The 143,491-nt window shown below is 47.0% G+C and overlaps 2 protein-coding genes across 6 annotated transcripts; both read left to right on the top strand.

The window, feature by feature from the left end:
* Positions 1 to 33,802: 33,802 nt before the first annotated feature.
* Mrps6 (mitochondrial ribosomal protein S6) lies at positions 33,803 to 104,475 on the top strand. The gene is made up of 5 exons (XM_028877050.2): positions 33,803 to 33,874; positions 35,254 to 35,316; positions 40,399 to 40,875; positions 88,009 to 88,148; positions 103,968 to 104,475. The coding sequence occupies exons 1-5, from the start codon at positions 33,803 to 33,805 to the stop codon at positions 104,158 to 104,160; spliced, it is 945 nt and encodes a 314-aa protein (XP_028732883.1). The 3' UTR covers positions 104,161 to 104,475.
* Positions 40,788 to 69,474, top strand: Slc5a3 (solute carrier family 5 member 3). Of its 5 annotated transcripts, none has more exons than XR_003735345.2 (3): positions 40,788 to 40,875; positions 58,806 to 66,580; positions 66,665 to 69,474. XR_003735345.2 is itself a non-coding variant. In XM_037209639.1 (3 exons), exon 3 carries the CDS (start codon positions 59,131 to 59,133, stop codon positions 61,285 to 61,287), a length of 2,157 nt encoding a protein of 718 aa, XP_037065534.1. In that variant the 5' UTR covers positions 44,979 to 48,337; positions 58,486 to 58,583; positions 58,806 to 59,130; the 3' UTR covers positions 61,288 to 69,474. The 5 variants fall into 5 exon arrangements, 3 of the variants coding, with proteins under 3 accessions (XP_028732909.1, XP_037065534.1, XP_028732913.1); XR_005092503.1 differs by having other exon boundaries at positions 58,806 to 67,933; positions 67,972 to 69,474; XM_037209639.1 differs by lacking the exon at positions 40,788 to 40,875 and adding exons at positions 44,979 to 48,337; positions 58,486 to 58,583 and having other exon boundaries at positions 58,806 to 69,474.
* Positions 104,476 to 143,491: the final 39,016 nt, after the last annotated feature.

Raw genomic sequence — 143,491 nt, 5'->3', positions numbered from 1 at the left:
GAGGCAGAGCCAGGTGGATCTCTGTGAATTCGAGGCCAGCCTGGGCTACCAAGTGAGTTCCAGGAGAGGCACAAAGCTACACAGAGAAACCCTGTCTTGAAAAACCAAAAAAAAAAAAACAAAACAAAAAAAAAAAAAGTTCAGTATATGTTTATCAAACAAATCTGTGTGATGGTTGGTTGTGACCTTCAGGTTCATAGGTTTTAGAATCAGCAAGGAGACCTACCCCTGCTGTGTCTGTGACATATTTCCAAAGATGATTAGCCTCAGGAGAAGAATCCACCTCAGAATGGGCAGAGCTTTCTAATGTCTGGCCCGACACAAAAAGTCCCAAGGAAAAAGCAGTCTGCTCCACCTGCCTTGACTTCCAAGCGAATCTGCGGCCACCACCACCCTCTACCACCGTCAGTCCTCAGCGTTATCAGCCTTCCAACATGAATTCAATGCCAGGGACTTTCCAAGGAGGTCCAGACCCTTCAGTGCCAAACTGGGACTGCTGAAGCTTCCAGCCTTGTGCACTAAGCAAGGGGTGTCTCAGACTCTTCAGCACGCCGATGGCCGTTGTTGAACTACCTAACTGCTATCATTTAAGGCTATCTAATTTACTTTTATTGCAAACACACACAGAGAGAGATAGATAGATGAATGGATGAATGGACAGACAGACAGTTCTGTTTCTCCGGAAAATCCTGCCTAGTACGTCAAGAACCAGCAAAGTAAAGCCCACGGACCAAATCTGGCCCCCTGCCTGTATTGTAAATAAAGCTTTATTAGAACACAACTGTTTTGACTAGTTCATGTACTGTCTAAGGCTGACTTTACAACAGAGATTGTATAAATCGCAGAGCTCAGTGTAGCTCCTATGTGGCCTTCTACAGGAAAGGTTGGCAAACGCCTGATTAAAAAAGTCTCTTTGCTTTCTAATCTGTGCTGCATCTATAAAACTCTCTCTGGCCCCAGGTGAGCAAGTCAGTTTCTAGCACCTTCTCTTGAGCCTGAGAACTGCTCCATGTGACCTGACCCCATGAGAGTCGATGTTGTGACTATTTGGTTTTGAGTCTGCAGTGAGCATGCATCCCTGCTGGAAGGTCTCGAGGGAAACACTGTGTTGTGCACCCGTCAACCACTTTCCTGGATGTTCTGTGTGGTCATGGTGTGGTCACGTTTCAACCTGGCTGAAAAGGGGGCTCCACTAAGCGTTTTACTCACTCTTCACCCTCTTCATAACTTTGTGATGAAGTACTATTGTAATTGTTTTAGTATCTTCTGGGGTTGGGTTTCAGCAGCCCAACTTCCCCACAGAACAGATACCGAAGTCTAAGAATGTGTAAGTCCTTCCTACAAAATGAAGTTGTATGTGCATGTAACCTGACACCCCCTCACCATGTATCGTAAATGATCTTTACCTGACTTTTAATACCTAAAACTATGTAAATGCTGTGTGGGTGGTCATCATACCATATTGTCTGAAGAAGAAGAACAATTTGTACATGTTCAATACAAATACAGTTTTTGGAGTGTGCACACAAGCTGGGTCTGTGTGTATGAATGGGGGTGTGCACATGTCACAACACCCGTGGGGAGAGCAGAGGACAACGTGGGTGGTGGTCCTTGACTTCTACTTTGTTTGAGCCATGGTCAGTCCCTGTTCAGGGCTACATGAACCAGGCTAGTTCTCCTGTCTCCACCTCCCATTCCTCACCCCCATGAGTGCAGTGATTACAGATGTGTGTCCTACTGCATCTGGCCTTCCTGGGGTCCTGGGGACTTGAAATCAGGTTTAAGCTCTTCAGCCAATGAGCCGTCTTCTCCACCTCATGCTGAGTTTTAAAGATTCATTCTAGTGTGTGTGTGTGTGTGTGTGTGTGTTTGTGTGCGCGCACATGTGCAGGTGCCAGAAGAGGGTGTCATATCCCTTGGAGCTGGAGTGAGATGAAGTCATGAATCACCTGACATGGGTGCTAGGAAAGGAACTCTGGTATTCTGCAAGAGCATTACTTGCTTTTACCGACTGAGCCATCCTCCAGCCCCATCACAATGCTACCCTAAAACAAAAACAAAAGCAAAACCAAAATCTTTCAAGTCATGGTTGATTGGATCCCGTGAATATGAGACTGGCTACAGTCTCATTTTATAGATGAAGAAACATCACAGGGCATTAGGAAAGGATCCTGTTCCTATGTGAGCCAAGTACTACCTCCAAGGCTTCTGTGACCACACCCCCTACTCCTGACTGGAGAGGCAAGGCACAGTCCTCTGCTCTTGGGTCCATAATCACCAGGAAGAAGGCTCAGCACAGCCCTCTGGGTTAGCCTCCAGGAAGCAAGTTAGTTCCTGGAATTCTTGCCTTTACTAGCCTTTGTTTTATTAAAATGATTTGTGTGTGTGTGTGTGTGTGTGTGTGTGTGTGTGTGTGTGTGTGTGACAACTGAGGCCAAGGGAAGGGATACCTTTCTGGGAAAAGCATGCATAACCTAAACTATTTTGCTTTTATTTGATGCTGAGGTGGTTCACGCCTTTAATCCCAGCACTTGGGAGGCAGAGGTAGGCTGATCTCTGTGAGTCTGAGACCAGGTTGGTCTACAGAGAGTTCCAGGGCAGCCGGGCTATGTAGAGAGACCCTGTCTCAATATCCCGCCATGAGACATTTCTAAAAAGGAGCAGTAGTGATTGCCACAGAGGCACCACCCCTGTCCCCACCTCGTAGTTTGTTTTCAAGGGTGTCTTGCTGTCTCTCATCTTGGTTGAGTGTATCTTAAGAAAATTGCATAGCTTTTATTTCTAAGTGAAATATTTCCACATTTCTCAGAAACGGAAAGGAACAATTGTCGCAAGTAATTGTACTGGTTAAAGGCCCCGCCCTTCAAAGGTGCCCAACCATTAGAATCCTTTGAATTGGAAGAATGGAGAGAAATGGAAGCTTCCAGAGAGAGGCCCTGTAAGATGGGAGTAGAATTCAGGCTGCACTTAGGAGCGGTACAGAGATGCAGGAGTCCCTATCTCCCCGAGAAAGCATCCCTCCCACCCCGCCCCCAAGAAAGATAAGCATGTTTATCCTTGCACGATGCAACGCCTCCTTGGGAAGCGCCCAGACTGACCTTTGCTAAACCGCTCTTCATCCAAATAGTTAACTCTGCCCTGCTCCCCGCGCCCCTCCCCTGAGAACCCCGGGGTCGGAAGGAAGCCGTCCACACAAAAGTCGTTGAGCAGCAGTTTGCCTTGTTCGGAGGTGCTTATGGAGAAAGAAACTCGAGAAAACAAAGGGGCCGAGTATGTGACCTTGTAACCCTCCTCCCATGCCATTTGGCCGGTGGGTGGCATGAGCAAGCGTTTAGTCCCCTGCAGTGGGTGTTTTTATGGAGTCCAGTGACAAAGAGCCAAAGAGGGTAAGAACCCGTGAGCCCCAAGTGGAAAAGTACCAAGTTCTGGCCGGATAGTCCTGCTGCTAGCAGGAGCCACTTCACTGAGAGAGCACAGCTGGGCTCAAGTCTCCACAGCCTGCAGCAGCAGGGCCACCCTGGTGGGGTCCTCGGCACACCCTCCACCCTGGTGGGGGCCGCGGGCAGCCTGGGTTCCCACACCGCTCCTGGGTTTCTTTTGTTCCAATGGACTGACAGGTTGTCGGGCAGGCCGTGGACAGAGATTTTAACTATGGCTAACTAGTTCCTGACTGCAGCGTTTATGAACCCCACTTCACAAAATTAACACGTTGAAGAAGCAGCATCAGCTCAGAGTGCCAGAGAAGAAAGTAATTCGATTGATCTCTGCTCTGTGGTTGTCTGAGTGGATCCGCTAAGTGTGCGCTCGGAGGAGGGCTTAAGTGTTCTGAAAAACAGCGTCAAAAGGTGGGCAAGCTGTGCCCTGGCTGTACCAACGTTCTAGAAGGTCTCACCTTTGGGTTTTTGAGTTAGCTTTAACAACTGGTAAAAGCTTTCTGGGGTGATGAATCCACAAGACCCAGAGCAGAGCAGTGAAAACTGAATTCATGTCAGCCGAGGATGGTGGTGGCTTAGGTTTCATAAACGTTGGTGAAGGAAGGCAGTAGAGTTTTCTGGAACGTTTGCTGCATGTGGAGATGTGAGAACAGTGACAAACCCGCTGGAGGGCTGTGGGGAGGGGGCATCAGTGACACTTGCCTTTCTCAAAGAAGACAGTGGGGGAGAATGTATCTCACGAAACACATTTCTGTAGGTACCATACGATTTTATACGACAGATGACTGAAGTTGCCAATTCGTGTGTTTGTTCAACAAAAGGCCTCTAAGGAGCAGGTCACATTTAATAACAGACCAAGTCCCCCTCCTCCCAAGCTTAGAGTTTATGTTGACAAACAGAGTTTACTCCGTTGTATGCTAACTGCTAGTAGGAGCAGATGGAGCCTCCATGAAAGCTCATGGAGAATGCGCTGACCCTGGGCTTGGGAAAGTCCCAGGGCGTCTATGGGGGGTGGGGTTAATGTTCCAGCCATGTCTTCTCAGTGAGGTCTCTCCGGCCCACCTTACAGGCATAGCTCCGCTTTCCTCTGCCCTTCTGATTTAGAGTACTATAGTGTACGTTCTCTTCCTTCCCTGCAGCCCACCTTCCCTTATAATTTAGTTCACTCTATAGTATGCACCTCTACATATCGGCTTGTGTCGCGGAATATTTCTTTACACCGTGTGAAGATGTGTCACAGTGATTGGTTTAATAAAGAGCTAGGCAGGAAGAGGTTAGGCGGGACTTCTGGACAGAGAGGAAGGAAGCTAGGTGCTGGAAAGATGCCAGGAGACACGGAAGAAGCAGGATGCGCCGTATGTGACAGGATGAAGATGAATAGAAATGGGTTAATTTAAGTTATAAGAACTAGTTAGGAACAAGCCTAAGCTGAGGCTGAGCTTTCATAATTAATAAGTCTCCATGTCATTATTTGGGAGCTGGCTGGCGGAAACAGACTTGTTATAGGCTTGTTTGTATAGTGTATTTATCTCCTCCAACCAAAATATTAGCATAGAAGGTTAGATGATGTCTTTCTGTTTTGTTTCCTTTCGTGTTTTCAGTGGCTGCAATATTTCCTGGCACAGAGTAGTAGGCATTCAGCATATCTGTTGAGTGAATGGATATAAAATGCAAGTTTGGTCCATAGACAGGAGCGCAGGAAAGAGGGTTCTAAAAGAAGAGGATCATAAACAAAGACTCGGAGTCAAAATGGAAGTGGGTAGCTTTGACTAGCGTGTTAATGTGTGTGGGTGGGATATGGAGAGATACAGGTAGGTAGGGCTGCATCATGAAGGGACATAAAGGCTACGTTGGTGAATTTGCCTTTTATCTCGAGAGTCATCAGAACATCCAAAGAACTCAGTGTGAAAGGGACGGTGAGACCTGGTTTCTGCACAAGCGGGGACATTCTGGTAATGGTCTGGGAGAATGGACAGCCCTTGATGGTGATTAGCAGTGAAGGGCAAAGAAGAGACAAGGTTGTGAGAAGTAGGGGCAGACCCAAGGAGCATCTGGGTGATGGTGCCGTTCATGGAGGTCATTCAGGAAGAGGCAGGTCTGGGATAAAAATGTTGAGTGTTTAGGTGGACCATTAATCCTGTAGTAATTACTGTCTTCATTCCTGTAACAAATCCCAGAGCAAAACAAGTGGAGGAAGGAAGGATGGCTTCAGCTCATAGCTGGAGGGAGGTCCATCATGGCGAGGAGGTCACAGCAGCAGGTGTGAGGCTACTCGTCAGATCTCATCCACAGTCAGAAGACCAAGTGATGAGTGCTTCTGCATGGTTCAAGCAAGGGCCCCAGTCCACTGAACAGTGCCGTCCTAATTAAGGTAGATCTTCCCACCTCCATTAATCTAGTCCAGATAATCTCTCACAGATGTGCCCAGAGGTTTGTCTCTACAGTGATTAAATCCCATCAACTTGACAATCAAGCCATCATATAACTAAATATTTGGTGAGCAATTATACTGTACAGATGGGTCCGTCTATACAAGGAAATCAGAGCCACAGAGGCATGTGGCTTTCCAGAAAACTCTACTGCCTTCCTGCACCTACATTTTGTATTCCTACAACAAAACACCAGAGGCGGCTGTCTCTATGAAGAGAGGAGGTTTGTTTAGCTCCCATTCCTGGTGGTTCGAAGGCATGGTGCCTGTGTGGGCTCAGTTCTGGTGAGGACTTCATGGCACAGCGCAGCTGGTGTAGCCTCAGCAGAGCTAGATCACAGAGGGCACCCAGGAAGTGGAGTGAGCCAGATGAGGCGGGCCTCACTTCTTTTAAACAACCTTCCTGCCGAATGTAAGGAGTCACAAGATAATTTCCTTTTGAGAGTACCCCACAATAACCCCAGGGTAGGCCACCAGCTCCTTCCCCATCCTAAAATGTCTACTACCTCTCACTAGGGAGCTTCCTATCGCTGTGGACTCTTGGGAGATACCCTAACCACAATAGAGTGGTTTGGAATTTTTCAGATCATTGAGAAGAGGGCATGCCTAGGGGAAGCCCCTAAGAAACTTATGGCAGAAGGATAGGCGAAGTGGGAGGAATCCAAGGAGGAAATGGGCAAGTTTAGAGCTACTGACGGAGACCAGGGTAGCTCAACCAGAAAGGGGCTGGCCAGGTCAAGTTCAATGTGAATGACCACGGGTTCAAGTTGTCTCTCTCCCCAAAGGGTGGTTCTAGGTCCTGGCCCTGGTTATGTGAGTGTGGCCTTAACTGGAAAAGGGTCATTATAATATATATAATATACTATATATCCATTATATCACAAGATATAATGGAGTGAACACGAAGCCATGATGAGTCCCATCTAATGACCCATGTTCTTATAGGAAGTTGGACACAGGTTCACACACAGGGGCTGGGAATGTGCCTCGGTTGGGAAGGTGGTTGCCCGACAGGCATGAAGGCCTGGCTTTAGTCCATGGCACTGCGAGAACCAGCTTTGGTGGCTCATGCCTATAATCCCCGCACTTAGGAGGTGGAGACCTGACAGGGTCACAAATTCAAAGTCATCCTCAGTTGCAGGGGAATTTGAGGCCAGCTTGGTATGCATGAGGTCCTGCTCATATTTTATATATGATATATATATATATTAAAGAAGATATTAAAAATCAGTAGAAGACCATGTGAAGAGAGGCAGAGATGGGAATTCTAACTATAAGCCAAGGAGTACCAAGGGGGTTGACAACAACCAGGAGAAAGAAGGTCCTGGTCTAGAACCATGGAGGGAGCTGCATTCTTCAGACCTGTGCATCCCCCAAACTATGCAAGAATAAATTTTGACTGTTTTCAGCCACCTACTTTGGGCTATTTTTTCTAATAGCCCCAGGAAACTAATCCAGGAAGAGAAAGCATCCCCAGACTTTGCAACAAGGAGGTCACAAGAGATCGTGTTGAAAAGAGCTCCAGTTTGACAGCGAGGGAGCCCAGGCAGGAGGGGGCAGCAAGGCTAAGGACAGCATCGGAGATAGAGTTCAGACAGCTCTCTCAAGCAAGAGAAGACTCAGAGCTGTGCCAAGTAGGTGAGATTTATTTTAAAAAGCTAATTAACACGTTCATCACCTCCCGTGGTTATGTTTTTTTGTGTGTGTGGCTGGTGAGAATGCCGAGATCAACTCTTTTAGCAAATTTCGAGCTCACGATACAGTTTCATTAGCCGGCCACCACGCTGCGAGTGCTTCCGAACCCGTTCATGGTGCATAACGGAGATGTTGTGCCTACTGACCACTGTTTTCCCATGACCATCCTCCCCTGCCCTGGATTCCAGGAACTGCTGTTCCACGTTCTGCTTCTGTGAGTTTAGCCAGACCACACACCTAAGTGAGATCAGTCATTTGCTTTTACGTGCTAGCTTATTTCACTCAGCATGAGTGAACCTCCAGGTTCATCCACGTTGTTTGAAATGTCAAGGTTCCTTCTTTTCAAAAACCGAATGATGTTCTGTAGACACGCATACCCTTATACACATGCCCACATACACATGTATATGATGATGTCTGTTCATTCATCTGTCGGGAGATATTATATTAGTTTCTCTCCCACCTCTTGTTGTGATAAAATACTCTGGCGAAAGAGGCTTAAGGAAGAGAAGATTTGTTTTTCTCATGGCTGAGGCTACAGGTCGTCATGCCAGGGAAGTCATGGGCGCAGGGGTGGGGGCAGCCGGGCACACTGCATGGGCAGTCAGGAAGCAGAGGGTAACAGATGCTCTGCTAGCTCACCTTCTCCTTTTTGGTTTGTTCCTGACCCCAGCCCAGGTAATGGTGCTGCCCACATTTAAGGTGTGGCTGGTTAACCTTCTTCCCACCTGGTTAACCTCATCTACGTAAACCCTTCCAGACAGATCCAGGCTTGTCTCCCAGGTGGGTCTCGAGCCTGTCAAGTTGATGACCACAGACACTCGGGTTGGTTCCACAGCTAGTGCAGACAATGTCACCAGGAACAAACAGGGGCACAGACAGCCTTTGCACAGTGATTTCATTTCTCCTGAATACATGCCCAGGAATATGGGATTTCTGGATCACACAGTAGTTCCATTTTTGATGTTTGGATGACTCCCCGCTCATTCAGAAATCACAAGTTTAACATATTCTTTCAACAACTCACTTCCCTTAGACTCTTATTTTAGGTGGGAAGATAGGAAAATATCTAGTCTCTTGCCGGAGTTTCAGAAAATTCGCCTTGTTTGACCCATTTTTATCCTGGGGAATTGTGACTGTGCTGGGTAGTTTTCACTATCAACTTGACACAACTAGAGTAAGCCTGGGAGAGTCTTGACGAGGAGTTATCTAGATGGAGTTGGCCGTGGGCGTCTTGACGGTTAATTGACGTAGGGAGACGAGTCCCACCCTCTGTGGGCAGCACCATTCCCTAAACAGGGTTCCTGAGCAGTGCAAGGGAGGAGGAAGCTTGACTGTGGAGTGACATGACACACTGCTTGCTTGAGCCCCAGACTCAATTTCCCTGAAATAATAGAATAGAATTTGGAATTAGGCCCAAAATATCCTGTCCTCACTTATATTTTTGTTTGTTTGTTTTGTTTTGTTTTGTTTCTCCTTCATGTTCTTTGACACAGCAGCAGAAATGAAGCCAGGACAGGAATCAAGATACATTTGTCCCAGAGTTACGGACATTTGCATGAAATTTACCTTCTGTGAGTAACAGTTCAGAGTACTGCTGTGCCAACTGACACACCAAACCGTGTGCCATGACTGACCACAGTCCTAACCGGCTTAACAACGCAGCTCTCATGACGCGTTTTTATCTTCACATTGGTCAGTACTTAGGCAAAGCCTGCTTTTCAGCCTTCACCCACAAGCTTGTGGCCTCCATGGCAGCTGTTATATCCTACTGAGGAGCGATGAGAGATGGTTGTCTTATTCGTCTTTATCCTCATATTATCTACCAAACCGGATTTGATCTGCAGATGGGACATCAATGAATGCCTTCCCAGCACTGGGAAGGTAAAAGCAAGAGTTCAACGCTGTCCTTGACAACACAGCAAATTTTGAGGTGGCCCTGGGCTACGCAAGACCTTGTTTTAAAACAAAACAAAAATAAAAACAACAACAAACAATAACAAAACCCTTAAACAAACAGTTGGTTCGTGTCCTGCCTATATGGGTGCATGGTAAGTTGTGGGACTCCTGTCCCCTTCCCTGCTACGTGTACGGTCTAGACCAAGCCACACCCTGTGCTCCGTTGATGAAATTAAATTAAATTCAAATACTCAAGTCTTTCAGTAAACGCACTTAGGAAGGGGATTCCACTGCCAGGAGACTGGGTAATGCACCCTGCAAACTCTTTTTGGATCAGTCTGTTTCACATGGTGTGTGAGAGGGACCCCTGCAGTTTGTGTGGACAGATCAGAGCCAACACTTTCTCATCTTAACTCCTGTATGCTTGACGCCCACAGACCCACAGATGCAGAGAAAGGAATGCTCCTCCACATTGCAGATGAAGGCATTCTCTGCCCAGCTATGCTGGAGGGTACTTGGCATGTAACCTTATGCTAACTCACCAGTCTGGTCAGGACCAACTGTTCTTTCTGGTCTGGGTTACCTCTCCTACAGTTAACCTGGGAGACCCAGTGTCCCGCCAAGGTGACCCAAGACAGGACAGATGTGTACATGTGCAAACAGGGCTTGGCTTGGGTGGTGCCCCTTCTTTTGGACCTAAGGACTGTTGTTCTCAGGGAAAGTCCTGAGTCTGACTCTTGGGCTTGGGACTTGATGCCACTTCAAACATGCCCTGACCTCAGGTTCCTCTTTTGTACAAATAGGGCTGCAGACCAGAAGGTCCTGAGGATGTCTCTAGCTCTGAATTCTATGCTTTGGAGTTTCTGGTGATTTCTTATTGCAATATCCCCTCCCCGCTTTGGTTTTTTTCACATCAGGGTTTCTCTGTGTAGCCCTGGCTGTCCTGGAACTTGCTCTGTGGACCAGGCTGGCCTCTGCCTCCTGAGTGCTGGGATTAAAGGTGTGTGCTCTACCACTGCCTGGCTGCAATAATCACTTCTTAAATCACTCAAGAAAGAGCAAAGGCGTGTGAAGATGGTTAGTACTCCACTAGTTTTCCATGGTGTCCTAGCTAGTTGACATAGACCAGAGCCATCTTAGAAGGGAGTCTCGATTAGAGAATGCCCAGATCAGGATGGCATGTGGGCATGTCTGTGTGGGGGAGGGAGGGGGAACGGGTTGTCTTGATGTTAATTATAGGAGGCCCAGCCCACTGTGGGTGGCACTATTCCCTCCTAGGCAGGTGGTCCTGGGCATAAGAAAGCTAGGTAAACATGAGCCTGGGAGAGAGCCAGCTAGCTAGCAAGCCTGCTCCCAAGTTCCTCTTTGAGTTTCTGCCCAACTTCCCCCTCAATGATGACTGTGATCTGAAAGTGCAAGTCAAATAAATCCTTTCTTTCCCAAGTTGCTTTTGGTCAGAATGTTTTATCAAAGCACAGCAACAGAACTCAAATTAAAAGTCATGGTGAGGTATATCGAGGGCAAAAACAGACTAAATGTCCAAAGAGAAGGAGGAGGCTAAGTAATTATGGTCAATCAGTCATCTCAGCAAAATATTACTCAACAATCAAGAGGGATGTTTACGAATGGAAACTGTTTTCTAAATGAAAAAGGCAGAAGATAAAGGATCTTTTTACTATGATCATATCTACCCAGAAAATATACAGGGACATGTAAAAATTTAGAAGGGATGGCTACAGGTGGTTGATCTAAAAACACACGGATATTTTCTTACTTCCGGAGACAAGCATTCAGTAGACTCTGGGTTTCTCATTGGGTGCTTCATCTTGTAAAGTGTCTAAGGTAGGCTAATGGCTTTGGGGGCTGTGAATGCTGGGAAAGAGTAGGGGAGAGTTGTCTCTGCTCTGTTTACACTCCATCCTTCCACGGACAGGGAGGGAAATGACCACAGTGGCTTCGTACCTTGCCCACCTCCCCTCGCTCCTCCTCTTTGTCTTTCTCTGCCTCCTCTCTCCCTCTTTCCTTCCTTTCTCTTGTCTCTCTCTTTCTCTTCCTTGGTCTGCATTGTTTGCATTGGCCTCAATTCACTGGCAGTGGGATGCACAGCTGAAATATTTACTTCCTAATTACGTCAAATGTGTGTAGTACTGTAATCAATCCTCTGAGCAAGGTAATCAAGACAGAATATTTCTATAACTCCGGAGAATTCTTCTTGTCTCTTTCTGACCAATCACCTGGTCCTAGGCAACACCTACTGGGAATTCTACCAACATAGATTCGTCTTACCTATTCTAGATCTTCATATAAATGGCACCATACAGAGAGGCACTGGGTTTTTCTGTCTGTTTTGTTTTTAAAACAGGATCTACCAATTTAGCCTAGGTTTGTCTCAAACTTTTGATCTTCTTGCCTCTGACTGGAGTGGAGGGATTACAGGCATGTGACCCCATATCTGACTTCAGAGATGTGTGAGTGTATGAGTGTATTTTAGGTAGGCTTCTTTAGCTCAACATAATGTTTTGGGGTCACCTGTGTTGTAGGGTATCAGTAGCTTAATGCTTTTTATCCCTAGGTTGCATACTCCTGAGGTCACCTGGTGACTCCAAAGATGTCCATGTTTTAACCCCAGGAACCTGCAAATGTTCCTCTTGCAGACATGGCTACATTAAGGGACTTGGGAGGGGAAGGTCGGCTCAGATTATTCACGGGGATCTTAAACACCATCCCAGGTGAGAGGGGCAGAGGAAGAATAGTAGGCAGGTGGGAGGGACTGGCTTCAGGAGGCCATGAGTAACTGGGGAGCCAAGGGAAGGGCTTCCCTTTCAGACCCTTCAGAGGACTCAGCCTTGCTGACACCTTGGCTGTGGCCTACTGACATTTGATGCAGACTTCTGACCCCCAGACCCCCAAGAGAATACATGTATGCTGTTTGAAGCCGTAAGCCGTCCGTGGCGATGGATTCCAGTGACAGCATGAGGTGATTTCATTGTGTGGACATGCCGCAGGTTGTCCTGCTGGTCATTTCTTGGTGAATTTGGATGGTGTTTGGGAATATTGCGGATAAAGTGGATGGGGGACTCTTGGTTCATTTGTTTGTTTGGCTTTTAACTCTCTGTATAGTTGAGGGTGACCTTGAACTTCTGATCCTCCTGCCTCCATCACGGTAATGCTTGACTTACGGGTGTGCACCATTGTGCCTAGTTTATGTGATGCTGGGATGGAACCCAGGGTTTCGTGCATGCTAGGTAATCACTTTAACCAGCTGAGTCCCAACCCCAGTCCTGCTGGGGAGACTTAATGTAAGTCCTTCTGTGGAGATGTTTTCATTTCTCTTTGGTGAACGCACCTAGGAACGGAACTGTCTAGTTTCATACCCAGAATGAGACCTGACCCTCTTTAGAAAAATTAAGAGAGGGGCTGGGGTCATGCACCCCAAACAGGAAGGATTGTGGAAATTGATTCCTAACCTCTTCTACCGGAGGCTGAATGAACTTTCAGAGTCCTCAGCATGAACTCCAGTACATTTTCATGCTTGGATGCATTTCTCTTTTTCTTGAAAAAAGCTCCCTCACCCCATGCTTTCTCTTCTTTCTGGTCCTGTGCTATCTACTAGTACATGCTGTGCTCTGTGGGTGGGTGCCACAGCCTCGGTGACCCGGACAACCCAGGAGTCAGGAGACAGGGAGTCTAGACCTCAGGGTCCTAACAGGGACATGGGGGAACAAGAACGCCACATGCTGAGTGACTTTCCCTGGGGGGCCGTCAACCGTGTTATTCTTCAGTCAATGGAATTTTCTTGTCCCTCTAAGTAGAATAGCACCTGTAGCTCAGATGCCTCCCACCACAGTAGTGGATAAAACACTCAGAGGGAAGGAAGTGGGAGAGGAGGGGGTCCCACGGGTCTGGGTTTCTTGGGGGGGGGCAGGGAGCGATTTTGTTACTCTTGCTTGTGTGTGCACACTCACATTTGGAGGTCAACCCCAGGTACCTCCTCCAGTGTTCTTCCCCTTATTTTTTGAGACAGTGTCTCTTTCTGGACCTGGAAGTTGCTGATTCAGCTAGACGGGCTGACCAGAACACCCCAGGGGTCCCTACTGTCCCTGCCTCTCAAAGACTGAAACTACAGGCGTGTGTTCACGTAGCTTGGCATTAGACACTTCTATTATTTTATGGGTGTGCTTGAGTGTATGCATGTACACCGTAAGTGTGCAGGAGCCAGCGAGAGTCAGAAGAGGGCATCAGAACCCCCAACACTGGAGTTACAGGCAGTTGTGAGCCATCATGTGGTGCTAAGACCCAACCCTGGGTCCTCTGTAAGATTAGCGAGTGCTCTTACCCACAGAATCATCACCCCGGCTCCAAGAATGGCATGAAAAATGAGTTCCCGGGAGCAGCAAACTCTCTACAAACCAAGCCATCTCCCTGTCCCAATCTGGCTTTTGTTTTTGGACCTAAAGAAAATTGGCCGCTTCCAATTCCCATCCTAAAATTCCGGAGCTTTTCAGGGTTAAGCTGAAGAACAGAGAGGTGGTTGTTTTCTAGATACAATCTCCAGGTGACAAGTTTTGACTCCTGAAATAGGATTTGGTGCTGTGGGATGTTCGGTATGGCAAATGTGTTGCTCTGATTGGTCAATAAATAAAACACTGATTGGCCAGTAGTCAGGCAGGAGGAAATTATAGGCAGGACAAGGAGGAGAAGAATTCTGGGAAGTGGAAGGCTGAGTCAGAGACACTGCCAGCCGCCACCATGACAAGCCGCATGTGAAGATGCCGGTAAGCCACGAGCCACGTGGCAAGGTATAGATTTATGGAAATGGATTAATTTAAGCTATAAGAACAGTTAGCAAGAAGCCTGCCATGGCCATACAGTTTGTAAGCAATATAAGTCTCTGTGTTTACTTGGTTGGGTCTGAGCGGCTGTGGGACTGGCGGGTGACAAAGATTTGTCCTGACTGTGGACCAGGCAGGAAAACTCTAGCTACAATTTGGGATTTGAGAATCAGGTGATTCATCCATGAATCTTGGATTTATTCAGGTCATGGATAATGTGGAATGGGATGCCCTTTTCTGGCTTCCATGGACACCAGGCATGCATGTGGTACACAGACACATGTGCAGACAAAACACCATACACATGAGATTAAGGCAATGTCTCCTGCCTCTTACCACTCACGGAACCCACATAGAATAACTTGCACAGCAAATAAGCTCCCATGTGGACCCCCTGGCATAGAGGCTGCCGTAGTCTGGCCCCCTATGTGGGATGCTCGTGTGGCCTGTTGGACATGCTTAGAACAGTGAGGATGGAAGACCCCAGCTGTCACTTGAGAGCCCTAGAGTCAAGGAGAGCTGTCCTTTAGCATGCCAGCGGGGTTGTACCCATCCCTTTGCTGAGTCCTAGCTTGGCGTCAGCCATGGTGGCCGTGATCACACTGGCTTTCCTGGTGGCCTGTGTGGATGTTGCTCTGAAAGCCCTCGGCATGCAACGCTGCATGTCCTTCTGCTTGCCCTGCACTCAATTCCAGATTGTTCTGGCTCACTTATGGATGGTACATGCTGGTACTCCGAATGCTCAGGACAAGCTCTCCAATCTGTGAGGTCCTCATGGGAGGGCCAGTGCATTGCCAGGCAAAGGAAGTAACTTGAACAAGTCCCCAGCTTATTGCCAAGAGAGAAATGGAAAGTGTGTGGGGACTTGGCATGAACGTGCCACCCCAGGGTACAGATGATCCTTTTCTCTTTGCGTATTCTTCTGTGTTGGACTCAGACCAGCACCAGCCATTTGTGGTGCCAAGCACGGTGGCACAGGCTTGTCTTCATCGTGCCTTTGTCTTCTCGTGATACCTGGAAGGGGAGGAGGGGAAAGAGTGGGGACAGCTTCCTCCAGGTGCCACATTTGACCTTCTTTTTCCAAGCTGGGCACTGGAATGTGAATGCAATGTGGGGTATGGGCGTGCAATGTGGGGTATGGGCATGCAATGTGGGGTATGGGCATGCAATGTGGGGTATGGGCATGCTCTTTGGCTGAGTCAGTTAGCAGAGAAGTCAACAAATACCCTGTGGAAGCCAAGGTGTGCCAGAGCATTGTGAAAAGGAGGAAGAGGAGGAGGAGGAGGAGGAGGTACTTGGAAGGGAGATGAGGGAAAAATGGAGCATCTTCCCTTGTGGAAATCTGTCTCTGTCACCTGGAAGGTGGAAGGTGCTTCTGGCTGCTTTCCATGGCCCTGATGAACGTCAAAGGGAACGTGGTAGAGGAGGTCTCTTGTTCTCTGCCAAGGACTCTTTAAGTACAGGTGATTGACAGAAAATGGCACCCAGTGGGGACATGAGCAGCTTGGGAGGCGGAGCTCCCCGGGGAGAGGTGCACAGTGGGGAAGATGCATTTACTGAAGAGGTGGGAGGTTCTACCTGGTGGGCAAGTTGTACCTGGTGGGAAGTTCCCTCCTAGTTGGCTTTCTCTTGCTCTGATCAGCATCCAGGACCAAAAGCAGCTTGGGGAGGAGAGAGTTCATCTGCTTTACATCGCCTCATCACAGTCCACCACTGAGGGAAGTCTGGGCAGGGACTCCAGCCGAGTAGAGGGAGGTACCATGGACGGGTGCTGCCTACTGGCTTGTGCTCCATGGCTTGTTTTCTTACACAACCCAGGACCACCTGCCCAAAGGTGGCACTACCCACACTGGGCTGTGTCTTCCCATATCAGCCATTAGTCAAGAACATGCTCCACAGACTTGCCATAGGCCAGTTGGTTGGAGGCATTTTCTCAATGGAGGTTCCCTCTTCCCAGATGATTCTGGCTTATGTGTCAGGCTGACAAAAATCTAACCTGCTCATACTCAGTTGGGGAAACTACCCAGTAGAAGGGTGTACTTAGCCAGAAAGTTATGCCCAGGGAAATATTAGTACCCTGGAAAAAGATGGTACCCATTAAGGGGAGACTGATACACAGGGAAAGAGATGGTACCCACGGGGGAGTTAGTACCCATGGAAAAGGTGGTACCCAGTGGGCATATGGGCCTTGGAGAGGCTCACACCTGACTTGGGCTGTGAAGGGCTGACGGCAGAAGTCAACCCAGAAATGAAGGGACACATTGCACAGTCCTTCACATTTAAATAAAAAAACAGCAGGGTGCCCCGAGTCTTCCGCCCCCTGCCCACAGTTAGGAGTCTCAGAGCATTGTTTGTCCACATGGGCTTTCGATTTCTGCCAAGGAACACTGGTTAAAATTCAAGACAACATTGCTGGATCAAACTGTTCTCCTATTTCTCCGTTGGAAATACCTACAATTCCTGAAGACAATGTTTCAGTTTACCACATGTCCAGTCACATGCTGGAGTGTAATAAAAGCCCTACCATCCTCTTCCTGCCTCCCACACCCAGTGTTTTGAAGATTGCAGGACACACATGGAGTTTCAATCAAGGAAGATAGGCCTGCCTCTGTTTCCTGCACCTCCATGTGTACTAGAGTCAGCGGTTCTGGTCAGCCACAGGTACTAACTAGCTACTTTCACGAGAAAGTAGTGGACAAGTTACAGTAGAAGAGGTGGTATGCTTTCTTCCTCAGCTGATGTGTCCACGGTTTGTCCGCTGGCCCGGGAGCCAGTTTGGATCTGGAGCTGCTCATTCTCCCCTTGACCTTCCCTGACCCATCCCTGACCTGCTGTGTGCTCACATTTGTGACTGTGGTCCGGGCCACTCTTTGGAAGGTACATTTCAACCTGTTAAAATACCACACTACGATCACATGGCTGCCGAACAGCCATTCTACGGACACTTCTCGGTCTCCTCGAGGGCCTGTGTCCAATCTGATCGGTCAGCAGCTATTATCACATTCACCGTTAAAGAGTTGGAATTTCAGTTTGTGGAATAATATACCCCTCTTGCCACACACACATGGTGGTGGATGCCGCGCCTTCCTCTGTCTGGAAATGCCACTCCCCATCCCCCTGGGTTCTTTCAGGATGAAGGCATCCTTTATCTACTATGTTGGAGTGACAAAGAAAACCAGGTTTAGAGAAGAATCTATTGGAATGACACCAAGATCTGAGTAATATTTGCAGTCTTCTTGGTCCGAAGAACAATTCAACCTAATAAAATCAACAGATATATGGCTTTTAAAAAAAGGAAGCTGTAGGGTAAGACAGTGGTCATCTGGACCTGCAGCACTTCAGCAAGGTTGGCTTCCTTCTCTCTGATGTTAGAAATGCCTGGGCTTGTTGTCTGCGTGTAGAGAAGAAGGACACAGTGGAGGCCAAATGGAGGGAAGTTGTTTGTTTTCTTTGCTATAACAACAACACCCGAGGCTGGGCTATACACAAGAAAAGAGGTCTCTTTGGCTCAGAGTTTTGGAGGCTGAAAATCCAAAATTGGGTGTCTGTGGGAGAACAGTTTAGTGGGTGAGCCTTTGGCAGCAAAATGGGGTGTCTCTATGTGTTCAGCCTTCCGTGGGGGCTCTTGACAGACAGCATCATGGTAAGTGTGTGAGAGACATCACATAGCAAGACAGGGCATGGGGTGGGCAGAGATTAGCACAGACCTTAGATTTAACGCACACTGGCTTCGGTTAGCTCTGTTCAGTGTTAGTTCCTTTCTATTTTATTTTATTTTATTATTTTATTTTATTATTTTATTTTTTATTTTATTTTTCAGTGCGGTGGGTGGGGAATCACTGGAGCTCTCTGGATAGGCAGTCTGACCTACTTGGTGAGCTTCCTACTAGAGAGACCTGTCTCAAAGGAGGTGGATGATGTTCCTGGAGGTGACACTTGAGGTTGTATTCCAACTTCTCAATGCACAGGTGTTTATGTGCACAGTCCATACACATGCACACACATAAACATGCATTAAAAATAAACTTTAAAAGTAAACCATGGCTAAAAAATAAAGGGGGAAAAGAAATCTTGGATGTAGAAATTTCTCAGGCATCCGCAAAAAAAATATAGAAGATGCATACATAAAAACCAGTTGCTTTCTACATGCTGGTGATGAACAATACCAACAAGACATCAAGAAAAACAATTACATTATCAATGGTTTCCCACACCACCTGAGGGATGAATTCAACAAAAGAAGTGAAAGGCTCTCATGCTGAGAACAATCCAGAATCAGAGGGGTCTGACCCAAACCAACACCAAACAAACACTCAAACAAAACCCAGAGAGACAGTGGTGTCTGTGGCCTGGAAGATGACAATACTACTCTAGCCGATGTTCAGGCCCAACAAAGTCCAGTGCAAGTTCCAGGTGCCAGTTTGGGTTTTACAGAAACTGACTAGGAGATCAGTCTTACAGCTCCCATAGAAGCACACGGGACCCACACTAGCTAAAATAATCCAACAAAAGAAGAAAGAACTTAGAGAGCTCACATGGAGTCACAGACAGTCGGGAGACACCTGATGTGGGTGCTGGGGGCTGAGCTCGGGTCCCCTGGGAGAGTGGCAATTCCTCTCCACTGCTGAGCCATCTCTCCAGCCCCTCAATTTTAGTTTTTAAAATTAGCTTACAGGCTGAGTTTTTTCCACACATAGTTCATTGCGGTTGGTTCTCCCTGCTTCCCCTGCGTCTCCCTGTCTCACTTCTACTGTTCCCTTTGGCTCCCAGCATTCCCTGCTTCTACGTCATCCTGTTGTGGTCCCCACCCTCCTCAGCTTCTTCGTCTGCAGAATGGAGCCGATGGTATCTAAGCATGGTGGTGTCAGAACGTTTAAATACGGTACATTGTGTCGTTTGAACTATTGTGTGTATCAGTCAGCCCTCAGTACATGTTGGCCATTATTATTACTGCTATGTAGACTTTCGATGTTTTCATTCTGATTCTGTGTTTCCCTTGGTTAGAGTATATCCTTGGGTGATATTCTCAGAAAGGGTAGAGAATGACTCATTCTTCTTTCCAGCACCCCTCTTTTTTCCTTTCATAACCACGTTTGATCCCTAGTGAACATTCAGTACATGTTAATTATTGTATTTAGTACATGCAAAAATTTCCCTTTCTTGTTATTTAATGTAGGCTCATTTTCATGGGATTACTCTTGAAATAACTTCTTTGGAAAGACTGTAGGATGTATGTAATCTGACTCTTTGCCCAAACAAACTTGTTTCTCTTTTCTGACCACACCCAACTCACAGTTTGGCTAGGAACAGAGTTCTAAGACCTTTCAGAACAATGCTTCACTCTTACAGTTTGATGAGTATTTTTACATCTGTCCTCAACTCAGTCTTTATTCTGATCTGCAAGTGGGAAAAATTCTCCTCAGCCTTAGGGTCAGCAGCTTGGCATGTTCTAGAGGCCATCTCTGGAGCTGCTGCCTCCTCTTGGGTGGGTACTTTGATGCTAATATTTCAAGTGTTTCTTTGGTGAGAGAAATTTTTATTTATTGGAATATACCTTTCCCTCAGTAGATTATGGTCTATTGCAGTGGTTCTCAACCTGTGGGTTGAGATCCTTTGGGGGGAGGGCTGTCACATATCAGATATCCTGCATCAGATATTTACATTATGATTCGTAACAGTAGCAAAGTTACAATTATGAAGTAGCAATGAAATAATTTTGTGGTTGGAGGTCACCACAGAGTGAGGAACTGTGTTAAAGGGTCGCAGCATCAGGAAGGTTGAGAACTGCTAGTCTATTATAACTTGACTATAGTCAAGTGGCCAACTCATGGGTCTCTCCTCATGTCTCATATTTTAGTTTTGAGATGTCCATTTCTTTGATTTTCAATTTTAGAGATTTTGGCTCTTTTAGTTACTTGTATACTGAGTTTCCAAGTTACTCATTTGGTTTTTCAGGGCTCCTGTTGAGAAGTTATTTTGAAATACCTAAAAAAATGTAAGATATTGTCTTCATGTTCATAGCTTGTTTTTGAGCGTAAAATCTTCCCCTAGATTGAGGAGGATGAAAACTAGAATATTTGAAAGTTCTTGCACGGTTTTAGCAGTTTTCTTGAAGTCGTTGCATGTTAACCCCCCCCCCCGACTCTCCTCATGGGTTAACCTGCCCAGTCACACTAGCGTGAACTGTGGAATAGATGGGACTCTCAGGGTTGATTTTTAACTTACTCCACACTGTGTTGTGTCTGGACAGGATTTATCATTTGTGATAAAACCCTGTAAGCCTTCATAGTCCCAGTGAGAAGCGATCTTCATGCATATTTTCATTTCATTGTGCTTATTTTTAGTGGATTATGACCTCACAGTTTCACTTTTACCGTATAAACATGGTAAATCCACACCTTCAGTTTTACAACCGGAGCGATCGTGGTGGGGCTGGCTGAGGTGAACGGTAGTGCCCTCCTTAGGCAGGGTTTCACACATGAGCAATTTCAGGTGAGCTCTTAATCTGCTCTCAGCATGCCCTTTCATTATTTGATTGAAAAGCCTTTTTCATGTCAACTGGGGCTGTCGTTGTCCAGGTCTTGTTTAGGCAGCCATATTGTTGAGATTTTACGGATGTTTCTTCCCTGTCACATCTAGAAGACACACTGTCACAGGAGGCTTCCTGGCCTCTGGGTTTTAAGTCTTTCTGCTCTCTCTCTCATGACACTCTCTGAGCCTGAGGTGTAGGGTTATGCCGTGGGTGTGTCAGTTGGAGCTGGGCACTCTATGGTTGATGTGGGTGTGTCAGTTGGAGCTGGGCACTCTATGGTTGACACTCTCTAGCCTGAGGTGTAGGGCTATGCTGTGGTGTATCAGATGGGGCTGAGCATTCTATGGTCCATTGTTTTCTGCATTTTGACCAGTTGTGGCTTTCTATAATGCTCTTTTTCTGTGGCAATAAGAAACTTCTTTGGTAAGGAGGAGTTCATACCAATGTAGACGGGGGAATCTCACAGGACCCCACTTCTGGGTGAATGACAGACAGTTAACTAGCCCCTTAACTGGTTATTCACCAGTGGTCAGCACTAAAAACATAGACATATACATACAAACCACACTAAATGGACATAGCTGGCTGTATTGGGGCATTTATTCACACACACACACACATACACACACATACACTCACGCATACACACACACACACACACACAGCAAACACACACACATACACACACATGCACAACACACACACATACACACACATGCACAACACACACACATACACACACACTACACACACACAGACACACCACACACACACATACGTACACACACACACTCACACATACACACACACATACACAAACATACACACACACACTACACACACATACACACACACTACACACACACTACACACATACACACACACACTTAAAGAAAAAGAGGTCAGGAACTTCAAAGGAAGGGCTGGATGGAGCAGAGGGAAGGAAAATTTAATATAAAAATGTAATTATATTTTAATTAAAAATAAAATAAATTAATAAAAAAGTCTTTTCTTACATTCTCATTTATGACATTTCAGTAACATTGAGTTTACACCTACTACAGCATTAATCAACGTTCGAGTCCTGAATTTTTTTACTTGAGTATTTATATATAGTTATCTCCACCCAAGCACAATGGCAGATTTAAAAATGTCTATTTTGTCTTTAATCCTAGAGGACACATAGTTTGGGAGGGAGCAACAAAACCAGGACAAAAAGTGGACCTGAGGAAAAAAGATTGCTTGGAAACTGGTAGAGAATGCAGACATATTATTTAAAATTTCCTTTTCAAGAAAACTATACCCCTAAAGTCTCAGCAGAGCACTTTTTGGGAGTATTTATAGGAGTGTTGATAGAAGATATGACACTCTAACACAAACCGACAGAGAAGAGTCTTCCAAAGGCTTTCCTGTAAAGCATGGGAGGTAGGGGGTCCGGAAGGGGACGCAGCAAGGAATGTCACCACACCGTGCAGTCAATACAATCCCGGAAGTAAGCACAGGTGCCTGTGCCACAGAGGAAGAGTGGGGGGGACTCAAAGGGGCTGAAGGAGGGCGTTAGGAGTTGGTGACGGTGCAGGGGGGCCTGGGAAGAACAAACAGCACCCCCAGAGAGAGCACAGAGGGATGCACAAGGTGGAGGAAGCAAGTGGCCAAAGGCAATGAAGCGCGGCACGTGAGTGTGAGCGGGCGGACTACGGGAGAGGCTGAGTGGGCAGCCGTGAAGAGTCCTCCTTCCTGTGCGAGCTCGAGTGCCATTGGGCAGTTCCCCACATCTGCTCTGCCCCCACTGTAAACACTGGCTGGTGAGGGGAAGCCTGTGAGTGATGCACCACCCGTGCAGAGCAGGCCTAGAGAAAGTTAGGATGCCGAGGCCCGGAAAGCAAGGACCCTAACTTTCTCAGTATCAAGAACACAGCGATAAAATTTCTATGGTGCTAGGCAAAAGATCAAAAGATACAGGAAGAGGAAACAGAGAGGGCTGGAAATGCCCGCATTGCGTGGGGCCCTGGTGCCGAGAGGGGGCTGCTGAGGGGCCCCACAGACTGGAAGATAGTCATTAACTGCAAAAGGGGGAAGAGAAAAGGTGTGACCTTAAATATCTCAGGTTAAGGGAAAAATTAAGAAGTGGTTTTTTTCCACAGTGGTTAAAAAATGGCTGGGGAGGTTAATTAAGAACATAAACATTGGGGCTGGAGAGCATGTTTAGAAGGTAAGGGTACTGGTTACTCTTCCAGATGGTTGCAGGTCAGTTCCCAGCACCCACGTAGGGCAGCTTGCAACCACCGCAATTCTGGCCTCCGAGGGTACCCATATGTCTTACACACACACACACACACACACACACACACGAGCATGAACCAAATAAAAATAAATCTTTAAACAGAAAAAAACATAGACATCCTTGTAATTAGCTAACAAAGGAAAGCATGGAATTAGAAAAAAATATGTGCAGTGTGATTATGATGATACAAATAAATGTATCCACAGTTAAGTCTTGAAGAAAGGTCTAGAATACTGGTTATGCTCAGATCATGGCATATTTTATTTTTTCATTTTGTTAACTTTCTGTAATGTGGCTATGAATCTTACAACAGAAGAATGTATATAATAAAACAATAATTCTTTAAAATGTCAAAACCTAGTTCGACTGGCCGGGTCTTTTCTGAGACTTCCAAACTCAGGGTTGGCCCTGGCCTGCCCTCGGCCCTTGCAGTCTCTTTCATTCCTGGGGCCTATCAGCCTAGGGGAGACATGGGCGGGGGCCACTCCAGGAACCAGGCCCCCTCCCTGGGGTAGGGCAGGTAGGTCCCAGCTTGGGATGTTGGCTCTTAAAATCCAAGGAAACAATTAAATCAAGACGTTATAGCTTTTTACTCAGTGAAGGGACAGGGAAACTCCCAGAAAGCGCTGGAGGCCTGTTTCCCACAATGTGCTGAGGAGGGTTCAGAAAGCTCTAGGATAGGGCTTTCGAGGGTGTGGTCCCTCTGGGACCTGCAGGCCACAAGGAAGTAATGCCCAGGTAAGTTAGAGTCAGATAGGCCAGATGATCAAATTTAGAAGATTAAATAAAATAAAGAAACAGATGGTTTTGAGAACAGCTTCCTACAGCTTGTTCTATTTTCTTGTCTGCAGTTAGAATACAGGGCCTCTCACAGGCACGACCTCCACCCCTCTCCTTGCACAAAGGCAGGTGGACAGTTTTACTGTTTCTGGAATGATCCTTTGCATGCATGGGTGGAGAAATACCCTTGCCTCAGGAACAATGTAGGAGCGATCTTCAGGGTCTTGGAACCGTGGAGTCAGACACGTGGGTGTGACGTTTCCTCCATTTCTGGCCAGCTGGGTGGTTTGAGAACAAAACACTGAAATAGTTCCAAAGCCCAGCTCTCATCTTTCTCCCCTCCCCCCATGAGAAAAATAAGGACCGTCACCTAGCCCTTCCCAGAGGATGGGAGAAGACAGCAACGGAAGTTCCTGACTGTACCTGGGCACAGGTTCTTAGAGGGCCTGTCAGAAGTTGTTTATCAGAGGCCTCTCGTAAGGGCAAGCCCTGGTCAGCCAATGGATAACTGGACACTCAGACTGAGCTGCCCAAACGGAGCCCTTCAATCTCGTCTGCCTGCTTCGTCCCTGTCCTGATCCCCGGAGTGCCGCTGAGACGCTGGAGAAGAGCCTGTTTTCTCTAGCTGTGGAAAGAGGCCACAGGACTCAGTCAGACAGGTGAGGCTGGAGAGAGCTCAGTCAGCGACGTACTTACTTGTCTTGGGAGCACAAGGACGGGAGTCCCCAGGACCTGTGTAAAAATTGCTGGGCGTGACGGCACACACTTGTAATCCCCGCACTGGGGGAACTGGAGACAGGCAGATCTTTAGACTTGTTGGACAGCCAGCCTGTTCACCAACCACAGGCCAGCCAGAGACCCTGTCAAAAGCAAGTGGACGGAGCCAGAGGGATGGCACCCAAAGTGGTCCCATGGCTTCCACAGGCACAAATCCACGCATACAGGTGCGTCAGCACACACGCTTCGACCCAGGCACCCCACCCTCCACCCCTCCACACACATGCATCAAACAAGGAGTGATGATCTGAACTGCTTTTTTTTTAAACACTGACCTCCACAGGCTCCCTGTGTGACACTAATACTGTGAGTATCACTAAATGCACGTAACAGGCAGGATTCCTTATGTTTTCCTTACACGATGCATGGGATTTGTTCCAAGCTCATGCCCTGAGTGTGTTACACATGAAGACACACAGAAGGACAAGGAGTTCAGTTACTCGGTCACCATCACAGAATCATCGGATCCCGCTTGCGTGGCTCTCCATCTCCAAGCTCGACTGCTTTTGGTGAGACGTGCCCAAGGCTCCTCGGGGAGGGTCTTTCTGAGGAACCAGACACTTACACTTCACCTCTATAGTCCTCCTCTTGTGTGCTCATATGGACCCAAAGAGACAGCTGAGAAACTCTTCCACCAGCTCAGAGATATTAGTGTCCGTGACCCAGCATGCTCATCTCAAAGCCACTGGGGCTACGGGCTAGTCGTAATTTAGTGTGGACATAGGATGTGGGAAATGTGTCACCAGAGAGATGAGATGGAGTAGGAGAGTGGGGTAGAGGTCGACACTTCAGGTGCGGTATAGAGATAGGATGCGTGTTGGAAACTAAGAATGTCGTATTTGTTCTTCAGGGGTCCCTGATGTATATTCTGCTTCAAGATTCTAGTATCTATTATTCTCAAGCCTTATGGAAAGTCTCTGGTTTTGTGTTTTCAGTGTAATTGTTGCAGAATGATGGGCAATAAGATAGGCAAGTCTGACTTGGTACCATGGGCTTGTAATCTGGAAGCTGAAGCAACAAGACCATACGTTTGTGACCTGTCTGAGCTACACAGTGAGTTCAGAGCCAGCTTGTGGCCATGTAGTGAGACTTTGTCTCTAAATGGAAACAAAACACCAAAAAGGGCTGAGGACGTAGCTCAGTGGTATTGAATTCACCTGGTCTGGTTCAGTTTCCAGTACCACAAGTGAACATGCGAGACACAAAGAAGTGTGTTACAGCTAGCAGCACTCAGCTGACCTCAATCTTTCAACAACGAGACCAGCTTTGGGCTGGTGTGTGTACATATGAGTTACAGCATGCACGGATGTGTAGTGTCTTTTGGCTCAAACCTGTGGATTAAAAATGCTCACAGAGGCTTCACTTTAAACTGACAAAAGATGAAATTTAAAAGCTAGCCAGAAAACACCTTATGAAAGTCTATCCCAAATGCAAAGTGGGAATCCTGTTTTAACACTGTAGACACATGCCAAGGCAACTTTTCCAATTCACAGCTGCTCAAGGAAAATCATTCTGGAAGCATCCAATACTCACATCCTGGTCTAGACTTCACTTCTCTTCCAGGAACTTGAAACTATTACTGCATCAATGTCTAGAATCTTCCATGTATAGACTAAGCCGATCTCCTCCTCTTGGTTGGGTGAAAGGCTAAAATCATGGGGAAATGTTGAGATCAGTGTAGAATTAGTGATGCCCTCAATCCAGAGAAGAGCCTGTCTGTAGTTTATATCCCAAGGGCTGGGCTGCATTGGAACCTCTTAAGACACCAGAACACAGCCGGGCGATGGTGGCGCACGCCTTTAATCCCAGCACTCGGGAGGCAGAGCCAGGTGGATCTCTGTGAGTTCGAGGCCAGCCTGGACTACCAAGTGAGTCCCAGGAAAGGCGCAAAGCTACACAGAGAAACCCTGTCTCGAAAAACCAAAAAAAAAAAAAAGACACCAGAACACATTTTCTATCGATGGCCATCAACAATGGTAATGGCAGCGTTTCCCCTGCCTTAGAGATATTAAAGCAACGTTGCAGATCACATCTTAGCATCAGCGACACACAGTGCTCTGCCTTAGTTTGAAGGTGCTCTCAAGAGTATGTGCCAAAATTGAATCTTCAGTGCCACAGCGTTGGGAAAGGGGACTGTGGTTAGGACAGGAGAGAGAGCTCCACCCCTGCAAAGGTTTATTGCTATCAGTGAAGGTGTGGAATTTATAAAAGAGAATAAGTTTAAGTTGTAGCATGGTCCTCGACTTGTAGGCTTGTTCATTTTTGTCAACTTGACATAAACCTGGGAAGAAGGACACTCAGTTGGTTGGCACTCCATCAGATTGTCCTGTGAGCATGTCTATGGCGGCATTTTCTTGATTAATGGTTGATGTGGAAGGGTCCAGCCCACTGTGGGCTAGGCTACCCCTGGGCAGATGGTACTGGGTTGTATAAGAAAAGGCTGAGCAAGCCAGGGGAAGTAAGCTAGCAAGTAGCATCTCTCCATGGCCTCTGCTTCAGCTCCGGCCTCCAGAGTCCTGCTCTGACTTTGTAATGGACCAAAAGGCTATGAAATAAAATAAACCCCATCTCTCCAAGCTGTTTTTGGTCATGGTGTTTGTCACAGCAACAGAAAGCAAACTCAGGCACTCTGCTAGTGTGAGGCCCTGAACTCAATCTCCAGAACCAACACACACACACACACACACACACACACACACACACACACACACACACAGAGCATCCCGCACACAAGTCCAGCCCTCTCTTATGAGCTTGCACTTTCCCCAGACCTGAATCCTCTACTCTCACCCTTCTGCCATTAGATGACACAGCAAGTCATCCTGATCTTTGAGTCTCAGCATCCAGAACTATGAGAAACAGATTTGTGTTTAGAATCTCCCCAATCTGTCATATTCCATAGCACAAAACAGACTGGGATGTCTCTGGTGTGAGGTGAAGAGTACGTCACGGTCATGACGAAGAGCCTGAGAAACTACTGATGATCTAATATAGTAAAGAAATTGGCATATTAGTTTTACAATTTTAATTTGAAACTTTTTATGGTACAGAGAATTGAAATTTTGAACCATTTAAGAGACTATAATTAACTAAGTTTATATGTAGACTTTGAAGGGTGTATTACTGTACTACAGCCTAACCTATTGGTCAATGTAGATAGATATTTATTTCTCTCTTATTTTGGTAAGTCAGACAGAAAGTGGTCCACTGTGCTGCCTATCATATTTGCTCATTTCTCATTGGTCTACTATGCTGCCTATCATATTTGCTCACTTCTCATTGGCTCACACTCAGTCACATCATTACAGGTAGCTGCAAGGGAGTCTGTAAAATGCAATTTGTGCTTGGGGGTTAAAAGTTGAATCAAAACTTAGCAATTTTATGGAAAAGTAAGAAGGGTGAGAATTCACAGTAGGAAGTAGCTACTCACCACGGATCTTATGAGAATGTCTTTCACTAGATTTCTTAGTTCTAGTAATTTCAGGAGTACAGGTTTGTCCTGTAATTTTTTGAAGATCAGCTCTAGTGTACCCAAAATGTTTTAGGAAATTTTTTTATAAAATTTTTTTTATAAATCACTTTATAAAATTAGATAATTAGGAGCACTTACTATGTCAAACTTTAGTCATTTCAATATTAAAAAGAAAATGAAACTGATTAATCTTATTTTTATGCAGAAATCGCTAGATAGGAATAAGATGTAGCTGTGTGGGGGCATGCCTGTCATTCTGTCACTTAGGAAGCTGAAGCAGAAGGACTATTGGATTGGGCCAGCCTGGGGAACAGCAAATTTAAATTAACCTTGACTACATTTAAAAAATAAAATAAAAGGTATGAGTTAAATATAAAGGCTTAGGAGAACTTAGGTTTCAAACATTTTGACTTCAACGATTTGAATATTTATCAAAACAAGTAAATGTAAGAGGTTGTCTGCATCAACAAAGCCTTCTTTAGGTATTACAGTCCCAAGTGACAGTGTTGGGGCCTGTGTTAGCTTGCTGGGTACTGCTGTAACAGGCCACCTGAGGCTGAGTAGCTCATAAAAAACAGTAATTTTTTTTGTCACTATTTTGGAGATTTGGAAGTCCATAGTAAAGAAGCCAGCAAGGCTGGTTGTCCGGGAGGGGATGGTCTCTGTTTCTAAGAAAGTTTCTTGAAAACTGAATCCTTGGGAGGGGAAGATGTGCTGTCTTTACAGGCTGAAAGGCAAAAGGGTCTAGCAAACATACTACCAATATGAAGCTACTCTAAGAGTGACTGGGGGTGTAGCTCAGCTGGTTGAGTGCTTGCCTAGCATGCAGGAGGTCCTGAGTTCAAGTCCAGCACTGTCTAAACCTGGTGCTGTAACTTTAGTCCTTGAGAGGATGTTGTTTATTTTTGATTCAAGGCAAGATCCTGTCTCAAAAAATAAAACAAAACACCCCAAAACCAAAAATAACAATAACAAAACAAACAAAAACAAAAATCCCCCACTCAAACAGAAGAAAATAAAACCATCTAGCCCTATATGGAGCCCTTATAACTTAATTACATCTTCAAAACTCTATCTAAATTTTGTAGGGGACACATTCAGACCACAGCAGAGCTTATGGTTTGGTTTCTGTTATGACCAGAGAAGCCTAGTCAATAGTTCACAAGCAGCCTTATTCTTCTTTTCTTTGTTTTGAGACAAGGTCTGGTACGACCCAGGGCAGATTTAAATTTATTATGCCACTGAAGGTGGCCTTGATCTGTTCATTCCCTTCCCCCAACTCTCTGGTGCTGGGATTTCAGAGACAATTTGTCCTTACACCTACTCCATAGACCAGGTTGTTCTCAGAGTCATGATCCTCCTGCCGCAACCTCCTGAATTCTGGAATAGGTGTCAACACACTCAGCTCTGCCTCGTATTTTTGTCTCGGCGCCACAGGTTTTGTACGCACATTTGTAAAATTAACATGCTTTCCCCGTACAGAATAACGGGTTTCATCTCTCCGGTGCCATAAGGTGCTTCTCTGAACTGCAACTTCCACATGAACTGTCTTAGAGGTAGCTCTTGGCAGCCATGGTAACTGATTTGTCCAGTGGAGGGTCCCTGGCCCAAGCTAGGCTAACCAACCAGTCAACAAGGTGAAGAGTGCCCCAGACTCTGTCTAGGCAGTTAAGGGAATTAGACAGAGCGTAGACCAAGGATCTGAGAATGACTTTCTTGCATTGGGCTGACTAGAAGGCACAGAAAATGGTTTCTTAATTAGGCTGATGGGGGAGAGAAACAAAGAGAAAACAGAGAACATATCTTTCTGGTCGGCTCCAAAGACTGGGTCAGCTGCACATTGGCTTGAGTCTTGAGAGAAATCTGTCGAGAAATCCGTCACAGTTATAATTCATCCTTCCCTTTATAAACAAGCTACAACCAGTTCCTATTGATTGTAGCCTAAATAAATCTATCTAACACACATGAAAATACATTAAACTCATTCTTTGAAGTGAACTTATGTGTTATGTTTTCAATAAGTAGAAAATCCCAGTGTAGAATTGATCTCTGAGTTATGGGCCCTGATAAGTCTGTAAAATCAAATTTAACCAAAGCCTAACTCTTTTGGTAATTTTACTCTGATAATCCCTTATAGATGCCTCAGACTGACTGTGTAGCATCTCATTACGATGGGGTAACTTGTAGGAAGCCATCTAAGGCCCCACCACGTGGTCTCCAGCAGAGACTGTTAGCTCCCCATCCTTTTCCAACTGAAGTTATGTTTTCCATTTCCTCTTGAAGTCATGGAACCACAGAGACAGTAGTAAGCAATGTGTTGGGTTCCCTGGAGCTGGAGTTACAGACACTTGTGAACCACCCAACATGGGTGCTGGGAACTGAACTTGGGTCCTCTGGAAGAGCAGCAAGTGCTCCTTAACTGCTGAGACATCTTACCAGCTCACCGCTTTGGATTTTTTTGTCCCTACCTTTCATAGGCAATCAAATGTTCTTTGCTCCCTTTTATGTTTTGTGTTTCTTTAGAACTGGTACTTAAATCTTGTGAAACCATTTAACTTAAGACATATTGATGTTCTCTCTTGTTAGATTATAACTTCTTGAGGACATGGCTGCTCATTGCATATCTTTGCTTTGTCTATAGAGATTAATAAAATTCATCCAATATTTACTATTAATTTTGGCTTAATTAATTTGAATTCCAGAAGTGGGTGTGACCTTTGCCCCTTTCCAAGAAATTGGAAAAGGGGAAACAGGGGACCGTGCAGATAGACTCATCAAACCATAACCTAAAATGACGTTCACTCCTTAGGGAATACTAATGCTATGAATGTTTTTACAGATTTTGAGGTATAATTGACTTCTAATAATCAGTACATAATTACCCAGGCATGTTGGTACATGCCTGTAATCTTACCTATTTAGAAGACTGAGGCAGGAGGATTGCAAGTTTGAGGTTTATCTGAGCTAAACAGAGAATTCAAGACTATGCTAGACAACTTAACACGACCCTGTTTCAAAAATAAACATAGTAAAGGGATGGGAATGAAGCCCAAAGGTAGAGCACTTGCCCAGCATGTACAAGGCTGTGGGTTCCATCTCAGTACTGCAAAAACAAACTAATCAGCAAGTAAGACATTTGATAATATTTGATATTAAATATTTGATAGTATGTGATTTAGTACACACCACTAAACCACTGCTTTAATCAAGATAAAAAAATCTAACCACAAGGCCCCCAAAATTTCCTTGCATACCTTGTAATTTCTGCCTTACTCCTACTCAAAGCAACCATTGGTGTTTTATGCCACTGCCATTTTTCATTTTTTTTTTTAAATTTTATACTAATGGACACATTCAATATGTACTTTTTATTTTTTATTTTATTTTATTTTTGGTTTTTCGAGACAGTGTTTCTCTGTGTAGCTTTGTGCCTTTCCTGGGACTCACTTGGTAGCCCAGGCTGGCCTCGAACTCACAGAGATCCGCCTGGCTCTGCCTCCCGAATGCTGGGATTAAAGGCGTGCGCCACCACTGCCCGGCTCAATATGTACTTTTTAAAGTCTACTTTTTTCCAAATTAGCTTCATCGAGAGGCGTCCGTGTTACTAACGATGCCAATAACTCATTCTTTTATACTGCCAAGCAGTATTTCATCCTGTGGCTGTGCAACAACTTGCTCAGCCACTGTATTAGTGCCTTTTTGGTTGCTGTGATAAACACTGTGACCAAAAGCCACTTATGGAAGAAATAATTCTTTTTTGGTAGGGGAGGGAGGCATGACTGACAGCTGGTTGCCAGAACAGGAGCTGAGAGATCGTAGCCTCAATTATAAACAAGAAGAAGAAGGAGGAGGAGGAGGAGAAGGAGGAGGAGGAGAAGGAGGAGGAGGAGGAGGAGGAGGAGAAGGAGAAGAAGAAGAAGAAGGAGGAGGAGGAGGAGGAGGAGGAGGAGGAGGAGGAGGAGGAAGAGGAGGAGGAGGAGGAGGAGGAGGAGGAAGAGAGAGAACCGGAAGTGGTGCGAGGATATAAACCCTCAAAACCCACCCCCAGTGACGTACTCCTTCAGCAAGGCTCTACATCCTAAAGGCTTCATAACCTTCCCCAACAGCACAGCTCCACCAACGGGGACCAAGTGTTTACATACCAGAGCCTACGGGACACAGTTCTTGTTCAACACCACAATCACTGACGGGGAGTAGAAGCCTGAGGAATGTATAGTTTTAGCCTAACTGGGCAGTGGCCTGGAGGAACAGAAACTGGGGACCTAGCCAGCATTTTTCCACATCCATCATGGATAATCAGGTATGCTAGTGTGGCGGCGGAGGAAGGACAGGCAACGATAGAATGCGGAGAAGGGGTACCTAACTGTCTTAGTGAGGCTTACTACTGCTGGGATGACACTCCGCAGCCTAGAGCAAGTCGGGGAGGAGAGGGTTTATTTCACTCATAGTTCCAAGTGCAGTTCTTCCTCGAAAGCAGTGAGGGCAGAAACTCACACAGGGCAGGAACCTGGAGGCAGGAGCTGATGTCGAGGCCATGGACGGGTGCTGCTTCCTGGCTTGCTCCCCATGGCTAGCTCAGCCTGCTTTCTTATAGCACCCAGCACCCAGGGATGGCACCACCCACCATGGGCTGGGCCCTTCCCCATCAATCACTAAGAAAATGTTCTATAGGCTTGCCTACAACCCAATCTGATGGAGGCATTTTCTTAAAGTTCCCTCCTCTCAGACGACTTTATCTTGTGTCAAGTTGACATAAAACTAGCCAGCACGCTGGCCCAGTCTCTGAGAATTTGAGTGGGCTTTCTTAGGGGGCAGGGGTCAAAATGCAGAACGGGAGTTATCAAAAATCATACACACTGTGGAGGAAACTGCTGATTAGTGCCCGCTGCTGCGGAAAACCTTTTGCAATTAGCTGGACAAGCTGAAGTTTTGCATACCGTGAAGGTACATTCCATTCCTAGGGCCAGGTCTCAGCAAACACCCACATATGTACATCTAAATATGAGTCCACAAGTGTAAGAATGTTCCCACCAGGACTGTTGGTGATAACTGTCCACCCGATAACCAGCCCATCCTCATCGATGGTAGAATGCAACCATGTCGGTTTGGTTGGACAATGCTGTATGCGCAGAGAAAATGAGCTGGGTTCAATGACTGGATAGATCTCATCAATCTAGTGTTGGGGAGGAGAACAAGACACACAACATTCAAAACAAGCAGGAACACGCTGTTGCTTAGCAACATGTACACAAAAGATAAAGACTATGAAGAAAAGCAAGGAAAGGGTCAGGGGATCGGCGGTGTTTCTACAGAGGTGTGGAAAGGGTTGTTAGCTGACGCCCCTTTAGATTACATGTGCTTTGTGCAATGTCTGCATATAAGATATAGTTCATAATAAAAGAGGGAGGGAAACAGGAATAGACCAGATGAAGGGAAAGATGTGCACTCCAGGCAGAAGGCAGAAGTCCAAAGGGAATAGGCATACGGAGCTATAGGCGTGCTAACGGGATGGAATGATTGATGGTGAAATGGTGTGGCCAGGGGTGGCCAAAGGAATGGAAGCAGGCAGGGACCCCACAGAAAGAAGGGTTATGTAAGTCCCGCGGAGGAATCTGGACTTCATCCTTGGGGGCAGTGGGGAGCCACTGCCATATATAGGCTGAGGAGAGATGGAATCAGACCTGCGTTCAGAAGAAGCCTTTGACCACCACGTCTTGGAGGATGTGCCTCATGGTACCCAGGTGAGTGGTAGTGAGGTGGGGGGTCGAGGGTTTGAGTCTGAAGGGTGTTGCTACTGCAGGTGGCATTACCCCGAGCTCTGCCTGCATCCAAGAGGCTGTGAGCACCCAGCTTGAGTCCAGTTCAGTAGCACTGCTCTCGGAGCCCCGAGATGACCAGTGGCCCTCCTCAGCTGCTGCTGATGCAGTGGCGCTTGTCACTTCTTAATCAGAGTCATCGAGGGCCGGGGCAGGTTCTCCTCTCCTGTTGCTCCAGGCTAACATTTGATTGAAGAGGAAGTGTCATCCCTGAGCCTAGACACCATCTCATTTAGATTTTGGGTATTTTAGAGCAAAGAAGAAAAAAGAATAAAGGATCGGAGGGTCTGAAAACAGTTAATGACTGCTGAAAGTTAACCATGTGTAGGCACCATCTGATAACCTAATAATCTAGTAATACCGCTTAATAGTAATAATTTAGCATACCGCTAAAATGACTTTGTTCCGTCTGCAATAATAATAGAGCATCTGGTCAGTGCAAAGTTTTCTCAGCATGGAGGGGCTCCTGTGTTCAAGTTGGGAACTAAAGTCCCTAGATAGATCCTACATACACTCTTAGGTTCTCAGTTCAAGATGAATTACACAGAAAAGTACCACCTGAAATCTGATTATCTTGTAATTTTCATTGTACATGAGGGATTTCTACCCCCTACCCCCATAGCATAGATAGCCACTGATATTGTTGCCACTAGATTTATTTTTTAAAATAAAAACAATCTAAACACACACATATATTATATAGTGAAATGGTATAGATCAACTTAATACACTCTAAACTCAAAAACAAGAAAATTTCCCTCATATCTGCTTTTGAGGAGTTTTAGCTTGCTATGAGATGTCTTTTCCACTGCAAAAGATTATTTATTTATGTCTCATGTTCTATGTTGGAATTCCTTTTGCCTCCTGCATACATTAAAAACAAGATTTATTTGTATTATTTTGAAGTGTGTGTGTGTGTGTGTGTGTGTGTGTGTGTGTGTACATGCATATGAGTGCATGTCCCTGCAGAGGCCAAGAGAGGGCATCAGGTCCCCTAGAGCTGGAGTTACAGGGGGTGGGAGCTTCCCCATGTGAGTGCTGGGAAGTGAACTCAGATCCCTTGGAAGAGCAGGAAGTGTTATCAACCACTGGGCTATCTTTCCAATCCCCATTTATTTCTTTTTCTTTTCAATGAATCTGTTGTCTTGTCCCATACTAAAAAGGAAGCCCAAAACAGTTCAGATCCAGGCCAGAACTATTTATTCAGACAATCTTTACCATGAACCAACGTGTGCTGAATAACTGTTGAGCATAATTTGGTGCCTGCAACGCTGATTCCTGTGACTAATCTCTGTTCAATCCAGTCTGAACACAATGTTCCCCTGTTCACACGAGAGCCACCTCCAGACCACACCCGCAAGCAGAGGGTGGGATGGTCTTCACAGACAGGCGATTCTTGAACATTGACCTGACCAGGAAGTGTTGGCTGGTGGTCATGACACCGTCTGTCAACATTCTAAAGGGGGCAGGGTCATTTGGAAGCCAGACTCAGGGTGGCCTGCTGTGGGACTGTCCTCCTTGACTGTTTAGACCAGAGTAATAAAAGATGTCACTGTAGCACATCGGAAAGTCGTATGTCATGAGGGAGAACAAATGAATTAAATTGTGAAATGAGCCTTAGGAATTAAGAGCTGAGGACATCCCCAAGACACGTGGGCCAAACAAAACTGGCTCAGGATGAGTGGAGCCTCAAACATCCAGTCCTGAGGGCTACAGATTGGGTGTCCCAACATGTCTTCCTCAACGTCAATGGCCGAGGGGCACCCCCTTTGCCTGCTACAATAGCTGTAGCACGTCTCTCTGCGTTCTGCGCACACTCGGCCCCTTCCAGTCCTTTCCTGCTCCATCTTCTCTCTTCCCACCTGTGATTTTAGAGCTCCTTGTGGAGAGCAGGCCTGGCCCAGGTGCACCATTGCGCTCCCCGGCCTCGCTTGGAGGAATGCTCTTCAGAGCTTCATCCAGTGCTTGAGGCAGGAAGTCCTATCTCCTGGAACCCCTGGGCAGGTGGTGTTGGTCTCCTCTCAGTCTTCCCCCTTTTGCTAACTCTGAACAATGCTTCCAGAGCGTTCTTACGGCTTTGCTGCGGTGGAGGGAAAAGCTGCTTTGTCCTCCCAACGTTATTGACATTGAACATCAAGGACCCTTGTGGGCCTGTGACAAGCTGTTGGGGGACACTCTACAACACTGTTAGCAAAGGAAAACTAATGTGGCAAGTGGGGACAGCGGAAGTATTTATGCCTTTTTAAAATCATAGTTTAAAAAATGTATTAAGTATCTCTTTACTAGAAAATGTGGTGAGGACATCTCCCAAAAGACATTCCATAGCTTTTCTAAGGAAAATTTATTTTTATCAGTTTTAATGGTATGTGTTTTACACACACACACACACATACACACACACACACACACACACACACACACACAGTCACTCACAAAGGCTAGAGGTGTTGGGTTCCTCTGGGGTGAGCCACATACCTGACACACATACATGCTAGGAGCCTAACTTGTATCCTCCGCAAGAGCAGCGTGCACTCTTAACTGCTGAGCTGTCTCTCCAGCACCAACTTCTCTCTTTTCAACAGGAGAGGGTGAGGTAAGGGAAATAGCCATGAAGATGTTAGCTTTTTTTTTTCCTTTCACGATAGCACATGATCTAGACAGCAAGGATTAGTCCACACTTACTGAGAAGAAAGAGAATCCGAGGTAGGTGGGTATGACCAAAAGATAGGCAAGGGTCCATGAAGGCTGCATGTAAACGTTTAGGAAAGACGGGGATGGGGTGGGGTTGGGGGCTGTCACAGGTAAAATAGTTAAAAACAAAGTAAGTTTGAAATGCTGTGACCTAAATCAGTCCACTGACTGACAAACACTAATGCACACTAAGCCACCCAGCAGGCACACCGGGCAGGCACACCGGGCAGGCACACCTGGCAGGCACACCGGGCAGGCACACCGGGCAGGCATGCCAGGCCTCACGGGTGTAGGTCATGGGAGTAGAGGGCTGTGGAGCAATCCCAGTTCCAACTGAGGTGAGATTCAAGAAATACATACAGTGTGCCTTTAAGGGAATCTCCTTTTCATGAGGGAGAAGATGACAGGTGGATGAAGAGCCGTGGCTAACAGATTAGAACACGGTTTAATGCTACACATGATCATTCATCCATTAACTGAAGACTTATATACTCCACTTTCTATTTTTAATTATGTGTATCCCCCCCCCGTGTGTGTGTGTGTGTGTGTGTGTGTGTGTGTGTGTGTGTGTGTGTGCAGGTGCTCTCAGAGCCCAGAAGAGGGCACCAGATCCCCTAAAATTGAAGTTACTGGTAGTTGTGATGTGGGTGCTGGGAATCAAATTTGGGTCTTGTGGAAGAGCAGCAAACATTCTTAACTGATCAGCCATTTCCCCAAGCCACATTCCTTCACTTTCTGGAGGATGTATTCAGGCACAGCAGGGTTCACAAGCACAGTGATTTGTATATGGGTCGCCTCTCCCCAGGAACAGTCAGAACTCATCGTTTAGATGCAGGAGGGTCCTGCACTCTTTAGATTAATCCACGGACAACAGCAAAACCCAAGGCTGGAGCCCACAGATGGCAAGAACAGGCCGGTAAGCAAAACTGTCTTTTTGTTTTCCTTTGAGCTGCGCCAGCCCAGGGCTGTGTGACTTGGGATAAATAATTTACCTTGTTTCCTTATCAGATTCCTTATCTACAGACAGGGAACTCACTGGATTTTATACACTTTCCACTGCCCACCTGCCCTGCCACGGGAGACCGGGATCCTGGCAGGGCAGATCAACTCAAATTTCCCCCCAGCCAAATTCCAATGCACTTGGGTTATGGCTCCCCCCGTGCCTTTGATCCTAGCTACCGGGATGCTGCCTCTGTTGGAGAACAGCCACACTCATGTCCCGGGAGGATAAAAGGACTCTGAAGAGATGATCAAGATGGCAGCCAGGATCCTGACAGAGATGCCTGGGAAACAGCTCCTGGAAAGGAGATGAGGAGACCCCCTAGTGATAGCCAGCTCACACAGGACCTAGGAAGTCTGGAAAGGGGCAGGGTAGGTTTGGATACCGTTGAGAAATATGGTTGAAATGAAAGACAAGCTGAGAGAGCAACAGGCTTAAGAAAAGTGAAAACAGACACACAGTGGTTTGAGGGGAGAAGGAAGCAGCCTTCAGGGAGGGTTTAGTGTCGGTGCTGGAGGGGAGCCGGCGGAGAAGTTGGTCAGCTAGTAGCTGCTACATTGGCTAGTGGGCCCGGAGAGGCGGTGCAGCGCCTGGGGTTAAGTGTGCAAGTCCAGAGTTCTGGCTGATTTGGGGCAAGTGATGGAAGATCTACTAAGCCTCACTTGCTTCCTGTGTGAACGGCAGGAGTGATAATTCCCATCTTTATGGTCAGAATATTAATACATGCAAAGCACTTACAATGCTTCCTGGCTCACAGCGAATGCTCAAAATGTTAGGTCTGACAATAACCATAAAACGTCTCAGCCATCTTTGAGTATTGTGATGGAAAGCTCAAGGTCAAGTCTCCCATACAGTAATAGAAAACAAGAAGGCGGAGTTGTTTAAACTGACCCAGGGAATATTTGATTTTAACTTCTGTTTTTATTCTCTTTTCCTCAGAAGAATTTACTCGAAAATTAACCAAAATTTTTGGTTAGTAAAATCTTACACATCTACCACATTAGATATTTTTCAAACCCTAAAAGGTATTTTCTAGATCAATACTCTAAATACTGTGGAAAAAGCTTATATGTCTACGTTTGCTATGTATAGTATATATACAATTTAAAATCATTTTGATGGATTTCAATTTGCAGTTTTAGTTGGAAGATGCTAAATTTGCATCATCATCTCTCATGATTTTAGGAGAAAAATGAATGAAGCCGCAACCACTTATTTTAAAAAATTGAAGTGGGAGGGGGAATTAGGATAGCTAATTTCTTTTTCCATTTAAGAAATGGGATGAGTCTGGGGTTGGCTAACGACTTGGGAGGGTTATGGGGCGCGCCTGCCCTGAGGCATTGTGCGATCAGGCTGATTTCCTCACTCCACTTGTCAAGGTAGAGAACCAGGATTTCAAACCTCCCTGGGCTTCAGGCAGGGCCTGTGGTGCCTCCAGGAGGAGACGCTCCAGGTTGGTTAGCTCAGTGTCATTTAGTGTTTTGCTTGGTTTGGGAATGTGGGACTCCTTCCTATCTTCTCATTCCTAAACTGGACCGTGGAATTGGTAACAGGAAGCACAGTTGAAGTGGGATGCTAGACAGATCTGGAATTCACTTCTGAAAAGTCCAGAAATTCTTTCTTCCTTCTGTTCTTTGTTTATAGCATGCTGTCTTAAAAAACAAAACAAACAAAACAAAATAAAACAAACCAACAGGAGTGTGGTAGCTGCTAGGTAGGTGATTTGGATTGTGTAGTTTCTGTCTATAAGGGTGCGGGTTATGGGCAAACCTGAGGAATGAAAATGTTGAAAACCCAGGCATCACAGGTTGTATTCAAAACCTTCATCTCTGGTGGCAGGGAACTCTAAATGGCTTGTGGAGGAGGTGACGAAGATAGTCTCCATTTGTGCTTTACAAAGATGTCCAATGCCACTGAACATGACTAACATCTTGGCTTGTGAGGTGGGGGGCGGGGGTGCGGTCCAGAAGTGTAGGCAATGAACCTGCTTTTCAGACAGTTGGGCCCCAAATTGTGTTTCTACATGCCTACGACCTTGGACTAATTAAATTATCCTTGCATGTTTATATTTGCTAATACCTAAAATAGGGCGAATACGCTTTGCTTTGCAGAGCTGGTGTGAGAACACTTGCAACCGCCGTCTTAGTGTTGTGCCAGATACAGATAGTGAGCGCTCAATAAATTACTCCCAGTCATTAGAGCCCTGTAAAGTTACAAGAACATTTCAGCTAGAGAGCCTTTTGGCGGGGTAGGCTGGGAGCAGGGGACAGCAGCAGCGGATCAGTGCCTTAGGAGCAGAGCTAAGAAAACAGCACCCAACTCTAGTTGGGAAGGAAGTCCTGGCTTTCTGTCTCTGTGTCAGTGTGTGCTGGGGGAGTGTTGGACCTGGAACCATCTGCGACGCCCCTCGTCGCTCCTGTACTCCATCGGGAACTCTCAGGATCCTCTACCTGAAAGCAGGGGTAACCTCTAAAGAATGATTGCCTAGAGTCGCATCCTTAGCCTGCTTTTGGGTCAGGCCAAGGCGCACACAACAAAACGCCCATATTAGTCCTTCGGTTCCAGGCTTGTTTCTTTGCGGCTTGGTGCACCAGCCTCTCCTGAGCACCCCGCCTTCCTTCCCTGGAGACGCGGGGCGAGGGGCGCACACCAGCCAGACCGCAGCGCACCGCACCGCGGCGCACGCGCACACGCTCGCCCCTAGCGCCCCGGGGAGGAAGGCAGGCAGGCAGGCCTGGAAAGTTCCACCGGGTTCCAGAGACCAAGGTTTGGTAGGCGCGGAGGCGGCGGGGAACGGGTGCGTGTCGAGAGAGGATGCGGCCTCCCACGGGATGCTTCAGACCGTGTCCGCGTGCCCCGGGTTCGGGGCGGGGAGGGGGGAACGGGCAGAGAGCCGCGTCCGGGAGGGCGGGCTGGCACCCGCGGAAGCGCAGGCGCGGGCGCGCTCCGGGCCAGGGGCGGGGCGGGGCCCGGTGGGCGGGACCGGCCCGGGTGGGCGGGGCGACCCTTCTGCGCAGCTGCCAGAGCCTTTAAACCCCCGCTCGCACGGTCGCAGCGTGCTGTCGCCGCCCGGGAGCTGACCGGCCCTCTGCTTCTCGATTTCCCCCCCACTTTCTGCTCCCCGCGTCCCCGCCCTCGGCGCCTCGCGACCCCGGCTCGCCTCCTCCACTCGGCGCCGCGATCCCGGGCCATGCCCCGCTACGAGTTGGCTTTGATTTTGAAAGCCATGCGGCGGGTAAGTGACCTTCCCTCGGACCGTGTTCCCGCGCGGGCCCGCCCCGCCGCCTCCAGGCCTCCCGAGCCCCGCCAGCCAGCCCCGCGTCCCCGGGCCAGCTCGACACCGGACCCCCTCGCGCGGCCCACGGCAGGCCGGGTGCGCGCCGGGGTCGGGCGCTCGGCGCGGCCGCGTGCGCGCGGGAGGCCGGTGGGGGTGTGTGTGTGTGTGTGCGCCCGCGCGCGTGTGCGCGGTCGCGGGAGCGGGAGGGGTGTGTGTGTGTGTGTGTGTGTGTGTGTGCCAAGCACGCAGGGGGCGAGGCGGGCCTCGGACCCCGGCCCTCTGGAGTCTGGTGGAAGGACCCGCGGGAGGACACACGCCAGAGCCCAGGCCAGCCCCGCAATGCTCGCACGCGTCGAGAAGCTGCTCATGGTCCCCGCCGGCCGCTCGCCCCGATCGCCTGTCCTCAGCGTCTGTGATCAATACAACCTTCCTCCAAAGCCTGTCGGTGCCGGCTGTGTACCCCACACGCTTGTCCCCGCTGTCACACTGGAAAAAAAAAAATCTTTTGACCTCTCTTTTTCTGACTTCAGCGAAAATTCTGCTCCTGGTACCCTTAACCCAGTTTCATTCATTCAAGTTGTGGCCTTGCTTGCGCCTTCCGAAGACATGTCTCCCCCCAGCTTTTGCTTGATCTTGAGGTAGGGACTTTCAGGTTTGGAGGGATGATAAGCCACCAGCAGCCGGGTCACGGACTGGGGTCGGCGGCGGAGGCAGCTCTCTTCGTCCTCTGGTCCTCTGTTGTGAGTCAGGCATCGTCGCTGAAATCCCCATTCTTCTGAGAGAATTCGGTAACGTAGTGTGCTTTAATGCTCTCTCCTTCCCCAGCAGGTATAATTTAAAACAAAACAAAAACATCGTTGCACCTTGCCTGAGCTTTGGAAGCAGCAGCCTCCTTCAGCACCGGGCATGATGTGGGTGGGCTCTGGGTCAGTTTCAAGTAGTAACTTCAGTTTGAACCAACGTAAGCTCGGGATCATGGGCTAACAGTCACATAGCGTGAAGAGATGTTAGGTATGCCTTATACAAGGTTGGCTGGGAAGGGACTAGAGAGCCACCTGATGGTCCGGAGGGCTGGCCAGCATGCCATTGTGTCCCCAAGCTTTCTTGTTCCCCATCTCCGGGAGAATTTTGTATTGTTTCACCTCTTGGTGTAACACACTTCCTCTACCCTCCTTCCCCTTTCGATTATACGGCGTTAAAAGGATGGGAATAACGGGGGTGGGTGGGGGTGGGTGCAGAGTGTTAAAAGGGACCATTCTGATTAAGTAGAAATAGTTTGAGCCCCCCTTTATACTTGTTAGGTGATATTAGAGACTGAAAAATGTGACCACTAAAATCCCTTTTCATCTCGTCTTAGGCAAGTGTAAGGTAGCAGGTGATCTCTAAGGCGGTAGTGTGGAGACATAATTTTCTAATCCTTTGAATGAAAGAGTACAGTCTTGCTTAGCATGGTTGCCAGTGTATTAGCTAAATGTATTTTACTGTGTAGATGTGTATTTTTTTTCACTCTAATTCAGAAGTTGAGTGTAGTTTGATTAAAATACCCTGCTCAACAATCTTTGCTTAGAGAGTTCAAACACCCTAGGTAAGAGGGACAGTGGGGTGGAAAGGCACCAGCCAGCGGCAGGACTTAAACTCAACAGTGTGGAAGTTGTGAGGAGACATCTGACCCAAATAAGCTAAGATTAAACAGTAATAAACCTCAGGTTTTTGTTCTGACTTTGTAAGCAAGGAACCAAGATGTGCAGGTTTTCGACAGTTTTGTTTGCTTTCAATTTAGAAAATTGAATTCTAACAGGATGTTGGGGGTGTAAAGGAAAAAGGCACTTGTTTTAATGTGAAATGCCTCGGTGGCTCGCACCGCAAGAGCAGGCATCGGGAAGCCACAGTTCCAACGTGGGGGTAGTTTGCTGCTGCTGCAGGCAGGAAGGCTCTGAACCCTCAGTTCTGAACTGCATGTTGAATACCTGGTAGTGCTCTCTGTAATGTGACAGTGTTTTCCTTTCCTTCTGTCCTCCAGGCATTTTGTGTTCTTTGAGTTAAGTTCAGCTTCCTAGCAGAAATGGAGTTAGAGGCCGTCGTCCCAGCCTTTGCCTCCAGAGTTGTGCTTTGTTCTCTTTGACTACGAAACAGTCTTAATCTGTTTTCCCTGTTACGACTTTTATTGTATTGTGTTTGTCCTCAAACTTGACTCACTACAGGTGCTTTCAGGGTTTAAATGTAAAGATACCTGTTGACACCCCCATAGTGCCTTTGCAGCCGGGTCCTGTGAGAGTCTCAGGCTGAGACCTCAAGGTAGCAGTTCTTGGGTGGTCTCCTCACTTCGTAGTTGTTGATCTCTATGAGCCCTTGTTTTTTTGTGAGTTTATGTGCAGACCACAGTCCTCTCAAGATTGTTGGGCTTGGGTTTTAATGTGTTAAAGAGTTGTAATTTCTGTATTCTCTATCATAAAAAGCAAGGTAAAAATGTGGCTCCTCTCTGGATATGGCAGTGGCAGGTGATCATGAAATTGGGCTTTGAAGATGCTGACAGGCCTTCTGAAAAGTGGTTGCTTAGAACAGCCTTAGATGGTCTTCATAAAGAGACCTGACATGGGCTTGGGAAGCCCTCCTACCCCAGGCTTCCTGGAGCTCCCGGAAGGACAGCTGCAGAGGGAGCACGGAGCTGCACGTCCCTGCTTCTCTTTTAATGAGGATTGCCTGTGGGTGGTGAGTGCTCTCCTCTCGGTCGGTCACCTCCACCTGCAGAGGACCCTTCAGGTGGGTTACAGGGGTGGGGCCATGTGCTTCTCTGGAGTCTGGGAAGAGAGCTGTTCGCCTTCACTTTGTAGTTATTTAATTTAGGCAGATGAAAGATAGTTGTGGATACAAACTGATAAAACCACACCCCAGCCCCAAAGGACTCTGTAGGGTTTTTTGTTTGTGTTTTTTAATACCTGGAATGGATGTAGAAGAGGAAATTTTTAGAAGAGAAATCCGTGCAGTATGTAAATATTCTTTCGTCACATAGTTCAGAAACATGTTGTTAGATCAGAAGATTGGTCACAGTTGGGATAGGTTTGTGACAGCCCTGGGGAAATACATTTCTTTAATCATGTTATCATTACTCAAGAATTGTCATGTGATTTAAATCATATGAATGATTTAAATAATAACTAGTTTAATACTAAATGAGTGGCTGTACAATAAGATAGCATTTATACGTCCTTTTATATATACGGAGTTTTAAAAATCGGGATTGAATGGTGTGGTGGTTCATGTCTGTCATGGCAACACTTGGGTAGTGGAGACAGGAGGATCAGTACAGTGTCATCCTTGCCTGCGGAGTGAGTTTGAAGCCTGCCTGGAAGGCACAAGAAACTGTTTCAGAAGAGCCACAGAGATACAAGTGGTGGTAAAATGGTTATCTCATTAAACAGTGTTAGGTTCACACTCCGCATTTTTAATTTCAGTGAAAAGCGGCTTCTGTTTTACAGTAACTCAGTCGTGTGTCGGTGTGGTTCTGTGGTGCCCCGTGAGTTAGACATAGAAGACTGTGTCTGTCCATAATGGACTTTGTAAGATACAGAGCACTGATTTTCTAAGTTAGGAGCTCAAAAGTTTCTTACAGTTTCTTTTACCTGGGCCTTTTTGATAAGACAACCTGGCCAAAGTTTTGTGATGTTCTAGAGTTGAGACTAGGTTAGGATATTCGGGAAGGAATGCTGGAACCAGTTACCATGGTGATGCCTTTCAGAACTCAGAGATGGGCTGGCCGGCCGGCCGGCCTGGCCACTGTAGAGTGACTGGTCTGACCACACTTGAGAAGTAGGACGTGGCGAGCTTTTTCTGTTCTTAGTTGGTGCAGAAGCTGGGTGTGTGTGTGTGTGTGTGTCCATCTGTCAGTCATTTCCTATGTCTTTTTGCCCAGCCACAGCAGCTTAGTTTGGCTCTTGAATACTCCTTCGTGCTCTGCTTGAAGCTACACATCTTAAAATGGCTTTGTGAACAATAGTGTTGTACTATGATTTGCCATGGAAGTCCTCAGGTCCAGGTCTCTGCAGCAGCAGGTGATAGAAGAAGGGGCCCTTCCTGCCTGAGCTGAGGAATAAGGAATGGCCTGGGGTGGGGGGTCCTTCCCTGTCAGACACTCCAGTCAGACTTCACATTCTACCCTGATTGGACTCACTAATGTTCACTGTAGGGTTGAAAAGTCTAGGTTGTATTTATGTGTAGATTTTCTAAGTCTTCTCACTATAGACTCTCCTTAAAATGTTCAAAGCAGTGAGAGTTGATTTGTAAAGACACTTTCCATATAGTGCTGATGTTGTGCTTCTCAGATTTAGTTGATTTATCTGAGATTTGGGGTACAGAAGTTTGGTGGTGAGTGGTGTTTGAACAGGCCCCTGACTGGCTTTTCCCTCTGCTTGTCACAGACCTTAGCTATCACCATGGCATTGCAGTGTGGTTCCAAACTGTGGATTGTGGTTCCCAGAATCGCCTGCTAGTGCTTTAGAACTTGTCTGTTTCCTGTTGCCTGGGGTTGAACGTTCTCTTCCTCAGTCGCAGTCCCGTATGCTTCCAGCCTTAGATGAGCATTCTCGATTCTCGCAATTTCTTAGTGGTTTCTTCTCAGGTGTCACTGAGGCGAACAGTTAGTACTCAGAAGTACACTACTGGAGTGCAAAGGTATTTGTTCCTGAAATGCCTTAACAAACCTGAGATGAATTTTAATAAGGAAATGGCATTGTGTGGCATTGGGTATCTGGTTTTCACACTGGTTGGTAGTGTGAACACCTGCTGAATTAGGTAGGGCACACTCTTTTCTCGGAAGACAGAGTGAAATGTGACATCATAGTGGTCTCTAGTGTATTCCAGCCTGTTGTTTTCCTGACATCCTCACTACCTGTGTTCTCCATTCCAGATGCTGAGTAACGGAATTGTGGATCCCTGTATCTACAATTCCCTGTTACATTCTTCGTGCATGTATCACATTGCTTCTCTATTTGGAATGTCTTCCCTTTCTATATTACACACTGCTTCCATGAAAACCTTCAAGTTCAACTTGCTTGCTACCTTAAACGGGTATCAAGTACCCTGTTAATAATGTAGACAACAGTATTACCATTGTGTGCACTCGTTTTTTATCCCCGTGGTCTACTTTGTACTAACGGCTAATTGGGGAATGCATCTTCCCTCCTGTGCTAGATTACAGTTCTTTAGGGTCAGGTGTGTTCTCGTTGTTGTCCAGTGCTGTGTGCATAATAGGTTCACCAGCTGCCTTTGAGGATCACTGCTATCTGTAGTTTTCAGAGGATATAGCATGGTGACCCCCTGTGCCGGGAGGCTTGCTATCCAGTCAGCGGAGCTTTCCTGGGACTGGATGAGTTGTATGCTGCCCAAAAGTTCCACTAATTTCCAAGACAATTTTATAGCAGAAAAGCTTGGTTTTATAGTAATTTGTATATTATATAAACAGACTAAATGAAGGTTAAACTGTACTCTGAAAATGAACTTGGAATCTTTGGAATGACTTGATACAAGGTGAGTGGCTAAAATACCAGCTATAGGATGGAGGAGTGCTCAAGTAACTAAAGCCAGGAGAAAGGAAACAGTGGTCTCAGAGTCTGTGTAGAGATTGCTTCACAAAAGCTTTCTCCTGCAATGAAACTGGCTGTAACTTGCAGATGTTGCATTTGTAGATGTGGCACAGCTGGAACAGAGAGACTGTCACCAAGGAACTCTGAATCATCAGCACATTCTCCAAGACTTTGGTCCCATGTTAAGGTTGACAAACGAATATAGTTTATGTACTAAACATTGGAGGGATGTAGGGATGGTTTATGATCAGATGCGATGACTGGATATGAACAGACCTCTGCTTCAGTATGTGCTCTGGCTTTGTTTTCTAAAGGAATAGAAGAGCATAAGACCTCAAATAAAGATATTGGCCACCATGGTAGAATCAACAAGAACTGGCAGTGGGGAGACATGTAAGGGTCTTTACAGGTAGATAGAACTTGTTTTAGGTCCTAGCACACACTTAGTCTAGGGTTTCAACCATCTTAGTTTCTCATCTCAGTGAGGGTGGTCCTTACTAAGAAAGGCCTTTGAAGGTCAAAGTAGAAGGTGGGTGTCCAGTGTGCCTCCAGAGTAGCTTTCTGCACTCATGGTCTTGTCTTCCATTGTTCCTTTACTGAAGATACTTCACATGGTAAACTTGCTGTGCTTATTGGATCAACATCCAAGACTGAAATGCAGCTCTTGCTCAGTGTGAATTAGTGATCTTGGTGCTCGTCACTCCAGTCTGTCACTGCACATGTGAGCCTGGGCTCATCAGCTGTGTTCTCTCTCGTTCCTCCCTTACAGCAATCCAGGTTTTATAGGAAATCAGATTTTCAGAGTGTTGGCCCTATGGGCCAGTAAGGTGTGTCTGCATCAGCTAGCGCTCTCATTTTGTAATTCTGACTTGGATCATTGGTTGAGGTGGCGGGTTCAACCTCTCTGAGCATCTTTGTAGACAAAGCCACCTGTTTGTTTGCCATTGGTTTGTAATAGGATCAATGACTACTCAGGAGACACCAAGCATGCTCAGTTCTTCAGAAGTAACGGCAATCCCCGGTTCAGATTGTTGCATTATGTGAGGTCATTTAGGCCCAAGTGTACATGTAGAGGCTTCAGAGTTCCGTATAGGGAAGTGTAGTCAGTGTGAACTGTGGGAAACGGCATCTACAACTTACGCTTTCTTGATTGTTGGATTATTTTAAGCATACTTAGTTCTACATTTTGTTTTTTCCTTTGTCTTTTTTACCCTCCTCTCCAGGTAGAATTTCAGCTGTGTTAACCAGACTGGCTTAGAACTCATTACATAACTCAGGCTGGCCTCTGCTTCATGGCATCCCCCCGCCTCAGCCTCCCAAGTACTGGTGTCATGTGGGTAAGCTACCATATCCTGCTCCTCAGGTCTATGTGATTTGCACCCATTTTATTAATTTCTTAGAGGTTTGAAATAGTGCTTCTATGGTGATGCTTTGTGTGGAGAATGACATTTGATCAGGGTGTGCTTAGGAAGGTGACTATAGTTAACCCGTGACCCTTAGAGTAGTACTGGATTAGAAAACACAGGTGCTTTCCGAGTCAAGACTTGAGACTTAAGGTTTTATTTGTGACCAGGTTTCCTGTTTCTGTAGAGTAGAAACCAAGTTAGTGCCTCAACTAATTTTTCTTTTTGTCTCTCCCCTTTCTTTACTCTGCTCCAGATCCCTGACATCAGATTGCACAATTGAAACCTGAGACCCAGGTTTTGTGAGCATATCTTTTGGCCTATGGTTCAGTTTACCTGTTTGACTCCTTTGTCCTAACGGTTTCTTCTGTGATTGACAGTGTCCCTGTTAAGGGTATTTTTACCCGCTTTTTGAAAACCCAAGGGATTGGTGCCTAGGTAAGAACTTAAAAACAAAATGGCAGTTGAAAGCACAAACTTAACGAAGTATCCACTGGAGCCCTGAGTCTCAGAAACTGGCTCTTGGCTGCTTCCCTTGTAACCAACAACTACTGCTTTTGGCTTTGTTTAGAACTCCCTTGTTAAAGAAATGTTCCTCTTGACACCTATTCTGGCCATCAGATTCTGTGATTTTTGCCAGCTGCAGCTGTGGGAGCCAGGTTATTGTCTGTGTAGCCCAGTGTGAGAACGTCCTGGTGAGGAGGCGTGCAGAGCCGTGCATGTTCGGTGGCTGGGACAGGTTCTCATCAGTAACGTGCAGTTCTGGTTTCTGCTAGAGAAGTACAGAAATGGTTAACGTCTCTGACACACACATTACAGATGTAAAACATCCATTGGGTACTGGTTTTGCTTCAGTTTTAAGGTGAGTTTCAATTGGCAAGTGAAAAGCTAAATTTGAGCATGGGCTATTTGCCAGGCATAGACACATTCTGCTCCTGTTAGCCTTTAGATTTCTTGACCCTGTTAAGGAAATGATCCAGTGGAGGTTGGTTGTGTTTCTTGTGTTGGTGTACTGCTTGCCTTCTGTTTTGTTAGCTGTCTCAAGAAAGCACCTGTGTGGAGTCTGTGATCTCAAAACCGTAAGTCACCAAGGTTTTCACAGGACAGCCCAAGCCTGAGGACTTGGGGCTCTTCTGGTCTTAGAAGAATTCCACTTTATATGTGGACCAAGTAAGGTTTGTTTTTGTTTTTCTTTCAGATTCAGTCTGTGTGAGAAAAATGGTGAAGAAAACTTGAGAATTTCTCCTAATACCTTTTTGTTGTTGTTAAATATTTTATCTGATTAGGATTGACTCACTGGAAGTTACTTCTAGAGTTTGCAAGATCTCCTGTCTTCTGATAGCCACAGGAAAGCCGTTCTGGAATGTCCTCTGGACTTGCAGACCCTTGGGTTGTCTTAGCTGCCACAGAAGAGGAAAGCCCAGCTGCGCTCCTTGGCGGCGGCGGCGCCATGCTTGTGTTGTGCTGACTCGGATACTTCCTTCCAGATTCTCCTCAGTTCTTCTGTTTCTGAAAACAAGTTCTCTGTACCTTAGGAGACATTAGGACACCGCTAAACTGTCTTCCAGGGGAAGCTTTGGCTTCTTAGGAGAGATAGAGAGACTGGTCTACCAGGATGATGTGTAAAAGCATCTGTTTGATCATGTGGGAATAGAGAAGCCATCTAGTGTGTGTTCTAGGAACAGGTTTTTTAGGAACATAAAACAGGAACCAAGTAGGTTGAACTCACAAACACATACAAACACACACACACACACACACCATGAAAGCGAACTATGATGTTGACCTGGTTGAGATTTACTGCTTTAAACCATATGGATGTTAGCCTTAGCACTGCCTAGTCTTAGTAGATTACTGAAGCAGATACTGTGTGTGTGTGAATATGTATTTAAGGTGTATACTTTTCCTTCTCTTTGGGTTCTTCAACGTCTTGAAGATTAATGTGATTTACACTGCCCAGGTAGAAAAAAGGGGAGTCCAGCATCACACAGTTCAGCCAGGCTAGGACTCTGGCAGTTTGATTTGGGGTATCATGACTTTGATTGCATCTCATAGTGTGCCTTATAGTTTAACTAAAGTATAACTGTACTATAGTTAAAGTCCTTTTGTGCTGAGGAAGGTAGTTTACATCTATCTTGGGTACCTACTAGGTACCAGTACTACCATGTATTTCAAGAATGCACCGGTGTTCATGGTGTACTGGCAGCAGACACCAGCAGATTCTATAAAGAAACAGGAGTCAGGAAAAGGAGCAGAACAGGCTGAGTTCCATTATAGTTCGGATGTTCAGACAAGATGGGAACTCAGTGAGAATGGTTGAGGGCATTAACTGGAGCATGAGGAGGTTGATGGAGTTGCGTTAACGTGTACTCAGTTAAACAGGTGGCAGCTGCTTCTGCTGCTACTTCAGCTTCTTACAAAAGCCTTCCTTGAAAGATGTGACAGGGTATAGAATTATACCTGTTTATGCTTAGTGCTTTCTCCCCATTCAACTTGACCCACCTTGACACCGGGTCTCGTGTATTTCAGGCTATTCCCATACTTGTGGCCGAGGATGCCCCTGACTCTCTTACTCTCCGGGATTCATAGCTCTAGTGTTAGGGTTATAACATGTACCACCACGTCTGGTCTCTGCAGTGTTGGGGATTGGCCCAGGACTTCCTGCATGCTTCTAGCTGAGCTGTATCCTCATCATCTCCACACTTCTTTCATTGATAACCTGTCTGACGTTGCCTTGAGGTGTGTATGCTCCCATTCTATAGGGGTGGGACCGGTTTGGGTATACATTAGTACCATCACTCTGCTCTAACAGGTCCATCAACACTTGCCAGGCTTACGGTAGTTCTATTACTATTACCTTCTTTGAAATGTATTTTATATTTTCTTTAATCATTACAATTTCAGACTGTTACAAGAACAGTTCGTTTGATAGCCTGTTGCATAGTTTTCATTTAGATCACTGATTGTTAGAGATCATACTTCTGTTTTTAATCCAGCACCTGCGTGATACATATCTTGATGGTTCCTGTTAGGAGTGACGGCTTCTCTTGTGCAGTACAAGCATTGTGTTTGGAATTGGCACAGCATTCAGTTTATACTAAAATGTATTTATTAAATCAAGGATCGTGCTTTCATTGTTTGGTTTCCTTGGACAGTCTACAGCCCTTTCCAAGATGACAGTGGTGCTTTGCAGAATCCATTATTTAGGGGTTTGCTGTAGTTCTTTCTTGTGATTAGGAGTAGATTCAGTATGTTAGTGGGAATATTCACAGGGCTGTCAGTGTCTTGTGTTGGAGATGTGCCAGTGTGTGCTTTGTTGAGGATAGTAAGCAGTTACCTGGATAGGGTGACACATTCAGTTACTTCATGGTAAAGGGTACCTCTTTTTCTTTTTAATAAGTGATGCATGGAGTAACAAACTTGAAACTGGACATTTTGTTCTTTAGCACTTATCCACTGAGTTTAGTATTTGGATCAATTACTGCTGGAGGAGGACTCCAAGCAAAGATGAACATACCATTTCTCCTGTAAACATTTACTATTCTGTATCTTTAAAAAGAGCCACTGCAACTTCATGCTACCTTAACATTTGGTGTTGTCTCTTTACAGTTGTTTATTCCAACCTGAATTCAAACAAGTTCCACAGGTTACACTTTGCTGTTGGTCTCACAATGCTATTAATAATAGTGCATCCATCCTCTCTGTACAGTGTTTTATGAGTTTGAATCTGAATGTTTTCTGGAAGCTGGTGGTAGAAATTTGAGTACCTAGCCAAGCCGTTGTTGCACATGCCTTTAATCCCAGCTCTCGGGAGGCAGAGGTAGGCGGATCTCTGAGTTCTGGGCTAGTCTGGTTTGCAGAGCGAGTTCCAGGAAAACCAAGGTTACACAGAAAAACCCTGGCTCAAACCCCCAACCCTCCAAAAGTATATGAGGTTGCATTTTGTGGAGTATTTACATGTTTTGGTGATAACATTCCATTAAGAGGTCATAAGACTGTCTGTCTTGTCAAGACTGATTACTAGAGAATGCAGACATCCATCCATTTTAAAGTTCACAGCTTTCCTCCTAAGAGTTTATTTAGCGTTACTGTGCAGGGTGAGTGTGGCTTGTAACTGCTGACTTTCCTCATTGTCTTCTTTCTTGCATCAGTTACCTGGATTTTCCTGATGTGTCTTTATTTCTTCTGCTGTGTGTGTGTGTGTGTGTGTGTGTGTGTGTGTGTGTGTGTGTGTGTGTGTCTTCCCAAAGAATGCTATAAAAGGCTGTAGTTTGGCATCTGCTCCAGAGAAGGTGTTCCTCTGCTTCAGTGATCCTTGACATTCCTCAGTTTTTGTCTGTTTTTAGTGTTACTGGGAGTCAGACTCAGGGCCCTGCGCATGCTGCCCAGGTGCTGCACCAGCGAGCTGCATCCCCAGCTCCTCAGTCTTCTCGAGTGTAAATGGGGATAACTGCCCCTGCTGCTTGAATCCGACTGTTAGAGGAGCAGTCTCCATGTCTGTAGCGTGCTGTGTGGTGTTGGCCGGCTGATGCTGGATGCAGGAGTGGAGTGAGTGCCCAGCGTGTGGGAGGCTCAAGTCCCTGACCCTAATGATGCTGTCTCACGAAGCAACTCAGGTCTCCTGGAGAGGGATGGAGAAGGTAAAAGTTCTCCAGCAGCTGCCGTCTGCAGGAAGCCTGGGCTTGTTAGTATGGCTTGAGCTTAGGGACTTGCTGCCTGCCTTCCTGAGCGTTGTGGGGCAGTCATGGGAGGAGAGCAGCTACAAGGCAGCCCGAGCAGCAGTGAAGTGGAGTCGTTAGTACAGTGAAGGGAGGGGGTGGACAGGCGGCAGTTTGCACTGCTGTGGACCTGCTGCAGTGTCCGTCTCAGCTAAGGGCTGACTGGCCTGCCATTCTACACACTGGTTTGTAGCAGCCTGGAACGAGGGAATGGGGTGATCCTTCTCTTTGACCTTTGAAATCTGCCATTGCTCACTGCTTAAAAAGCCAGTCTTGGCGCTTGATGGCTGTGCAGGAGGTTGGATGTTTAGCAGTCTCAGCGCAGTGCTTGGGAACGAGTCACCTTCGCAGGTGGTGTCCAGGTGTTCACACAGCTGTGTAATGTATTAGATGGTGTTGTGGGAGGAAATCAGGGTTGGAGGGATTGAGGTAGTCAGGGGACAGAGACCTAAAGGGAGAGAAAGGCAAGCCTTGAGCCCGAGATCACACAGGTTCTTCTTTCTCGTACAAGTTAGGCAGGGCTCTAATACTAAATTACAATCTCATTTTTTCCATGTACGCACTCAGGTGGATTTTTGTCACAGGTGCTCTGTGCAGTCTTCTGTTGAAATGTGCTGTTTCTCTACCACGAGGATTTTATGATCCCCCAAAGTTTGTTTCTTTTAAGATGGTCTTTATGCAACCTAGGTTGGCTTCAAACTTGTGATCCTCCTGCTTCAGCCTTCCCAGTACTAAGATTACAAGGATGTGTCATCATGCCTAGTTTTCAAGCACAAATTATTAAACATGTATGATGTGGAGGTCTTTTTTTGCTAAGACTCTATCCTTTAAAATGGTTATTATTTTTGTCAGCACAGAAAACCTTTTTCTTTTCTTTTTTTTAAAGATTATTTATTTTATGTGTGAGTGCTCTATCTGCATGTATGTCTTTATGCCAGAAGAGGGCACAGGTGCCGGGCGGTGGTGGCGCACGCCTTTAATCCCAGCACTTTGAGAGGCAGAGGCAGGTGGATGTCTGTGAGTTCGAGGCCAGCCTGGGCTACAGAGTGAGATCCAGGAAAGGCGCAAAGCTACACAGAGAAACCCTGTCTTGAAAGACCCAAAACAAACAAACAAACAAACAAACAAAAAAAGAGGGCACCAGAACTCACTATAGTTGGTTGTGAGCCACCATGTGGTTGCTGGGAATTGAACTCAGGTCCTCTGGAACAGCAGCCAGTGCTATTAACCTCTGAGCCATCTCTCCAGCTCCTGAGAGACTTTTTCTTTGAAGATAGTAAGTATTGCATTGTAGCTAATGGCAGAAGCTGAGTAGGTACTGATGTGAGTACAAACCCTGCTTTAAACAGAAGTAACTGGATTTGGGGGCAAGTTAACATTTTCAGTTTTCTCATCTATAAAATGATCACAGTAACTGTCTCTGTGATGGCTGTGAGGGCTTTAAAATTTCAGTTTTAACTCATTTATAACATTGTCTTTATCTGTACTCATGATTAACTAGTCGTATTAAGGACACTTGTTTTTGCTTGTAAATGTCCCAGTAAATTGTATCATGTCTGCATTCTACTTTATAAGGGAAATTGGAAGACAGTCATGTGAGTGCTTAATGTTTTGCATCAAGCATCATTAATCCACTCGCAGAATTTTCTTTACTGGACGCTGACTCAAGATGACAAAAAGTGAAAGTGTATATAAAAAGTCGAAGACTGTGAGGTTTGGGATTTTCCTCAGGAGTGATGTCAGGAGTGATGTAAGTTGGAACTAATGGTTGGTGAAGTGGCTGGGAACCTCTTTAAGACGTTTGTAAGTGAATTTTACACGTTGAATACATTGTTTAATTTTGTCCATTTAGTTTATATGTGAATAACATTTGTGAAGATCCTAAACTCCTTTGCACACAGTTGACAGTTAAATTTGGGAAGGCTGATGTCATCATTACCAGTCCATTCAGGTTGGAGAGAAGAAATTGAGCTGAGCCACCACCCTCTTGTGGGCAGTTAGGGACTTTTCCGTGTTTGTTATGCCTTAGGAGCTAGGCCGGGGCTGCACATCACAGCTGAAGTTGACAGGGACATACTGTTTCAATTAGGAAGTAACAGATTTTACAGCCCTGCTCTTCAGAGTCACTGTTTCCTACTGTACTGTATGTATGTACATCTCTGCCCTGTAACCTGTACCCACCCTTTACTGAATCATGCAATCTGGCATGTTTTGTTATGTGTTACTGTGCGTCTGTTGCTTTGTGATGGAGACAAAGGAAGCTTTGGGTGTGCTCATGTGACAAGAGACCCTCAGAGTTCTTTTATGACCCTTAAAGTACTAGGTGGTGACTGAGAACTTTTCCCTTCTGTCACTATGCAGGGTTAACTTGCCAGGCCTCCCACTGACATGCTGGGGTCCTATGTAGGCTACCCCATGAGTGTTTGCGAACCTAGCCCAAAGCTAACGACAGTGCAGTTGGTCACTTTCAGGGTCAACATGATCTATGCCAGTGGTTTTCAACCTTCCAAATGGGGTGACCCTTTAATACAGTTCCTCATGTTGTGGTGACCCCCAACCATAGTTATTTTTGTTGCTGCTTCGTAACTGTAATTTTGCTACTGTTATGAATTGTAAATGTCTAGTATGTAGGATATCTGATATATGACCCCATGAAAGGGTCATTCAAGCCCCACAAAGATCATGACTCACAGGTTGAGAACTGCTGATTTCTTAGCTCACATTGATCTTGAAATTGTGACAGGTGCTCCCACTGAGCTGGATGACTGTTGTCCTTGTTCCTTGTGTGGTTTTTATGACATGCGGCTTTTCTTTTGAGATATGTACATCCTGATTTTTATAGATTGGTACAGATCATTTCCTGGTTTGGCAGATAATGGTCACCTAGACAGTAGAAATGAGATTTGATTGTTAACTAGTTGTGTTTTTATAAGTGGGTTTTATAACACCTGAGAGAATTCAGAGTTGATGTCAGCTGGGGCTCATCTTCTCTTTCCAGTTGGTCGTACACAGCACCGTGTGCATTTCTCTTCTCTCTTTGGTTTACTTCATTTAAATGCATGACCATCAAATCTGCACTCTGATTTAGTGTGAAACAAAAGGTACTACATTACCTGTGATTTTCGTGGGGGAAGTCCTTCTATTTCAAAACACCTTTGAGTTTGAAATTAGCCCAAATCAGTTCATCATTACTGGGGGACCATTTCTGTATGTATGCTCCAAATATTCTTGTTGTGGGAATCATTGTTTTTCTTTTTCAAAGAATATTATATCAAGGAAACACCTAAATTGTTAATTGTGAAAGGAGGCTTATGAATAACCTTATGAATAATAACACCATCTAAAAAGCTGCATTTTAGCTGGAGCCATTACTATATATATTCTTTCTAGAATAAAGTACCTCTGAGCCTGGTGTTACTCATGGAGCTATTGGTGAAGAAATGTTCACTCTTTAAACATAAAAACATACAAAACTCATGTATATTCTATTTAGGATTTCCCCTGAACTTGCGCCCCCCGCCCCCCAAGAAATGTGAACTAGGTCTCTTCCCGAAAGACTGGACTTCCAGGCGTTGGTAGTCATGACTGACATTTGAAGAGTACTGTCACTGTACTGTAGTAGCCGTGGCTTTCTACAGTTGGAATTGATCTGTTTGGTTATTTTCCCTTCTGAGCTCTTTAGGAAGCATTAATCCCTGGAAACTCTAAAAACATACCTGCAGACTAGAACAGACTCCCACGAGGCCTCTGGGAGCGGTGGCTTTGGAAGAGCATAAAGAGGGGAGACGAGGCCAGACACGTTTTCTGCATTTTGAGACAGTCTCACAGTAGCCGAGGCTGGCCTGAGTCTGAAGCAGTCCTTTGCCTCAGTTTGCCTCAGTGTCATGAGTGCTAGGATTACAGGTGTATGTCACCGTGCCTAGCCTGGGACAGCTCTGAGCACAAATTTGGCCAGTCTGCTATTTCCTGTGAAGGCATATCTAAGGAAGTTAGGACTCAGGCCTCGTCTGGAATTTCAGCCAGGTAAGCCCTCTTTGGGAAGCAGAATACAGCTTAGCTGATGCTGTGAGTCGTAGCTGGCAGAGAAACACTGATAGTAGCACTGATTCCTAGTGACAGAGCAGGACATGGCGACTCTGTCTCTGAACACATGAGCTGCTGCATCAACAGTGGTCAGAAACAGGACATGGCGACTCTGTCTCTGAACACATAAGCTGCTGTATCAACAGTGGTCAGAAACTGAGCCCTCCTCCCGCTAGACAGAGGCCCTGAATGTTTTCTCAGCCCTTGGACAATAGGCTAAACTCCCACAGAAGAGCTTTCTCTGAAGATTCTTGGAACCAGCAAGGTGAACAGTGACAAGGGTCCACCTGGTTCTCCTCGGGCCATAGGAGATCTGCGCTGAAGGCAGGCATGACCTCAGGACTGGCCTCTTCCCACTGAGGCTGAGGACTGACCTTTGTGTTGAAACTTTTAGAGAGCTTACTCACATTTTGGAGAAATTCTTCCTAAATAATTTGGAAGGCATTAAACGTGAAAGATTTGGAGGGTTGGGAAAGCAGCCAAAATTCGATCAACTTCAGGATTTGGCAAGTATGAAGGAATGATAGAAATTTGTACTTGAGTTTTTATGTGTGTTTGTTTTTTGTTTTTGTCTTTGGCAATATCTTGTTGCTGACATGATTTTTAGGAGGTGGGATTTTAGTGTGGTTTTATTTGCAGGTTTTTTCTTATGTAAGTGTAATTATTGTGTGCTCTTTTACTTAAGTGAGATGATGGAATTGGCATTCTTTAGGGAGCAGTATGGAGTAGACCTGCTGGAGTGGAGTCGGTCTGCTTTTCTTTCCAGTGAGAATGTGATCACGTTTTTAACAGGACAGTTTTATTTCAAATAGATTTGAGAAAAGAGGCCTTATTTTCATTTATGGCTCTGTGGCTCCTACGTTTATGGTTTTTTGTTTTTTAAGAAAATGCCTAGATTTATCAGAAACAACAGTTTGTTTCAAGCATGGGAAATTTTATTTTGAGGTTCCTCAGTAATAAGCAGAAACACTTAGAAGTTAACGTGTGGCGGTATTGTTTTGAATGAGAACAGTATTCTTACTGATGTGTCAGCTGCTTTATAATTCAATGAAGCTTGAGGATTTGTTTCTTTACTGGAAGGAGAACCATCAGGTTGATACATTTGATTGTAGTCATGTTTAAATATGTGTTTTACAGAAGGATCTTCTTAATTCAGAACTGAAAAGTGTCAGATGGATTTATTGAAGATGATTTAACGGTTAACAGCTATTTTGTTTGGGCTTGGGAGATAGAATAATCCCATTATTCATTCTTCCAGAACATCTCCCTGTGCTTTTTTCACACAGGAAGAAAGAATTAGACATATTAAAGTACTGAAAGTACTCTGTGAAATCCCGTCTTGAGTGCAATGCTTTCGTCTTCTTAGGTTTTTTTGGGGGGGGTGGGGGGGGTGGGGGACATTATTACCTAAAAAAGGGAAGAAGGAAGGGAAAGAAGTTGTTATTTCTAGTTTTCTCTTTATCCCTTCCAACACCTCCCTAGCAGAGAGCTTGTGAGGGCAGCTCGAAATTTGGGAGGTTGTGTGTTACAGCATTTTTGTGTAGGGTATGTTGTTTCTCACCAGCTATTTATACTTCTAGGTTGGTTCCCTGTGACTCTCCACTTACTTACAGGAGGAATGTTTAATTTCTCAGCTAGATGGGAACACCTAGTAAACATACCTGCTATTGCATCTAGGCTCCTAGCTAGCCATATGGTTATTCTTCTCCCCCATCACTGCAAGGATTTGAAGATCTGTTTTGTTTTGTTTTGTTAGGAAAATGTAATGTCCTCTTTCCCCCTTAGGATGCTTTAACATCTTGATTCCTGTTCTGAGTTGAGCCTGCTATAGCAAGACCAGGAATGATATGCACATGGTGGGCAGTTGCTGCTTGAGAAGTGAGGTGATTGATGATTCTTTTGTTTTTAGCTCAAAACAGTGGCTGCTGTCACTCTCCCCTGACAATAGAGTTTGCACTTTGCTGTAGTTATTAAAGTGTATTATAAAAGTGTTTTTCTCTTGATAACAAATGTTGCGTCATGTTTGCTCAATTGAAAGTTTCCTCATCGCTTGATGAGACCCTCCTCTAATTCACTCTTTGTCTTTTGTCTTTGCTGCCTTGCAGGGTTGGTACAGTAGGCTTCACTAGACTTAGCTGCAACTCAGAATTTCTCCTCCAGCACCTGAGTAAATGCTGATGGTCTTGTGGATTAAGAGTACGAGCTAAATTCTCAATCCCAATTGAGAAGCGGAGGAAATGTAAAACTGTCTCCTTCCAAGCTTACCACAGCCACCACCATCAAGCCAGCAAACAAAGGACAAAGACTTTGAACTGCTGTGTTGCTCTGTGTAGTCCTGTTCGCGTGTGCTTTACAGACTTGGCTGGGTTACTAAGTAAATAAAAAGTTGGACGCTCTGTCATTCGGACATTTTATTCACAAGTTACCAGAATGAGGGCTGTACTGGAGACAGCAGACATTGCCATAGTGGCCCTGTATTTTATCCTGGTCATGTGCATTGGTTTTTTTGCCATGTGGAAATCTAATAGAAGCACTGTGAGTGGATACTTCCTGGCCGGGCGATCTATGACCTGGGTGGCAATTGGTGCCTCTCTGTTTGTGAGCAATATTGGGAGTGAACACTTCATTGGGCTGGCAGGATCTGGAGCAGCAAGTGGATTTGCAGTGGGCGCATGGGAGTTCAATGCCTTACTGCTCTTGCAACTTCTGGGATGGGTTTTCATCCCGATTTACATCCGGTCAGGGGTATACACTATGCCTGAATACTTGTCCAAGAGATTCGGTGGCCATAGGATTCAGGTCTATTTTGCAGCCTTGTCTCTGCTTCTCTATATCTTCACCAAGCTCTCAGTGGACCTGTATTCAGGTGCCCTCTTTATCCAGGAGTCGTTGGGTTGGAACCTTTATGTGTCTGTCATCCTGCTCATTGGCATGACCGCTCTGCTGACTATCACCGGAGGCCTGGTTGCAGTGATCTACACAGACACTCTACAGGCTCTGCTCATGATCATTGGGGCACTCACACTTATGGTTATTAGCATGATGAAGATTGGAGGGTTTGAGGAAGTTAAGAAAAGGTACATGTTGGCCTCACCCAATGTTACTTCCATTTTGTTGAAATACAACCTTTCCAACACAAATTCGTGTAACGTCCACCCGAAGAATGATGCCCTAAAAATGCTGCGAGATCCAACAGATGAAGATGTTCCATGGCCTGGATTCATTCTTGGGCAGACCCCAGCCTCAGTATGGTACTGGTGTGCTGACCAAGTCATCGTGCAGAGGGTTCTGGCAGCCAAAAACATTGCTCATGCCAAAGGCTCTACTCTAATGGCTGGCTTCTTGAAGCTTCTACCAATGTTTATCATAGTTGTACCGGGGATGATTTCCAGGATACTGTATGTTGATGATATAGCTTGCATCAACCCCGAACACTGCATGCAAGTGTGTGGAAGCAGAGCTGGGTGCTCCAATATTGCTTACCCTCGCCTGGTGATGAGGTTGGTTCCCGTGGGTCTTCGGGGCTTGATGATGGCAGTGATGATCGCGGCTCTGATGAGTGACCTGGACTCCATCTTTAACAGCGCCAGCACCATTTTCACCCTCGACGTGTACAAACTTCTCCGCAAGAGTGCAAGCTCCCGGGAACTCATGATAGTGGGCAGGATATTTGTGGCTTTTATGGTTGTCATCAGCATAGCATGGGTGCCCATTATTGTAGAGATGCAAGGAGGCCAGATGTACCTTTATATCCAGGAGGTGGCAGATTATCTGACCCCTCCAGTGGCAGCCCTCTTCCTTCTGGCAATTTTCTGGAAACGCTGCAATGAGCAAGGGGCCTTCTATGGTGGAATGGCAGGCTTTGTTCTTGGAGCTGTCCGATTGATACTGGCTTTTACCTACCGTGCTCCTGAGTGTGACCAGCCTGACAACAGGCCGGGCTTCATCAAAGACGTCCATTATATGTATGTGGCTACAGCACTGTTTTGGATCACAGGACTCATTACTGTAATTGTTAGTCTTCTCACACCACCTCCCACAAAGGATCAGATTCGAACTACCACCTTTTGGTCAAAGAAGACCCTGGTGACAAAGGAGAGCTGCTCTCAGAAAGACGAGCCCTACAAAATGCAAGAGAAGAGCATCCTACGAGTCGCTGAGAACAGTGAGGTCATCAACCACGTCATCCCCAACGGGAAATCTGAAGACAGCATTAAGGGACTCCAGCCTGAAGACGTTAATCTGCTGGTGACATGCAGAGAAGAGGGCAACCCAGGAGCCTCCCTGGGCCATTCAGAGGCAGAAACACCAGTAGATGCTTATTCCAATGGGCAAGCAGCTCTCATGGGGGAGAGAGAGAGAGAGAAGGAGACAGAAAACGGAAGCCGCTACTGGAAGTTCATAGACTGGTTTTGTGGCTTTAAAAGTAAAAGCCTTAGCAAGAGGAGTCTCAGAGACTTGATGGATGAGGAGGCTGTTTGTTCCCAGATGTTAGAAGAGCCTCCGCAAGTTAAAGTGGTGTTAAATATTGGACTGTTCGCAGTGTGTTCACTCGGGATTTTCATGTTTGTTTATTTCTCCTTATGAACTTAAGGATGTGGTGAGACACTTAACTTAAGCAAATACTGGTCTTTGAAAACAAAAATGTAACTCTTGCATCTCTCAGGCATTGTTTACGCTGAAGGTTTTAGCCAAATTTTACTTAGCAGAAAATCATCTATTTGCAAGACTATTTTCCCGGAGTTGGATGAAAGTAAATCTTCAACTTAAATGAAACAAAGCAGACTGAATTGTGTGGGGGGAAATGTGGTTTTAGAGTTTTACATACCAAAGTGAGGAAAGACCAATTATTCTCATAGATCATGTAAAGCAGAACATGTTAAGATGTCATGATGAAGTGTCTTGTATGCATTGCCCAGTCTTAGTAGAACTTTGCTGAAGTAGATCTGCTCATTTGTAAGCTTTTTGTCTCTAATTCCTGCTAGGATTAAAAGATGGAATTCGTAGAGATTGTATGATTAGTTATGTCCTGAAAGTCTAATGTGTTGTGTAGTGATAACTGCAGGACAGCTTTGTTTGCGTGATTGTTTTCGTTAGCATGAGTCGATGGGTTCTGCTTGCCAGAAGAAAGGAAGGATGTTTTCCTGTAGGTATTTTTGTACCACTTGTATGTGGTGGGGCAGACTTTGTTTCAATCCCCTTCCTCTATTTTTTTCTTACTTAAACTGAACCATACTCAAATGACTACCAAGTCTGTCTATAATTTTCTTTTTAATCAGGGGGGAAGTAAATATTGCTGATGATCCCCACATTAATGATCAAATAAGGTTGTTTTAAAATACAGTTTGGGAATGACCAGCTACCATGCAATGCTTGATAAACTTAATGCTAAGAGGATAATGAATCATTTTCTACCTGTTTCTAGCTGCTTCCTTGTCATTTTGTAACATTCCTTGTTAATTAGCCAAATGCCTTCCCATATGGGTCCAGTTGTCAGAAAATGTTCAGTATCGTGACGGAAAGTTGGCACTGCTTTTGTATGCTGGGTTGTGGTACTTGATAGCTTGTGATATACTGATGTTGTATTTAGAGGGGAGATCAAGTGCTGACTGCATACTGCATTCTCTCTAAGTTCTCTTCGTGGTTTTTGTCTTTCTTGAAGATGGGCCGTGTGTTTACATCTCTGTTGTTAGAGTCAGCACGTGAGTGTGTTTCCTACAGACTGCCTGTCCGTCACAGGAAACCTCACCCTCGCTGTTTGTCAGTGTAGGTTTCTCGAGGGGCGGCCAGCATGTTCCTAAGTTGCCATGAACAGAGACTTCGGGCTTAGCAGTGTGCTTGTGGAGGATATCACAGGACTCTTGATACAGACCTTTATCTTGGCTTAGTATCCAGTTGTAACATCCATGGGCAGTCGATTTTCATAGGCTGTTTCTCCTTAGTGAGGATGGTGCAGAATGCACTAGAGAAAACCTCTTGAGGATGATGTGTAGTCCTGTGTCTTCAACACTGCCTGTTCTCCTCCATGAAAAATGAGGAAGCTGACTATGTACCTACTTTCTTTATGCTAATAACTTTTACAATTACACAATAAATTTATTAAGCCTTGTACTCAAGGAGAATTATTACTTTTATAGGTCATTTTGTAGATTTTTTGAATCAGAACTCAACCCGATAGGTTTTTTTTTTTTTTGTGATGCATCAACCTGTTTGCAAATGATGGACTTGAGTCCAACCCTGACTTTGGGGATCATTCGGTGCATGCAGTCTTCCTGTCTGCAGGGGGTTCTGATGGACTGAATCTGTAGCTGGAAAAAGTCATTTATGTACAAATAGCATGTATTTCTGAAGAACTTAGAGTGCCTTGTACAATTTTTCTCTCAGTTTCTATTTTGAGGTTTATAACCTAGGGACCAAGTAGACAGGGGCCATCCTTTTCCTGAATGGAGGTTGAGGCTGTGATGTGTCCAAGGTTACAGGACCTTTTGGAAAGATGAGAAATCAGTTCTCCAAATCTGGATTCAGAGTTTGCCCACATGTGTTTGAATGAATGGTTTGTTCATGGTTTGTGACAGTCTTCTCTTAAAGAATTATCCATTTGAGATAACCTTTCAGGCTTTGAAAAATGTTAACAAGATCTTGGCTTGTCCAAATTTGTATTAAGTTGTAGGAGTTAGTGTTTCCTTTGAACACATCCCTATGCTTAGCAAGAATTGACACATTGGCTGAGTGGCCTTCCTAATCCTCATATTTACAGCAGAAGTGAATAGATATTTGTGTGAATTTCTCCCCTTTGTTAATATTGAGTCTTAATAATTTGGAATGTCAGAGTCCTCTTACCCTCTTTTTGTTGTCTTATAGTAGGATACATAAAATACATCGTCATGTGTCTGTGTGTAAATAGCAGTAGGTCAAGTTTAGAGTACTAATGTTTATAAATAAGGAATGCCTTAGCATATCCACTAGGTGTTTATTCTCACCAGTACGAACATCACTTTATTGAGTCTGAAGTCCCTAACGCTTGTCTTCCTTACCTTCCCAGTAATAGATACTGTGATTAAGTAAGTATGTGAATTGGTGATGGCAGCTTCATTTCAGGAGACCAGTCTTTAGTCTGTGGGTTCTTGGAATGATCTTGGAATGATACATGATTATTTCAGGCTAGCAAAATGTTCATGCTTCACATGGATATATGAGTCCTAAAAGATGGCATGCATCTGTATAGACATTTACACATGCATCTTTGTGCTTGTGCAAGCTAAGGATCTGAATTGACCAAGATTGACCGTGACTAAAATAGTGACTAAAAGTAAAAACATAGGTGAGGCTATTGGTCTACAGAGGTAGGTGAGAAATAGAAGCCTGGCATTTATCATATGATATCATGTGTTTTGTCTTCCCAAGCAGTTCATGTCTGGGTCTAGAGTGAAGGGCTTTTAACAGTGGCCTGGAGAATGATTGTCGGCTCTTCCGTGGGACTTCAGGTTTCTCTTTCATTTCAGAAGATTGTATCCTGCCATCCCAAGAATAAACAGCTGGGCCGATCTCTCCTTCAGCTATTCTTTCTAGGAAGTGATTGCTTTTGTTTTTAGAGAAGCATCAAGTAATAGTACCTGTCCTTGGCTCAAATTCAATGGATCTCATTTCCAGGGCTTCCTTTTCACTAGCTCAAAGGATCCATTATCTTGCACAAAGAAGCTGATCAGGGTTGTATGTCCTTATCTCTTAGAGATGTCAGCATAAGAAATTAGCAGAGACCCTTCCTTCACTTTGTGAAACTTCCCAGTTAAGAATAGATCAGTGGAGTTAATTGGTTCATTAAGCATAGGGTTAAAAGCCTTGTGTGTGGGGGGGTATGAATCTTTAAATTCCTACATTGGGAGTCTTTCTCTATTCCAACTGAGTGATCATCTCATCTCTTTGAATATCATTATTGTAATTGATGGATGCATCTTCTTTTTTACCAAATAAATAAGCTTTGTTATTAGCCATGAAAAGATCAGCCTCTCGTCTGACTGATGCTCTAGTACTAAGATGGCTTCATTCCCTCCTGCCTTATTTCCTTTCACATCTTCATTGGAAAGGGACCACATAGGTATCTAGTGGTGACACTTACCATTTCCTAAGTTTTATGTTGAAAGACCATGTGTGCACAAGACCATTCCTGTTAAATTACGTGACTGCAGAGCCTTGTTGGCGTACAATTTTTCTAAGAAATAATAATAATAAATTCGACGTTGACAAGTGTGTGTAATACAGATGTGAACAGACTGATAAAGAACAATCACTAGTTTAAAATCTGTAGAGGTGAAAGGTCACATTCATTGGGTTCTGGAACTTGAGGCGGCTGGGCTGTTGGCTAGCGTAAGCCCCTCTCCAGGGAATAAGGTCTAGCTTGGTGAGTTCCATGCTAAGATGGTCAGGTTAAAGTGGCTGATGGCTGCCAGTGATACCTGAGTGGGAAGGAAGCAGGCCTTTCGGCTTCTTGCTCTGTGGGAGTTCTCATTGTCTAAGCAGAGTTTACAGGTGGCGGCGTCTGGTTCCCTTGTCCCTTGCTTCTTAGTTGGTCATCTGCTCTTTCTTTCAGTACTTTCCGATTTCCTGGTTAGTGCTCGGTTTATTTATTTCACATCCTCTCTTGACGTGCACATGTCTTGCTTTGCCCCAGGATTGAGGACTTATAACCAAATAATGATTCATTAAATTACAGTTAGGTTTAAACATACTAAACTTAGAGTATCTAAAAATGTTAATGAGAGTAAATGTTTCCAAGATAATTTCCTCATATTTATTGGTTAATAATAAAAGCATTAGTGTTTCAGTATTCTTAAAGTCAGGAAACAATAGTGAGTTTCCATAGAAGTCCCTTTGAGATGATGGTGTCACGTGATGCAGAAAGGCTGATTTTTGCCATGAAGGTGTAAGTCTGAAATGAGTTGGTGTAATGACAAACACTGGTACTGTAGGCACAAGTGCCTAAGCAGTGAGGCGGGGCCGAGCCCCTTCTCCTGAAGATCGCTCTCCTGACTGGGCTTGGACCTCTCCTGACGCGCTGTTGTGAATACTGTAGCTGCTTAGTGAAGTGAGCCCAGCTTCCATGAGAGCGATGTTGGTGCCAAGTCCCACACTTAGTCATGTGTTTTCATTTAAAGTTCTCACTGCTCACCGCTCACTACAGCAGCGTTGTGAAAAGCGATGCCGTTCATGTTTCTGTCTCCACTCCTTTATAACAGGCAAGGCTGAGTTAAGTGTAAGCCACCCATGTTTCTAGCAACCGCTAGCTGCTGGCCTGTAGCACTTTGCCGAGAAACGAAAGAGATGCACTTTATTCTTTAGAGGGGCATGCATCCTGCGCGCTCTGCTCGTGGACGGGCTCCTCCGGGCGTCGGAGCCATGGTTTGCTGTGCCCAGGGGCTGTGTGCAGGAGCTGTGCCCAGGAGCTGTGCCCAGGAGCTGTGTGCAGGAGCTGTTGCTCTCCTGCGCCTCCTCGCTCACCCAGACGTGTTTGTCTAGTGAACTCTGCTAGGGATTTTCTGGACAGCACAAGTTGACAGTGTATCCCACAGCGTAATTAGATGAATTCTCCCTGTTTCCCTAGTGCTGCTGGATATATCAATTTATATGTAACTACACACGCGCACACACATGTTTAATGTTCAATTTATCAGTATAGCCTAGGCATCTGAAAGCAGAATGTCATTAGTAACTGTGTGTGTGTGTGTGTGTGTGTGTGTGTGTGTGTGTGTGTGTGTGTGTAAATTGGAAACAGATTGGGCTTATTGAAATCTTCAAATGGCAATTGCTAGTAGACAAGGTTTTCCACAGTGTAATCAAGTTTTGAGGTTTGTGTAAGGTTGCAGGTAGCCGCCTGCTTGCTGGTGTTGATACGCTGGTTTGCACCCGACCCTTTCTTGGCAGTAAGCTTCCTTTGTTGTTTTTAACTTTATTGTAACTAGTGAAGAAGGCTAGTAGAAAGTACACATTTACACACTTTTATGTGTAGTCTTTTGGTTCATGGAAACAAGGCAGTTGAGTATACGTATTGTGGCTTCATGTTATTTATTCATCTTTATTTACTTTATATCTATAATTAAAATTTTGGTTACATTATAATTCTGAGTATATTTTTAGAGTGTTCCAGTATAGGTTTGTTAAGGACATCTGAGAACTCCTATAACAAACAGTAGTTTATATTTCCATGTGTGAGGAGAGGCTAAAGGTCCATAGAAAGCACAAAACTGTGTTCACATGTGTGTGTTTCCACTTGTACAAAGCACAAAACCTAATAGCACTCTCGCACAAGTGCAAGTCACAAACCCGCCAGACTTTGTCCCAGGGTTTTCATCAGGAAGACCACAGTACTGAAAGGCTAGACAGCGAGTCCGCTGTTAGAGCTGGGGTCTCCGTCATAGTCTCCGAATCTCACTCTGTATTGCTCCGATGGAGAGAATAAACTGCTTGTATTTGGTGGCTAGGGAAAATGAGATTTGTAGACACAGACCCACAATCCAAAATGAAAACTGGGACAGGCGGGTTTCTGGTGGGCAGAGCAGGTGACAGACAGCTTTGTAAGTTGTAGTTATTTGAATAGTTAAAAAAAAAATCTTGTCTAGAATAAAGATTATTTGTTTCCAACAGTGCTCTAAAAACATGAAAAAATTCACATTAAATAGTGCAAATACCATATTGATCTTTTGTATAGATTTGCACAAGGTGGCGTTACTTTTTTTTCCTTATGTGCTTAACTGTACTTTTTAGAGTTGGATCTGTGTGTTCTGCACATCAGACTATTTCTGGACAGATTCAACATGACACTGCTTTTCATAATGGCACTGAGAATTTTTTAATGTGTTCTGTTAGTTGTTCCTCAAGACTAGATGAGTGGAAAGCTGTGGGTGTGCATGCCGGAATGAAAATGGCATTTCTTCCCACTCACCATTGCCCTTTGCCCTGGTTTCCTTTACCTCCACATAGTCCCGTGTTTACCAAGAATGAAAAGGAGCCGTCTCAAGTTCTGTCTCCGTCTTAAGATACAGCTCGCAGAAAGGAGCGGGCCTCCTCTGTAACCTTTTAACTAAGATTGTGGATGGTATAGACTAATGTGACCTTAAAAAAGACAAGGTCTTGGTATGTGATATATCTTAGAGTCCACATGAGCACTGATGGTGAGATGTCTCCCTCCAGCAAGAAGCTAGGTGTGTGTACGTACAGCAGGTGTGTGTACGTACAGCAGGTGTGTGTGCGTACAGCAGGTGTGTGTACGTACAGCAGGTGTGTGTACGTACAGCAGAATGTTACAGCAGGTAACTTGGAGGTTGCAGGGTGGGGGTGGGGAGCTGAGAGGAACAGTGTGTGAGGAATGTCCTTGGCTTAGCAATATGTGACAGTGTAGAGCAGGGAGCCTTTGACCTATGTATTCTGTACCTTTAAGAGCGTTTATTACAACTCTTTGAAATGCTTTTTGAAATTTCTTTGGCAGAAATGATTTTCATTTATAATTTCATGGAAAACTGCTTTAATTAGACTAAGTGAAAAGTAGCCCTAGTGTAAATATGTATAATTTCCTAATTTCATTCACTGTGAGATCTCAGACTTTTGAGTGGCAAATAGATCACCAAGTCTTTTGCTCATGGACTTCTCTGTGGGGTTTTTAAGATGTAAAAGCTTTATTATTATTATTTTCTGAATAGCAACAGACTGCATTGGTGTCTGGTGACGGTTCGGAACCGTCCTCTGCCGCCCTTACCGTTCCTGCTTCAGTCTGGGAGCACCTGCAGAGTGCAGACCCAGCGGGCCTTCCTGTCTCTGCGTGGACAAAGTCTTTCTTTGTCTGGAACTGTTGGTAATCACCGTATGAACTGTTAGGCTTTTCTGCTTTTATTTTTCTTTTTTGACAAAATGGATATCAAAAATAGTTGCTGTGCAAAAGTTAGTAGTCTTCTTCAAGAAGAGAACAATTCCTTTTCTAATAATATCCTGTGAAATTGCTTCATTCATTCCTTTATTTTTAAGCCAAATGTCAGCGGAATACTGCTGCTTTTATCGAAATAATTTTGATATGTAAGTATTAATGCATTTTAAAAGATGTCTGCATTGAGAAATATTTTCCCAGTGTACTGCCTGTGAAAACTTCGTTCACATTCTGGTTAAGAGACCAGTTAGTACACTGAGGCTGTGTATTATGTACATGTATCATTTTAGTCTGATATAGACCAAATATGGTTGTAAGGAGTTGATGAACATTAATTTGTTATTGGTTAGTTTTTAATTATTTTCTGTTGTCCTCAGCCTCTTTTGTTTTCAAGTTTGACTAATATGGTCCATTTCATTATGTAATTCATTTTCAAAGAAATTAGAATTTACTTCCATCTTGAAAACAGTTAAAACTGTAGATTTAAAATTGTTAACTATTTGTGACAATTCTAACTTGCCTATACTGTATACAGCTGAGTTTTAAAATTGTAGACTTGTATGATCTTGGTTTACTGTGTTGTGTTACTGTTGTTTAAAAATTGACAAAAAAAAAGAAGCCAATCCGCTAAGGAGCTGTCAGTTTTTATTGCTGACTACAAAACGCTCTGTTCTCTGTGTTCGCCTGTTCTTTTGCCAGCTGCTGCGTTAGCCTTCAGAAGTATTTGAAAACTTAAGATGAGTACATTTCTTGCAAAGTCCGTTCCTTTCTGTGGTATTTTGTCCTGTAACTGAAGTGTAGTAATTATTTTATGGAAATGTCAGCACTTCTGTACCAACTTTGAATAAAATGAGAAATTTACACTTCTGTGAGTCTTTCAATGTGAATGTCTGTCCCCAGATTCAGTGTTCCGTGTCTCAGTTGCACAAGTCAGACTCCACCTAAGTTCTTGCTGACTTGGCTCTTGGGTGCTCTCCGAATCCTCACACTGGTATTCTCACTCTAACAAACGCTGTGAACACTGACCCACAGGTGGTGTGGCTAAGGACACTTCGATGTAAAACATGGAGTAAAGAAGAACATTCTTGGGTTTTCCCTTGTGGTTTCAAAATCACTTCAAGTCACAGGAAGCTGAAGAAGACAAGGGGACATAGGAATTGTCTTCACCCAAGTTGAGCAGAGTTACCATTGCCACGCTTGCTTTGCAGACGTATCTTAAGCTTCTGAGAGCTTACATTACATTGGCTTACATTACTCCCTTTAAAGTTCTTGGGGGCATTCTTAAGGTAGCGACAGTTAATCACAATTATTATAAAAACCTACAAAGTTACTTTGGGTGTGTTTCAATTCAAAGACATCGGATATTGCCGGTTAGCATAAAGAGAAATCATTTAGAGGTCGAGTGTTGCATTTAGCTCTGTGCCTCTTGTTCCCCTTAATCTGGGACAAATTCCTTGTCTCCCACCCTATGTTTGAGGCCAGTGATGCTGTGAATGCCCCACAACTTGGGATCATGTTGTTTCTCATGACTAGATCTAGACTGTACATTTGGGGCAGGGGTACACCCTAGTGAATGGTAGTGTGTTCAGATGTGCTGCTGTCCTGTGTGGTCAAGGCGCTCGCTTCCTAGCTCCATTGTCAAGCTGGGGTGGTTTTTTTTTTTTTTTTTTGCTTGTTTGTTTTTGATGAATTTTGCTTGTTTGAACTATGAATTAATTAGTAAGTCATAGGCCACTACTGTTATTTATTAATTTTTTTTAAATGTTTCCAGATTTAGCTAATGGGACCTTCATGGAAGTTTTGTGGAGTTTTTTGTTGTTGTTGTTGTTTTTGTTTTTGACATAGCTCCATCAGTATTGGAAGTACCTATTTCTAGTATACCAGAACATTCTAGGCTCATGTTGTTCTTTCTGTATCCCAGTTGGGTCAAGCATCTGGTAGGAAATGGTCTAAGTGTGCTCATGGCTGTAGAGATTTGCACCATTTTACCCTTTGATATACAGGGCATCATCTGCTGGCTCCAGTTCTGTTTAATTCATCTATTTGGTGTGTGCACACCTGCTTGTGAAGCCTGGAGCTGGCACTGGGCGTGTTCCCCAGTTGTTTGCCAAGGCCGAGTCTCTGCCGAGCCTGAGCTTGCTAACGGTAGTTAGCTCCTTGTCCAGGATTCCCTGTCCCTGCTGGCCCAGTGCTGGGACTGCAGGCGACCACAGTACCTGCTCAGCTTTGACATGTGCCTGGGAATCTGGACTTGAAAAGCTGATGATACTGACCCACTTGTTACACTTACTCTAAAGTCTGTAGAATTAAAAGACATTTTATTTGCATATTTCGTGTTTGCATACAGAATTCTGAATTGGAGCGTTTTCAGAACACTAGAAACTAGGAAACAGTGGAAATTTGGAAACCTAATATGATTTTTTTCCCTAGTTTGTATGTTTCATGTTACAACATTTCAGTTTTGCTGGAAGTCTCGGGCCCAGTGGGCTCTCTGAGCGTGGCGGCACGGTCCTGGGGTGTAGGGGGTGCTCTTTGTTTAGCCCTTGGATTGCTTGGGTTGCTACACCTAAGTTTCTCAGTCTCGTTGGCTCGCTCTTTTCAGCTCTTTTCCTCTTCTCAGAAGTTTCTAAGCTGTATCTTCTAGCTTTTTTTGTGGACAAATTTAAGCAACTTCTATCAGATTTTCATTTTAAGAGCTCTTCTGTGCCCGAGTCTTGTGAGAGCCTGTCTTTATTTCCTGGATGTGGCTTCTCATCCACGGAAACACTGGAGCTTTTTCTTCCGTGTCCCTTACTCCAAGACAGCTTTTTTCTGTCTGTGGTCTTCTGTGGTAAAGGCTTGTCTCAGTGTGTGCAGGTCATTGGCTGTCTTGCTGCGGTCTGCTAAGGTGTGTGTGTGTGTGTGCAGGTCATTGGCTGGCCATGCTGCTCTTGTATGGTAAAGGCTTTTCTCGGTGTGTGCAGGTCATTGGCTGGCCATGCTGCTCTTGTATGGTAAAGGCTTTTCTCGGTGTGTGCAGGTCATTGGCTGGCCATGCTGCTCTTGTATGGTAAAGGCTTTTCTCGGTGTGTGCAGGTCATTGGCTGGCCATGCTGCTCTTGTATGGTAAAGGCTTTTCTCGGTGTGTGCAGGTCATTGGCTGTCTTGCTGCAGTCTGCTAAGGTGTGTGTGTGTGTGTGTGTGTGTGTGTGTGTGTGTGTGTGTGCAGGTCATTGGCTGGCCATGCTGCTCTTGTATGGTAAAGGCTTTTCTCGGTGTGTGCAGGTCATTGGCTGTCTTGCTGCAGTCTGCTAAGGTGTGTGTGTGTGTGTGTGCAGGTCATTGGCTGGCCATGCTGCTCTTGTATGGTAAAGGCTTGTCTCGGTGTGTGCAGGTCATTGGCTGTCTTGCTGTGGTCTACTCAGGTGAACAACAGCAAAGATGCTCTCTGCCGGGGGTTTTGTCAGCTTCAGCACAGAAAGCTTGAAACTGAAGGATGTGTCTGGAGATGAGGTTCTGAGTAGAGCACCTCTGTAGTGTGTGAGGCCCTGAGCTCTGCCCTCAACAGCCTCCCAAGACAGAGAAATCTGGTGGACCACCACTTTGAGAGCACAGGGTTTCAGTGCTCACTGCAGTTTTTCTTGGTCTTTTTGGTATGACACCCTACTTAGAGCAGTGCGTGTGCCTCCTGCCCGTAGACTGCCCTCTGTTGAGTCCCCTCCAGAGACTCCTGTGCGTGCATCTCGGAATCTACCAACTGTGTGCCTTCCCTCCCCCTGACTTAACCCTCATTTCCAGAGCACAGCCCAAGGTCTGTGGGTGTGGCCCATCTTCCCTGCTGCAGGTTCCCACCTCCTTCCTGTGGCTCTTTCCTCTCCCACCTTCCCCAGGACTTTACCTTAGAGTGTGTATCCGTGCGTGTATCGTGTTGTGTACTGTGTGTGTGTGTGTGTGTGTGTGTGTGTGTGCGCGCGCGCGCACGCGCGCGGTCATGCATGCTGCAGTAAAGCTGGAAAAGTTATCTCACGTCTTGGTGGGTTTTCTGGAATCCTCCAGTTTGCCAGGGTGTCTTGGTGTCTGCCCTTGAGTTTGGCCTTTCAAGGTTGAAATTTCAGAGCTTTTGCCCATTACTTCTCTTCCCTGAAAGAATGCTGACTATTGAAAGCAAAGCTGGAGTGTACAATTCTGTTTTCCTTGAAAGTACAGAATTGTGAAGATTTGATGTTTCAAAGGTAGTAGACCTGACCGAGCAAAGCATTTTACTGTGACACTTGACATGGATAGCACACACAGAACAACACAGACGGACTGTAGTTATCATGATTTTTCACTAGATTCTCCAGATTTCCAGTGAACACTGACTTGGCAAACACAAGTTCTCCTTGGTCAGGTTCCTGGGAAGCCATTTTTGTCAACTGATCATCTTGATTTTACCTGTGTCTGCTTAGGACTCCACACTAGTAAATGTGCCTGTGACATGCACCTAACCTTTTCCTTAAGGCCCAAGACCACACACTATGAAGTACTCCGTTATTGCACTTAAATAGCATCAGCAAAGCCATACACGCTCACAAAGCAAACAACAACTAAAGCACCACATCAACCTGGCACTAAATAGACTGCAGAAAGGGCGCTTGTTTAGGGTGGGAGCTGGAACGAGGCACCGCATTGCCCTGTTCCGCTGCAGCTGGGAATATGCGCAACAGCGAGTGACCCCTATTTCTATGTGCATGTCTGCAAATATGGATTTGGGGGTACAGACACATCTTACATAATGGACTTACGTTGACTTACTACAAAGTGAGTTCCAGGACAGCCAGTGCTATTACACAGAGAACCTTGTCTCCAAACCCCAGAAAACAAAAACAAAAACAAACAAACAAAAAAGAAGAAGCAGGCTGAGCAAGCCATGGGGAGCAAACCAGTAAGCAGCACCCCTCCATGGCCTCTGCCTCCAAGCACCTGCCCTACTTGAGCTCTGCCCTGACATCCTTCACTGTTACTTGGAGTCCAAGAAGAGACAAATCTCTTACAAACTGCTTTAGGTCATGGTGTTCATCACAGCAATAGAAACTAAACTAAGACACGTACATGCCTACACTCACACATATGAGCGTACGTTTGGAGGAAAAACAAAACAAGATCACCAATTCACATCTGTATAGCACTTTCATTTTCATTTTTGAACTATTATGACTGACAATTAAAAGGACTTCTTAAGAAAAATGGACTTATGTTGATAAGCAGACCCCTCCCTCCCTCCCTCCTCCCTCCCTCCCTCCCTCCCTCCCTCCCTCCCTCCCTCCCTCCTCCACAGGCAATAGAACACTGTCAGTCTCCCTCTTAGAAAGTCCTTGTTTTAGGGAGTTCATCTAATGACCCCACATCTTCAAAGTTCTCTCTCAAGTTTTTTCCCCCATCCTCCACTGAAGTAAATGTGCTCCTAAGTTTTAAAATTTGGTGTAATGTGCTCCACTCTCTGTGACATTGCCTTCATTTGTTTTCTGTCACTAAACAGAGTAACAGAGACTGATTTATGAAGACCAGAGGCTCATTTGACTCATGGATATGGGAACTGGGAGGTCCAAGAGCATGGTGCTAGCATCCCTCACTGCCACCTCCATTCCAGCATGTTGAGGACCTTGTCAAGTTCTAACAGGACATCGGACACTAAAGGAGCCAGAGCAGGACACAGGCACCCATGAGTCTGTCAGTCGTCTCCCAGTGGTCCTGTTCCAGATGTCTTCAGCATAAATGTGGGGACGGTGTTTCTCATACATGTAACTTGGGGCACACATTTGTCCTTCGCAGGTGTGAACTCAGGACACGGATTCCGATCCTTTACCATCTTAGTCTTTCTTTGTAAGCAGGGCCTGTGGAGTGAGGAGAGCAGATTGGCTGTGAACTCAGAATCTTTCCATTCGAGTCCTGGAATTGAAGACATGGCCAGGTGCCCTGTAAAGGCCCTTTACCACCTTCATCCATGTATTATCTAGACATCAGGTGGACGCGGCTCACTTTTCACAAATCTCTGACTTGGGTTTTGTACTCCAGACCAGATATTGCTAATGTTTAACTGGCGGTGATGAAAAAGGTACAACACGTATCTGCACACATGTACACACACACACACACACACACACACACACACACACACACACACACACATCTCAGACAGACACACACATCTCAGACAGACACACACCATACAGAGAAAAGTAGGTATAACACATGTACCTGCACACATGGACACGTACATCACAGACAGACAGACAGACAGACAGACCACACAGAGAAAAGTAGGTACAACACATGTACCTGCACACATGGACACACACATCCCAGACAGACAGACAGACCACACCACACAGAGAAAAGTGCAGCAAACGAGGATGCTGTTCTTCACTTGGTCCCTCCAGCTCCATGTCACCCCGTGGCAGGCTCCCTGATGCCCTGCTTGCATCTAGAGTTGCTAACTCTGTTTTCATGGCTTTTCAGACTTTTAGCTTTTGTAGCTCTGAGTTCCCTGCATGCTTTAGGATTTGAGCATCTGCTGATAATGAGTGATAATGAGGTTTGTTTGTTTTATTCCATCCCAAGTCAAGCTAGAGATCTGAATACACGGTGACTAACTGAATTTCTTTGCCTAGCTCCTCCTTGGTTATTTCTGGTTCCTGTACTCCAGCTCTGGTTTTGAGTAAGGTTGTGCATTTGCTTTATTATGCATTTCTGCCTTTCAAAAAGTGGCCTTTGTTTCTTCTTTGCAGTGAAGATCTTCTTTCTTCTGTCTTCTGACGGTTTTAGTCCCTTCCTCCTTTTCAGCTGGATCCAGTAGTAAGATCTTTCTCTTCTTGACTCTGACTTGGGCGTTCATCAGATGTGTGCTGACCGCACACAGGGCAGCTGCTGCCCCTCTCTGGGGCTGCGAGGGTAAGAGGCGAACTAGGAGGTTAGTTCAGGAAAAGGCACTCCTGCAGGGCTCACTGGACTGCTCCTGGGGTCACCGAGGCAAGGCATGTGCTTCCGAAGTAGCTGAGTCTCCGTGACCAACTTCATCGGGTAGTTCTGCGGTGGCGTATGTCCTTGTGTCTGTCTGCCCTGCTTTCATGGTGGAAACACATGAAGCACCTTCCCTCTGTCGCCTGGATTTCAGCACCTGCCTGGCTGGAGTGATGGTGCTGAGTTCCGCTGCACAGCCAGACGTGCAGATCTGCGGCCGTTAGCAGTGCCTGTTTCCGATTCTAATACTGCATTTTAAGAAAAAGGTAAAGAACACTTCTCTCAATACAGTCATCTCATTGGTATTTTTCCAGACGTTGCCCTGGCGTTTAGAAGATTTCCAGGATCTAACTAGAATCTCCTTCTGCGTCTCGTCTTTGCTGTCAAAATCCTTGGTTGATGCAAACCTTCCATGGCGTCCCTTTTGCTCAGTCTGTCCTCTGTGTGAAGAGACTGGAGTGGGCGGTAAAGGCAGGGACTAGATTGTGCACCGAGGCAGCAGTCAACAAGACGGCTCCTCCTCGGGAATCTCTACCTGACCCGTGCTCTCACCAGCCACTGCATGAGCTGTGGCATTTCATTTACTTGCTGCCATAGTAACCAGGACTCCTGCCTGTCTTCCTGTCTCCCTCTATTCATCTGGAAGGGACTGGGGAAGATGGAAATGGACCCAGCCAGAGGATCCTGGATTTGGGGATGTTCTCGGGATAGTAAACATGGGTGCTGCCTGAGTTGGTTTTGTTTCCTGCTGATGAAGTAGGAGCCACAGGTAGCCCCACCTCCACCCCCGTCCCCGGGATGGCTGTTCTCGCTGTGCTTTCTGGGAGGACTGTAGTCTTATCACGAGAAAGGCTGTTTACGCCTTCAATTGGAGTTAGGAAAGGTCTCTGTGTCTGAGTGAGGCCACTTAGACCCCAAAAGAAGGACCTATGTTCTGCCTCATGCAGATCCCAGCCTGCGATGTATACATGTGTGTTTATGCATATGCATAAACCACTGGAAGTGTGGGCACAATACACGGTAGAAAGGAGACTGGGAAGCTATAGGTACAGGGAGAGGAGACCATGGGGGGGGGTCCAGGAGAACAAGTAGAGAGGAGACCATGGGGGGGCGTGTACAGGAGAACATGTAGAGAGGAGACCATGGGGGGGGGGTACAGGAGAACAAGTAGAGAGGAGACCATGGAGGGTGGCGTACAGGAGAACAAGTAGAGAGGAGACCATGGGGGGGGGCGTGTACAGGAGAACATGTAGAGAGGAGACCATGGGGGGCGTGTACAGGAGAACATGTAGAGAGGAGACCATGGGGGGCGTGTACAGGAGAACAAGTAGAGAGGAGACCATGGGGGGGGGCGTGTACAGGAGAACATGTAGAGAGGAGACCATGGGGGGGGGCATGTACAGGAGAACAAGTAGAGAGGAGACCATGGGGGGGGGCATGTACAGGAGAACAAGTAGAGAGGAGACCATGGGGAGTGGGGTCCAGGAGAACAAGTAGAGAGGAGACCATGGGGGGGGGCGTGTACAGGAGAACATGTAGAGAGGAGACCATGGGGGGGGCATGTACAGGAGAACATGTAGAGAGAAGACCATGGAGGGTGGTGTACAGGAGAACAAGTAGAGAGGAGACCATGGGGGGGGGGTGTCCAGGAGAACAAGTAGAGAGGAGACCAGGGGAGGTAGCAGGTACTAAGGAAGGACCAAACACAGGCAAAAACCACGAGTCATGAAAGAGGATATAAAGCTAATTGTTTTTCTAGTTTCAATTTTTTTTTTTTTAAGAATGAAATAATTGTGGCTTTTGCCTTTTTTTTTTTAAAGATTTTTTTTTTATTATGTATGCAGCATATATGACAGCAGGCCAGAAGAGGGCACCAGATCTCATTACAGATGGTTGTGAGCCACCGTGTGGGTGCTGGGAATTGAACTCAGGACCTCTGGAAGAGCAAGCAGTGCTCTTAACCTCTGAGCCATCTCTCCAGCCCTCTAGTTTCAATTTTTAATGGTTTTGTCATTTTGTGGTGGGTACGTGAATAAAAATTCAGTTGACAGTGAAAGTGTAACACTGTGCGCAGTCCCCCTCCCCCCTTCAGAATGGCCTTTCTGCTGTAGTTCATTGAGATGTGTGTGCAGTGTGGACTGGGCCAGTGTCTGTTTCTGCTGTAGTTCATTGAGATGTGTGCAGTGTGGGCTGGGCCAGTGTCTGTTTCTGCTGTAGTTCATTGAGATGTGTGCAGTGTGGGCTGGGCCAGTGTCTGTTTCTGCTGTAGTTCATTGAGATGTGTGCAGTGTGGACTGGGCCGGTGTCTATTTCTGCTGTAGTTCATTGAGATGTGTGCAGTGTGGACTGGGCCAGTGTCTGTTTCTGCTGTAGTTCATTGAGATGTGTGTGCAGTGTGGACTGGGCCAGTGTCTGTTTCTGCTGTAGTTCATTGAGATGTGTGCAGTGTGGACTGGGCCAGTGTCTGTTTCTGCTGTAGTTCATTGAGATGTGTGTGTGCAGTGTGGACTGGGCCAGTGTCTGTTTCTGCTGTAGTTCATTGAGATGTGTGTGCAGTGTGGGCTGGGCCAGTGTCTGTTTCTGCTGTAGTTCATTGAGATGTGTGTGCAGTGTGGACTGGGCCAGTGTCTGTTTCTGCTGTAGTTCATTGAGATGTGTGTGCAGTGTGGACTGGGCCAGTGTCTGTTTCTGCTGTAGTTCATTGAGATGTGTGTGCAGTGTGGACTGGGCCAGTGTCTGTTTCTGCTGTAGTTCATTGAGATGTGTGTGCAGTGTGGACTGGGCCGGTGTCTATTTCTGCTGTAGTTCATTGAGATGTGTGTGCAGTGTGGACTGGGCCGGTGTCTGTTTCTGCTGTAGTTCATTGAGATGTGTGTACAGTGTGGACTGGGCCAGTGTCTGTTTCTGCTGTAGTTCATTGAGATGTGTGTGCAGTGTGGGCTGGGCCAGTGTCTGTTTCTGCTGTAGTTCATTGAGATGTGTGTGCAGTGTGGACTGGGCCAGTGTTTGTTTGAGTGGCTAAGTTTACCCTGCAGGGTGACGTTTACATTCGTGAGTTCATTACAATATAGTGATTTTTATTAAAGAAAAGAGAAAGTTGTGGGTTTCAGGATGGCTCAGCAGGTAAATGCTGTCTGTGCAAGCCGGGGGCCTGAGGGGGACCGTGGGAGCCACAGAGAGGTGGGGGGAGAGGGCTGACACTGTAAAGTTGTCCAGACATCACACTCACTCGCGCGCGCACACACACACACACACACACACACACACACTCACACTCACACACACACACACACACACACACACACACACACACACTCACACACACACACACACACACACACACACTCACACACACACACACTCACACACACACACACTCACACACTCACAGAATAATAATAAGTGAAGAAGAGAAGGCTTAGGGCCTCGTATAAACTGCTGCATGTCACTTTTGTAGAGTTCGAAAGAGCTGGGTCCCGGGTAGACCCCAGATCTCACCTTTGCTCCTGGAGAGAGAAACATTTCAGGGCCCAGGACCTTTGAATCTCAAAGTCAGTTGAATTTTGAATTGACATATATGTGGGAGAGATGGGAGCATCTTTTTTCTTTGTTCCAGACAGGGCCTTCTGTAGCCCAGGCTGGCCTCAAACTCACTGTGTAGCCAAGGATGAGCTCTTGTCCCCTCCCCAGAGTGCTGGGGTTGCGGGTGTGTCCTCACTGGCTGGACGTCTTAGTTTGAAGCTCACTGGGTTGCAGTGTGTGTTGAGGATGCCACGGTGATCGCCTTCTCCCTGTGACTGGGCTCACGTAGTGAAGGGCATGTTAGGTTCTATTCAGGAAAGCCCCCAAAGTCATTCTTAAAATATATCCGAGTGACAGTCTTTGACTTGAGGCTCTGGAAAAAAGCTGACGAAGGAACTAAACCACGTCACAGTTGAATTACAGGGTTATATGTGAATCATATAATGTTAGCCTGTGTATACAAGCAGCTAATAGCTAACACCCTGCTCTGTGGGTCAGTTTTTAAGATTATCCATTGGCATCCTGGAGCCGTCTAGTGCCAGGGTCGTCACTGATGGGCCATCATGGACCAGCTCCCAGCCTCCTGGAGAGCTGTCTTGTTTCTGATTTAATAGTCTTCTGCCCACCTTGTTGCTGAAATGACTTCACAGTTGTCTGTCGGCCTTTGCAGGTTGAACCGTAGCTTGCACACTCATTGGCAGGGTAAACCCTACCTCCACTTCTTCTTAGGCCCTGGATTTGGTGACGGTGATCTGTGTGGAACTGAGGAGCCTCTGGGCTCCTCCTTTTCCCTTCCATTCTTTTATGTTCTTTTCTTTTTCATCATGTAGCCCAGCGAGTGCATGGTCATTATTTCCCAGGTCTCCAGCTCCCGCTTCCGGCAGGCAGCACAGCCTTAGCTCTCCTCCAGGGACCACTGGTATGTTGGGCGCATTGGTCAGTGTTCTGATCAGATTCTAGGGCCAGTGATCCCAGTTCCTCCTGAGTTAAATTTCACTCTGTTTCCCCAAGAGACAATGATAAGTTGTAATAGCCATTGGTCCTGGAACTACATCCTGCCAGGCTCTGAGTAACCCGGAAGCTGTCTGTATGCCCATAACTGATTGTTACTGGAAACTTGTGTGAATACAGAATCAGCAACTGTGTATGTTTTCAGGAGCAGATCTAGGATTCACAGAATTCACAAACTGCACTGATCACTCCCCCATGTGCCCACAGTGAACTAAATTTGTTCCCAAGGAAGTTTACTCCTAATTTGGCCATTAAGGGAAATGGGATCTAGGCTCCCAAACATAAGCAGAACTTCCATGTGACGCAGTAACACAACTTCTGGGACTGAAAATGAAGGAAGAAATCAGTGTATTTAAGAGAAACCAGTGTCCCCATGTGTTACAGCAATGCTCACTATAGATAAGGCACAGAGTCTTCTTCTGTGTGTCTGTCAGTGTTCATGGAGAAAACACAGCACACACATAGTGAAATACTCTGCTGTAGAGAAAACAGCACACACATAGTGAAATTCTCTGCCGTAGAGAAAACAGCACACACACAGTGAAATACTCTGCCGTAGAGAAAACACAGCACACACACAGTGAAGTACTCTGCCGTAGAGAAAACAGCACACACATAGTGAAGTACTCTGCCGTAGAGAAAACACAGCACACACATAGTGAAGTACTCTGCCGTAGAGAAAACACAGCACACACATAGTGAAGTACTCTGCCGTAGAGAAAACACAGCGCACACATAGTGAAATTCTCTGCCGTAGAGAAAACACAGCACACACATAGTGAAGTACTCTGCCGTAGAGAAAACAGCACACACATAGTGAAATTCTCTGCCGTAGAGAAAACACAGCACACACATAGTGAAATTCTCTGCCATAGAGAAAACACAGCACTGCCATAGAGAAAACACAGCACACACATAGTGAAATTCTCTGCCGTAGAGAAAACACAGCACACACATAGTGAAATTCTCTGCCATAAAAGCAGTGAGCTCATGTCAGTTGCACCAGAAAGGACCAGTCTGAAGGGTGCAGCAGGTGTCACAAGCAGGCCCAGGACACAGAACTGCAAGTGCTCACCTTTGAAGAAGCTAAGTAAGTTGGCCCCACAGTGGTAAAGAGCAGACCGATTTCGAGAGAGTGAGGATAGAGAGGTTAGTAACAGGTGCAGAGAGCAGGAGGGGAGCCCTGTAGTCAAGGGAGTAACTCAGACATTAAGCTACGTTTCAGAATAGCTTGGAGAACGGGTTTTGGAAATGGCAAGTGTCTAGGTGTGGGATAAGACAGTTCCTCTGATCTGAGAGCTTCTCGCTGTGTGCATGTATTGAAATACATTGATCCATACAGAAGGCCTATTGTGTGTCCACTGGTTTTTAATGGTTTCTATGACAACTTTTATTGACTATAAAACAAATCAGTTAATAAAACAATGTTAAAGTAAGCAAACGTAGATCCTCTCATTTGTTAGCTAAGCAGCTGACGTTTCTCATACTCTTCCTGTGTGTGCATATAGAAAATGCACATGTGTTTTTATTATTAAATGTATATTTATTATTAACACATTTATTGACTGGTGAGGTGGCATGGTGGGTAAAGATCTGCAGTGGAAAGAACCAGCTCCCAAGTGTTGTCCTTCTGACCTCTGGACGGGCACTGTGGCATGTCCGTGTCCATGTGTGTGCACACACTAGTGAATGCATGAGGCATGTCAGCAAGTAAAGATCAGTAGCATGTTTGTTTGTTTGTTAAAATTATTTATTTTTATTGTCTGTGCACTGGTGTTTTGCTTGCACGTGCGTGAATGTGTCAGATCCTGGAACTGGAGTTGTAGACGGTCGTGAGCTGCTGTGTGGGTGCTGGGAACTGAACCCGGGTCCTCTGGAAGAGCAGCCAGTGCTCTTAACCACTGAGCCACCTCTCCAGGCCCGAGAGCATGTGTTCAGTGCTGACATAAGAATATCTTACTTGTTCAAATTCAGTGAAAATAGTTTTATTGAGCATATCTGCTGTTAATGGGCAGCCAACTTCACTTAACGAAGTATGTTGTGAGCTTTGTCACAATCGTCTTGATAGTTAGACCCTTGTATGTGGGTATGCCAGATTGTTTAGAGTAAGTTTTTAAAGTGATTATGGAATTTTAAGTATATGTATTTCAGCTAATAAACGTTCCAGAAAGCTTCTGTTTTTGCCAGTGTTGTAGGTAAGTTTTAAAGAAACTGAAACCATAGACAGAATACTGCCCTGAGTAGCAATCAGCTCAGGCTCCTACCTATTGGAAACACATCTCCACATTGATTTGCCCCACATTCCAGTTCCGTCCTTCTCCCTGCCCACTGCCCGTTCAGACCTTCTCTGGGCACTTTGCGTTGACACTGTTTTCAGGACCTGCCTGGAGTTTGCTTTCTCTCACCTGCCACGTTAAAGTGGCCGTTCATCTGCCTTCTCAGCACTTGGCTTTTCACTTGCCTTTGGCCTGCGCTTTAACTGACCACCTGGCCAGTCACTGTCCCGGTCTGCAGCATGCTTTAAGAGCAGGACTCTGCCTCACACTGTCTTTCCTTTGGGGTTGGATTTCACAGTGAGCAACTTGACATACTTGTCTGGGGAAAGAAACTTTAAAAAGAGTGTTTGCAGGTCAATATTTTGAGCCATAAGAAATAGTGCTTGGTTGTTCCTGATTCCCTCAAAGGGACAGTTTCAAAAGACTTGACTTTGATTTCTGGGACCAAGGGATTTGGCACACCCCTGAGAAATAAATACAGTTCCTGCTGCCTCCGTGGCTGGTAGTCAGGATGTGTGTATGCATCTTCTCTTCTAACGCCCCCCCCCCATGTGAATTACTGTCAGGTGGCACAGTGAGGCTTGGTGGGTGTTTTATTATCCCGGAACTGTTACTACACACGGGGAATAAGTTTTGCAGAGCGACCGCTTGTTACGCCTGAACTGTGAATCTTGCAGAATTTAGTCAGACATCATCTTTACAGTCTTGCATTTACTGGAGTACTGTCAGAGCATTGTGTTTGCTGCTGCAGTCAGAGTCTTGCTGAATAGCCGTAGAGAGGCCAGTACATGAACAGGATGGAAGGAACCCCTCACACCCAACACAGTGAACCAGCAAACTCTAATATTAACAGCGGAGGAAGAAAACGGCCGTGGATAATCCAGTCAGAACAGCCCACAGGACCATAGGAAATAGCAGCTCCCTCAATAATAACTTTCAGTGGAAATAGCCTTAACTCACCAGTTAAATGATGCAGATTAACTGCGTTGGAAAACAAGATCCAACCATTTGTTGCCTTAAAGAGACATAATTTACTGGCAAAGATACTGGAAAACCTAGTCAAAGGGTGAAGGTCAACTTACCTGGAAAATGGAGGTTGGAAAGAAGCTGCGATAGCTCATCTGAGAGCAGAACTAGTTGGAAGAGAGATGTCAGAAACCACCCAAATTTTGTAATCCGTGAATGGGCCAATAAACTGAACAGTTTTCAAAGGTACAAACGCAAATGGCCAGTAAACATTTAAAAAGTGTTCCGCATCAGTGGCCATCAGGTAATGCACACAAAAACCTCTTACCCCAGTCAGAACTGCTCTCATTAGGAAACCAAGAGCAGTGACCTCTGGTGAGGAGATGGGAGAGAGGAGACCAGAGTCACTGCCCTTGGGAATGTGAAGTGCTGGACCCGCTATGGAAACCCATCTAGACGTTTCTCAGAAAACCAAAAGTATAGTACTATATGACCCAATATACCACTGCTAGGCAAACACCCGAAAGCTCTCAGTTTGTACCACATGGGCACCTGTACGTCCATGTCGACTGGCCACACTGTTCACCAGAGCTGCTGTGCCCATCAGATGAGTGGGTAAGGACAGTGAGTTGTCAGAAAAATTAAGGAGCTGAAAATTACATGCAGTGTCACATGTTTTCTGTCGCCCCAGATTTTGTGTATGGATACATATGTACGCGGGGATAAAGATTGTGAAGCTGGAATGGGGACTGTGAGAGGGTGTCAGGGGTAGAAACAAAAGCCAGGGTGATAAAATACACCTGAACTGAAGCAGGAAGTGGGTGGGCAGGGGAGGGGCCGGAGGAGAGGAGGGGAGGGGCCGGAGCAGGGGAGGGGCCGGAGCAGGGGAGGGGCTGGAGGAGGGGAGGGGCCGGAGCAGGGGAGGGGCGGAGAGGAGGGGGAGGGGGAGGGACCGGAGCAGGGGAGGGGCTGGAGCAGGGGAGGGGCTGGAGGAGAGGAGGGGCCGGAGCAGGGGAGGGGCCGGAGCAGGGGAGGGGCTGGAGGAGGGGAGGGGAGAAGTGGTAAAGAGGTGAGCACAGTGGAGTGTGCCCCCAGCGCTTTGAAAGCTCATTAAAAAGCCGAACAATCATAAATTCACCTGTGAAACTGTAAACTTGTGTTTTTTGTGTTTTTACACAACAGTAGCTTTAAAAGCAGACGGGATTTCTGGTGCACTGAACGTGTTGGTTCCTGTCCAGTGCGGTTGTCTGTGCTGCGGCTGGTCGGTTACTGAGCGAGCCTCTTGAGCTCTGTTCCACAGCCGGGCCTGCTGGTTACAGACCTCGTGGCCTCGTTTGCAGCGTGCAGCCGCACGGCTATTTTCACAAGTGTTTTCTCTCCGACCATGAGAAGTCCGTCCTGTTACTTCCCTTGTCTGTCCACACTGTGTTGTCTGCAAAAGCCCGCTGAGGTTATACACGTGACTGTGTTTCTTAGTACCCCGGCCTTGTCCTTACTGCGTTTTACTGGGACCTTAAAATAGCTCTGGGCTGCAACTCTTTAATTTTTGTTTTATTTGAAACAAGGTCTCTACATAGTCCCGACTGTCCTAGAACTCACTATGTAGAGCAGGCTAAGTCTGCCTCCCAAGTGCTGTGGTTAAAGGCATGCACCACCACGCCTGGGCAGCTCTTAATTAATTCATGTGTGTGGGGTGGCACATACGTGTGGAAGTCAGAGGACAACTTGTGGGGATGAGTTCTCTCTCCCACCAGGTGAGTCTCTGCTGCTGCTCAAGGTCTGCCACTCTTGAGTCACCAAACTGTAGGACAAACAAGGTTCTGGGAAGTCACATAGCTATGCTAGACCCAGCTTCACAGTTGAGCCTTGCGTGTGTAGGCAAGATGGCTTGTCGCACATTTGTGGTAGATACACATCCATTTCTTCCCCAAGGTCTTCTATTACAGACCTTAACTCTAATCTCTTGGAAGTTAGTGTTCACTACACTTTTTTTTTTCCCCACAATTCTGGAAGAATTTTTCTCAATGCAAAGTTTCTAGGAACCTAATGTGTTGACGTTTTCAAACAGTGTTATTTTGAAGGATATGGAGTCTTCAAGTTAGATCCAGCAAAGAGTGGGAAAGACTTTACATTATACATTTGATGATTTCTGTCCTGCCTCTACCTTCTCGGGCCTGACTGCTTAGGGAGTTTGCTCCAGCTACTTGCTGTTGTGACATACATTTCCAAGTCATAGTCCTAGGAAAAGCTTAGGACTATAGGAAAGAAATAAGAAAAAATGTCATGAATACATAAAGTAGATAATAGTTTGTTAAAGTATACGGAAATTAACTATAAAATATTAAATTTAGCAAGCTTGCATGCTTATAAAACAAAAGAAGCTAAAAATCATACACAACACCCACTCTTCCCAGTCCAGAAAGCAAAATACTACATTCTATGTGAGTGAGTGAGTGAGCGAGTGCGAGTGAGTGAGTGAGTGAGTGAGCAAGCGAGCGAGCGATGTCATAACTGTGCGACCACGCTCATTCCCAGCTGCGTCCTGCTGCTCCTCCAGTGAGCTCAGGTGTTACCAGGAGTAATGCCCACAGTGAGCTGATCACCGTGGGGGCAGTTCCTGTCTGGTACACTCTGCCATAGCAAAGTGGATTTTGGTTGTTCTTGGGTTTTTCACTGCTTGTAATTTACAGAACATCTGCTATATGCTAGTTGACTGTTTAATGCTAACCAGTGAGACTTCTCATTAAGAGGCCAGTAGGTAGGTGTTTGGATAGTCAAGTTGACTGTTGGAGTTTTGGCTTCAGGGGTGGATGTTGGCACAGGCGAACCTTGCTGTTGTTGGAGGGTCTACTGTAGGGTGTAATGTCTCATTAACATAAATCCAGGTAGGCACAAACTTGCACTCCTCGTGGATTCTTCAGCCCCACACATGTGTTGCATGATGTGAATTAGGGTGGGCGTAGATAGATGGAATGGTAAGGTCATGGACTTGGTGTTGAGCTGGTGGTGGTCATTGGCCTGCTGACCCGTCCAGTGGGAGTCCACTTCTGTATCATCACACCTAGGCTGTGATGTGTGGTGTATTTCAGGGTGAGAGGCCTGAGGCCTTGCTGGCTTCCTCAACCATGCACAGTGGAAAACAGGGGTTGGCCACGGAGTGATGATCAGGTTTGGTGGCCATCTGGTATCTGTTGTAACTACAAATCTGCTTTAAGGAAAAACAGCCACAAACACTTCAAATGCATGAGTTGGCTGTGTTTCCATAAAACTTAATGTCTTTGGGAGTCTACTTTATTTGAGGTAAGGTATATGAAAAATGTTGAGCAACTTTAGTAACCAAAAACCTTTTCTTCCTCTTTCAGTCTCTCTTTTCAAAGAAATTGCATCGTGTGTGTGTGTGTGTGTGTGTGTGTGTGTGTGTGTGTGTGTGAGTGAATGTGGGCTCACTTTTCCCTGTGTGCATTTAGAGGTCAGAGGATAACTTGTGTGAATTAGTTTTTTCCATCCACCACATGGGTCCCAGGGATTGACCTCGGGTTGGGGAGTGAGTGCCTTTAGCCACTGAGTCATCTCACCAGCCTCAGTCTCTAAACTACTGACTAGTTTGAAATCACAGCTAAATGAGTGTGTCCATTTACACAGTTCATGCCTTGACTTTGCTACAAAGTGAAAGAATATGTTTTGTTTTCTTAAACTGCCTTTATGGTAGGTAGCCATTTTTTTTTAACTGATATGATAAAATCTCCTTTTAAAAAGAACATTTCTTTGTGTTTGTATGGTGTGTGTATGTGTACTTGTGTGTGTTGGGGGGAGGATTCACTCCCCTGTGTATGTGGGGAGAGGGTATGCACTTGGTGAGTGTGTATACATGTGGTGTGTGTTTGTGTGTGTGCCCTCCCCTGTGACTGTGTGTGTGTGTGTGGGGGGGGTGAGACCAGGCGTTTACTTCAGGTATCTTTGTGGTTTTATCTACCATGTTCATTTTTATGGTCTCTCACCAAATTGGTGCTCACAGTTTGACTTGACCGCTTGGCCAGTGAGCCCCGGGATCTGCCCCCACTCACATGTATGCACACATGTGCACATGTCTGTCTCTATGGCATCGTCCTTTTCTGTTGTCTGCTCCCCTTCCATGTGTCTGTGTTCAACTCTTCATTAGACTGCGTGTGCTGCCATGGGATACAGGTGGAATCTTACCCTTTGCCCTTTTGGTTATGATCCCCTAATTTTCCTGTGGAATCCAGGCCTTTCCCACTTGGCTGTGGTGGGTCATGACTCAGGTGCCCTGACAACAGGCCGATCTCCTGGGATTTCTATTTTGACTCATAATATGGAAGACTGGACAGTGATTGGCCCTGCGGATCCTGGCTGAGGCCCTTGAGAGAGAAGCCGCTCGTTAGTTCCCACCTCCAGATCCACGGAGCTGTGCTGGCCCCGAGCTCTCTCCTCTGTACCTGTGAGCTGTCCTGTATCTTCAGAGCCCTTTGCTTCATTTTATTTATTTAGTTAGCCAAAACCAATTTCAGTTGCTTTTACCCAGAGATCTCTAGCAGCATGGCCTTAATTGATTATTCTAATTTTCATATTGATTGTGATTTTTTTCTTTCTTCTCTTTGAAAAACAAAACAAAACAAACAAACCTAGCCAGAGACAGCTGCTGCTTTGAAACGTACACTAGAATCCCTGATGGACCGCGGAGCCATCGTGAGGAACCTGGAAAACCTTGGTGAGCGAGTACTTCCGTACAAGATCTCCAGCCATGGCCAGCAGCACAGCAGAGGCGGGTAAGTTCCCTTGGGCGGTGGCTTCGTGGGCTTCAGAAAGAATACGGCTTCATCTTAGGAACAACGGTCACTGTTGTGCAGTTGTTCTTCAGGTAGCACTTACAGAAGCAATATTGTATCTGCATCAGTTAGGGTTTTGTTGATGTGAAGAGACACCATGACTACCACAGCTTTTCATAAAGGAAAACCTTTAACTGGGGCTGGCTTACGGTTCAGAGGTTCAGTCCATGATTATCATGGCAGGAAGCATGGTGGCATGCAGGCAGATGTGCCGGAGGAGTTGAGAGTTCTACGTTGGGATGAGCAGGGAGTGTGAGCCACTGGGCCTGGCTTGAGCTTCTCTGACCTCAAAGCCAACCCCTCCAACAAAGCCTCACCTACTCCAGCAAGGCCAACCCCTCCAACAAAGCCAACCCCTCCAACAAAGCCTCACCTACTCCAACAAAGCCAACCCCTCCAACAAAGCCAACCCCTCCAACAAAGCCAACCCCTCCAACAAAGCCTCACCTACTCCAGCAAAGCCTCACCTACTCCAACAAAGCCAACCCCTCCAACAAAGCCAACCCCTCCAACAAGGCCTCACCTACTCCAGCAAGGCCTCACCTACTCCAGCAAGGCGCATCTCCTAATAGTTCCACTCCCTCTGGGCCTATGAGGGCCACCTTCACTCAGACCCGCACAGATGGAGAGGTCAAACTGGCTTTAGCAGGCAGGTCAGAACAGAGAGCTGAAGTAGACAGCGGCCCTGTCGGCTCCCACTGGGGAAGCGGTTTTCAATCTCAGACTTCAGAAGGCCTTGGGTTGCAGATTACAAAGCAGACTTCTTTGGACCAGCTGCACCAGAGAGGAATGGTCCGACTTCCTCCAAACAGCGTACAGTTTTCTCTCTGGGTGTGTTTGACCAGGGCTCGACCCTGGCCCTCAGAACTTTGTGCTTGGGCAGCTTCTGGAGTCCTTGAGCACTGACTTCAGGTTCACGCTTGCGTTGTCTTGGGGATGGAAAGAGACTGCAGCTGTGTGCTGGTCAGGGCACTGCTTTACTGCTGTGGGTTTCACGGTGTGGACTTGGGTTGTGCTGGGGTGTGGCACACACTGCAGACATCTTCATTGCCTCCCCTGGTTTGGTGTCAGCTTCTGGAGAGCGCCTCGCCAGAGTGCCTGAGTGTTGCTAGGAGACAGGAAGTGTGCAGTGGCTGGGCTTCTTCTGTGGTCGTGATAACAATGAGGGATGGAGCATGTGTGCGTGCGCATGTGTGTGGCATAGTGTGCGTGCATGGCAGGGTGCACATCCTTTCTTCTTTTAAAACTTAGTCACACATTGGTGTGGCTTTACCACAGGACTGTGGATGTCCTTGCCTTTCTGTTGAAAAGGAACGTGTGCAGTCTGTCCAGAACAATTAGCTGTTCTTAGGTAGAAGGCGACAAGTCGTTGTCCTCATCCATGTGGTGCTTGTGGGGAATCCAGCTGGAGTGTCCCTTTTCTGTCTGTCGTCATGAGTTCTCTTCCCCCCGGCATTTCTTTTTATTCCCTGAGCTCACACTTGAGAGCTGCTGTGTTCACTCTTCTAGTGGCAGGCCTCCAGGTGTGGAGCATGTGTGGAGGGGTGGAGCCAGTGCTCATCTCGAGGTGCCCACCTGGCAGCACGCGCCCGTTGCAGGCCCTGCCCAGGTGCCTGTTCCTCACCAAGGATCGTTGGTGTTGGGAGAGCTCCTAGGAAGGGAGGGGCACCCACCGTCTTGGCTGTTCTCCGCATGTGTGGCTACCATGTACCAGGAAGAGGGATTCAGGGTTTGTACTTGTGTTGCTGAGAAAAGTCATTGCCCGCCTTGATCTGGTTAAGGTCCTATTTCAAAACTCTCTATCTGAATACTAGTTTACAGAGATGCCGAAACACAAACCAGGCGTGTGACGTCGGTGCGGCATGGGGAGCCTTACATGGCCGTCTTTCTAGAGACACAGTGGGACAGAAATGGTGAGGAGCCCTTCAGTAAGAGGTGGTGCTCGTCAGTTTCATGTGAGCCTGGTGTGTGTGTGTGTGTGTGTGTGTGTGTGTGTGTGTGTGTGTGTGTGTGTGAGAAAGTGCAGGCCTGTGCGTGCTATAGTGCATGAGTGGAAGTCAGAGGACACCTCCTGAAAGTTGGTTCTCCCTTGCCACTCTGGGATTTAGGATTGAACGAAGGTGATCAGGATTATGGACAAGCTCTTTCACCCTCCACCCCCTACCCCACCCTCCACCCCATCCCCACCCCCCCACCCTGAGCCATTTTGCTGGCCCAGGCATGACGCTTTATTTTTACGTACTCATAAATATTTTCTGTGCTGGTGTTTGTAAATGAGCACTGAGGCCTAGTATACTTAGAATTGCCTGAGTAAAGGTTTCTCGATGCCTGTCTTAGGGAGCTTCAGGTTAGTTGGGTGCTTCATCCAACCCCTCCTAGCCACTAAGCCACGCGCCGCCGCCGCCGCCGCCCCCCCCCAGTACACATTTCTTCAGTTGACAGATTGCTTGTGTGCAGTGTGCATAACCAAGGTGCTGCACACATGACATGTCACAGAAAGTGCACTCTTTGCAGATGGTTAAGAAACAGAGTAGGCTTGCTGACTACACATTTAGCATTTAAAGCTTGGGTTCATTTCAGCAGCCTGGAGGTTGTGACAGGTCCTTGCAGTTTGGACAAGGCACTGATTCAGGTTTTTGTGCTGTGTGCATGAGTCAGTGTTGTTTAGCTGGCTAATTAAACGGGCCTGCATGCCCTTTAGGAACTCACGCTTCATGTGCTGCTGTGATCGTGTTCTAGGAGATACAGTATGTTTCAGTGGCATCCACAAGTCTTGGGATGATTCTTGGGCTCGTCACGGTTGCTGGTGTCGTCGTTTTCAGTCTATTGGAAGTCTCGGTGTGTGCGCTAACCTAGGTAGCAGCACTGGGCTGACTAGAGGAGCCCTCCAGCAGTCACAGTGCCTGCACGGCCTGACAGGCAGCCTCTGCCTAAGTTACTGCCAGCATGGCCATCACTGCCACTGCCAGCCTCTCACGTGCTTCCCCAAATTGGCCCCAAATTGTGCCAAACAATAAAGATATCATGATTCCAAATACTAATTTTGTCAGGCCCTACTTGAGAAGCAGGTTATATTCTAGAGACTGGTCTGCAGATCCCTGTTACTGGGAACTTGTTTGCTCCCTGAACAACTTGGTGGTTCAGTTCCCACGCCCTTCCTGAGACAGTTCCTTATTCCCTGTCTCCAGGGGCTGCAGAATTGGGTAGGTTGTTTATGCTGAGCTGAGGACCATCTTAAACTTTTAAAACATGTTCGTCTGGCTGCCTTCTCAGAGATGGAGCGTAGGGCTGGACCCCTGTAACTGTGGGCATACGATTTTTCTATGCTCCTAAGGGCTGGACCCCTGTAACTGTGTGCATACGATTTTTCTATGCTCCTAAGGGCTGGACCCCTGTACCTGTGTGCATACGATTTTTCTATGCTCTAAGGGCTGGACCCTGTAACTGTGTGCATACGATTTTTCTATGCTCCTAAGGGCTGGACACCTGTACCTGTGTGCATACGATTTTTCTATGCTCCTAAGGGCATGTCCTAAGTCAGCTGGCTGCCAGGTCATGATCTTGGGAACAGAGCAGAGTTGAAAAGATTCCTCTGCTGCTTGGGCCCGGTGGGAGTGGTTGGGAACTTCGGGGCGCCTGGATCAGCTTTTCAGATGGAAGCTCTGGCTTCTGTGCCCACATGTTGTCACTGGGCAGTGCCTGGAAGCCACCAGAGTACAGCCTGGGACTGCTGGTCTTAGAGGGCAGGGAGTCATTCTTCGCTCTCGATTTGCTGTGGTTCCTTGCGGGCCTCTGGATGATCTCTTCTTGTGCCTTCACACCTTGAGGCCTGTCTGTCGGGTGGAGAGGGCACCTTTGTAGGTGTCCCTCGCTGTCTTACATTAGAGTGGGAGCAGTGGAGGTGGATGCTCCATTGACCCATGCTTAAGAAGGGCTGGCATCCCCCCGAGGCCTGGTGATGGCTGCTGCAGACACAGCCTCCAGTCTCACCCCAGGGCCGTGTGCCCTTTGAAGCCTTTGCACCAGATTTGGGGGGGGGTGTGGAGAGAGATTTCTAGAGCAGAGGGGAGGTCTCTGGTGCTGAGCTTGTGTCTGTCAGGTGGTGTGACCGACCACGTCTATAATGGAACAGCTGGGGTCTGGGCTGACCTCATGTCCATAAGAATCTTTAGGTGTGGAGGGCCTTAAGTTTGGTAGGTGCGTATGACAAAGCTCTCTGGCTATGTGCAGGACACTCTTCTATTTACAGCTGAGCAGAATGATCACAATAGCCGCTCTGGAGAGTGAGTGGAATTTTACTGACTTGTTCCCTAAATGTGTCTGCAGCTTACTTACTCTGAGCACGCTGGCGCCCTCTCTGGAGGAGGTTGAGTCTCCCCTGTAGTTTTCCTATTCGTTAACATTTCTGGGTTCTTAGGTTTTCCTGCCAGCATGGGTCAAGGCTGGTGTCCTGGCCCCAGTTCTGTGTATAGGTGCTCTCTGCAGCTTGTTGGGGGCAGGGATGCCATGTCCTTGAAGGTTTCTTTTAAGTGGCATTTCCCCAAGGTTTGTAGAATTACTGGTTTTTAAAATGCACACGACCCAACGGATAGAGAGGGAAATGGGTCTGTCTGTAGACGGCCCTTCGGCTTTAAGGTGAATAATTCGCTGCCTCTGTGAAGTCTGAGATCAGAAAGGTCTAACCAAGCCGGTGTAGCAACAGGCATGCACACAGATCGCCTCTTGTCTTCAAACAGGTTCCAAGATGCTCTGGGGCTGCACAGCCCTCCCACCCCTCCCAAACTCCCCCACCCCCTGGGAGCCACTGAGCACTTCAGTGGAAAATTCCACCGTCTGCCATAGGGAAGGGGAGGTGTCTGAGAGGGACAGTGACAAAGAACATAGCTCCAGTTTAGCGAGCTCTTTTTGTGGGCTTCAGACAAATGGAATTGGAGAGAATGCAGCCTTTCTCGCTAAGAGCGCCACCAGGGAGCATGTCTTCCCCAGCACCTCCAGCAGTGGGGCTGGGGGCTCAGGCCCGGGCAGTGGCCTTGCTGAAGGGCTGGGCCCCGCTTTCAGAGCGGCAGGAACTGGAGGCGGTTTCCTTGGGGAAGCTCTGCTGTGCAGGGAGCCAGCTGGGGAGCATTGTTCCCAGTAGTGAGCATGGCCTGCCCTAGGAATCCACTTCTCCGCAGCTTCTCCTCAGACCTCTGGAGCCCTGGTCCTCATGGGGAGTTTGGCGATGCTTTTAAAGTGACTTAAATTCACAGGAGGGTGAGTTGTCATCCTCAGACCGTCTGTGCAGAGGCCGTGTGCTGCCCTCGGCCTTGAACACTGCATCTGTAACGAGGTGTGCTTTAGTGTACTGTGTCTCTTTGGGCCCCACCTCTCCCTCGGCAGCAGTGAGCATGTCACTTCCACTTCTGAGGGGTGGTGTGCAGCTCTGTAGAGAAGGGATGCTCGGGAGAGCAGATGTCAGCTCTGTTCATGAGAAGGTTCTGAATTAGAAGCACACACAGGACAGAGACCTTCAGATGTAAACACTGCTGGGCTCTGGGTTCAAGGGTGCCTGCTGTGCGCTGTCTTCTTCTGTGTGTGCAGCATGTGACTGAAAAATGCTGAGATGTGGAGTGTAATTAGAGTTTAGATTATTGCACTGATGTTTTCCACAACGATTTGTCCCCTTACTGGTTTAATTACTGATGAAAATGAAAACAGAAAACGGAAACTAACTAACTGGAGTGTTTCATTGCTATTGTTTATTAGACTGCCCTCTTGTAGGCCTGTCAGGGCAGTTGCAGAGGGGTGGTAGTTCTGACTCATTCTACCATCGGTGAGGAACTCATAGTGAGATGGATGGAGATGAGGATCCACATACTAAGACTTCAGTGTTTTCTTTCTGCCTCGCCACTCCAAGACACAGGAAGTCACCGACGGCTTTAGGACCCCAAAAGTTACAGAATTACAGGTCGTAAGTGATAGACAGGAAAATATAGCTCAACCCCTTGGTGAGCGCCAGAAGCATCACAGTTGTCCTGGTGTGGTGTTGCCGTCCTTGTCCTTCCCCTTTGGAATCTGTCTTTCAGCCTCCCTTCAGCTCAGCACCTCTGTATCCAGCTGTGGAGTCTGCAGCAGGGTGGAGGGAGCTGCCCTCTCCATTGGAGCCATCCTCTGCAGGGTGGTCTCAGGCTCTATGTCTCTGTAGGCTTAGGCTGTCAGGAGACGGGCAACGCGCCGGCCTCAGAAGCGGTCCATTCCCCTCAGAAGCGGTCCATTCCCCTCAGAAGCGGTCCATTCCCCTCAGAAGCGGTCCATTCCCCTCAGAAGCGGTCCATTCCCCTCAGAAGCGGTCCATTCCCCTCAGAAGCGGTCCATTCCCCTCAGAAGCGGTCCATTCCCGGCGGGGCTGTGTAGGTGATGCAGCAGCTGTAACTGGATCCTTCTCAGTGCTGCTCTCGGTGTCCCACAGCTGGGGGAGGGCTGCTGCAGCCTGGCCGGGGTGGGAGTCTTGTGGAAGCTGTAGGAGCCTGAATTTCTTTGAGCACAAAACCCTGGTGACTTTTTTCTTAATATCAACTGGCCAAAGGACCGTTCTAGAAGCCTGAAGTCCTGTGTACTTAATTGCTTCAGCCTTCTGAGGTTTGTCTGCAAGGCACATTCGCTTAAGTTTGCTAGATAATAGTTAAGGAAAAAAGAATGCTGTCTGGAAGCAACAGCTCTTTTTGTGTGAGAAGGCCATGTGGGTAGACTGGGCCACTCAGGCACATGGGTTGAGTATGCCCTGTGTTATAATATATTGCACGGGGACCCCGAGGGTATCCTGAGCATGCAGGAAAACATGCTGGCATGCTGGGCAGATGCAGCGGCGGGCTGGCGGGCAACCCTTGCCCTGCAGGCATGGCGGTGAGGTGGTGGCAGACAGTCATTCACGGCCCAGATGTTGCATCCATGCAAAATGGTTCATTATAGAAGAAGAAGATAGGAAAGAGGGAGAGGAGAGAGAAAGGGGAATGGAGAGAGGGTTCCAGGGGTGCACACCTTGTGGGAGGAAAAGCAGAGGAGAGAAAGGAAGGGGAGGGGCCTTTGCCAAAAATGAGGCTTTTACGACAGGACGCAGGGCGGTGCCAAGGGGCGGGTCAGAGTACTAACACCCTGTACCTTGGCTTCCGGGCAGGAGGAGGAGGCTTGGCTTTCAAGGAGAGGTGACTGCAGTCTATCTGCCCATCTCTGAGCTACTTGCCCCTCCTCTGCTGGGTCTTTCCTTTTCGTGGAAATTTCCATGGTGTGATGGGGAGCCAGGGGAGTGAAGCAGTCTTTGCCCACATCAGCCCCAGGCACAGATCCATAGTGATAAGCTTGAAGAGACGGTCACACGCTGTGGTTGTGGGCACAAACCCACGCGCAGTTTGGCCAGAGCGCGTGTTTGGGTTTGATTGCCAAAGGACTGGAAAACTGGAAGAGGTGAATTAAAGAGCAAAGGTCACAAGGTTTGGTAGCAATGAGGCTCCCAGAATCCAAGCCCCGACCCATTCTGAAGACCTCCAAGCTTCGCTTTATCCTTGAAGCCGCAGAGTCCCAGTAATTCATTGTGAGAGATGAGGCGTATCCAGGAACTACAGTCTGGAGCCCTGGTTCCAGGTTACACTGTGGCCTGAAGTAGACCAGTTCTCTTTCTGGTCGTCATTTCCTCAGTTGAAGGCGGTAGGCTATGTTGTCCTGTCTGTCACTTAGAGAAGACCTGGTCTGTGAGTCCTCCTGTGGCCACAGGCAGCAGGGTGAACTGGGGATGGTGATAGGGCTTCCTGCATCTGTTCTTCTTATGTTAGACCGTAAAGCTGAAAGGAGACCATGTGTAGGAGACCATACTCTAGAAAACGATGCCGGACGCAGACTAACATCAGCCTCTCCTCTTAATGCCACACATGAGATTGTCACTGCCTCCATCCTTTTCCCAGAAGATGCTGAAGAGGTGTGAAGGCACTTTGGAAATTGAGGGGCCCGAGACCCTTCTTTTCAAGATCTGAACCGGGAGGTCTCTGGGACACCTGGGTCTGTGCTTCCACCACATCCTTGGGGATTCTTTTGCTCTTGTCACAGAGATGGTATTTAAGGCTCTGGCGTATCGTCTAAGGACAGCTTGGTGAGCAGTGAGCAGGAGGACGGCGGAAGTGTGCCTTGGACTGGAGAGGGTTGGGTTGGCTTTTGGCACCTGTGAACGTGCTTTCTCCTGGACCGTTTAGACTTCTGCTTACAGATGTGCTTAAGAAGTCTGTGAGGGGCTGAATGGGAAGTAGGAGAAGTCAGCGCTTGCTGTTGACAGTACTGTAGGGAAACCCAAGGTGGTCTCAGAACCGGTATTTAAATAAGCTTGACTTAAAGACGGTAGAGAGGGTAGAACTTAGAGAGGGAAGGCGTGGGGCACCATAGGCTGGCAGTTGTAGTGAATCGTTACAGGGCACAGAACGGCCAGGATCAGGCTGAGCATCCCGCCATGCACCTGCCGGTGCAGGGCTCTGCGTGGACAGGTAGGGACACAAAGCCAAGTGACAGGAGCCTCCCAGAGAGACGTGGATGTGTCCAAAGACTCCGCTGTCATCTCAGGGAGTTAGACAGCGGCCATAGCTGTTGATGATAGTTGGGAAGAGCATTGGGATTAATACTGAGTAAAAGAACAATGGACAGTGGGAAGAAAGACATGCTGGGGGCATGTTGGATTAAAGCATGCCACCTGCCACCAAGTAGCCAGAATGAAATGAATGAGCAGGAATACTGGCAGTTGGCATGGAGGAAATGGCTTGAGATAACTCCACTTACGTTTCAGCTCTGCTTCCTAGCCTTGCTTAAGGTACGTAATCATGATTTAATGTTGAACAAATGAGCCATTCATGAATTGGGTGGTTGCAACTCTTTAGTGGTGTGTGTGTCGTGTGTGTGTGGTGGTGTGTGTGTGTGTGTGTGTGTACAAACAAATGGAATTAAACCTTGAAAGCTTGGGGGTTGGTGTGTAATTCCCATAGTCATCATACGTAATTATCTATTCAATGAGTAAAGAGACAAGTTACTGCCCAGGAAGCCACTCTAGTGGTGTGGTTTGAATGAGAAATGTCCCTATGGGGTCCTGTATGTGAATACTGAGCTTTCTGCTGGTGCTGCTGTTTGGAGAGGCATGGACCTCTAAGAGGTGCAGCATTGCTGGAGGAAGCCCTTGATTGTGAGTGGGCTTTGAGGGTTTATAGCTACAGCCCATTTCCAGTTCACTCTGTGCCTCCTGGTGCAGTTGAGATGTGCCTCTCTCGGCCTCCTGTTGGTCCCTGTGCGTTCCTGCCATTATGGACATCTAGCCTTCAGTGACTTTAAGCAGAACAGACCCTTCCTTAAGTTGCCTTTAGTTGTGATGTTTTTATTCAGCAACAGAAAAGTAACTAACATAGTAATTTTCTCTTTGGTTCAATTTGTATCTTATTGATGACTTTTAAGCATCTGTCTTACTTAAGAGTTTCTCTTGCTGTGAAGAGACACCATGACCACAGCAACTCTATAAAGGAATACATTTAATTGGGACTGGCTTACAGTTTCAGAGGTTTAGTCCATTATTGTATGGTGGGGACATGGTGCATGCAGGCAGACACGGTGCTGGAGAGGAGCCGAGAGTTCTACATTTGATTGCAGGAAGAGAAGAAGACTGTGTGTCCGGTACTTGAGCATGAGCTCAACCTCTCCACAGTGACACACAAAGACACTTTAACCAACATAGTGATAAGCTTGAAGAGACAGGTCACACGCTGTGGTTGTGGGCACAAACCCACGCGCAGTTTGGCCAGAGCGCGTGTTTGGGTTTGGTTGCCAAAGGACTGGAAAACTGGAAGAGGTGAATTAAAGAGCAAAGGTCACAAGGTTTGGTAGCAATGAGGCTCCCAGAATCCAAGCCCCGACCCATTCTGAAGACCTCCAAGCCTTCGCTTTATCCTTGAAGCCGCAGAGTCCCAGTAATTCATTGTGAGAGATGAGGCGTATCCAGGAACTACAGTCTGGAGCCCTGGTTCCAGGTTACACTGTGGCCTGAAGTAGACCAGTTCTCTTTCTGGTCATTTCCTCAGTTGAAGGCGGTAGGCTATGTTGTCCTGTCTGTCACTTAGAGAAGACCTGGTCTGTGAGTCCTCCCTGTGGCCACAGGCAGCAGGGTGAACTGGGGATGGTGATAGGGCTTCCTGCATCTGTTCCTCTTAATGTTAGACCGTAAAGCTGAAAGGAGACCATGTGTAGGAGACCATACTCTAGAAAACGATGCCGGACGCAGACTAACATCAGCCTCTCCTCTTAATGCCACACATGAGATTGTCACTGCCTCCATCCTTTTCCCAGAAGATGCTGAAGAGGTGTGAAGGCACTTTGGAAATTGAGGGGCCCGAGACCCTTCTTTTCAAGATCTGAACCGGGAGGTCTCTGGGACACCTGGGTCTGTGCTTCCACCCATCCTTGGGGATTCTTTTTGCTCTTGTCACAGAGATGGTATTTAAGGCTCTGGCGTATCGTCTAAGGACAGCTTGGTGAGCAGTGAGCAGGAGGACGGCGGAAGTGTGCCTTGGACTGGAGAGGGTTGGGTTGGCTTTGGCACCTGTGAACGTGCTTTCTCCTGGACCGTTTAGACTTCTGCTTACAGATGTGCTTAAGAAGTCTGTGAGGGGCTGAATGGGAAGTAGGAGAAGTCAGCGCTTGCTGTTGACAGTACTGTAGGGAAACCCAAGGTGGTCTCAGAACCGGTATTTAAATAAGCTGACTTAAAGACCGTAGAGAGGGTAGAACTTTAGAGAGGGAAGGCGTGGGGCACCATAGGCTGGCAGTTGTAGTGAATCGTTACAGGGCACAGAACGGCCAGGATCAGGCTGAGCATCCCGCCATGGCACCTGCCGGTGCAGGGCTCTGCGTGGACAGGTAGGGACACAAAGCCAAGTGACAGGAGCCTCCTCAGAGAGCGTGGATGTGTCCAAAGACTCCCGCTGTCATCTCAGGGAGTTAGACAGCGGCCATAGCTGTTGATGATAGTTGGGAAGAGCATTGGGATTAATACTGAGTAAAAGAACAATGGACAGTGGGAAGAAAGACATGCTGGGGGCATGTTGGATTAAAGCATGCCACCTGCCACCAAGTAGCCAGAATGAAATGAATGAGCCAGGAATACTGGCAGTTGGCATGGAGGAAATGGCTTGAGATAACTCCCACTTAACGTTTCAGGCTCTGCTTCCTAGCCTTGCTTAAGGTACGTAATCATGATTTAATGTTGAACAAATGAGCCATTCATGAATTGGGTGGTTGCAACTCTTTAGTGGTGTGTGTGTGTGTGTGTGTGTGTGTGTGTGTGTGTGTGTGTACAAACAAATGGAATTAAACCTTGAAAGCTTGGGGGGTTGGTGTGTAATTCCCATAGTCATCATACGTAATTATCTATTCAATGAGTAAAGAGACAAGTTACTGCTCCAGGAAGCCACTCTAGTGGTGTGGTTTGAATGAGAAATGTCCCCTATGGGGTCCTGTATGTGAATACTGAGCTTCTGCTGGTGCTGCTGTTTGGAGAGGCATGGACCCTCTAAGAGGTGCAGCATTGCTGGAGGAAGCCCTTGATTGTGAGTGGGCTTTGAGGGTTTATAGCTACAGCCCATTTCCAGTTCACTCTGTGCCTCCTGTGTGCAGTTGAGATGTGCTCTCTCGGCCTCCTGTTGGGTCCCCTGTGCGTTTCCTGCCATTATGGACATCTAGCCTTCAGTGACTTTAAGCCAGAACAGACCCTTCCTTAAGTTGCCTTTAGTTGTGATGTTTTTATTCAGCAACAGAAAAGTAACTAACATAGTAATTTTCTCTTTGGTTCAATTTGTATCTTATTGATGACTTTTAAGCATCTGTCTTACTTAAGAGTTTCTCTTGCTGTGAAGAGACACCATGACCACAGCAACTCTTATAAAGGAATACATTTAATTGGGACTGGCTTACAGTTCAGAGGTTTAGTCCATTATTGTCATGGTGGGGAACATGGTGGCATGCAGGCAGACACGGTGCTGGAGAAGGAGCCGAGAGTTCTACATCTTGATCTGCAGGAAGCAGAAGAAGACTGTGTGTCACGGTAGCTTGAGCATGTAAGACCTCAGACCTGCCTCCACAGTGACACACACACTTCCTCCAACAAGGCCACACCTTGCTACGGACCAAGCATTCAAACACACGAGTCTGTGGGGCCATACCTATTGAGACCAGCACGGCATCCTTTCTTGTACTTTATCATCTCTCCCTTTGGTCTGTTCATTTACAGCTGTTTACATTGAGACTTTTTTTAAACTTAATTTGTTTATATTTTTAAATTCAATTTTTGAGAGTTCTTTGCATGCTAGATTCAGGTATATTATCTGAGATATAATTAGCAAATCCTGTCTGCAGCTTGCCTTTTTATTAGAGAATTGTTTTTAATTTTGATGGTCTATTTTATTGTGTTTTTTTAAATTATGAATTGTACTTTTTTGTGTTGTCTGATGAATCTTGGCTTAATCCCAAGGTCACTAAGGCTTTCTTTTTACTTGTTTTCCCTAGACATTTAATAGCTTGATTTCGATCTGTTCCATTTTTGAGTTAATTTTCCTGTGTAGTACACGGTGTGGGACAAAGCGCACTTTTCCAAGCATTAAGAACACTGAATTGATTGTTTAGGAAGACTCCTCACCTGCACGGCCATGGTCGTGCCTGTCTGCCTGGGTCTGTCTAGTCACGCTGTCTGGATCAATAGGTGATATTTGTTACTCAGCTTTATTCTTTATCTAGCTCTTTGGCTGTTGTACATTCTATGTATTTCTATATGAACTTGAAAATTAGTTTGTTGGCTTTTTTGTTTGTTTTTGTTTTTTTGAGACAGGGTTTCCCTGTGTAGTTTTGGAGCCTGTCCTGGATCTAGCTCTGTAGACCAGGCTGGCCTCGAACTCCTCGAGATCCACCTGGCTCTGCCTCCCAAGTGCTGGGATTAAAGGCATGCACCACCACCGCCTGGACGTTTGTTGGTATTTTGATTGAGTTGTTGGAACTATTAGTCAGATTGGAGAGAATGACCATCTAAATAATTGAAAAATTCTTACCCATTGTCAGTGTAAATAAGAGAATAAGAAACTCTGCACTGGGAATATAGATGCCATAGTAAACGCAAAAAACATGGACAGTGCTCAGGACGGTTAAAGCAAGGGCAGACTTTTAAAGGCAGAAAGGAGACTGTGTAAGGCACTTAGACACAAAGTTTACTTACTTATTTAAGGAGGTTGAGGCGGGAGTATCAGTCAGTCTAGATATTTGCTTGTAGCAAGCTTTCTTGGACTGCCAGCCCCAAAATCGTGACATGGAGATTTGTTATTAATTATGAATGCTCAGCCTTTGCTTAGGCTTGTTTCTAGCTAGCTTTAAAAAAAAAAAAAAAAACAACACTTAAATTTACCGACTTCTGTTAATCTGTGCGCTGCCCTGAGGCTTGATTACCTCATCCACATGCTGTCCATTCTGCTTTCCTGCTTCCTCTGTGTCTGTCAAGCACCTCCAGTTCAGTGTTGAGGAGTGGACGTCTCTGTCCCTTGTCACGGGGGAAATAGCTAGGCTCTGTCACTTGGTGACATGTTAGTTTTAAGATTCTTAGGAAGTCCTCTCTATGCCTAGTTTTCTGGGACTTTTTCTCAGGAATTGCCATGAGGTTTGAAGCTACAGGTTTAACTTTTCATGGATGCAGGACTGTGAAGGTAATCTACTTCTTCTAGAGTGAACTTTGAAAGTTCTTTTTTTTTTTTTAAGGAATTTGACTATCTTATCCGAATTGTCAAATTTATTAACAGTTTTCCATGACATCCCCCAGTATCTTTCTATCATAAAAATTGTAGTCGAGTCAACTTTCTTGTTTTCAATATTGGTATATATATTTCTGTTGAGCTGCCTGGCGAGGGGCGTACTGATTTTAGTGATGTAGAAAATTAGTATTTGGTTTCAGTCATGTTCTGTTTTCCCTTTTTGTTTTAGAAACAGCTTCTCTCATCCACTCTTCTTCCCCAGACTGGATTTATTTCGCTCTTTTTCCATTTTTCTAAGAGAAGCTGAGGGTAGTTTGACTTCTGCTCTTCCTTGCCTGGTGGTTAGTACTCTGCATTCCCACTAGGTGCTGTGTTCCTGAGATCCCAGTCATTGCTGTTTTTTAGTTTCATTCAATTTAAAGGTCTTTGTAATTTCTCCTTTGATTTCTTTAGCCCATTGCTCTGCTGTTGAAGTGTGTTTTAAAATGCTTTATTAGCATGTGTTGAGTACCCTAATAATGGGTTTCCTTGTGGCATTTTCATCCATGTACATAATGTCTTTGGCCACGGTCACCTCCCATTACCCTTTCATGTCCTGTCGTCCCCCCCCCCCTTCACTGCCAGCCCCTTTCCGTGTTCATGTCTTCAGCTGCTGTTGGCTCGTTGGTGACCCAGTGAGTTCCATTGGGTCGCTTTCAGAAGCATGGGGGAAGGTTTGTTTACAGGCGCATAAGCCTGTATAACCTACGTAAGAGCCTGCACGGCCCCTTCCTGCACTGCAGGGCTGGCTGGCAGAGAGGAAACTTCCTGCCCAGGTACTGTTTCCAAAGAACGGGATGGACTGTAAACAGACCTACCATGCTGCAGGGAAACAACGTTTCATCACAGGAGGCATGGAGGGCAAGGCGTGAGGGAGACAGTGCAAGGCGTGGACATGGAGTCCGGCTGCTCTGTGGGAGGTGGTCAGAGGGCCTCCAAGAAGACATTCGTCAGACCTGAGAAGTGGGCGGAGCTCTGGATTTGGGCAGGAGGAGCATTGAGGACAGCACCTCAGATGGGATTGTGCTTCCTGAGTTTGGAGAGGCATGGCTGGAGAGGAAGATCATCTCACCCAGCTAGAACATTCCAAAACTGCCGAGTACTCTGCCGACAGTCTCCAGCTGCATCATCCAAATCAAACAGTGTGGAGGCGCCTTAAACCCTGCCCCTGCCCTCTTGGAGGTTTTGAGCTCCCTACCTGACCTGAATTCACTGTAAAGAGCAGTTAGCTTTGAACTTGAAGTGATCCTCCTGCCTTTGCACCTGGAATGCTGGTATTACAGGTGTGCACTGTGACACCTGGCTGCTTTTGAGTGTGGACAGCGGGGTGGGCAAGGGACAGTCCTTTGTGTCATTGTCCAGCAGGGGACTAACGAAGTGTTGGACCATAGCTGTCTGTCATGCCATTTAGCGTCAGTCTGGCATGGATAATGCATGTTCTGTCTTCCTGAAGGGTCATGCCGTTTTCACTGTGGTCCTTGTCAGTTCTGGTGCCTACAGGGTGGCTCCGGGTAGTGCTTTTTCCTTACTGGGGACATGGCTGACTCGTGGTCTTACTGTTCCTCTGAGGGGACTCAGTCACTAGATAGTCCTTGGGAAAATTAGAAGCCCCCAATGTTTTCATAAAAAGAATCAGTAGATGATTCCGAATTCCGTTCTGGTTGGTAGGTTAGAAAAGTCTAAGTACATACTTTCACAGTTAGTTTGTATTATTCCGCTGTGTCTGATGCCACAGTGCATTTTGCAGCCCTACAGGTGGTTGGGAATAGTTTCACAGGACATGATGAGGAACCCGGTCTGGAAGGAGAGCGGGTGTGCCCACTGCCCTCTTCCAGCTGTGCACGAGCGTGGGAGAAGGGTAAAAGTCACACCACTGACCGCAGCAGCAGGACTAGTTCATTCCAGATACGGGAATTCACTCATTTCTGTCTTGTTGCAGGTATTTCTTGGTGGATTTTTATGCCCCAACAAGTGCTGTGGAAAGCATATTGGATCACTTGGCTCGAGACATTGATGTGGTTAGACCAAATGTTGTGAAACATCCTCTGACCCAGGAAGTAAAAGAATGTGGTGGCATAGTCCCAGTCCCACTTGAAGAAAAACTGTATTCAACGAAGAGGAGGAAGAAGTAAGAAGATTTTCCGGATTTCAGTGTTACATCGAATCCTAAGTGCACATCGGATGCTGATAGGTTGTTTTCTAGGATGCCCATGCCCATGCCCCTTCTGCTGCAGGAGGTGGGACCTGCTCGCTGAGACCTGCCCTGTCATCTCCGGTGCCTACAGACCAATCTTGGTTTCATTAGCATTGTGCAATTGTCAGTAAGGGTATCCACCTTACCACTGCAGCCTTTGGAGAGAAAATTGTTTGTTATTCATACTTGGGTGTCTTGCAAAACTAAATGGAAAACAGAGAGCAGAGTAATAAACATGACTTTACCAATCTGACTTGTGTATTGCCTCCCCCCACCCCGTCCCAGCACAGTGTACCCCCAAAGCTGGCAGCTCTACTTATGCTGTGATACCCCACTGTTAGGAGGACTCTGAAGTTTGGGACCCAGGTGATCTAGCTCCTGGGCAACCAGACAGTCCACAGAATTAGCGCTGTCTTTCCCTGTCTACACAGCAGTAGTCCTTGGAGGGACACGAGTGTTTGGGGGCAGCTGGCCGTCAGGATTGCTTCCTGCCACCCCTTCGCCACTGGCTTCTACCCCCTCCACCACCATCCCTCCGTCCCTCAGCCATCCCTGAAGGCCCTTTGGAGGAAGGCAGAGGGAGGGTGTCCATGAGGCACACACAGGCTTTTCCTTGGAATAACAGTCCCAAGGATCTCATCAGTGGCCCTCTCAGGTGGTCCCTGCCATTACAGGTGACAGCTGCTGTTGGTAGGATGCTGTGGGATGGTCTGTATGTCAAATTGCTCTGATTGGTCAACAAATAAAACACTGATTGGCCAGTGGCCAGCAGGAAGTAGGTGGACAAGAAGAGAGAATTCTGGAAACAGAAGGCTGAGGCAGAGAGACACTGCAGCCACCGCCAGGACAAGCAGCATGTGAAGATGCTGGTAAGCCACCAGCCACGTGGCAAGGTATAGATTTATAAAAATGGGTTAATTTAAGATCAAAGAACAGTTAGCAAGAAGCCTGCCACGGCCATACAGTTTATAAGTGATATAAGTGTCTGAGTGATTATTTTATAAGTGGATTGTGGGACTGCGGGGCTTGGGGAACCTGGAGAGAAGCCTTCCAGCAACAGTAGGAAGTGCCCGTCACCTGGGCTGCTGGTTGTGTGGAGTCATAGCATCAGGTTGTCCTTCAACAGGAAGAGGAGGACAGGGGACACAGACCTGTACGTGAACCCCACGGTGCCGCTGTCGCTCCCAGCCAGGGTCCTGCAAAGCTGCCTGTCTCGGCCCTGGCCATTCCTGTGTCCCTGCTCCGGTCCCGAGGGCCCAGGCAGCACCTGCTTCAGCTCCTTCCAAGTGAAAATTACAGGACGTTCTCCTGAAGAGCAGCGGAGATGACTCTGAGCTTAAGAGCGCTGACTGCTCTTCCAGAGGAGCCGGGTTCAATTCCCAGCACCCACACGGCAGTCCACAACCATCTGTAACTCTAGTCCAGGCTGTTCGATGCCCTCTTCTGTCTTCGTTGGGCACTGCATGTCAGTGTGCACAGGCACATGCAGGCAAAACACTCATACACCCAATAAAAAAACTCAAATTAAAAAACAAAACAACCAATGAATCAGTTAAGAGGTTCAGAATTTAAGACTAGGAATGAAAGGGATAGAGTAGAGATGGATAGAGTAGAGATTATCTGGGGGAAATATGCTACTTCCTGTTCGTTATGAATTCTCTGGAACTGTGGGCTGTTGACAAGGCTCCCAAGAGCCCGCATCCATCCACTAGACAGCTTGCATCCCACGTTCTTTTCCTCGAGTGCCGTTGTCTTCCTCAACTGATGACGTCCTTGTTACATGCCACGTGCACATGTTGTCTTCTAACCTCATTTAACCTATTCGGCCCTTTGAGGGAGCATTGGTACCCAAGCTTTTGGATGAAAAAGCGTGACGTGGGTTTGACCTTAAACCCAGTTACCGCATGATAGCTGGGGTCTCCAACTGGGGACTCAGATACTCTTCGGTTCTCATCTATCTTGCAGTGTTGATGTTGACTTTGCCTCTGAGGTTAAACGAGATTCACGGTGTCTGAGGGAAATTGTTGCTGAGGGCAACAATTCCCATGGTCCGAGAGTGGCACTAACCCTGAGAAGACAATTGTCACCATTGGGCATTCCAGATCATGCGAGTGTTCAGAGCCCTGTGGCACAGTTTGAATGTTAAGGAGGTAGCTAAGTAGAACAGCTGTGCAGTGTGCTACTTCCCATTTGGATGCTTACACATGAAGTCACTGTCCCTCTGTCCTGAGTGATAATGTACGGTGGGCCCTAAGCAGCTTATTGCAGCTTCTGCCCATGCATGCCTGGTGTTTGAGCACATGCCAGTGATTTCCAGGCTGTGCGTCTTCTGTCAGAGGTAATCTTCCTTGGCTGGTGACAGTCTGAGTTGCTGTACAGTTCTCTGCTTCTTTAGTGAATGGTGATCCACACAAAAAAAGTGGTGATGCACAATAAACATGAGCTAGCACTGAGCAGGGAAGCGGATAATTAGCTGGCTAGGAATACACAGTACCAAATGGAAAAGTCCCACCAACGGCAGCTCCAAAGATGGTGAGAAAGTAAGGCCTGAAAGGAAGGGTACCAGCAGAGATACCCGAGGCCCTGAGTGGGAGAGCAGAGAATTGGAGGGAAGCGGGCATGATAAGACATCTAGGGGCTAGTTCTGGAAGTCTGGAGAATTCTGAGAAATAAACTTGAAGAGATAGAGTCATGGACCTGAGCTGCAGAAGCCGGAGAGCTTAGACCTTAAGGCCACAGCTCCCTCTGGATTCACATCCTTCCAGAGGGTGTCTTAGATTTGTAATTTTGACTATCTGGTCTACCTTGGATGGGGTCATCTTAACTGATACTTTTGGCTTAACTCAACTGCCCTTCATAATCCATGATTCTTGGACAGTTAAGATCTAGAGGCTAGGTGGCCCGGGGTGGGCAGAAGCCACCCAAGCGGGGGGCCCCACAAATGAACAGACACGTAATGGAGAGGTGGGAAGTTAGGAGAGCAGAGCAGTGTGCGTACTAGGGAGAGAGGCAGGACTGGAGATGATGGTGGTGAATGGTGAGAGAGGGCTGAGTTCTGCATGCTGTCACTGCCCAGCAGGATTGGAGGGATGATGGACAACAGCCTGGAACTTAGGCAGACTCAGCCCCTGAACCTGCTGCCAAGCCTCGGGATCCCCCTGGCGCTGGGCAACAATGGAGGCCCGAGATGGGGAAAGGTTCACGTTCTGGATTGGACCTCTTTGTAAGACCGCCGTGGTCCTTGATGACACCAGAGGCCATGTTGGTGTCAATGGTCCATGCTGCTGCCCCAGGCCATGATGAAGCCTGAGATCCATGTGGATGTATGCGGTCTGTGCTGCTGCTCAATGCCTTGGTGATGTCATTGGGCTTTGCCACCTCAGGGAGCCGTGCTGATGTGAGTGGCGTGTGTAGCCATCTGAGACCATGTCCAAGGACATGAGTGGGTCAATGGTCTTGATATGACCAAGGGTAGTGTTGATGTGTGTGGCCTCTGTTACCACCACCAAAGCTCAAGCGGATGTCAATGGTCAGGGCTACCACCTGAAGCCAAGTTAATGTCCCTGGACACAGGAGAGCTGCCCTTGCCTCTTGGTGGCCCACAGCACTGCAGTGCAGGTGGTGGTATGGGCATGGGCATGGGAGAGCTAACCCTGCCCAACTCTGGCCAATGCATGGCTCTCCTCAACTGATGGCTTCTGGTGTGGCTACAGGTGGAGGAAAACTCATCCTCCCTTGGGCTAGGAGTTTGACCACACTCCAGTGAATATATGGACAACCCAAAATTGACTTGCTTTTTTCTTTTTTTTTTTTTTTTTTTGTGTGTGTGTGTGTGTGTGTGTGTGTGTGTGGAGAGAGAGAGAGAGAGAGAGAGAGAGAGAGAGAGAGAGAGAGAGAGAGAGAGAGAGAGCATGGGGAAGGGGCAGATATGAAAGACTGGGAGGTGAGTGCAGTGTGGCCCAGGATGTGAGGTTCCTGAATCATCAATAATAATGATAATCCTTTAATAAAGGATACCCTTCGAAAAAGATCTAGAGACTGGACCGGCTAGGTGATGCTTTTCCTCACAGCCCTCTCACCTTCCCCGGTCCAGAGTTCCTCTTCTGCTTTCTCCCACCATCTCCTACAACCTACTTGCAAAGGCCTGAGTGGAGTCCTTGCAATAGCAATGTTTTGTCGGTGGCCCGAGGGTGCTTGCCTGTGACCCAGTCCTGTGGAAAGCCAGAGCACGAAGTGTTCCTAGAGAGGTGGGTGATAGATGGAAGCTGAGGACCAAGAAGCGTCTTTGAGCTAAGCCTTTGGGAAGATGTCCTCAACACATCTGCAAGTTGATGACTGTTCTAGAAAGCCCTTCATCGTGGAGCATCAGCAGAGAAGGTCCACGCTGATAGGGATGGGAGTATTCAAAGCCTTAAGCTGTGTCTCCCTGCCTCTGGGTCTAGCTGACCGGGTAAGAGTTAGGTATTGGCCCAGCCCGGCTGAGGTCTGTGTGGCCAGCCAGAGCTCAGTATGAATGTTGTTCTCTTACCCTCTTCTGGGCAGCGAAGCCAGTCTTCCAGTCCTGCAGAGAAGACACAAAGGTCAGAGAAAATACCCTTATCTAAAGTCACGGGGAAGGAGTTAGATTGGGAGCCTGTCTGCCTGGTTCCCAAGGCCATTCTTGGCTTGACACACTCTTCTGGAGGCAACCCCGGCTGGCCTGCTGCCCACTCTTCGGCCTGGGTGACCTCCTCTCCTGGGCTGCTTCTGTCCCACAGCCAGACTCAAGCCCCAGGCTCCTTCCCTGGGGGAGTGGAGCTGGGGCTCCTTGAGAGTTTCTTTTCTTTGCAGGTCTTCAAAGAAGAAGATGAATTTCCTGGAGCCCAGGCCTCCTTTTTGCCTGCTTCTTGGTACTCTGAGTTCCCACCAAGCTTTCTCCGCACATTGCCGCAGGGGGATATTTCTATAGTGTACAGCACTGTGCGGGATGCAGGAATGCCCTGGGCAGTGCTGCTGACCGCCCGGCGCTCACACATAGCAGAGGACGTGGAAGTAGCTCTGTAAGTCACAGGCCATGATCAAAACAGCAACTGGGATCCAAACCAAGCACTGGGTGAATGGGGGTGGGCCCAGGAAGTTCGCTGCCATTTCATTGGCCCAGGGACAGCCGGCGTGGGTGGAGCACTGGTCAGGGAGATGGGGAGGCAGTGAAGTCACCGTGTGTCTTAGGATCTCCCAGAGCAGGTGAGTGTGGTGTGATTGATAGGGCTGGAGCCAAGAGCTGTCGCTGGGGCAGAGGCTGGGAAGTCTAGAGTCCGGGCCCCCTCTGGGGTGGATCCCCTTTGGCTCTTAAGCGTTTCCTCAAGCATCATTTGGAATAGCCAAGAAGAAAGGCTCTGCTTACAGGCGGGTAGAAGATGTGCCTTCTGACCTAGCAGTCCAGGGCTGGTAAAAGATTCCCCGATGCCCCGGGGGTAAGGAGGAGGGCTGAGATGAGATTGTCCGGCATTCACAAGAGCTAGTGGGGCCTTTCGGAAAGGAGACGCGCTTGCTCAGTGACCCTCAGCCGAACAGAGTGTTCCTTGAAGCGTGTGTGGGAGCATTTGAGAAGTACAAGGCCTTCCTTCTTTGTGTGGTACGGGCTACTGCCACGTGTGCTAGACTAGCAGAGAACATGAACTACATCTGTGGGGACCATGTAACTGCTGCCCTGCTCCCTGCATCAGGGGAGAGAAAGGCCCACGTTTCCATGGCAATTTTGTAGGATTCTTGGTCCCTTTGAAAAGCTATTCAGTATTGAAATAAGCGTAGAACTTTGGGTTGGAGACTTACTCCAAGGCCCTGGCTCTGCCACCCACCCATCCCTTGACCATGACCGTTCCTTACTGTCTCTCAGCCGCGTGGCCTCACGGGGGAATGGAGACTACTTTGCTGAGGGTTGTCCATCGGGTGACGGGGACCTGGTGTGGCAGGTGGGATAAGGATGTGGGGAATACTGACGGGACTTCTCAGGCCTGTGCTTTGCTCCCTTCTTTCTGGTAAATTGCTCCCTGGCCCTGGGATCCCTGTGGGCTTCTTGGCTGACTTGTCCTTACTTCTTCCTCTGTGTTGGGATGTTCTAGGCTCCCTCTGTCTCTCCTCACTCTCAGGGTTTCACCCAGCCCCTGGTTTAAAATATCTATACTCAGCCGGGCGGTGGTGGCGCACGCCTTTAATCCCAGCACTCGGGAGGCAGAGCCAGGCGGATCTCTGTGAGTTCGAGGCCAGCCTGGGCTACCAAGTGAGTCCCAGGAAAGGTGCAAAGCTACGCAGAGAAACCCTGTCTCGAAAACCAAAGTAAATAAATAAATAAATAAATAAATAAATAAATAAATAAATAAATAAATAAATAAAAATATCTATACTCTTAAGCTCTAGCACCTTTGTCTTTACTTGGGATTCTCACACCTCCTACCCCCCCCTCCCCATGACCTCTCCAACACCCTACATGCATAGAACCTTTAAATCCCAGCAGGCATCCTGAATTCCCCTGTCCACAGTTTACGTTCCTGCCCACTTTCCCAGGAGGCATCCTGCCTCGCACTCTCTCTGGCTGAAGTCTCAGAGGTCACCCTGGATTCCATGTTTTCTTCACATCCACATCCACCACTTTCCCAGTTGTCTTGCCTTCCGAACAGCCGCAGCCTAACCACTGGCCGCCTCCGCTGTCACGCCCAGGGTCCGACTGCATCTCCCTTCACACGGACCACAGCTGGAGCCTCGTAGCATCACTGTCCTGGGCCCACGAAAGCACGGACCTCAGTGCGGATCTGCCGTGGTGTTGGCCGTCACCGGCTGGGCTGGCTTTTCTTGGCAGACACCTGCAGAGTCGGAGGGACTCAAACCGGCCTAAACTGCTTAAAGGGTTGGTTCTGAGGACTGTTTTTGTGGTAAATTTGTTCATGGCAGAGGTGACTCTCCCATGCTGTGTATGAAGGGAGAGGCTTCTCTGAGCAGGGGCAATTTGAGGTGCTGGCTGTCCAGTCAGGTTTCATGTGTGTTTGGGGTGGGGGGCTTACAGACATGAATTAAAGATCTTTAATAAAGAAATAAAATCAAAAGTCCAAAATGCTGAGTGCTGTTCTTCCATGAAGGCTGTTTCTGAGGAAGATGATGATGGGTGTTTATTATTTTCTTCTTTTGTTAATAATCTCTGACTGTAAAAAACAATGACCACATGCTCGAAATCACTTTAGGGAAATGTTTGGTAACAATGAAGCAGCAATGAGGGTCCTCCCAGCAAATCACCCCAAGTTGCAAATACACAAGCCTGCCAGCTTTTATTTAGAGTGCTAATGTGATTAGAACGACGGTAGGTCTGGTTTGTGAGCTCGTCATCCCTGGGCCCTCATTATGTTCTCTCTGGACTTAATGGCGTCCCAAGAGGCTCTCAGCAAAGCAGAAATGATAATAAAATGAAGGCAAGAGCAGTTTGGATTATTTAGTCTAACAGAAATTACGGCTTAAGCATTTCTGAGCAAGTAAAGCCGTTTAGATGAAGACGGTGATCAGTTCTTAGCCATCTCCACAAAGTACAGAGTGAGAAGGGATGGCCCTCGGCTGATGAAGAACCCGAAGGACAGATCCTTGCCAGGAGGCTGAGATGACCCTGCATGGGTGGGTAGAGGCTGGTAGCCCACGGAAGGCTGCACATGGGAAATGCCATCTGTCCCAGCTGATGCTCCCAAGCCAGCTGGCCAGATGGTTCCTTGCAGTGCTGATCCCATAATATCTTGATGAAGGTGTAAATTCGCATCATCCCTTCCTGAACAACCAGTCCTGGAACTCAGACTGTCTATGTTCTTAGCCAGGACTGGCCTGGGAGCTGGTGGCCATCTGTGTGGGAGTACAGCCAGAATAGCACTCCTCCTGCTGTGCCGTGCTGTGTGCGGTCCTGCCAAGGGACAATCACTTCTGGTCGTCTAGAGCCCAATGGGGTGTGAGTGATACTCTTACGGTCCTCCTACCCCCAACGGATCAATGTCTTCATCTAAAATTCATCACTCGGAGACATTCAATCCATAATTTTTATGTGTACATATATATGTATATATATATATATGTGTGTGTGTGTGTGTGTGTATATATATATATATATATATATATAATATTATTCCTTCCTGATTCTGTCTGTCTGATCTATCAAACAGGGTCGGAGGTGTTTTAGATAATTGGTATAGAATTTTCCCTCTTGAGGAATTCTTAAGAAAACTTACCCATGGCCTGAGAGTGGCTCAGTTAGAGCGTTTGCTTAGCATGTATTCGGCCCTAGGTTCAGTCCCCAGAACTGCACAAACTGGCGTGATGGTGCAGGCCTACACACCCAGCACACAGGAAGTAGAGGTGGGAGAGTCAGGAGTTCAAAGTAATCCTTACCTGCAGAGCAAGCTTGAGACTTGGGCTACATGAGACCTACATGAAGCTACATATTTTGGGTCCGAAAAACCCAAAACAACAAAGAAGACTTAGCTGAAACTTAGAGCTGAGGCTAAAGGCCATGTTATCTCAGTGAGCTACTGGGACAGTGGCAGGCTCGGCCAAGAATAACTTCCTTCCAGAGAATACACCTCCTTGACTTTGCTTTTCATGGGTTGATGAGTGTAGGTGTGGTAAATATTCATGCTACCTTGTTGATTTCTGTCTTTTAAAAAAGGGTAACCAAGAAGTTCATGGCTCATTCCTTTGTAGGGCGTTAGCCAGCTTTCTCTGTGATCTGGCAACCATTCTAGCACTGAGTGTGTGAATGTTTGTAAAACTCCCTGAATGCTCTTTGGACGCTGCCCTGCTGCTTGCTTGGTACCACCCTCCCCATGGAAGAAGGGAGGAAACGCCAGAGCCCTGCCGGCACCGATGGGTTCTCCTGGTGCAGGATGAGGCAGATCCGTGCCACTGTTTGCAGGAAGATGGGTCAGGTATCCAGAAAGCCGTGGCCAGGCGGCTGCTTGGTGAGCAAGATAGCGGTGGAGTTTTTCCAGTCATAACAATTAGCCAAGCACAAGATCGGCGGAAGAGCGTGGGCAGAGCCGAGGCCACCAGGATGGAGGAGGAGGTTTCTGAGTGCTGCGATTGTGATTAGGACGCTGAACCAAGACCCCTGTTGATTTGCATGTCACACTGGAGACAGGTGCTTCAGAGGCAGAGAAATACAAGGCAAGAGAAAGTTCTGGTACAACTGTGGGAGAAGCGGCCCCGGTGGGTGTGAGGTGGGTGGAGAGCAGGTGAGGCAGAGAGTGGTGGGGAGCCACCCCCTGGTGCGACAGGCCCTGGAGGTGGCAACAGGAGCATTTGTTCCTGAGAGGCCTGTGGGGAGGAAGGAAGCTTGAAGAAGAGCCTGCCCTAGCGTGGCCTGAATCGGAAGTCAAAAAATGGCTGGGATGAAGGGAGAGTTTGCCGAAGGGGGGCCAGGAGAACTGGTGAGCACAGGAACCAACATCTTGGTTCCTACCCAGGGACTGGTGTGATAAGAAGCAAACGTACGAAGACACTCAAGAGAGGCCCAGGCACTGTAAAAGATGACTGAGAGGACCAGGGGGACCAGGGGTCTGGTTGAGGACATGGTTGAGGACATGGTTGAGGACATGGTTGCCTCTGAAAGAAACAGAGGTACAGACACTAGCTTATGTGGCAGATCACCAGTCACACAACCTCTAGGTAACAGACCCGTTCCCTCACGGGGATCACAGTGGAGGAACAGAAGGCCTCACCTCGAGCCATAGGAAACCTGACACACTGCCTGAAGCCTGCAGGGCCCATTTTACCCCAGATGACTAAACGCCGCTCCGTCCCAACCCTGTTGCTAACCGGGCCCCATGGGAACCTGGCTGATGCAGTACACTGCACTGTAGGCCCCCGACTTGGGGTCTGCTCCGAAGAGCGTGTAGGGCTCCTACTGAAGGCCTGTAATGTGCGTGCTCACACACACACACACACACACACACACACACACACACACACACACACCCACACACGCTGCTTCCCTGTAGTTAGTTGGGGTGGGAGGAAGTAACCTGTCAGTCAGTCACTGCACAGTGACAAAACAGAATTAGAAAGCACTCCCCATGCAAACCCTGTCAACTGCTTAAGTGAATATAAGATTCAGTGTATGTGCATGATGCTAGTTCCAGCCGCCCAAGGGCCTCGTGACAGAAGGACCCCTTGACCCCAGGAGCTGGAAGCCAGTCTGGGGGACATAGTGGGACCCTGTCCTGCACAATGAAAGTGTAGCCACCCTTGGCATATCTGTAGATCCTTGCTTTCTGTCACATTGATGGCTCTCCAAGGCTGCGCTGAAGTCTGCAGGGCACGCTTGTTTAGGCTTCTGGAGAGACGTTTGTGTCTATGATTCATTTTGTTTTTCTTCTTTTCTCTGCAGACCGGCTGAAGACTTCCCGGCTTCAGGGTTTTGGGGGAGGCTTTGGCCACGGCTGCCCAGAGTGCTTCTCTGCTTTGCCCTGACCTTACTTTCTCAGGTTTAGAAAGAGAACAGGAGAAACCTCTCCCTTTGGAATCAAGCGGGTCCCTTCAGCACTCAAACAGGCCAGCAGACGACGGATGTGACTGTCTCACATGGCTTGCTGTCACGCTCTAAGTCCTGAGGTTGGAACCCAGCTTTTTACTGCTTTCTTACTGTGTTTTGTGCAGTGCCAGGCTGATGGAGTGTGTTCTGCAGGGTGCGTTTCTAGGCATTTTCGGTGTTGTGTGGGAGTCACAGGGTGGACTGGCACAAACCAAGATGGCCACAGTGCCATCAGGTAATTGATCTTACAGGACCCCTCTTATATGTGCGTCTGTCTTTGACTAAGTGTCGTGTGTAGCTGTTCTTAAAGATAGGCTTACGCATCTACCTTCATTTCGGGGAGAGAAAATGGAATCACGGAAGAGGGCCGAGCTCCTACCTGAAATCCGTTCAGTTTAGGGGACGGGCTTTGACCAAGCGGCGTAGGTTCTGCTTCGGTTTGTGCAGATGAAAGGGAGGCAGATCTTCCCGATGCTCTCCAGGAAGGGTGTGGGTGCTCAGCGTCCCTCACTTTTCCCGCCAGCAGTCCACTTGCTCTTCAGTTGCTTGAGAAAACGTACTACCAGTGTAGAGACACCAGAAGCCTAGACACGCCGCGGTCGTGAATGTGAAGTGATGTAACAGCTGTTCGGAGTGGCCTGGCAGGTCCTCAAACTGTCACACCTATGCTGGTGTACCATCCAGCAGCTCCAGTCCCGGAAGAACTGAAAAGCATCCACCCGGAAGCCGGTACATAAAAGTTCCAGCGGCACGTTCGTAACAGCCGGAAGCGGAGACAACCCGGATGCCCCTCAGCCAATGAACAGTTACACAATGACCTAGCCTTTTGATGGTGAGTTATCTGCAGTGAAGAGAAAGGCCAGTTTGGCACAGCGGTCAGTGCCTATAGTTCCAGCACTCCAAGGGTGCAGGCAGGAGAAGCAGGAGTTCAGGAGTGCTCAGTACACCACAAACGGCAAGAGCGATCCCACCGATCCCACCTCGACAAGGTTGGAAAGGTGAGAACAGACTCCTGGAAGATGTCCTCTGACCCCCACATGCACAGTGTAGCACACACGTGCTCCCGTGTGCACACGCGTGCGCGCGCACACACACATGCACACACACATACACACACTATTACTACTAATAATAAATAAAAACTTTAAAACGATTAATAAATAAAAACTTTAAAAAACAAAACCCCTTGATTAATGACTTAAAGAGGGATGCAGTACTGATACATGTTGTAACATGGATAAACCTTGAAGACCTATTGAAAGAATCCAGTCCCCAGAAGGCCGCATATTACATGATTACATCTAAATGAAATGTGCCAGAGGCAAGTCCTTAGGCAGAAGGGAGATCCATTCTTTAGTAAAGGAACTGTTTTAACTCTGGCTGTGGTGATGGCCGCCCCTGTTGTGACCATACTAAAAGCAATGGAACTGTACGGGAAAAGTTGTGGATAGTCTGGCTTCTGAACTGTAGCTCAGGAGAGCTGTTCATTCGTTTGTTTTTTAAGGGAAGGATCCTAAAGCTCCTGATGCCGACATGGTCATGATAAAAGAAGTGCGTCCTGAACTTCTTGACGACATGGCAGTGATAGAAGACAGGGAAATAATTTCAGCTTGTGTGGGGGCTTAATTTGGATTTCCCCCGGGAAACTGGGCTGTGTGACGCCGAAGAGAGTCAGCACCTCTGACTCAGGGTCTTGGGGAGAAGACATGAACGCCTACGATGTGGCTCAGACTACACTTGACAGTCTACAGATTTACAGAGCTGGGTGGGGTGGGGTCGAGCCATGCATTTTTGCCTCCTGAGATCTCGCACTCATGAAGATGTGCAGCAGACCGCCCTGGCCTCGGCCTGCATCGTTAGGTCATCAGCCTTTGATTCCAAGGACCGGCTCACTGGGAATTTTAGCTAGGCATTTAATCCTAGAAAGGAAAACTTGCCATTGGGGCGGTTTCCACTTTTCATCAAGGACCCTATTTATACCCGAACATGGGCTAACAATGCCACCCCGCACCCAGGAGGGAGGTTTCGAGTTTGGAGGGCACAGCCGCATGTCCATGGTCTAGTTTTGATCCTTCAGATTGACTTGCTTCCTGGTGCTTCAGGAGACAGTTTTAGGGTGAAGGGATGCGTAGAAATTATGGCACTTGTGTCTTGTGCTAACTGGATAGCTTACCTACAAACCAACCAGATCTAAACCCCACTGGTGAGGAGCCGGGCTTGGGAAGGGCATTGCTTCAGACAGACCGGCTAGCCCCAGGTATCATTTTTAGTCTGACCAATCCCGTGGTAAATCTAGTTTCTAAAGGGTGCGTCGATGGGCTTGAAGTACATTTATCCTCTGCCCTTCTTCATTATTTCCCAGAGTCACCTCTCTTCCCTCTGTGATCTGCTTGCAGGTTGTCCCTGGGCTAACATTTTTACAAGCCTGTTCTCTACATTCACCTTCTGACCTGGTATGATGGCTGATTTTGAATGCCAACTTGATTGGATTAAGAGGTGCCTGCTACGGGATAATCTGTCTAAACACTGTGAATAGGTATTACTCTCACTGGCCAATAGAAAGCTAACAGGCTGGTAGCCAGGTGGGAAGTATAGGTGGGACAGCCAGACCCAGGGGACTTTGGGAGGAGAAAGGGCTGAGTCAGGAGAGACGCCAGCCAGCTGCCCAGGAAGCAGAATGTGTAGAAAATGAGGTAACAAGCCATGAGCCAAGTGGTGAAGCATAGATAAGAAATATGGATTAATTTAAGTGTAAGAGTTAGCTAGTAACAAGCCTGAGCTATCGGCCAAGTATTTATAATTAATATTTAGCCTCTCTGTCAGTTATTTGGGAACAGGCAGTCAGGACAGAAAACTCTGCCTACAAGTGCCTATGACATTGGTGAAGTATACCTTTGGGCATGTCTGTGAGGGTGTTTTTAGAGACGGTTAGCTGAGGAGAGAAGACCTGCACCATCCCTCAGATTAGGGGGCTTGATAAAAGCATAAAAAGCGAAGAGCATACTGAGTGCTGGCGTTCAGCTCTCTCTGCTTTCTGATCGGTCCCTATGTGAATAAGCAGCCTCATGTTCCTGCCGCCATAGTTGTGGTGGTTTGAATGAGAATGTCCCCATAGGTTCATATATCTGAATGCGTAGTCACCGGAAGTGGCACTGTTTGAAAGGATTAGAAAGATAGAAGGTGACTCTGGAGAAAGGTGTCACTGGGGATGATTCCAAAAAGCCAATGCCAGGCCTAGACTCTCTCTCTCTCTCTCTCTCTCTCTCTCTCTCTCTCTCTCTCTCTCTCTCTCTGTCTCTCTCTCTGCCTAGCCTGTGGATCACGATGTAATGCTCAGCTACTGCTCTGGCACCTGCTGCCATGATGGTAATGGACTAAACCTCTGCAGCTGTAAGCCAGCCCCCAATTAAATGCTTTCTTTCGTAAGAGTTGCCGTGGCCACAGTGTTTCTTCACAGCCACAGAGCAGTGACTAAGACAACCCAAAGCTGTTTCTACCTTTATGCTTTCCCCAACATGATAGTCTGTCTCCCAAAAAAACCATGAGTCAAAACAACCCCTCCTCCCTTCAGTTGCTACTTGTCAGGGGTCTGGTCATGGCAGTGGGAAAAGGAACTAATCCAGAAACTTGGTTCCAGGAGTGGGGCCCTTGGGACAAGTTTGTGGGAATAGTGTGGAAGTTTCTGGAGCTGTGGATTACAGAAGTCTTAGAATTCGGAGCTTGATGGGAGAATTCCGACAGGACTTCAGAATCCCAGAATCCCAGAAGAAATGTGGACAGTGAAAGCCAGGCTCACCAAGTGTCAGAGGGAACAAGGACTGTCCCGGGAACTGGGCCAGAAGCCATTCATGGAACACTCTGGATGAGTCTGGCTGTGTCGGTCCATGTTTTAAAATTCTGGGTGAGACTGATTTGAGAAACAATGGTCTAACGCGTTTGATGGAGGGGATTTCGGGACAGCACAGGATTGGGGCAATGGCTGGCTGTTGCTGGCTGATTTTAATAAAGCTTATAGTGAAAATTCAAATTAAAAAAAAAATAGAACCAGGAAGGGGCATGACCACTATTAAAATCGTGGGCAGGGCAGACAAGGAAGCCGTAGTTACTAACGAGACGAGCGCCATTAAGAAAAACTTTGCACTTTGCCTGAGACAATAGGCGTGATGCTGTAAATGGAAGACTTCGGAGTTAACTGTGCAAACTCATTTGAGAAGAGAATTCCTACACAGAGACGGCCCCAAGGGCACCCTGTTCAAGGCTGGGGAAACATTTCACATCCAGTCAGCAAAGCACACAGAGGCCAGCTGCAGCTGCGGTTGGTCTAGGAGGGGCCAGGCATGATCAGCAATGGCAACAACCCATGATGTCATCCTCCTGGTGCTGGCTTTGGAGGTGTAAAGGATGCAAGAGTGAGGATGTCATGAAGCCTTGCACCAAGGTTCAGAAAGCCCCTGAGACCAGGCGACATGTATCAGGGTCACACGTGTTTCTGGAATTTGTGAGTGTGAAGCTGTGGAGATGAAACATAAGTTGTAGTAGAGACCTGAGATGCTGGAGTTACAGAGGCCATGGAGCATCCACCGAGAGAAGCTGCAGAGACCTGAGATGTTGTGTTTTGTCCAGGTTGCAAGACCCCCAAGCAAGACCACCACAGAGCCGATATCTGATGCAAGCACACAGGGGTTTATTAATAACAAAGCAAGCCCGGGCTTTGTCTGTGTCCAACACTCGACACAGCGGGTGGAGGAGGACAGCTCCGAGCATTCACTTTGAGGGGTTTATATAGGAAAGGTTTACGTGCAGAGGGTTACATTTCTTGGGATTGGATGAGGGGGCTCGGGTGAGGTAGTTCTTTGAAGTTACTGGCTGAACTATAAGCAGGTGGTTACTGATGGCTAACAGGATTCAGGGGATCTACAGAGACATAAATTTTTTACTCCCTATGTCCTGTTTTTGCTGAGCCCAGGATAGACATTCAGATTTATTGTTCCAGTCCTATTTTTCCATAAGTTCAATTTCTGTCAGGTGAGTCCTTTACTCCCATATCCTGTTTTACAAGTCCAGGATATATAGATTTATTATTCCAACCTTATCTTCCCATGAGTTCAACTTCTGGTCAGTTCTAAAACTGCTGGTCAGCAAATACCTTTGGTGGGGGGAGCATCTCTCAAGAGGGCTACTGATTTTTCCCTTTCATTTGGAGTTACAGGGGCCATGGAGCATCCACTGAGGAAAGCTGCAAAGACCTGAGATGTTGGAATTACAGGGGCCATGGAGCATCCCCAGAGGGAAGCTGCAGGCATAAAACAGAACCAGCCTAAGAGAATGACCACATGTGTGGCACATGGCTGAGCTGGAGAGGTGGAGATTCCCAGGCCTGCTGGAACCCAGATGATGCCACCAGCACCCCAGGTACCAGATGGAGAAGTCCAGGACTTACGGGTTCTTCAGTCTTGTTTCAGTCTGCCTCTCCTTGCTGTGTTCCCGTTGGCTCTGTTGAATAGGGGTGTTTACTTTGTGCCATTTGATGTTGGAAAGATATAATTTACACACACACACACACACACACACACACACACACACACACACAGAGAGAGAGAGAGAGAGAGAGAGAGAGAGAGAGAGAGAGAGTGAGAGAAAGAGAGAGAACACTCACAATTAAGAGGGTTTTTTTTCTAATGTAATATTCTTATTGATTATTTGGGAATTCCACATAATGCACCCTGATCATACTCTCTTCCCAGTCCTCCCAGGCCCTTGTGATCTCCCTCAAAGAAAGAAGAAGAAAGGGAAAAAGAAAAAAAGAGAAAAATAGCTACAAGTCCATTTTGTGTTGCCATACACTCACTGGAGCATGGTCAAAGTCCCAGTGACCAGACCCAAAGAAAACTGAGTCCATCCCCACCCCCACTCCTGCAGAAGCCATCAGCTGTGAAGAGATGCACTTCAGGATCCTTATCACTATTTTTTTTTTTTTTGTTTTTTTGAGACAGGGTTTCTCTGTGTAGCTTTGCGCCTTTCCTGGAACTCACTTGGTAGCCCAGGCTGGCCTCAAACTCACAGAGATCCGCCTGGCTCTGCCTCCCAAGTGCTGGGATTAAAGGCGTGCGCCACCACTGCCCGGCCCTTATCACTATTTTTAAGAGTTCTTTTCCATGGCTTCCTGTCTAGACAAATATAAGGACTTAAAATTAACTGGAAGTATTTTGCATTATGAGGAAGCCATGCGCTTAGCTTGCAGGGGCCAGGGGTGGAATGTTATGATTTGGAAGTGAATGTCCCCCATAGTCATGTGTTTGAGAACTTGGTTCCCAGCTGGTGGCACTGTTTGGGGAGGCTGCTGGCCCGTAGGGGGCGGGACCTAGCCGGAAGAGTAGGTGGCTGAGGGCTGAGCTTCAGACCTGGCTGTCTGCTTCTCGTTCTACCAAGACGAGACAAGCAGCCCCGGGCACGTGCTCCCACACCAAGTCACCTTCCTCCCTTAAGCGCTCCAGCCAGGCATTTTCTGTGGTGAGAAAAACAGTACGCAGTTTGGGTGTGTTTGGGCCATTATGGCAAGTCACCAGGGTCTGGAAGGCTTAAACAATTAAAGCTTATTTTCTCATTGTCAAAGATGAAGGTGCTGGGCGGCTTTCACTTCCCCTGGGGCCTCTTTCCATGCCCATCTTCCCGTGTCCTCTCATGGTCTTTTCCCTGTGCACACATTCCCGGAGTGCATTTTCTGTGCCCGAGATCCCGTAAGGACACCAAATTGGATCAAGGTGGACAGGACCGACCTCAGTTAACCCGACGCCCTGTAGAGTCCCGTCTCCAAATACAGCCATGTGCTGAGGCACAGGGCTGTTTCCAGTTCAAGTGTGTCTGAGTGTGAGGCGGAGCAGAGAAGGTATCTAAAGACAGGTGAACGTGGTGAGGGACAATGGAGCGCGGTTCAGTCCCTGGCTCACCCCAGAGCTCAGTGCGTGGACAGTGACAGACACTCAGTTAAGGAGCCTGAGTGAAGCTCCCCGTCTTATTCCTTCTGCCCCCTTGCTTCTCAGGAAAATCGTGTCACCTACAATGGCACCAGTCCTTTCTTAAGATAAATTAAATGACTTCGTTATTGTTCCTTAATCATTCATACACACACACACACACACACACACACACACACACACAATAAGAATATATATACATATACATAAAAAATATATATTGTAATAACTCTACAGTGGTGTGAGTGTGTGACACTCCCTCCCCGCTTCTGTTGCAGGTGAGGAAGTGACCTCTGGGCCTGAGGTCATATCTGTGGCAGAGCCCCTGGAGTTTTCATGGCAGGCCGCCCGCCTGAGCCTGGCTAGAGGCACACCACCACCGCCTGCTGGGTTTACCCTCCTGGGCTTCCTGTGTTTCTGAGCGCCTGCATCTCAGGTTTACTTCTGAGCTCTGCCTAACCTCAGGCACATTTGAATTTTTATGGAAGTGTGGAGTGCTGTTCCAGATACATCGGCTATTGTTGATAATAATGGGAGATGGGATTGATCCCGCCTACCCCCCCCCCCCCCCGTTAGTTTATTCCTCTGAATTCTTCATTTCTGTATTTTGCTTCTAATCTTCTCATTGAAGTTTTGATCTGTAAAATAATAATTTAAAGGTTTATATCAAGTTTATTTGTGTGTGTGTGTAAGTACATACATGTGTATGCATGCCTATGTGCGTATGAAAACTTGTGCAGCAGTGGATGGGTAGAGGCCAGAGGACAACAGCTTAGGGAAGCACTTTTCTCTTTCCACTATGTGTGGCCCAGCATCAGACCCAGGTCATCAAGCTTGGTGGCAAGTTCCTTTACCCACTGAACCACGTTGCTGGCCCCCAAAATCAGCTTTAAATGACTATCCAATGGTATATGTGCCCACAACAGTTTTATTTTCCACAAAATGAGAGGATTCTTTACTCAAATATCAAATGGTTGCATATCAAGGCAACACTGGAACAGGATTCTGTGATGGATATCACTAAACTGGAAGATGTCAGGCGATTCAGAGTTTCAGTGAATTGCACTGACCACCAGTGCTATGTAGTGGAACAGTGTGGTTCTTTAGTCTCGGTGACTTCAAGTCCCATCCTGTTGGTTCTCAACCACACTTTTGATACTCTGCCTCTTTCCTGACTCCCAAGCATGCCTTTCCACCTGCCAGAAACACTCTTTCCCATGCTCACTGGAAACCCTTACTGAATCCAAATCAGTCCAGTGCTCTCCAAGGCTTCCGAGGAGCCTAGCTTCTCCCCCTGAGCATGCACAGCACTGGTCTCAACTGAAGTTTCCTATGTCTGCTCCCTGAGCCTCCAAAGGATGTCTTCTGCATCATGGGCCTCTTTGGCAGCTGATGGGTCTATACCGAAATCATGGTTTCAAATGCAGGAGAGGAAATGCCTGAGGTGTGATTTCAAATGCAAGAGAGGCAACACCTTGAGTGTGATCTCTCACAAGATACTGAAAGGACCAAGCAGATGCCATAACAGGCTGCTCAGTCTTCTCTCAGAGATCAGTCCTCAATTTCAGTTTCCTGAGACTTGAGCAAGCAGTTTCTGGAAGGGCCATAAACAATGTAGACACAGTCCTTGCAGTAGCTCCCTTTCTGCATGTACTCTGACTGCTCAAGGTTCAGCCAGGTGTTTACTGTCTGTGACCCCTCACCAACTTAGAGCTACGTGCATGGGTCAATGTGAACCTGTGAGGCCAGCCAGTCCCCATGGCAGCTCAAGGACAAAGTCTGGGACTTGTCCAGGCCTGCCCAAAAATGGTAACTATAACCCCCAACCAGTAAATTCAAAGGTTATATACCTTCACCCAATCATATGATGCCAAGGCTTGTACCACCCTGCTTTCGGTTTTTCCCTTTAAAAACCCCTCACCCTGAGAGCTCAGGGCTGTCCTCCTTTACCTGGCTAGCCAGTGTGTTGGATGTGGATCAAGCCTGGGCTTATAGTAAATCCCTGTGTATTTTGCATCCGATGGCTCTGTGGTGGTCTTTCTTGGTGGTCTCACAATGTAGGCACAAAAATGTAGATGTAACTGTCTTTTTAAATAAGAAACACAGAGCCAATTGCAGAGTTAAAAGCCCAAGAGGTCAGAGCAATAGCTGAGAGCTGAAAACCTTACCCTTCACTGCCGCTGCTGTCCTCCTCAGGGAGAGACCTACTTCCTGTGGGTCTGTCTTCTTATAGACTTTCTGTTCTGCCTTCTCATTGGTTGTAAACCCAACCACATGACCTCCTCACCATTGCCCATCTATACAGACCTCCAGGTCTTCTATGGTTGGTATTGAGATTAAAGGCGTGTGTCTCCATGCTGGTGGTATCTTTGAACACAGAGATCTGCCTGTCATGTGATCGGGATTAAGGGCGTGTGCTACCACTGCCAGACTTCTGCTATGGCTTGCTATTAGCTCTGACCCCCCAGGCAACTTTATTAACATACAAATAAAATCACATTTCAGTACAAATAAAATATCACCATACAACAACACACAGCATATTTCATACTCTGGTTGAATTCTGCTATGAAATTCACACAGAATGTATGGAAAAGCCCGCTGCCTGAAGACAGAAAAGCCAATGTCAGCATATTGACAAAGAACAAACCTGAGGTCCTCCAGCGTCACCTGGTCTGAATTCAGGACAGCCTGGGACCCAGATGTGCACTGGTACAGACAGTCCCAGGACAGCTCGCTAGGCCGGCTTAAGGAGCTGAAAGGAGGTCTCCTAATTTCATATCACTTTCTACCCCCTCCCAATCTTGTGCCCCAGATCCCAATCAGTCCTTTGATGTCTGGGGTACAAGACCTCTCAGGAAATTTTTCAGAAAAAAGAATCTTTCTTGTGAAGAGAGGAGCTACAGACGTAACAGGGAGGGTGTGCTGCTGTGGGCCGCAGGAATACATCATAAGAACTCAGCTGGTTATGGCAAAGTCACTACCTGGAGGGATCAAGGAATTCTCCAGAGGAAGCCAAATTCCAAGGAGCTTTTGGTGTTACTTGGCTTGTTATATATCAGCTGTCTTCTGTTATGAAAATCATGTGTGCCTTCATAGTTTTCCCAATTGACTTTTCCCTAAGAAGGACTAACAGTGTAGACTGATCACTCTCTGGACATACACATTCCAGGTATTTGGAGAACAGTCTCAGGAAAGACTTCCTTCCCCCCAGCACATCCATTTCTCCCCTTTCAGCACTGGAATCAGATATCTCCCTTAGCCACTTTCAAGGACTCACAAAATAAAAGTCCAGATCACCACATGCTAGTCTCCTGATTTAAGGGAAATTCCACAAGGAGACACCGCCTAGGTCAGGTGGATGTTAAGTAATAGCGTTACACAATTCAGCTCAGTCCCTCCTTTCTTACAGCCTTATTAACTTTATAGACCCCTAACTCCTTTCCTAACCACTTCTAGGAATGTAGACTGAGCACATAGATCCCTTTTTCATATACTAACGGCCATTAGCACTCAGGTGACCTCTTTTACCACTCCCGTTTTTTGGGTTGTAAAAGAAAGCCTGGTGGTCACTGCCTGAGGAAAATTCTTACCTGCCTTTATGACCCTGTAGAATTAAAGCCTGGTGACCTTGCTGGACCAGGGGATTGCTATTGCTTGAGTTCATAACTGGATTCCTGGGAGACTTAGGAGGAATGTGGAGAACTTAGAGACGGAGAACAGAGAGGAATAAGGAGGATTTTGAGCAGAGAGAACATGTGGATGAGATGGAAGTTGAGGAAGAGCCTAGCTGGGTAAAAATGAGGTGAAAGGACATAGATGAGGCAGAATTAAGATGATAGAATTAAGATATAACTTAGAGGGAGCAGTAGATAAATATAGAGAGAAATCAGGCAAGAAAGGAGGTAGGCACGAGAACATAACTGAAGCTGTGTAAATAGGATGTTATGCCAGAGGAATTATAGCAAGTGGACTATAGAGCTCAGTATGCTGAGATTCTATTTCCCCAAAATAGTCCTCACCATTAGTGGTTCTCTCTCCTGAGCCCCTGGGAAATATTAAGGCTGGTCCCTTTAATATTATACAAGAGTGTGCTGGCTGGTTGTATGTCAACTTGACACAAACTAAGATCACCTGAGAGGAGGGAACCTAAATTAAGAAAATGCCTCTAGCTGGGTAGTGGTGGCGCATGCTTTTAATCCAGCACTCGGGAGGCAGAGGCAGGTGAATCTCTGTAAGTTCGAGGCCAGCCTGGTCTACAAGCGAGTTCCAGGACAGGCTCCAAAGCTATACAGAGAAACCCTGTCTCAAAATAAATGAATGAATGAATGAATGAATGGAAGGAGGGAGGAAGGGAGGGGGGAGAGAGAGAGGAAGGGAGAGGGAGAGGGAGAGAGAGAGAGAGAGAGAGAGAGAGAGAGAGAGAGAGAGAAGGAAGGAAAGGAAAGGAAGGAAGAAGGAAAGAAAGAAAGAAAGAAAGAAAGAAAGAAAGAAAGAAAGAAAGAAAGAAAGAAAGAAAGAAAGAAAGAAAGAAAGAAAGAAAGAAAGAAAGACAAAGAAAATGCCTCCATAAGGTCTGGCTGTAGGCAAGCCTGTAGGGCATTCTCTTAATGAGAGATTGATAGGGGCAGGCCCAGCCCATTGTGAGTGGGGCCATCCTTGGGCAGATGGTCCTGAGTTTTATAAGAAAGCAGGCTAAGCAAGCCTTGAGGAGCCAGCAGTAACCCGCACCCTCCTCTGTCCTGTGCATCGGCTCTTGCCTGGTTCCTTGCCTCTGGTTCCTGCCCTGCTTGACTGCCTGTCCTGACTTCCTCCAGTGATGAACAGAGGTTCAAACCAAACAAGCCCCTTCTCCCCCAGTTTGCTTTTGGTCATGGTGTTTCATCCTAACAATAATAACCCTGACTAAGACAGGAATTGGTACCGGGATAGTGAGGTGTCACTGTGACAGACCTGACCATGTTTTTGGGAGGACTGTGGAAGTGACTTTGGAAATTTGGATTAGAAAAGCTTTTGAGTGTTGAGAGCTCAGCGGAATGTTCTGTAGGAGCCTGGAAGATAAGAATGTTGAGAGCCGTGCAGAAGGCCTGACTTGCGAGTTTCATAAGGAAAAGAAGACTCCCCTGGGTCATTTGTGCGAAGAATCTGTGGTGTCTGGTCCTTCAGCTGGGGCTGAAGAGTCAGCCGTGATTAACAACAAACCGGCAGCACTGGAGTGAAACCTTTGCTTTCACGGGACAATTGATGCTGGTCAGCTGGGCCGAGGAATTAACGGTGGTTAAGAAGAGACCAGCATGGTTGAGGTGACCTCTTCTGGGAAGTGTTTCCTCAGACTCAGCACACAGAAGCTGTGGTCCAGAGGCAGCTAGGGTTGTACCCGGCACTGGCGGCTGAACTTGGTGGTGTGTAAGAGTCATCCAGGTGGTAGCGGTTTTGAAGGCACGAAGGGGTCATGGAGAGCGGCTGAGGCCTGGACCTGTGGGGGGCCAGGAGAGGCCATGGGTGAAGGTGCAGCCTCAGTGTCAGGTGAAGCCCAGGACTGAAGGGGTCATCCAGAGAAGCTGAGGCCTGGCGCCATGAAGAGAGCCTATGAGAGGCCATTTGTGAAAGTGCAGCCCAGTTGCAGCAGAGACCCCAGCATTTTGGAGATGCCAGTGCCATGGGATGACCACTGAGAACAGCAGCGGCGGAGTGGAGCCGGCCTGAGCATGGAAGACAAGCTGTGTGTGCTGCAGAGGGCGGAGCCCTAACCCAAGAGCTTGGAGGAGCCTCAAAGGTGAGCGGATCCCAGACACTGGACTCTGAGTTATTTAGAGGTGGATTTGTTTTTTGCTTTGATCTGATTGTGGGTGCATCCCAGATAATTGGATATTGAGTTATTTACCCTGTTGGAGTTTGGTTTTGCTTTGTTCAGATCGTGACTGTGCCCTGGTTCTTCCCTCTTGAAGTGAGAAGGTATTTAATTTAATTTTAATTTTTGCAGGAGCCCACAGCTAAAAGACTTTGAACTTTTAAAAGATATTTTGGATTTGTTAAAGAGATCGGGTATTTTAAAAAGACTGGAATTTGAATGTGTTTGAATTTGTGAGACTGTAGGAAGGGTTGTGGCTTTACAGTGATGTGTTTGTGTCTCAATTGTGTCGGACAGTTTTGTATCAATTGGAGACAAGCTGGAGTCATCTGGGGGGGGGGACCCTCCAGTAAGAAAATGCCTCTGTAAGATCGGGCAGTAGGCAAGCCCATAGGGCCTTTTCTTAGGGATGGTGTTTCATCGCAGCAAAGGGAGCCCCCGGGAAGACAGAAGGGAGCACTCCATGGTTTCCCTGCCCTCCTTCTTCGTTGTCCTAAAATACAGAGACAGGGGCGGGGAGGCTCGGGGTAGACCAGGCTTGCTAGAGCCCCTGCTTCCCAACAGGAGGAGAGAAAAATGGAGCGTCTTGGGAACTAGAAAGCACCCGACCCAGGGAGGGTTAGTGAAAACCACCCTGCAAATTTGTTTCTAAACTTCTGGGTTCACCCTTGAGATAGTCTAAAATAGACATAACCCTAAATAGCACATCGGTGTTGAGACCGGAACTTTAGAAAAAGCCATTGCCCGGGTCACAGATTGGCCATTGGTGGAGGACAGGGACAGATCTCTGCCTCAGAAGACAGCTGCTCTTTAGGAAGAGCCCATAGGAGAGTTCTTAGAAGCTGTGGCCTGAACTCAGGAGGTAAGAAAGCAGCATTCTCCATAGGGTTTGGAAGATCTGGGGTCTTATAGTCACCAAATGTCGAAGAATCAATAAAACACACCCAGCACACAGGAAAAGATGGGACAGTCTCACTGTGTGCAGGAAAAGGTGTCATTGCTGGGATGACACAAAATTTAAAACAGCTATCGTGAAAGTCCTACAAAATCCAAAAGCAAACATCCCTGAAATGGAAGGATGAGAAGTCTTAGAAAAGAAAAAAAGACATAAGGAAGATCCAGAAGCAGATTTTAGACACAAAAGCTAATATAACAGAAATAAAAATCTCACTGATGGGCTCAGTGGTGGGATGGAGATGTCTCAGAATGAGCGTCAGTGCACAGTGATAGAAATAATATGGCCTGTCCTCCCAGCACTCAGGGCCTGAGACAGGAGTCATAAGTTCAGGCCAGTTAAAGTGATGGACTTAAATGTTGGATAACTGGTCTGTGACAGGAAGAGATTTTGCTCCAGGTATCCAGGTCCTCTTCAGGAGTCAAAGGAATGTACTTTGGGAGAGCAGAACGTTGTATGTAGCTATGGAAATTGTTTTTAAAACAATAACATTTAAACTGCTTTTTATTCACTTGATTTTGAAATTGCATAGAAAGCTCACTTTACAGATAATATTGTTATTCCAAACATAACTTTAACTTAGGATGCGTTTCTAGCAAAAGAACACTTACAGTAAATTTCTATTCAGCTTTCAGGAATTATTAAAAGAAAAGAGGAAAAAAGAAATTAATGATAGAATTTCTATAGCTTGGTCAATGAAACAGTATCCTTACAAGTAATCCACAGCTCAGGGGCTTGAGATTAGGGCACATTTTAACCTAATCACTATGAAATATGATATACAAACTTCTCAGACTTTGAACGAAGATCAACTGAATAAAATATATTGAAATGTGGGGATGCAGGAGAAGCAGGTCTGGACAGTCATAGGAATGCTCATTGTGACATATCACCAGAACAGGCCCAGCTTCCTCCTTTACTAAGGAAAAAAAAAAAAAAGCCAAATAAAACCAAAACCAGCCAGGGAATAGAACAGAATCAGACCCCAAATCAATGAAATTGAAAATAAAGAACAATCAATGAAACCAAAACTTAGTTGTTTTAGTCCAATAAAGTTGATAAACCTGTAAAAAGACTCAAATTACTAACAGTAGAATGGGGGGAAAGATTGTTCCTATAAACTGATGGTAGAGCTTGGCACTCTGGATGAAATGAAAAAATTCTGCAACAAAACACAAACTCTCCCAGAACTCACCCAGGATGAAGTGTAGGGGCTGGAGTGGTCCAAGTTTTAATACTGAGCGTGCACTTAAAGCCACTACCACGGAGTCTCTAAGCCAGTTCTGACGCACAGAAGATGGAATGCATTGCCAGACACCTACAAAATATAACATGAAGGACATCTTAAATTATTTTGTGAGGCTAGAATTATCCCAATACCAAACCCATACAGAGATCACACACACACACACACACACACACACACACACACACACACACACACCCCACATGCAAATTAAAATACAAAACAATATCTCTCATGAACACACTGTGAAAGTCCATAGCAAAATGTCAGCAATAAATAAGTATATAAACATTTGTTTAACATCATGGACCATTAGGGAAATTCACATTAGAATCCTCATTGCAGACCTTTCAGAATGATAGAGTGGAAACTGCTAACAGCGATTGGAATTCTGACCTGTTGCCAGCAGGGTCATAAAAATCCTACACCCTTGCGGCAGAAGCACTTGGCAGGACACACTTGCCATTGACCTAGCAATCCCCAGGGAACTTACCATGTTCACGTAGGAATCTGCACGTGGATGTCTACAGTGGCTCTGCTTATAATTATCAATAACAGGAAACAGCCAAATGCCCTTCAGTGAGTTAATGGTAAATAAACCCTGGTGCACTCTGAAGTTAACAATAAGGAGGAATGAAGTACTGGCCCATGCACTACCCTGACGGACCTCCAAGGTATTACGTGAGTGAGAGAAACCCACCTCAGACGTTCTACAACTGTGCTATTCCATTTAGATGTATTTGTCAAAAAGATAAAACCAGCTGGGCGGCGGTGGCACACACCTTTAATCCCAGCACCCAAGAGGCAGAGGCAGGTGGATCTCTGTGAGTTCGAGGCCAGCCTGGGCTACAGAGTGAGTTCCACGAAAGGCACAAAGCTACACAGAGAAACCCTGTCTTGGGGGTGGTGGGGGAGACAAAACCAGTGTCAGAGCCAATCGATGGCTCCCAGGACGGGGAGTTTAGTGAAGACTGTTGACATGTTTCCACACTCCTGTTCCTGGGCCTCTGAGTTCTAATTACTAACTGCTTGGGGAAGGGCATATTGACCCTGGATTAAAAACACTGCCCTCTGCTTCATGCTCTGAGGGAACTGTGTCTTCTCCCTTTAATCCCCAAACCCAGCGCCCTGGAGGGCAGCTGGTAGGCATCCAGTTACTCCGTGAACAGTAGAATGAAAACGAAGCAGGCGATGATTTGAGCTGTAGCAATGACTTGAGAGACCCCAAGACAGATGGATGCATTTGCTTAACCCAACCTGTGATGCCGGTAGTTAGAATAAAATGCTCTCCCAGGAGGCCGGTAACCAGAACAGAATGCTAGCTCAGGATTCACTAGCTGGACTTTTTTGTTTGTCCCATTGCCGTGTTCTGTGGTTGTGTTGTGGAACCTGTGGATCATAGGTTCAGAGACTGCAATTGCTAAAAAGCATCAACTCCTCTCTTGGGCCCACAAGATAGTGAAAAGCAGGATCAAAGCCTGGTGTCTCTCCCTCTGGTTGTGTCTGCCTCCCTCACTTTGGGTCACCTGCTTAGCTCTGGAGGTTGCAATGTTAATCACTCAAGGAGCACCGGTCTCCTCTGACTCGGCTTTGGATTCCAGGATGGACAGTATGTCAAAGGACAGACATCCCTCTCCATGTGCACTTCCCCCGCCAAATGAAGACAGTTATCCACCATAGCAAGGCCACACTCTGGAGCAGAAGTGATCCTCTTGGAGAAAAGAGATTCATCCTCTTGACCGATGACGGCAGAGAAAAAGACTTCTCCACGCCCTGCAGAAGCAGAATGGAGACGAGATCCCACCCTGACTGCTTGATTCTGCACACTTGTGCAGGCCATGGTTCTTTCTTTACTTAAATGTAAGGGTCATGTCAGTACCCGGATGATGGACTCAGGGGTCATGTCTGTCAACTGTCTGTGCCTGTGCCCGGGGCAGAGCACACTGGATAAATCTGCCTCTCGCTGGGCTACTCTCTTTTGGTAGTATATAGCGAACAGGTGCCTGAGCCCCACCGGTTGGGGCTGCTAGTGTCCAGGCTTTTGTCCTCAAAATTCTAGTCACATCTGTACCACTTCTGAGCCTCTCTCCAGCTTCCATGCTCAAGTGGGAACATAATTACACCCACAAGTCCTTTCCCCACAAGCCTGTGGCTGTCTTCACCGAAGGTGGCAGGTAACTAACTGTCAGGGAAGCTGACACTGAACTAGGGTTGGGGTTTGTGACGGGACTTAAGAAGCATCATTTGGCCTTCGCAGGGGGTTGGTGGTGAAGGAGCAAACTGTCCAAGGGCAATAAGCATGTTCCACAGGAGGAAACCGAAGGGCGTGGGCAGTGTGACTGTGACCTGAAAACTCAAGTTGTTAGAACCAGCAGGCCTCCTCAGTCCCCAGCCAGGAGTAAGGAGCAGTACAGAACCAGGTCTGCAGAAGGCTCTGGAAAAACTCTCGAGTCTGAGTTGCTGTTCTTTTACTGGCTCTCCAGGTGCTAGCAGTCTTTTTTGATGGCCTCTGGAAAGGCTGTTACACAGATATAAACAAAAGATCGGGTGAGGCCAGTGCCTTAGCTCAAGTCAAGATGGACAGGTAGACGGTTATTTCATTCACTGGTAAAGAAAACTGCTCCACATGGACTGCTGGGCGCTGTCATGATGACCTTGAAGGCCATATGACTCTGTCCCTTCAGATGCCTTTGAAATTTCTTCCTGTCTTCTGAAGGCTTTGGCAGCAAGATGCAACGCACCTCAAGAACAGGAAGCAAGACAGCTCGCTGAGCTCACGGGAACCTTCTTTTCTGGGATTTCTGTCACACCTGGCTGTTCTTTTGAAGAGAATGTGGACTCAAGACCAACCCTTCTGTGGCAGACGCTCTCCAGTGGCGCTATGTTCCATCTCGCTGGCTTCAGCTCCTCTCTCAGTACAGATTAATGTGCCCATTGCTGAATCACAGGGAAATCTTGCAGAAGGCATTTCTCAATGGCAGTCCAACCCTTACAATCGTCTCAAGGGACGTACATCTCAGTTGAAGAGAGGACCGTGGGAACAGTTATGGCCAAGGGGATGCACTTGAGAATCAAAGGCTGCAATGTGCTGATTGGAAGGTGGCTAACACCCAGATGTCAGAGACGTGACTGCCGAAGGTACACATCTTCGCATCAGTGGGAGCGATGCTTCTTCTGGAGTCAGTAGCCAGGGAGAGAGTCCTGTGCTGAGGGTGTTTCTTGAACATCCTGCTTGCTGGGAAATGTTCTAGGGCTACTGTGATGAAGAAGCTGGGTGGCTCGCTCCCCTGCCTACATGAAGTTCACACTCAGCAGGGAGAAAAGACTGTAAAAGCAACACCACCAGCAATCCACCTTGAGTGCCACGAAGGAGATAAACAGGAAGCTGATGGGGTGGGGGTGAGGCCTCTCAGATCTCGCTGATTTCCAGCTAACCCTTAGATTTGGATCGCTGCGTCAGTTCCATTTCTTTTTCTTTCTTTTTTTTTTTTTTTGGTTTTTTGAGACAGGGTTTCTCTGTGTAGCTTTGCGCCTTTCCTGGAGCTCACTTGGTAGCCCAGGCTGGCCTCGAACTCACAGAGATCCGCCTGGCTCTGCCTCCCGAGTGCTGGGATTAAAGGCATGCGCCACCACTGCCCGGCCGTCAGTTCCATTTCTTAGTGCTGAGACAGAACCACAAAAGCTAACGGAGGGAGGCGTTAGGGTGTAGAGTCTATCATGATGGGGAGGTCCTGGTGGTAGGTACTTGGGGCACCCTTGTATCTGCATCCACAGGAAGAAGAAGTGGGAGGGGGATGTCGGTATTCAGCTTGCTTTCTCTTTACTCAGGACCGCTACCCGTGGGATGGTGCCGCCCACATGGGACCCCCATTCAAATGCCCAGGGGTCTGTTTCCATGGAGATTCTAAATCCCCTGAAGTTGCCAATCAAGATCACAGTCTAAGAGTCCTGGGTTGTCTGCTGTCCCAAGGACGCCTGGGGCTGAGGCGTTTCTGTAACAGAAGAGGCAGCCCCACACTTCCGGCACTGCTGGTCACCTGTGGGAGGCCTTAGCCGCCTCCTCTTATGGCCGTCTCTCTGTGGGATGAAATTGGACACCCGAATCCCTGCTATGGCCTTCCTTTTCTTGTGCTCCTCTCTCTCCTGCTTTCATAAACAGGCTAATGAAAGGCAGGGCTAAAACTGTATGACACTGAATGCATTCAGTCACCGGACAGTTGAGCTCCTACCCCGGGTCCTTTGGGAGCTACGAAGACAGTGGTGGGGTGAGGAGACCCAGCACCATGGCAGGCCTCGCAGTATGCAAAGGCGCGGCAGGATGATTGTCTGCTGCATCTCGGTCTGGAGGAGGTGGGTGGTGGGTGAGGCGGAGATGAGGAAGGCAGGGAGGCTGCTTTCTGCAATTTCATTTTACTCTGGATGAGCAATACCTGCCAAAGGCTCTGAAGAAGAGTAATTTTCTTTGCCTTTGAAATGAATTAAAGGCAAAGCCAACTCCCTCCTGTCACGTGCGTAATCACGTCCGTGAAATGGCAAGCCTTTCTGTCTTTTAACTAAAGATGAGCTGAGCTCTGGGGTACAAAGGCCTCTGTCTGTACTAGAAGTACATTTTTTTAAAAAAAATTGTGTGTGCATGTAGGTATGTTCACCTGTTCGTGGGCACGCGGAGGCCAGAGGCTGATGCCGGGTGGCCCCCTCTGTCACTGTCCACCTCATCTTCTGAGACCGCTTCTCTCATTGAACCCTTAGCTCACCTTTTGCTAGGCTGGCCGGCCAGCAGCGTCCACACTCATCTGACTCCCACACATACTGATACGCGTCACCACGCATCCTCCCAGCGCTGGGCTGCAGGTGCACACTACCTCACCTGGCCTTTACAGGGGCTCTGGGGATCCGAACTTGGGTCTTCATGCCTGTGCTTGAACACACACACACACACACACACACACACACACACACACACACACACACACACACACACACACACACACACGATGAGGTGGGGGAGTGGAGAGGTGAGGTGGAGTGGAGAGGTGAGGTGGGGGAGCGGAGGGGTGAGATGGAGTGGAGAGATGAGGCTGGGGAGTGGAGAGGTGAGGTAGGGGAGTAGAGAGGTGCAGCGGATGTGGCAGAGGTGGAGTCCAGGGCTCCATATGTGCTAGGCGGGAGCTCCATCCCTGAGCTCCATCCCCAGGCACCCGAGGATGTAAAAGCGATGTCCACTCAGGAGAAACCACACTCCCCATTTTGAGTCTGATCTTCTCTGAGGCTAATGGCCCACAGGATGTTTCTCTCAGAGTACTGGGCCAAGGCAGCAAGCCGTAGCTCCTTGTCAGACCCCGATGACCTTGTCACAGTAGCTTCTTCATCCAGCAATTAATTTTTAGTTCAGCGCTTTCGGCATGCTTCAGGCCCAGCCTGCTGTCCTCGGAGCGCATAGTTCTAATAACCACTTCTCGGTCCCTTTTGGTGCAGTGGCAAATAAACAGCTGAGCTGTCCAGCAATTTAGCATATGGTGGCCTTTGGGTCACGTGATTTTGCCCGGCGCTAGGTGAAAGTGTTTCCACAAGGCCTCGGTGAAGTTGTGAGCTTCCCATTTGATCCCCGCATCCAGTTCAGGTGATGTGCTCTCGTAGCTCGTGAGCGCAGGGATCCACGTGAGGATCAGCCGTGCTGAAATCCATAGCCGAGGCTGGAAGCACTGTTACAGGAATCGAGCAATCGTGCTGATACTGAGAACTGGGCGACTTTACAGGGGTTTCAGGTTCTTGTGTCGGGAGAAAGGAATCAGGAGAGTACATTTACACTGAGCGGTGGTTCACTTCTGTGGGGAGGACGCAGAGGTTCAAGCAGCTTCAAGCGCTGGTGTGCTAAGAGCCAGGGTAGGGACTGGGGAGGCCACTCAACTGTCAAAAATGCCTGCTTCAGAGCGCAAGGGCCTGAACTGATCCCCAGAACACACACACACACACACACACACACACACACACACACACACACAGATACAGACACACAGATACATACAGGCACAGACACAGACACACACACATACAGATACACACACAGACATACACACATATAGATACACACACACATACAGATACACACACACAGATACATATAGGCATAGACACAGACACACACAGATACATACAGACAACATACACAGACACACACACATAGACATACATACATAGATAGATACACACACACATTTACAGACACATACACAGACACACACACAGACATACACACATACAGATACACACACACAGATACAGACACACAGATACATACAGGCATAGACACAGACACACGCACAGATACATACAGACAACATACACAGACACACACACAAACATACATACATAGAAACATACAGACACATACACATTTACAGACACACAGATACATACAGACACATACACATTTACAGACACACACACAGACATACACACAGACATATACATATAGACATACACATATAGACACACACACACACACACACACACACACACACACACACAGCCAGATGTGCTGTATGCACCTGCATCTCGGTTCTGGCAACACAGAGACAGAGGATCCCTGAGGCTTGCTGGCTGGCCAGACTAGCTAGTTGGTGAGCTCCAGGTTCAGAGATCCCCATCTCAAAAATTAAGGAGGAGGGCGCTGGAGAGGGCTTAGTGGTTAAGTGTGCATGCTACTCTTACAGAGGATCTGAGTTTGGTTCCCAGCACCTGGGTGGGATGGCTCACAAGTGCCTGTGACTCCAACTCCGAGGAATCTAGTGCCCTCTTCTGGCTCCTGTGAGCACCTGCACTCATGTGCCAATATCCACATGCACACACGTTCACACACACACACACACACACACACACACACACACACACACACATTAGAAACTAAATCTTTAAAAAGAAGACAGACAGGGAATGATAGAGGATGCCACGAATGTCAGTCTCTGGCCTCCACACATTCAAGCGTACAAAGACTTGTGATTTTATGTCCCATAGTATAAGCTTCTGGGGTCCATGACATGACTTTCTCCTTCATGATCTGTTACACATAGCTCTACATATAACTTCATACATTGTCTGTCTTGTTATCATCTTAGCCCTCCATCCAACCATGTGTTAGTACGCAGATCCACTGGTCACCCTCAGACACCCTGGAAAGCCTCTGGCCGGTATCTGCTGGACTTAGTGGCCAGGGCTGGGATGGTCCCAGCCTTTCTCCTTGCTAGCTCATTTCTTCATATTCTAACTTGGCAGCCTTTTGGATCTCCCTGTAGACTCCACTCTCTACCACATTCTCTTGCCTCAGAACTTCCTTCTGATCATTCCTGGTGTGAACTGAAGTTCCTTGAAGGTTGTATTGAGCACTGTGAGGACCAGTTAGAGCTCTTGTGATGGCAGAGAGTTGGGATGGTGCGGCTCCAGAATCAGGTTCTCTTGGGCTTTAGCGTTCTTGCTGGTCCTTGTTACTCATCACTGCATCTGACCTAATATCCTTTTCATCACTAGAAACTGTCATGAATCCCACCAGTGTGACCACATGTTACCAGGGAAACTGGAATCCCCATTAGGATTGTCTTGTTCATAAAATAATTTAATAATGGACCCAAAAGAAAGCTTGAGAATAATTTTATTATTAGAGTTTAAAAGAAAAACCCAGAGCGGCAAGCTGTAAATCCCAGCAGCTGCCTGGAGGAGGAAGACGGAGGAGGAGCCAGAGAACAACCGTGCGCTTGGGTTAAAGCTGACATGGAGGTCATGAACAAGCAGCCTTGTGACAGGGTAGGGGTCATTCGAGCTAAAGCGAACCCTAAAATGTCAGGCTAAGTGTGCTTAGAAAGAGATAAGGAGGATCTGAGTAATTCAGAAAGGTTGGCAGATGTATGAAGCTTCGTGGTCGTGGCCTCGGAAGCAGATGCACATGGAGCAGGGATTCTGGGAAGGAAAACTATCATCTCATTAAAGGGATAATTATTCCTCCTGTCTCTTTGCACAGCTAAGGTAGATCTGCCTTTCTGGGTTGGGAATCACATTCTTAAGGTGTGTCCCCTCCCAGGTGACCGACTTGCCCTGCTAGAATAGGAGGTTACCACCTAGGCCAGAAATCCCATTCTCTTGACCAGAAAGAATAGCTTTCCTTAGTGGGCCTTCACCGCGACTGGGGCATTTGAACTGTCACCTTAACTTCGGAATGCAGAACGGAGCAGACTGCCACCTTCTGCTAGCCCCAAAGCTAGGCATGCCGCCCGATGGCATCTGAGACCTGCGGCAGAGATTCCCTACTTTCCTATGAGCTGCCTACCTGATGTCCCCACCCGTGTAGAGAATGCTTTGGCTTCTGTGGCTCTAAAAGTTCGTGTAGCTGTGCCCATAGGGGAACATGCCACTCAGGACGATCTGAATCTGTGTTCCCGAGCCGTGACCTCTCGTATGTGGCTCAGAACAGACCATCTCTTACTCTCTTTGGAGTAAGAGCTGTGTCTTCTCAACATGGTTTATTGTTTCTTCTCTCTCTACCCCCCCTTCTTTCTTTTTCCTTTCTTTTTTCCAAAAAAGATGTAAGCTGTTATATGAAAATGCAGGCTTAGATCCTTAGCCTGTTTTGCAGTTTAAGTTCACCTGTGCTGAGGAACTAGATGGTAGATGACACTGTGTGGTGTGCGTGTGTGTATGTGTGTGTGCGTGTGCGTGTGTGTGTGTGTGTGTGTGTGTGTGTGTGCATGTCTGTGTGTGTATATGTCTGTGTGTATGCATGTGTGTATGTGCGTGCATGAGTGTGTGTGTGTATGCATGTCTGTGTGCGTGTGTGTGTGTGTGTATGTGTATGTATGAGTGTGTGTGTGTGTGTGTGTGTGTGTGTGTGTGTGTGTGTGTGTGTGTAGCAGGGGAAAAGAGACCCAAGAGTCTTAAAGTTATGTAAAATTTGGCATCAGTATTTCACTTAGACATGCTTTATAGACTGATGTGATTTGAATGCCGAATAGCTGATGTTTAAAATAGATTTTCCTTTCTCTCCAGAGTGTGGACCAGGGCCAGTAGGTGGCAAGAAATAACCGCACGCATTTCTTGGACTCTTCAGTCTCACCCCTAAGGGTTTTCTTGTGTAGGAACCAACAATTCCTTGGATGGACACACTGCATAGGCTGGTCATTATTTTAAGGTTTAGGGAACTGCAGATTCTTGGCAGATCTTTACTGTTTTTCTAGTGTAGCAGGCAAATGGTTGGATCGACAGCCAGAAAGCCGATCCACACCGCTGGCTCTGGACTCTTTGTGAACCGATGAGCCAAGGTGGGTGGCTGGCCTGCACACCTCCTCTGTCTTGTGAGATAATGCAGTGACCACAGTCATGTTGTCTGGGGTCTTTTGGAAAGCACCAAGCCCTCTGGGCTTGCTGGCCAGTGCAGGAAGGCCTAGGCAGTGTGTGCTTGTTACTTGCCAGCACAGCCCACCAAGGGGTAAGCTACAGAGATTGCTGGTAGAGAAGGAACAATCACCCCATTGTTGGATTTATTTTCTTAGTTTTCGTGCAGACGCTGGGCGGCTTTGTCGCACAGTTGGAGGTTCTGTGTTGAAGAGTCTCTGCTCATGGCAACGCTTCCCTTGCGCTCACACAGCGTCTCTCTCGCATTGGAAAATTCCATCCTTTGACACTGGGATTATATGTCACCGTGGCTGAATCAGAGAGTGCACTTCATTTGCTGCAAGCCCGAGAAATAGCCAGAGAGAGGGACAGAAGATAGCTTTCCCTCACATAAAGAGTGGATTGAATGAGGTCAGTCAACCAAAGAGCCAGCAGGTCACAAGCCCTCAGGGAGGCATGAAAATCTTCCTGGGTTTCCTGTCTGTAGGAGCAAAAAATTCACCTCTTCAAACTCTGAAAATCTAAGTATCTAAGACTGGCCATTAGTTGCTTGAGTTGGGCGATACATTTGAGGAGTTACTATGTTTTCTGGACTTTTGTATAGTTCTGAAATTTTCAGCGATTAAGAATTTTTTGAGAGTATTTGAACAGCATTTTCCTTCAGCATCTCCAGAGTCTCTGGGCTGGCGCAAAACAGGAGAGGCTGTTCAACTGAGCATGCTCGGACTTGGTGGCTGTTCATCTGTGAGCTGGGCACCAAAGACTAAACCGTCGCCGTGGTTCCCAGTGGCCATTACTCTTAGCTATGTGCCCTCCAGTCCATGTCCAGAATGGGTCGTTTATAAAACACTGAAAATATGAGCGCCATGATGGAATTCATCTTCACAATTCAGTAAATGGCCCCGTGACCATCTGCACTTTCTCTGAAGATGGCCTTTCTATCATCAAAGTTTGTCCCTCAGGGAAAATGACTTTGGACATCAGAAACGCAATGTAGCAGAAAGCATAGTGACAATTATACTTAATTTTGGTGTTCATTTATAGGGAACAAATGGATACCAATAGCAGTTGATGTTTTAAGCCCAGCATGTAAGAATTTCAGACACGAGGTCATGAAAGCAGTCTTCGATGCTCGGCTTCTAGTTAACGCCAGCCTAATCTTTAATCTGAGTGTCTAAGAACTGTGACAGAAACAACCTTTACTGACGTCCTTCTTGTACCTGGTGGCCTTGAAATGTTTGTCATGAAGTTTGTTTAGGCACTGTTTCCTAGATGCTAAAATAAAAAAGCAGAGCTTTCTGGCAATGAGGCCAGCCATCCTGTAAGGCTTAAGGATTTAGACATACTCCTGGCACTTGATTTTAACCTTCATGTTTGGTTATAATTTCAAACATCGACTTAAGGATTCTACCATGAAGATTATAATATACATTGATACAATGAAAATGTATGGCTTTTTTTTTCATAATGCACCATATTGGAGCAGGACTTCTACGTATCTCTCTCACCTCCTGGTCTGTCTTAGATGCCTGCCATTGCTGGGAAAACCAGCTGTATGTGGCTGGCACCAGATGGCCCCTTGTCTCAGCTCTACCCCATGCCTCCCTTTCTCCCCTGGGCTTCTCTGAGACAATAGCCTTGCATTCAAGTGCACACAACCCTGAAATATGAGGAATAGACAGACACCCGCCAGGCAATCCTTGGCTGAAAAACCAGGAGAGATTAAGGCTAAAGAGTCTTTTCTGGTTCCGAGGCCGGAGGTTCAGGGAGGCATTTCTCACAGCTGCCTAGATGGGAGGGGTCCCCTCCCTCCTCTTCTCCCTGCCCTGCTTCATTCCCTTTTAGTACCAGACTCCTGTCTTCTGAACCATTCTCCAGAACCACCGTCCTGTGGGAAAGTCCTCGCCTTGGACTTTCCAGGTGGAAGCCCAGCCGAGACCTGGGTGTGGCAGTGGCTCTTGGATTACCCTCTCTGTGAATCAGATTCAGAAGTAAATTTGAAAAAATGCTGAAATGGGTGACCATAGGCATCAGGTCCCCAGCCAGCCCTAACTGGTCCACAAGTGTCTGACTATCTCATAGCCTCGGAAACATCTTTGGACAGGTGAGATTGTGGGGAGACACTGAGAACATCACCAAAGAAAAACATTTTCGTAATTATTCCCCAATCGAGAAATCCTTCAAGCCATCGACATGGCTTCTTGATCTAAGTGTAAATCAACTGCAGGTGATGCTGGGCTATCCCAGAGAAAGTGTGAACCCTACTCTCCAAGGCCTGTGTCTGCCTGGAGATAAAGGCAGAGCTGAGCCGGATGGCTGCCTTTCCTCCATCACGGTCTCTCCTTGGAAGGTGGGTTGGACCAGGTAAGTGTCTGGCTGCTAAGGATTCAGAACATTCTGCACTATATGAGCCAGCCCAGTGGGTCTCACCTGATGGGACGATCTTTTTCTCTACATAACTTTTCCAGTAGGTGGGGCATCCGCCGATGCCCATTGTTGGGTCCTCCTCAGATCCCCAGGTCTGTTTGAACAAGCCTCCAGGGCTGTTCCCAAGACGGTGTGCGTTGAGAACTCAGTCTTTGGCCCTCTCTTTTGCAACTTGGTTCGCAGTTCCTCGGACCTTGGAAGTTCGCAGTTCCGGAATGTGTGCCGTTTCTTTTCCTAAGAGTGGCAGGCTGGTTCCTAGATTGGCAGCTGGCTTACAAGGCACATTCAATCCTGAATTCAGCTGAGATGCCGCTGTGTCACAGTGAAAAGGAGCAGGCCACGCTGCTCTGGGGGAATTAAAAACCAGAATTAATAATCAAAACAGGATAAAACAGAAATGGCAACACCATAAAGAAGGTAGTCGGACAAAAGGATGAGCTGGGATGTGGGACGTTCCTGAGACTCTGGCGTCTGCGGCCATTGTCTTCAGAGCTTCACGATTCTGGTTTCTGTAAGCATCTTAAGTATGGACCTGGACGATCACCTTCTTTTCTGAGGGCAAATTTCCCACCATCAGTGGGCAAAGAATTTTGAGACAAGCTGGCAAGCACTGAAAAGAAAGTTCTAAGACGAAGGGAATTCAAGAGAATGTGAGTGTGCCTGTTTATTATCACAAGCACGGGCAGGGGGAGAGTGAATCTGAGCTCTGAGGGGTTAGATGGGTTCAGAATTCTCCCTGACATCAGCAGAAGCAAGGAAGGAACTTAGATAATCACCAGCCAGTGGCTGGGTCAGGCGGGCTGCTGACCCTGGACCCTTTGTATCGGCCCACCCATGCCCGTGGTTCCATTCTGTGCCCTCTTGTCGTCCCCAGGGATGGTCATCTGACCAAAGGCCTTGCCTGTGACCAGGGATGGTCCAATGAGCTGAGCTGAACCCGCTCTCTTCCTTCCTAGAGATCAGATCTGAAGAAGACTCAAAGCACTGTCCAAGCCGAGAGGGGAAGGGTGTGTGCGCTGACTTTCTGTTACTGTAATAAAATGCCTGAGATGAGGCAGTGACTTTGCTCTTGGCATCAGAGGTTTTCACTCATGGACACTTGGACCTGTTTGGGGCATGTGACAGCCTGATACAGGATAGTTCGAGAGGCTGGGAGGAAGGAGGAGAGAGGGGGTCGGGCTCCCAACATCCCCTTCAAGAGTACGCTTTCAGAAAACTATCTTCCTTACGTCAGACTTTAGCTCTTAAAGGTCCCATCACCTTCCAGTAATGTGACAGGCCGATGACCAAGCTTGTAACCCATAGGACTTGGGAGGACATCTCCAAACCACAGTAGGAGAGGCGCAGGGATGGCCGCTGAGTACCGCACACATTCACAAATAAGAGTTCACTAGCTGCTTCCCGGGGTGCTGTGATACATCGATCCAGCCTTTTCTGGTTTGGTATAATACAGATTATAAGAGCTGACAGCTGAGCGGCTGGACCCGGAGAAGCAAGGTAGCCTTAATAGAATTAATTAATTGAATAAGATTGCCCAACAAATGGCTCCATTATACCCAAGAGGGCCTGTGACTTAATTACTGATGTCATTTATCTTTCTATTTGTACCTCAACAATAAGTGACTTGTTTCTCATTAGCACTGGGTCATCTTCCAAAAGGAAGAAAACAGGCTGAAAAATCTCAGGAACTGGGGGGGTGGGGAGGTGCTGTCTTTGTTTCCTAGCTCGTTATCCCTGAAAATCACAACAGGCTCTGCTAATTAGAAGGGCACCAAGCATCCAACTCCTGTCCTGTCTCCGAAAGAGTCCCCGCTGGGGACTCGCCCTTCTCACGGGAAGAAAAGGGACGTCTAAAGGAAAGAGGTGTCCTTACTTACTCTGTGGCTGGAAGGGCCAAGGCTGTC

The sequence above is a fragment of the Peromyscus leucopus genome, chromosome 12 (assembly GCF_004664715.2).
Source record: "Peromyscus leucopus breed LL Stock chromosome 12, UCI_PerLeu_2.1, whole genome shotgun sequence".
Lineage (NCBI taxonomy): Eukaryota > Metazoa > Chordata > Mammalia > Rodentia > Cricetidae > Peromyscus > Peromyscus leucopus.
This window is presented reverse-complemented; position numbering and strand designations above follow the sequence as displayed.

What these genes read in the sequence shown, in the direction of transcription:
- Mrps6 (XM_028877050.2), top strand. Translation starts at nt 33,803, where the DNA reads ATGGAATCAGACCTGCGTTCAGAAGAAGCCTTTGACCACCACGTCTTG. An exon ending in TTTTGAAAGCCATGCGGCGG is followed by an intron (nt 40,876 to 88,008) that starts GTAAGTGACCTT and finishes AAACAAACCTAG; the next exon opens with CCAGAGACAGCTGCTGCTTT. An exon ending in CAGCAGCACAGCAGAGGCGG is followed by an intron (nt 88,149 to 103,967) that starts GTAAGTTCCCTT and finishes GTCTTGTTGCAG; the next exon opens with GTATTTCTTGGTGGATTTTT.
- Slc5a3 (XM_028877076.2), top strand. Translation starts at nt 59,131, where the DNA reads ATGAGGGCTGTACTGGAGACAGCAGACATTGCCATAGTGGCCCTGTAT.